The 144179-nt window shown below is 45.1% G+C and overlaps 2 protein-coding genes across 2 annotated transcripts; one reads left to right on the top strand and one right to left on the bottom strand.

Annotated features, from left to right (window-relative positions):
* Positions 1–38457: 38457 nt before the first annotated feature.
* Positions 38458–125314, top strand: LOC115477891 (serine/threonine-protein kinase PAK 6-like). Its single transcript, XM_030215020.1, is given in 11 exon segments — positions 38458–38552; positions 50523–50609; positions 72164–72376; positions 77625–78248; positions 108947–109175; positions 109178–109419; positions 110840–110973; positions 111147–111273; positions 114887–115012; positions 121759–121893; positions 124224–125314. Coding segments are annotated over 9 exon segments (1989 nt in total). The 5' UTR covers positions 38458–38552; positions 50523–50609; positions 72164–72172; the 3' UTR covers positions 124392–125314.
* Positions 125315–130339: 5025 nt separating this feature from the next.
* On the bottom strand, positions 130340–131818 carry ANKRD63 (ankyrin repeat domain 63). The gene has a single exon (XM_030214903.1). The coding sequence runs from the start codon at positions 131816–131818 to the stop codon at positions 130916–130918; it is 903 nt and encodes a 300-aa protein (XP_030070763.1). The 3' UTR covers positions 130340–130915.
* Positions 131819–144179: the final 12361 nt, after the last annotated feature.

Raw genomic sequence — 144179 nt, 5'->3', positions numbered from 1 at the left:
AGACGGCGGAGGAAACAATTCTTGCTCCTAAAGCCTGAAGTGTTGCACTTGGGGGGTACCTTTTTTTTTAAGATACCCTTGCAAGTGCATAATAAGGCTTGGGGGTAAAAAATATGTATTTATGGAACCTGCTCATGTCTCTGCACTTATAGCCTCAGCAAAATTGGATAAACGATAAATAATTAGGCATCCCCTCTTAATGTAGTGTGATATCCAATTATATTTTCTTTTTCTGCTGTCAGTTTCCAGTATTTTTCCTATATTTTGGATCCCGATTTATGGACTTGAGTGTCAATTTCTTATGAAGAGTGAAATTATTTTACTTTTTATGATTAAGTTTTCTTTGAGAAAGATTTATGTATATGTATGACACTTTCTAAACAAGATGTTTCTTGGACTAATTTGAATAATTGAATAAATAAATAAATAAATAAAAATATGGAATTTAGATACAACTTTTTATTGATCTCCCTGCATTTAAGCTCCTAAGCACAAAAGTGGGCCACATGCACGTTATTACAATGGCAAATATTGTCCATCTAAGCTATGAGGTGTGCACTTCAGTAGGAAGAACAAGCAATGCCTGAATTGGCTTTTGGTTTGCATGTAGGTATGAAAATAGCTGGATTTTTCTTTCTTTGGGTCATAGAGGCTATGAATAGCTGCAATAATGCAAAAAGCAGACCATGTTCACTTTTGCTCTGAAGGGCTTATTTTTATCCACCTCCTCATATGGGGGTGCAATGGAAGAAATACTACATCTATTAGGCTGCAAAACTGCACTTTTTCACGATACTAAGCACATGAACTGCTCTGTAAAGCCTCTCAAGTACTGAGACTCTAAGATTTAAATTGACAAGGCCTTGCTGCCTTAGAGAGACCCATGCCCTTATGAATATTGGTCTACATAACTGCCTACTATAAACAAACAGGTTAATCTACTAGGCATAGTTATGGTCTGTTAGTTGAATATCATGGCTGTTTTCAATTGCCAATCCTCATTCCTTATTGCTGGTTGATATCTGTAAGGTGGCCATCTGGTCCTCTACCCACACATTTATGCCTGTACTGCTTGGGCTAGCCACTGGGCATGGACAGTGGCTTGGGTAGAGCTGTTGTACAAAATCTATTAGCCTGCTTTACATCCACCCGTGCACCCTTAGCTGGGGAGTCACTTGTGTGGCTCTTATCCTAACAGAAGTTTTCTGTGGACAGTGGATAAAACAGCCACACACTCCCTCCTGTCAGTGTCAGTTCAGAGCTTAACCTGAAAGTTATCCTAACTGAGGCTTCAAGGCCTACTCCGAATGTCAGCTAAAGGCATCTAAGAGATTTCGCAAGCAGCCCTAGCCTCCCCCCCCCCCCCTCCCCACTAGTCCGATCTCTGGTGATGTCAATACAGATAGGATGTCTCCTATCCCTTTGGACATAGTTTACAGGTCTTAAAACCTGTGCTTTAGAGCAACAAAAGATACTAAGCACAAGAAAAGGAGGCCAACTGGTGGACCTTCAAAGGAATCCATACCTCTTGGGTAATCAGGAGACATCAGCTCAAAAAACTAAATTATTGCACAGGAATATGCTGGAAAAAGGAGTACAGGGATATAGAAGGACACATTCCCACCCAGGACTTAAGCACCCAGACACCCACACCCCCTCATACTTGAAGACTTTTTCTGAGAGCCATTCCATACACACATCCCCCCCCCCCCCCCCTCCCTTCAGCCCCAACAGAAGGACAGGCTCTCATTCACTGATAGACACACAGAATCAGAGAGACAGGCAGACTCAGACACACAGAAGCAGCACTGCGATACCTTCCTGCCGTAAGTGCTGTAAACCTATTAAGCCTATTTCTATATAAACTACATTTTTCCAAGCCACACCTGTGTGTTGTATTATTGTTGTACAAAACCTACTGCCCCTACGAAGTGGACCCAGGACCAGAGCAAGGAACCCAGACCAAGAAGAGAGCCAAAGCTGACATTTGACTTCTGGGGATCATTGACCATAAATAACACCTCCCACTTTTCCCTTACAGTTGAAGCAGTATCAGTTTTCAACTTAAACACAGCGCAGCTCTGAAATCAGCTAAATAGGGTAGCAGTTACATATACTCATGGGCTCCAGTAGGGCAGATCCTAGCTGATGCCATTTTGTATGATTGGCTTATTCTGCTATCCATAGCAAACCTTTATTACAAGTAACCTAGCTTTCTGGAGATGCTAATGTGCTTCTGCTTTAAAAAGAACTGTAGCAGTTGAATGTGTGCAGCATTTAGGAAATCTGTGAGAGTTGTCTTGGCAACCCACAAATACCTGTGTTTGACCTGATTCAGTCTATAAAGATAGCACATATTTTAGTGAGTGGAAAATAACACTTTGCCTGTTGGATTTCTACAGTATGATAAATAATTTTAAAAAGGTATCCAAGACCATACAGCAAAAAACTACTTTTTGTAGCAGGAAATTTAATATGTGAATAGAGATTTATATTAAAATATTAGTTATGTGATAGCTCAGTCACATCTACTGCTCTTCACTTGACTCTTCTCAGTTCAATCTCCTCTGACAATTGAATCAGCTGGATTCAAACATATCTGCAAATGTTGTAAAGGTTTGGGGATATAATTGAAAATATTTAGGCCAAAAATGCTCAAGGGGGATAAATACCAAAGCTTTCCACATTGCTATGCCATAGAAGTGATGGAATAGATACAATAACAAACTTTATATTCCAGCAGATCTCAAGTTGTTTTCACAGAAAAAAAATGCACATGGCTTTCAATTTTCAATCTTGTGTGAAGAGACTAAGAATTTAGTTTCTGCTACTTGGGTGAAGACAGTAGGGATCCAGGTCATCGCTATTTCTCTTTTCCACAATCATCGCTACCATTGTGGATCTTGTCTCCTCCCTGCTGATCGTTGCCACCTGCCAAGGTTAATTTTAACATCCTTAATCTCTTTTTTTTTTCTTTTAGATGAAGGGCAGGAAAACAAGTAAACAGAATTAGATCTTCTGGCTCTTATAGGAACTGCAAACTGAAAATGGAAATAAAGATAACTAGGGTCTAGACCGTGCAACAATTTGAACAGAAAACAAGCAAGTTTGAATAGAATTCTGGCTTCAAAAGGCAGCCAATGGAGTTTGATATGATAAAAGAAAATACTATCATATTTTGGTTAAACCAAAAATCAAACGTACTGCGGTGTTTTGAACAATTTGTATGTGTTTTAGTTGATATTTGGTACAACCCAAATATGCTAGGTTACAGTAGTTTAGTTGTAAAAGAAGTGCCTATATCAATAGGCGAAACTGGACTGTCTCAAAATAACTATGAATATAACGCAGTTTCCTCATCAGGAAGAAAGATTTCCTTACCAAAGAAACAACTTGTGCTACCATTGAAACTGTTCACTAAACTACCTAGAATCTTTATTACGGTGGATAGCTTGTATTCTCCGAGGACAAGCAGGCTGCTTGTTCTCACTGATGGGTGACGTCCTCGGCAGCCCCCTCCATCGGAAAGTTTACTAGCAAAGGCCTTTGCTAGTCCTCGCGCGCCCATGCGCACCGCGCATGCGCGGCCGTCTTCCCGCCCGAAACCGGCTCGAGCTGGCCAGTCTTCTTTCGTCCGCGCTCGGTACGGTCGTGTTACGCCGTTCGTGCCCCAGAGAGTCGACCTCGCGCGTCCTTTTCGACGTGTTTTTTCCTTGTTTTTCGTTGAAAAAGTTCGGGAAGCGCTCCGGAAGTGTTCCGGAAGACCCTTTCGGGTTTTCTGCCCTTCCCGTAATTTTCACAGCTTTTGCCCCGTAAGTTTTCTTTCGTTGTCGGGGTAGGCCTAGTTTGGCCTCGGTCGAGATTTTTCTCCCTTTAAATTTGGTGCTTCAATTTTCGCCATTTCGGCCTTTGATTTCGCCGGCGTGATTTTTCCGCCCATGACATCGAAGCCTTCCAGCGGCTTCAAGAAGTGCACCCAGTGCGCCCGGGTAATCTCGCTCACTGATAGGCACTCTGCGTGTCTTCAGTGTCTATGGGCCCAGCACCGCCCTCAGAACTGCAGTCTGTGTTCCCTGTTACAAAGGCGGACTCAGGTAGCGAGATTAGCCCAGTGGAACGTTTTGTTCTCGGGCTCTTCGTCGGCATCGGCACCGGAGGCATCGAGTGCATCGACGTCGTCAGCGTCCGGACCATCTTCCTTGGCTGCCGCTCCATCGACTGCATCGAGGCATAGGACCTCTGCATCGGCGCCGAGGCATCGGGCGACTGCATCGACGTCGGTGGTACCGAGACTTCGTCTGCTGATGTCGTCGGACGGAGGTGCATCGTCAGGAGTGCAGGTGAGGGCTGTCCATTCCCCTGCTGGTGGCGGTGAGCCTTCGGGTGGGTCTCCTCCTACCCTGAGGGCTCCTGCGGTACAGCCCCCCCGGGATCGACCCTCTTTGGTCTCGGCCCCGAGGAAGCGACGGATGGATTCTACGTCCTCCTCGTCGGTGCCGGGGAGCTCCGGTGACATGCTTCGGAAGAAGTCGAAGAAGCATCGACACCGGTCTCCTCCCCGTGTCGGCACCGAGAGCTCTGGGTCGCCGAGGGAGTCGGCACCCAGCAGGCATCGGCACCGAGAGGACCGCTCACCCTCTGTTCAGGAGGTGTCGATGCGCTCCACTCTGGACAGCCCGGAACAGCCTCCTCGCCCGGAACAGGTTCTGACGTCGACGCCTGCATCGACCTCTCAGCCTTTTTCTGCAGCCACTCTGAACGAGAGCCTCCGGGCCGTTCTCCCAGAGATTCTGGGAGAGCTGTTGCGCCCTACCCCTCCGGTACCGGCGGTGCTTGCGCCTCCGGTACCGTTGAGCGTGGCGCCGGCTGGTCCATCGCCCAGGTTGAGGTCCCCGACGTCGGTACCGCGTGCGGTGCCGACCGCGGCCACCTCCCAGGAAGGCTCCCCGACTACGTCGGCGGAGGGAGCTTCGCCGATGCGGGCGAGGGAGTCTACCTCTCGACGCCCCCATCGTGGACGTGGCTCCACGGAGTCGAGCCGGGCGAGGTTGCAGACACAGGTCCGTGAACTTGTGTCTGACACCGAGGGTGAGGCCTCGTGGGAGGACAAAGAAGACCCCAGATATTTCTCTGACGAGGAGTCTGGGGGTCTTCCTTCTGATCCCACTCCCTCTCCTGAAAGGCAGCTTTCTCCTCCTGAGAGTCTGTCTTTCGCTTCCTTTGTCCGGGAGATGTCTACGGCCATCCCCTTCCCGGTGGTTGTGGAGGACGAGCCCAGGGCTGAAATGTTTGAGCTCCTGGACTATCCTTCTCCACCTAAGGAAGCGTCCACTGTTCCCTTGCACCATGTCCTGAAAAAGACATTGCTTGCGAACTGGACCAAGCCATTAAATAATCCCCACATTCCCAAGAAGATCGAGTCCCAGTACCGGATCCATGGGGACCCAGAGCTGATGCGCACTCAGTTGCCTCATGACTCTGGAGTTGTGGATTTGGCCCTAAAGAAGGCTAAGAGTTCTAGGGAGCATGCTTCGGCGCCCCCGGGCAAAGACCCTAGAACCTTAGACTCCTTTGGGAGGAAGGCCTACCATTCTTCTATGCTCGTGGCCAAGATCCAGTCCTACCAGCTCTACACGAGCATACACATGCGGAACAATGTACGGCAGTTGGCGGGCTTGGTTGATGCTCTTCCCCCTGAGCAAGCCAAGCCTTTTCAGGAGGTGGTCAGGCAGCTGAAGGCGTGCAGAAAATTCCTGGCCAGAGGAGTTTATGACACTTTTGATGTTGCGTCCAGGGCCGCTGCTCAAGGTGTGGTGATGCGCAGGCTCTCATGGCTGCGTGCCGCCGACCTGGAGAATAGAATCCAGCAGCGGATTGCGGACTCGCCTTGCCGTGCGGACAACATTTTTGGGGAAAAAGTCGAGCAGGTGGTAGAGTCTCTCCACCAGCGGGACACCGCATTCGACAAGTTCTCCCGCCGGCAGCCTTCAGCATCTACCTCTACAGGTAGAAGATTTTTCGGGGGAAGGAAGACTGGTCCCTATGCTTCTGGTAAGCGTAGGTACAATCCTCCTTCCCGACAGCCTGCGGCCCAGGCTAAGCCCCAGCGCGCTCGCTCTCGTCAGCAGCGTGCGCCTCAGCAAGGCCCCGCGGCTCCCCAGCAAAAGCAAGGGGCGAGCTTTTGACTGGCTCCAGCAGGGCATAGCCGACATCCAAGTGTCAGTGCCGGGCGACCTGCCGGTCGGGGGGAGATTGATAGCTTTTCACCAAAGGTGGCCTCTCATAACCTCCGATCAGTGGGTTCTGCAAATAGTCCGGCAAGGATACACCCTCAATTTGGCCTCAAAACCTCCAAATTGTCCCCCGGGAGCTCAGTCTTACAGCTTCCAGCACAAGCAGGTACTTGCAGAGGAACTCTCCGCCCTTCTCAGCGCCAATGCGGTCGAGCCTGTGCCATCCGGGCAGGAAGGGCTGGGATTCTATTCCAGGTACTTCCTTGTGGAAAAGAAAACAGGGGGGATACGTCCCATCCTAGACCTAAGGGCCCTAAACAAATATCTCGTAAAAGAAAAGTTCAGGATGCTTTCCCTGGGCACCCTCCTCCCCATGATTCAGCAAAACGATTGGCTATGCTCTCTGGACTTGAAGGATGCCTACACTCACATCCCGATACTGCCAGCTCACAGACAGTATCTGCGATTTCAGCTGGGCACACGCCACTTCCAGTACTGTGTGCTACCCTTTGGGCTCGCCTCTGCGCCCAGGGTGTTCACAAAGTGCTTGGCTGTAGTAGCAGCGGCACTTCGCAGGCTGGGGGTGCACGTGTTCCCATATCTCGACGATTGGCTGGTGAAGAACACATCCGAGGCAGGAGCCCTGCAGTCCATGCAGATGACTATTCGCCTCCTGGAGCTACTGGGGTTTGTGATAAATTATCCAAAGTCCCATCTTCTCCCAGTGCAGAGACTCGAATTCATAGGAGCTCTGCTGGATTCTCGGACGGCTCGCGCCTATCTCCCAGAGACGAGAGCCACCAACTTGTTGTCCCTCGTCTCGCGGGTGCAAGCGTCCCAGCAGATCACAGCTCGGCAGATGTTGAGATTGCTGGGCCACATGGCCTCCACAGTTCATGTGACGCCCATGGCCTGTCTTCACATGAGATCTGCTCAATGGACCCTAGCCTCCCAGTGGTATCAGGCCGCTGGGGGTCTAGAGGACGTGATCCACCTGTCCACGAGTTTTCTCAAATCCCTATATTGGTGGACGATTTGCTCCAATTTGACTCTGGGACGTCCCTTCCAAATTCCTCAGCCACAAAAGGTGCTGACCACGGATGCGTCCCTCCTGGGATGGGGAGCTCATGTCGATGGGCTTCACACCCAAGGAAGCTGGTCCCTCCAGGAACGCGATCTGCAGATCAATCTCCTGGAGTTACGAGCGATCTGGAACGCTCTGAAGGCTTTCAGAGATCGGCTGTCCCACCAAATTATCCAAATTCAGACAGACAACCAGGTTGCCATGTACTATGTCAACAAGCAGGGGGGCACCGGATCTCGCCCCCTGTGTCAGGAAGCCGTCAGCATGTGGCTCTGGGCTCGCCGTCACGGCATGGGGCTCCAAGCCACATATCTGGCAGGCGTAAACAACAGTCTGGCCGACAGGTTGAGCAGGATTATGCAACCTCACGAGTGGTCGCTCAATTCCCGTGTGGTACGACAGATCTTCCAGGTGTGGGGCACCCCCTTGGTAGATCTCTTCGCATCTCGAGTGAACCACAAAGTCCCTCAGTTCTGTTCCAGGCTTCAGGCCCACGGCAGACTGGCATCGGATGCCTTCCTCCTGGACTGGGGGGAGGGCCTGCTGTATGCTTATCCTCCCATACCTCTGGTGGGGAAGACTTTGTTGAAACTCAAGCAAGACCGAGGCACCATGATTCTGATTGCTCCTTTTTGGCCGCGTCAGATCTGGTTCCCTCTTCTTCTGGAGTTGTCCTCCGAAGAACCGTGGAGATTGGAGTGTTTTCCGACCCTCATCACACAGGACGAAGGGGCACTTCTGCATCCCAGCCTCCAGTCGCTGGCTCTTACGGCCTGGATGTTGAGGGCGTAGACTTTGCCTCTTTGGGTCTGTCCGAGGGTGTCTCCCGCATCTTGCTTGCTTCCAGGAAAGATTCCACTAAGAGAAGTTACTTCTTCCATTGGAGGAGGTTTGCCGTCTGGTGTGACAGCAAGGCCCTAGATCCTCGCTCTTGTCCTACACAGACCCTGCTTGAATACCTTCTGCACTTGTCTGAGTCTGGTCTCAAGACCAACTCTGTAAGGGTTCACCTTAGTGCAATCAGTGCTTACCATTACCATGTGGAAGGTAAGCCGATCTCAGGACAGCCTTTAGTTGTTCGCTTCATGAGAGGCTTGCTTTTGTCAAAGCCCCCTGAAGCCTCCTACAGTGTCATGGGATCTCAATGTCGTTCTCACCCAGCTGATGAAACCTCCTTTTGAGCCACTGAACTCCTGCCATCTGAAGTACTTGACCTGGAAGGTCATTTTCTTGGTGGCAGTTACTTCAGCTCGTAGAGTCAGTGAGCTTCAGGCCCTGGTAGCCCAGGCCCCTTACACCAAATTTCATCATAACAGAGTAGTCCTCCGCACTCACCCTAAGTTCTTGCCAAAGGTTGTGTCGGAGTTCCATCTGAACCAGTCAATTGTCTTGCCAACATTCTTTCCCCGTCCTCATTCCTGCCCTGCTGAACGTCAGCTGCACACACTGGACTGCAAGAGAGCATTGGCCTTCTACCTGGAGCGGACACAGCCCCACAGACAGTCCGCCCAATTGTTTGTTTCTTTTGATCCCAATAGGAGGGGAGTGGCTGTAGGAAAACGCACCATATCCAATTGGCTAGCAGATTGCATTTCCTTCACTTACGCCCAGGCGGGGCTGGCTCTTGAGGGTCATGTCACGGCTCATAATGTTAGAGCCATGGCTGCGTCGGTAGCCCACTTGAAGTCAGCCTCCATTGAAGAAATTTGCAAAGCTGCGACGTGGTCATCTGTCCACACATTCACATCTCATTACTGCCTGCAGCAGGATACCCGACGCGACAGTCGGTTCGGGCAGTCAGTTCTTCAGAACCTGTTTGGGCTTTAGGATCCAACTCCACCCCCCGAGGGCCCTGTTTGTTCTGTTCCAGGCTACACTCTGTTAGTTGGTAAATTTTTTAGGTCAATCTCAGTTATGTCCTCGCCGTTGCGAGGCCCAATTGACCATGGTTGTTGTTTTGAGTGAGCCTGGGGGCTAGGGATACCCCATCAGTGAGAACAAGCAGCCTGCTTGTCCTCGGAGAAAGCGAATGCTACATACCTGTAGAAGGTATTCTCCGAGGACAGCAGGCTGATTGTTCTCACAAACCCGCCCGCCTCCCCTTTGGAGTTGAGTCTTCCCTTGAAGTGTATTGTCTTGCTACATACTGGACTGGCCGGCTCGAGCCGGTTTCGGGCGGGAAGACGGCCGCGCATGCGCGGAGCGCATGGGCGCGCGAGGACTAGCAAAGGCCTTTGCTAGTAAACTTTCCGATGGAGGGGGCTGCCGAGGACGTCACCCATCAGTGAGAACAATCAGCCTGCTGTCCTCGGAGAATACCTTCTACAGGTATGTAGCATTCGCTTTCTGTTTGATCAATATAAATGGAGTTAGGAATAGAATCTGGTTTACTATCAATAAATAAGAATTTCTTATTGGTGTTAAGTTTTAGTTTATGCTAGTACATCCATTTACCTAGTAGGTCCATACAATAGTGAACCGTTAAAGGGTTGATCTCAGAGATGGAATTAAAGGGAATAAATACCAAAATGTCATCTGTATAACTGTAGACTAAAAAACCACTACTCTCCAACATAAATCCCAGTGACCATAAAAAGACATTAAACAGGATGAGAGAAAGAGGGGGGAATCCCTGAGGGCCACCACAAGGATTAGACCATGCTGGTGAGAGAGTATCTTTTACCCTTACGCTGTGAGACCTGCTGGTTAGGAAGCCTTGAATCCATTTCAAAACATTTCCTGTAAAACCAATGTCCTCCAGAATCTGCAAGAGAATAGCATGATCGACCAGGTTGAATGCTGCATAAAGGTTGAACTAGAGCAGTAAAGCATTTACCTTCATTTAGCAGAACCCTAGCATGATCCAGTAAGGAGTTCATTCCTATTTCAGTACTATACATTGAACGAAAGCCCGATTTTGAACCATGCAAGACACCATTTGGTACTTACCCAGTTTTCTTTGTCAGCTTTTCAGCCATTGGAAAAAAACTTCTTCAAAAAAGGTATTACTTGGAAGACATTTCTGATAGTTATCACCTTGGCTCAAAGAATCGGTGAAATTCAGACTCTAGTCTTTTATCCACCATATATTTTTATTGAATAAAATTCTCCTTAGAACACATCCTAAATTCCCGCCAAAGCTAGTCTGACTTTCATATTGACTAGCCTATTGCTTTACTGGTGATGCAAGCCACTGGCCACGTTTGTAAGGAATATATTGTAACATCGTCTGCATAGATGAAAGTGTTAAGGCCTTGGTTGGATAAGGATTTGACTAGTGGGGTCATCATTAGGTTGAAAAGGATCGGTGATAGTGGTGATCCTTGAGGTATTCCGCATTCTGCTTTCCACGGTGGTGATATTTTTGAGCTTGATTTCACTTGATATGTTCTACTACTACTACTACTAGTGGTTAGGAAAACCTTGTTCCAACTAAGTATGTGTCTGCCAATCCCGAAGTAATCTAGGAGTCTTAGTAGTATTTTATGGTTTACCATGTCGAACGCACTGGATATGTCGAATTGGAAACCCCCTAAAAAAATGGGTTGTAAGCTCTGTTAAGAAGGCTTGTCTCTTACATGTTTGTGTACAGCAGTGTGTATACCTAATAGCAAATATGAAGAAAAGTGATATATTACAGTAGTACCATCAAACATGCGTCTTCCAATCAAGAACAAAAACTGAAGTAACCCTGCAAAAATAAGTTCCAGTGAATATCAACTGTGAGAAGCACCTAAATGAAAAAGACTAAAAAGTGACTGGATGACAGAACACCTACTGGCAGATATTCGGATATTCAGCATGCGGCAGGCAGCGTTTGTCTACCACTTAAACTGGGAGTTGAATGCCAGGACGTGTGCGGGCTTCGGCATTGAATTTCCGGGTTTGTTTGTTTTTTAAGCCAGCTAGTACATGACCAGTTAAGTCAACATTCAGACTTAACCAGCGATCCCACATAAAGATAGCTATTTATACAGTAAACCTGCCTGGTTAGGTCTGAATATCAGGACCTAGTCTGACTTCACCCTTAGAATGCCTCCAACATAGCCAGCTTTAAATTCAGTGCTAACCAATCTATAAACCATTGGATTCTATACATGGCTCCCAAATTTGACCACAATCCTGAGATCTGTGCAAATAAATTACATAACAAGCTGTTGATAATTGGCTGTTAAGCAATTATTGATGTTAATTGGCAGTAATTTGGATTTGCATGTGTTTTATAAAGATTTGTGCCCAAACTTCACACACAATGCAAAAAGGGGCACAGCCATTGGGGGTGCAAGGGCAGGTCAGGGATGGTCTCAAAAGATGCACACAATGCTACAGAATTCTGGGGATCTGTGCCCAACTTGCATGCCAGGATTTAGGTTTCAGCTGGTGTAAGTCATCATGCCCAAAGTTGGGCGCGTGAATCTCCACTAGGCGCTATTCTATAAAGGGCGCTCATCCAGGATTGCTCCTTATAGAATAGCATTGATTTTTTTTCCTGGTGCCTATTTTTCAGCTACATTTACTGAATCGGGCCCAAAACGCTAAAAGTTAAATGCTGTGTTTTTTTTTTTTTTTTAAGTCAGTGGCTTAGTTGAGTTAATTCTCATAACTCCAGTTCAGAACCAGAAATGCTCAGAGAGAGAGATAACTGTATGCAAGTGATTGAAGTTTGTACGAATGCTCTGAGTCAAAGCTGTTTGCCTAAGTAGAATTCTAACTAAAAGAGTTGGGTGGACTAGTCAGCGAATTCATTTGATTAACTTTGAGGCCCTTTAACTAAGTCTTAGTACACGCTAAAGGACATTAGCGATGCGTACATCTAGTAGCACTATAGAAATGATAAGAAGTAGTAGTAAAGTCATGTGGCCCATAGATATAAAATAGGATGCACATATTTAGCTCGTACTAAGCTTTAGTAAACAGACCTCTTTATTTGGGGGTTGCTAGCTACACCAAGGGTATAGTTCAGGACCCAAGGAACATGTTAAAAAAACAAATTAGAAAACACAACATAAAGGAAATAGGTTTCTTTTTTTTTTTTCTTTTATATTACCATATGTAAATTGCACTGTATTTTATTTTCAATTTCTATTTTATCTCATTTGTTTGTGGGATATATTTGATAAAAGAATTAATAAAAAAAAAAAGTAATTACACAAAGAACTACTATGGTGGTATCTTTTGCATTGGAGATGGATCGCAGTGCTGTTTTGAAGCTTTCACTTAGACATTTAGATACGTTGTTTTTTGGTTCTAAAGTTACAATATTTTCCTGATCTCTCAAAAGAAACACAGAAAAGACATAAGGCCTTCTTGGACTTTTGACCAAGGATTTTGGCCTTCAGCGCCAATTTTGTATTGAAATTTCCTTGTTTATGCTTTGTGTTATATCAGGGTAAACAGTTTCAATTTTTTGAACCTAAGCAACTGGAGGATTTTCTTGTAGCTAAAGAAGGAATAAATGTCATTGTATAGTCTCAAATGAACACTGAATAGACAGGCTGGGGAACACTGTATGGGTATGCGATAATCGAGTGATATATTTTTTCTTGTTTTTCCTTTATTTTCCTCAAATTTTTGGATCCTACAACATTGTGGATGAAAGTGCTTTGCTTTTTCCTTTTATATTACCACTAGTAAAACAGGCCTGTTTCTGACACAAATGAAATAGGCGTTAGCAAGGTTTTTCTCGGAGTGTGTATGTTTGAGAGTGACTGTGTGTGAGAGAGAGTGAATGTGCGAGTGTGTGTGTGACAGAGAGAGAGTGAGGCCGCTGGGTGCGAGTGTGTCTCCTCTCTCTCCTGCCCCCCTCCAGCCACCCAGCGATTCTCCTCTCTCCCCTGCCCCCCTTCCAGCTACCCAGCGAGTCTCCTCTGTCCCCTGCTCCCCCTCCAGCCACCCAGCGATTCTCCTCTTTCCTTTGCCCCCCCTCCAGCCACCCACTGATGCTCTTCTCTCCCCTGCCCCCCCTCCAGCCACCCAGCAATTCTCCTCTCTCCCCTGCCCCCCCTCCAGCCACCCAGCGATTCTCCTGTCTCCCCTGCCCCCCCTCCAGGCACCCAGTGATTGTCCTCTCTCCCCTGCACCCCCTCTAGCCACCCAGAGATTCTCCTCACTCCCCTGGCCCCCCTCCAGCCACCCATTGATTCTCCTCATTCCCCTGTTTACCTCCGTCGCAGCGGCCACACCTTTGAAAGCCCTGCCCATCTGTAGCCTTCCCTTTGACTTCGTTCCCTCTGAGTCCTGCCTGCTGACGTCATTTCCTCTTTCCACAAGGGCAGGACTCTGAAGGAATGAAGGAAAGGCTATAGACGTTGAGGTTGTGCCTCGTGCTGCTATCCTGTGGTTGGTCAGTGCTGTTTGTGACGAACCCGGAAATGCGTGACGTCAATTCAGGAGATGGATACAGTGTTAGAAGCAGCACGAACCCTTCAAACTTTCACTGCCACGGAGTCAGCTTCAGAATGTTGGAGGTTCTTTTTATTATATAGGATGTGTAAATTGCACTGTATATTATTTCCAATTTCTATTTTATCTCATTTGTTTGTGGGATATATTTGTTAAAAGAATTAATTAATAAATAATGAAAAAAAGGAAATATGTTTCTTTTGTTATTTTTTTTTAAGTTAGAGTAATAGGAGATAGATTTCCAGAAGAAAGCTGTTTTCTGAGAAGCCAACCTGAGGAGCATCAGAGGTTATCCAGTCAAATAAGTGCATCATACACTTATTTTACTGAGTGTGCACTTTAAAAGCTAACACCAAAGATTTGAGTTAAAAGTAGTTGTATAAACATATATCTACCTGATAAGAGTCTCTGTATTTAATTCTATTGAAACATCTATAGAAGTTGTAAAAGAAAAACAAAGTTTTAAGAAAAATATCCAATTCTAAGCACAGCCAGGTAATGATTGCTGTCAATGTATGTGTGTATGTATATATGTTTTGTTGTTTTTGTTTGTTTTTTTGCACTTACCTGAAAGTTTGTCAATGTTAATTGCAGAGAGAACTGATATTACCTCCAGCATAGCAGCTAAAGTGAAGTTCTTTAAAAATTAGGAAAGTTCAAAATAGGAAGACATTGTTTCTAAACACTGTTTTTAAAATATCTAAAAGTACTTTTAAAATCCTGTTAAATCTGTAACCTTGAAAAGATAACATGCCAAACATAAAACTGTGTGTAATGTCTTGTCACAAACTTTCTAATGAAAACATGAAAAAAAAAATCCCAGATTAAAATTACATTAAAAATTACACAGTTGCATAACATTCACTTTTTATAATACATTTTAATTTGAAAATTTTAAATACTATGGCCTTGTTTACTAAGCTGCACTGTAGCCGTGCTAGCATTTTTAGTGCACGCTAACGTTAGATACACCCCTTCCTATGGGTGTCTCTAGCATTAGCATGAGCTAAAAACGCTAGCACACCTTAGTAAATAGGGCCCTTTATGAGTCTTTTACTAAGCTGCATTATGCAGCTAGCATGGGTATTACTGTGTGGCAGACATTAGCAAGGACCCAGGGTAACATCTAAAAAGCCAGCATAGTAAAAATCCCATGCTACTTACTTAACACTGTTAGGGGGGAAACCAGGTATAAATTGGTGGGTCAGGGGCATGGTTGGCTGTGACAGCATAGGGTTTGTACCATGTAATACCCGTCACAACTGCCATTAGCATGGCTGCACTTAACACCTTCTCTTGAGATGGTGCTAAGTGCTACTAACAGTCCAGTAGCAGGGTTACAGACTTGTAAAGTGCCATTGTGGTACACTTCTGTGGCCTTTTGATCCCCTTCTAATCCCACAAGGTCCAATTTCCCTTCTGCACCTTCCCTCTGGCAGATTGGAACTCCTGAATCTCCTCCCCCAATCTGATCCCATCCTGGACACATAATCCACCTTGACAGCCAAACTCTGCCTTACCCTCCCCTCACCCCCTCCAGAACCTACTAAGGATTGACAGTGGTAGGTTCTGCCCAGGGTCAACACCTGCATCCAAAATGGTGTCTCTGCCCCTAGTGGTGGACTCACGGTACTACCACTGGAGGGGGTCAACATTCCATGTAAGGAAAGAAATCTCATAGAGAAGGATGCCCCCTAGTGATAGCACCACAAGATTCCTGCTAGGGGGTCATGGCAGCCATATTGGATCTTAGCTAAGGCCTAGGCTGAACTACCACTAAAAACCTCTGGGTATGCTTGTCCTACTCTATACAACCACATCATAACTCTACTATCCTACAACTGTGTTCTTTCTGTGATACTTTGTAACCCATGTAAGCCGCACTGAACCTGCTATCGAGCAGGAAAGAGCGGGGTATAAATGTAACAAATAATAATAATAGGGGGTGGAGGGAGAATAAGGCTCTGTCAGGGGGCAGGATTTCTGTCAAGGGGAGAGAGTTATATCAGGGCAGTGATGTGTCTGAGGGTGGGTGAGCGTGATTGAGGTGTCAGCCAGGGGGGAGGGTCAAAGATTGGGGTGTCAGGGGCAATTTCTGTTTGAGTGTAACTCCATGGTAGGGCTCTGATGGCTTTATTTATGGTTTGGCTGACACCACATTACATGCAATGCCTGATAGCATGGGTGCTCCTGCATTATCTTGCATAATGATGTGCCATGCCCCCAGCATGGTCCTTCTTGGTCTTTTGGCTGACCTTGAGAACCCATCTAGTAATGGAGAGTTAACACCCTGCCTTCTAACCTTATTGGAACATGGAACCAGGTCTGATATTCAGCATGCTAGGTCCCAGGGAAGAAAGTTAGAGAAAAAAAGATGGGAGAGAAAACGAAGACCAAGTGACAGAGTAAACAGGGGAGGAGGGAGTGGAACTGAGTATATAGAAAAATGAGGGCCCTGTAAGCTCAGCTCAAGCTTGATGGCTTTAGCTTTCAAATCTTATCAAAAGCTTCTTGGTACCTTTGCACCTACTTCATCTGGCTGGGCTGTACCAGGGCTAAGATGACATCTCTCTCACATGCACACTTTTCTCTAATCTTTGCACTTACATTCCCCCTCCCCCAATATCATCTTTCTTATTCCTTGTCTCTTGGCCCCCTTTTTCTGTCTGTTTTCTTCCATCTCTTTCCATTCTTCATATCTTTCCTCCCCCCCCCCCCCCCCCTCCCAAGCCAGGCTTGCATTAGGCTGACAGCAAGCGGTTGCCTGGGGACCAGTTTCCCTGAAGTAGGTTACTCTGGTTTCACATTAGAGTCTCGGTAGCATTAGTCAGTGCTTTTAATTTAATCATGTGTACAGCTGCTTTATTACTTTCCACAGTGGGATCCTCTCTCTATATGTACAGTATATATAACATATTGCAGTGTTACAGCTCTGAAATACGGGTTTACACTCTACCCTCTATTGTTAATTTTATATCCTACGCCATAAAGGATAAAAATATTATTGTCTTGGTTTCCTCATGCTGGTAGTAAAGCTGTTTGATGTATCCTTTGAAAGGAATTTACAAACGGTAATAAATTATGATGTATATTGTACAGAAATAGTTCCATTTATAGTTTATGTAATACTTGTTAGTGGTAGTACCTTCTCGGTGGTTTACAATAGAAAAGCAAAATTAAAATACAAAAAGACAGAATAGAGAAATAGGAAATTCAAAATCAGAAAAGAGAGAGAGGACAGTAGCAGTGTGTTCCTTGCCCCTCCCCTCTCAGGAAGAAATGTGGCACTGTTCATTAAACTTTAGTACAAATGGGGCTTCAGGAGCCAACATCCTCTTGGTTAAACCAGTTGAACCACTATCCATTTATTCTGTATTTGTGGCTGGCAGCTTTTTTATAGAGAGGGGAATGGAGGAATCAGTTTTCTGTTCACCTGTTCTGCCATTGGACAGTCACTGTATCCTGGGCCTGCTGGAACCATTGATGCACAGTGTATAGCGCATTAATTTTAAGAAGATCTGAAAAAGAAACCACATTTCATTTTAAATGAAACTGATAGCTCTTAAAATAATATAAAACCAAACCCTTAAAAATTACAATAGCAAAGCTCAATTTCCACTTTAGTAACTGTGTATTAAGACTTATAGAAACCTAGAAAATGGCAGCAGATGTACTATGTGGCCTATCCAGTCTGGAGACAGTAATCCACCTAAGTGGATGAACACTAACTCCCACGTAAAAATAACAGCACAGAAAGAGAGTGGGAAATGGACCAATGACTCCAGGAGAACGGGAGATAAGATTTCAAAGAACCACTTTATTCAATGACTCGACACAGAAAACTGTGTTTCGGCCAAAAGGCCTGCCTCAGGAGTCTTGGTGATCCTTGTATTCCCAAATACAAATATATCGAGACGCCGCGCCAACAAGATATTATAGAGGTCTTTTTCAAGACCATTCGACCTCAAGTTTTTTATTTGGGAATACAAGGATCACCAAGACTCCTGAGGCAGGCCTTTTGGCCGAAACACAGTTTTCTGTGTCGAGTCATTGAATAAAGTGGTTCTTTGAAATCTTATCTCCCATTCTCCTGGAGTCATTGGTCCATTTCCCACTCTCTTTCTGTGCGCCTATCCAGTCTGTCCATCCTCACCTGTTGCTCAGCTCTACAATCTCCTTCCGCTCCCTCAAGGATCCTCTGCTTGTCCTGTGCTTTCTTCAATCCATTTGTGCACCTCTGCACAAGGCAGAATTCCCTTCCCAAGCAAAATTCAGCACAGGGATAAGGAATCAGTACACTATGGCTTTTGCCACTGCTTCTCTCTCCTGACTATGTGGGGTTCCAACATCAATTTTATTGCAAGAAAGAATCAACAGAGTCAACATTGGGATCTTTGTGGCCAGAAGGAGGAAGCAAAGGAGACGGCATTGTTATATGAGTACTAAAACAAGGCTGCTTCATCAGCCCATGTGTGAGGGTCCCAAAAAACAACAAGGCAAACGATATGCAAAATCCAATATGGGAAAGAAAGCCAGCAGATCAATGTCACAACAAAAAGATTTTATTGAAGATACCGTGTATGAACAAATTGCCCGACACAGGCCGTGTTTCGCCCACCTAGGGCTGCGTCAGGGGCTAATTTGAAACCTTCGTAAAGGGGCAAATATGGTGCATAAAAGTCAAGAAAAAAAACAGCTCAAACGGGAATCCTGTGGTCTCTAGCATACACAAATGGACACACCATCATCGGGCAATTTGTTCATACACGGTATCTTCAATAAAATCTTTTTGTTGTGACATTGATCTGCTGGCTTTCTTTCCCTCATCAGCCCATGTGTCAGGGGAAGCAAGAGAAGCAGTGTCCTGGTGTAACATGGTAAAGTGAGTTTTGGCTTTGCTTGGAAAATGGGGGATAGAGAACTGGAAGGCACAGAGTTTAATCCTGGGTAGGAAAAGAAAACTATAGAACTAGGGGACTTGTTGGGATGGAAAGAAAGATTAATTTGGGGTATACAGGTCCGAGCTAGGGGGTGCAAAGAGAAAAGGCTGGGGATTTTAAGGAATCAGGGGAGAAAGATAAGTAGGGAGGCAGAATGTAAATGCTATGATGGGGTTTGATCATGCAGGGGTCAGAGAAGGCACATAAATTTGATATCTTTTTTTCTGTAATTCAATGACTTTCTGAATCATTTGTCTATCTGTAATCCACAGTGAGCTTTTTTTTTTTTTTTAGGGCAAAGTGGACTAGAAATGCCTAGGTTAGATTAGATAAGAGAAAACAATGGGGTGGTTGAGCCTGGGAAGATAGGCTGGGACTTAAGATGCAAAACTTCTGTACCAAAAAAGTTGAAAAATTCTGCATCTTTGAATAATAACTTTTTTTCTGAGTTGCATCTTTAATTATTATTCAGACAGTAATTATATTGAGTTACATGGACAAATAAAAATGTGTGTGTTTTGTGTAGAATTCTCCCAGGAGTACATAATGTTCTTTCTCCACCACCTCCTCTTGGAAGCTGTTCCCATACCTCTTTCTGAAAAGAAATACTTCTCCTGCTTACTCCTGAGTCTGCCCCCACTTACATTCATTGTATAACTCCTCATCACTGAGCTTTCTTTCTGTCAAGCTCAGATTGAGGCATAGACAACATAGGCAGCTGCTTAGGGTACCACATGTTGCAAGTGCCATGAACCCAGATTTAAAAAAAAAAAAAAGCCTTCTCTCACTTAACACGAGTGGAGGAGTGGCCTAGTGGTTAGGGTGGTGGACTTTGGTCCTGGGGAACTGAGGAACTGAGCTCAATTCCCACTTCAGGCACAGGCAGCTCCTTGTGACTCTGGGCAAGTCACTTAACCCTCCATTGCCCCATTTAAGCCGCATTGGGCCTGCCATGAGTGGGAAAGCACGGGGTACAAATGTAACACAAAAAAAAACACTACAAAAATGCATCACTATAGTGCTCTGGCCCAACACCACCACTCCTGTTTCCAATCTTCAAGCCCCCACCCTTAGTTCTCTGATATCAAATGGAGGATCCTTGCCCTCCCCCTCCAGTCCTGCCTAGAGACACCAAAATCTTAAATCGGGCCCTGTTATCTGTTGAAAGAGGCCACTATCTGTGTATTTACATATTGGCAGATTGAAATATCTCTATCATATCTCCCCCATCCCTGCCTTTTTTTTCTGGTGTATGCATATTTAGATATTTAATTGTATCCTCATGTGTTTTATGATGAAGATAATTAACTATTTGAGTAGCTGCTGTTTGGACTGACTCCATCTCATTTATATCCTCTTGAAGATGCAGTCTCCAGAATTGTACACAGAACTACAAATGAGGTCTTGCCTGCTTTTTCCTAGTGGCCATTCCTCTCCAAATGTACCCAAGCATACTTCTGAATTTTCCCATCACCTTAAGATAATCAGATATGATCACCCCACTGTTCTCTCAATCCCTTTACAGCCCAAATGCTTACCCCTTACATTTTTAGCATTGTATATTAATTGCCAAACTCTAGACCATTCCTCAAGTGTCACCAGATCCCTCCTCGCGTTATGAATTCCTTCTAGGGCATCTATCCTGTTGCATATTTTGGTATCATCTGTAAAGGGGTGAACCTTTTCCCCTATAGCTCTTCCACAATATTGCTTACAAAAATGTTGAAAAGAATCTGACCAAGAACTGAATCCTTTGACACAGCACTGGTAATGCCCCTTTCTTCAGAGCGAAGTCTAGTTATCACTACCCTTTGTCACCTCCCACACACCAGTTTCTAGTTAGTTACTTTAGGGTCCACAGCAAAAGTGTTTTATTTGTCACCTATGTCACCTATTATATCACCTAGTGTTTTATTTATGTCACCTATGCAGAACTGCGTCAAAGGCTTTGCTGAAATCTAAGCACAGCCCATCACATCTAGCACAGTCACCTGATTGAACTCTATCTACCCAGTGAAATAATCGATCAGGTTTGTCTGATCAGATTTATGTTTAGAAAACAAATGCTACATTGGATCCTGTTCCACTGGATTTTTGAAACTATGCTATCCTCTGTTTTAGCAACAATTCTATTCATTTACTTACAATTAAGTTCAGCCCAACTGGCCTGTAGCTCCCAGCCTCCGCCTTACTTCCACTTTCAAGAAGAGCCTCCATATCTGCCTATCTCCAGTGCTCCCAGACCTCTCTAAAGAAGCATTGAAAATTTCTGCAAAGCTGACAAAACTTTTGTGACGTGAGACCGCAATTGTAAAGAAAACCCAGGATTAGAGCTTTGCTTTTATGACACTTAATAGATTTGCAGGGGAAATGCAGGACACATAATCTGATGGATCCTGTGCATTGGAGCTTTGGCTTTCCAAGACATGTACAAGTGTTCCCGTGCTATGGACAGCTCCTCCTTTCTTCAGTTTTATTTTCATCTTTGCTACTGAAAGATCTCACTTTTCCTCCTCTCTTCAATAACTGCAAATACTAAAATGTATCAGAGGAAAACATAGCCCTAGCAGCCCATAGATTGCAGAAGTCTCCCCTCAGACCACAGAGTAGCAGTTTTCCTCTGTCTACGTGACCACAACATTTACCTCAGCCACGATGGCATCATCTTCCCCCTCAGGCCCAGCTCTGGCACCATTGGGGAGGTCACCAGTGTGTCAGCACCTCCCAAAGCTTTTCTGCCTGCCTAGATGCAGGACCCATACTGGCAACAGCTCAGACAAGGGGGACACATGGCCAACAGAACTCAGACTGTTGCTCCACCCTGACATTGTCTAACATAAGGGCCATTCCATCACCTTTAAAAGAACTGCATTCCTCCAATAGCATGCCAAATCAACCTCAAAAGTGTGTGGTGTCTAAAGCTATTAGCTCCTCGGTCCTTTAAATCCACCCAGCACCCAGGGTATTATAAGACCAAAAAATATAGAACATTGGAGAGGTAAGGAGGCAAAGAAATGAAGGGAAAAGTCAAAACACAAATGGACTCTTCCCCTCTTCCACTGGAGGGGACAAACAAAGCACACCTGAGGGCCATAGGAGAAGCACTCTGCCTTCAGTTACACCTTTGGAGGCTGTACCCTCAAAGTTATCTGCATCCAGGTCTCTGTTTCTTCTTAGCCTTCAGTCATCTATACTGCCCCAGCTGACATTGAGCAAAACTTTTCTTCTATCGCTCAAGAGATTCATTCAAGATAGTGGCAACTTCTATTTTACCACCTTCAGTACAGGTACAGTCTCAATCTCATTCACAGCCTCTATTCCAGCAGTCAGTGCTGCTTCTTCATCCCCAGCTCAGCCAGAAGAATAAGACTGGACTCTATCCCGATCTCCTTACCTTACTCGCACAGGACAACATCTGGAGTGAGCCAGAAAACAATATCACCTCTATTTCTCCCCTAGATCTAGTCACTCCTCCCAAAGGGTTTTGGGGTGGCTTATGACAGTAATGCAATCAAGAACCCTCACTAAAATAAAAAATCTCCCAATTACAATAAATTCCAACATAGATATATATAGTATTAGTAAGAATTATATTTGATATATCTAGCAAGTAGATCTAACATAGATCTTGGCAACCCAAATTCTACATCTATATTCATAACCAGTCCTATCTGCAGAAGTTGCTTCAACCATTCTTCAAACAACCATGTTTTGGTTTCCCTTTGTAATTTTATAGGATTTTTTTCCAGTCAAGTTTCTTTCAGCACCCTATTCCAGAGTCATAGTGCTAATCGCCTTACTATCTGATTTCTAGTTGACATCAATGTAAAATACTTTACAAAAGAAATCTTCACTCCTACTCTAGCTAAGGTACTATTTAATTACCTCTCAGACTTCATGTGAACTTTCTTTAAATTCGTCCTCTTATTTTCTAACTCCTCTTACTCTCTTACCTATCTATCGCCTATGTTTACGAAGCAGCACTAGGGGCGCGTTAACGTTTTTAACATGCATAAGTGGTTTACGCATGTGAAATGCTAACGCACCCATAGAAATGTATAGGCACGTTAGCGTTTAAAGCAGCTTAAATTTACAGGCATGTTAAAAACGCTAACACACCTTAGTAAACATACCCCTTTATGTTCCATCTTTGCTTATACCCTAATCTATGAAAATGTTTTATTATATATTGTGTTGACACTGTAAGTTGTGTACTATGCCATACTTTGTATTGAATATTATTACTGTTGTAATTGTCTGTTGCTTATGTTTGATTTATTCTTCCTGTACACTGCCTTGAGTGAACTCCTTCAAATAGGCGGTAAATAGTAGATCTTATTCCAGTCTTAAAGATCATTGCAGGGAGTAGACCCCTTACCATATCTGAAAGACAGTCTGGGATGAAACCCCATGTAATTTTAAAAGATAGTAAAGAATTTAAATGTATATCTAAAATGAGACAAGTAATCAGTGCAATTCTTTTAAAATTAGAGAAGTTCTAGACTATCCCATCTTTTAGGCCTCATAATAAGTTTTGAGCAATATTATCAACCAAATGTAATTTACTCAGAAGTCAGTCATTTACTTAATCCTATATAAATCAAATTACATTAATCTGTGAGACTATACTGTTGCTTGAACAATTGTGTGCAGATCCTATTCAGATACATAATGGTCTTATTTGCCTAATTAATCTCAATTTGCCATACTGATTTACATACAACCTTGAAGGCTTGATCTTTGAAAGATAAGAGTTGATGGTGACTCCTAAACTATGCATAGACAATGAAAGAGGAATAGAAACACTTTCTATTGTTGGGTTAATATCTGGAAAAGGATGTATGTGTCTCCCAACCCACAAAATCTTGATTTTATCTAGAATTTCAAATCCCCCCTGCAGCTCCCTGTTTTCTTGGACAAATCATTTATCTTTCCATTGGCTCAGGTACAAACCTAGATTGAGCCTTCTAGGAATACAATAATATGTACTGTACCTGAAAGTACACTGCTTGTATAGCTTTTGGGCTTGTGGGTGATATATAAAAAATGTAGATATTCTTGGTTGGTTGGTTTATTTTTATTTATTTTAGATATATCCTAAAGGGTACAAACATATCAACTATTTGTGAAAGAGGGGATCCCTGTGGTACACCACAAATGCCAATTTTTAGACATTGAGGCTTATTTTCAAAGCACTTAGCCTCCCAAAGTTCCATAGAAACATATGGAACTTAGCCTCCCAAAGTGCTTTGAAAATATGCCTCATTGTGAGCCCAAAGCTCATTTTACAATCTCTGTTTTCCAAGAAATTCTTACACCAATTTAAAACAATACCATCCAGGGCATTCAGTCAGAAGGTAATTGATATAACAGGTTAAGGTGCTGATTTTCAAAGCACATAGACTTACAAATTTACATAGCAACAAATGTAACTTTGTAAGTTTGTGTGCTTTGAAAGTGAACCTCTAAATCTGCTGGTAAATCCAATTGAAACCAGCAAGACAAGCCTACCTTTATTCAATAATATCCTTTGTTTCTCTGTCCTACTGATTAAAACCATTTCTGTACTGTGCTAAGATCGGAACCTGATTGTGAGAAATTAGTACATTCTACTTAGCTGATTCACTAATTAATTAGTTATCACAGTTTCCATCAGTTTTGCAAAAAAAAAAAAAAAAGATATTAACAACAGGTCTATAACTGTTGCATGGTATTTTTATCTTCCTTCTGATCAACTAGACAAATAATTTAACATCACTAGGTAATACCCCAATCATAGAACTTCACTGATGATGATGAACAACAACAATCTTCTAAATGCCCCCATCTCTTAACAGAGGAGGAAAAAAACACATCAAGCTGACTACCCTTACCAAACTTAGGGCTTCTTTTACAAAGCTGCACTAGTGATTCCCATGCAGCAAATGAGAGAAAGCCCATAGGAATTAAAATGGACTTCTTCTCATTTGCTGCACTGAGAATCAGTAGCACGGCTTTGTATGAGAAACCCTTAGTACTTAGTTCATCAATTTTCTAATATGAAACTTTTTTTAACTCTTTCCAAAGACAGTCTCCACTAACATTCATTGAACTTGACTCCCATGGCTCTGTTTGTGTAGGGTCCTGAAACCACATCTCTCAACTCAACATCCAACCCTTTTACGATCTTATCTACTCTGTTTAGTACTTATTTACCCTTCAATAATGATGCCAATTGTTCTGCAGTTGGAATATCATGATCTGAGATTTAAAACACTGTTAGCAGAAAGGAGATGACTCGTTACCTGAAACAATGCTCTAACAGAGTTACCACATAGCATAATTTGTTAGCATAATAATCTTTCTTTGCTCTCTTTGTCTTTTATAATTTCATAAAGATAGCTTCTTGTCTTCATTATCTTTAGAGACCTGAAAACCTCAATTTCTTTTCCAGTAACCTGCACTCCCCCCCCCCCCCCTCTTTTTAAAATTTTAATAAGGGATCTGAATACCATGTGTTGGGTTTATTTATAGGTACACAAGACAGGAGAATTTACACATGGGCCTATGTTTCCGCAGGGGAACCACCCACTTCGGGGGGGGGGGGGGGGTCACAGGACTCTGTGTAGTTACTGGTGTAGAAGTGGTACCTATGGTGTTCAGTTTGCAAACTGTTACACTGAAGAAGTCACTGGAAATCCCTCCAAAATGTGGCAGCGTACAGAAGTGCTGTTGTCATCAGATGTCACCCTCTACTTTTTGGTCTTCCATTGTTTCCCGTAGAGGGCAACCTCCTGCTCACCTTGTGGACTCTTTATTTATAGGTAACCATCCGTCACAAAGAGACAACATTATCCAATTCTTCAATGGAGGAGTGGCCTAGTGGTTAGAGCACCAGTCTTGCAATCCAGAGGTGGCCAGTTCAAATCCTGCTGCTGCTCCTTGTGATCTTGGGCAAGTCACTTAACCCTCCATTGCCTCAGGTACAAACTTAGATTGTGAGCCCTCCTGGGACAGAGAATATCCAGAGTACATGAATGTAACTCACCTTGAGCTACTACTGAAAAAGGTGTGAGCAAAATCTAAAAACAGTAACCCACAACTGGACAATTTTCTCAGGAACAGACACAAAAAAAATTTCGTAAGGGGGGGGGGGGGGGGGTTCAGTGCCACAGCAGCCTCTCCTAACAATATCCTGCTCTCTCATTTCTAAGGCAAGCTCAGGGTTGAGCACTAGCATGTTCATCAAGCAAATGACATGATGTGGAGGCTGTGTTCCTACGTGGTGGATGCCTTCCAATAATATAATCAACATGATGTGCAGTCTCCATACAGAGTCCAGTGATTTTCATTGCCACTCAGGAGAAGACAGGAATCAGACCAAGGCCAAGTGAAAGGCAGTGTGCAGTGCAGTTCCAGGTAAGATGCTGGTCCTACATCTCCATTGACTGCCTTTACCTTGTTGAGTTCACGTATATATTAAAAACAAAAAAAGAGGCTACACAAGGTATTATGGTCAAGGCAAGTTACACATGCTACATACTCACAGCTGGACCCAGCCTTCATCAGAAATACAACTTTTCTGAGCATCAGAGAGGGACACATGTTCCTGGGCTAGAGTGCCAAGGGAACAGATACATGATCCCATCTCCATCAATTGCTTTCCCTTCTGAGCCCTGATCTGGTCTGCTGTATTTAAATGCTTTTGGTGGGTAGTTGCAGCAGGTGTTCTATAAGACACTAGAGAACCAAGAGACAGAGACAATGCAGTGGCACAAGGGGTGTGTTTGTGTGTTTGGTGGTGGTGGGGGATAAGAGATAGATTGGTAGTACAGGGTGTGGAGGGCTTGACAGTGAGAAAGACTGATGGTAGAGATAAAGCCAGCCATTGCATTAGGCAGACTAGGCATCTGCCTAGGACAATAGGCTTTGGGGAGTGACATTGTGACCCTTCCGTAAACCAAGCAGCTGGCAGTCTTGTCCTTAAAACTCAGAATCTGCCCCCTGTTTCCTCTTCTAACATTACCCTTGATCCCATGTGAGCATTGCCTCCTCAGCTTCCTGCCAGAAGTATGACCCGGCTGAGCCTGGCCTCCATGCTAAAAACATACAGCTCTCCTGTCCCTGCATATCTCCTCCAACCTCCCCCATTCATAGCATCCAGCAGACTTGGTGCACACTGCACCACAAAGCCTGCCTCTCAGTTTAGGGTTGCCTCACGCTCTGCCTGATAGACATCAGCAATGATTCTCTTTTCTTTATAGCTATCCAGCTGGACAGGAAGGGTTGGGGACAAAAAAGGGGAGATACTGGACACGGGGGAGATGAAGAAAAGGGGAGATACTAGACATGTGGGGAGGTGAAGAAAAGGGGAGATGTTGGCTACCCCTGAGGGTAGGGAGGGGGAGGGGAGATGCTGGATTACCAAAGGCTTGACAGGGAGAAACTAGTGGTGTAAGATAAGGGGGGGGGGGTGTTGAAAGAGAAACAGATGGGGTCTTGGGGGGGGGGGGGTGTTGAAAGAGAAACAGATGGGGTCTTGAGACATTATGAGGTGGGAAGGAGCACAGCTAAAGTTTTGCCTATAGTGTCAGATACCCTTGGGCTGGCCCTGATAATGTCATTTGGATGGTCAGCAGTTTCATGACCCCACATGGGAAGATTATTCTTTGGGGAACGTTACACCCCTCTCATTCACAGCATGTTGGCACTACCAGCAAGCCCCCCCCCCCCCCCCCCACACTCACTCCTTCATTCTAGCTTGCCATCCTTATCTCCCAACCCTCCTTGACATTCCTTCCCACACATTCAGCATTTTGTGGCACTTCAGCTTGCCCCATCTCTCCTCTTCCAACAGCCAGTTCTGATTTGCAGAAGTGGAGGAGGAGAGCAACTACATACCAGGGCATATGAGCCAACTTTTCAAATATATTGGGGTTCTAAATCCAAAGAAATCACCTCTGCCTGAAGGAGTTTGTTCAATATTTGGGGTGCTTCCTCCTCCTCTACTGCCCAGTGTTTGTTTCCTGCCAATTTGAACTGTACAGATCTATGGTGTCCTGCTTGGCTCAGATTTAGAAGTGAGAGCCAGTGTGGTAGAAAAAGAGAACCAGTCAGGTTTTTCAGGATAACGGCAATTAATATGCATGAGTTGCATACATTGCCTCCTTGGTATGCAAATCTGTTTCATGCATATTCATTGCAGATATCCTGAAAATCTGACTGGCAAGGGGCTACTCTAGGACCAACTTGGGAAAAAGTGCTTTAGAAAACACTAGTGTGTGATAGAGAATGCACTTTGAATGTAGATGTGATACCCTACACCTGCTTGAGAACTGATTGAAATGGAGGCATGTACTTTATGCACATATGTGCATATATTAAGGCAGTGCTTAAATACCCAGTCCTTGAGACTCACCTAGTCCCATCAGGTTTTCAGGATAGCTACAATGAATATGCATGAGACAGATTTACTTACCAAGGAGGCAGTGCATGCAAATCTATCTCACGCACATTCATTGTGGATATCCTGAAAACCTAATGGGTCTAGCTGTACCTCAAGGACTGGGTTGAGAAAGACTAGATTAAGGTACAGGTATTTTTTAATCCAATGATTCCCAAGCTTGGTCCTGGATGCACCCCAGTCAATCAGGTTTTCAGAATATCCACAATTAATATGCATAAGAGAGATTTGCATGCAGTTGAAGTAGTGCATGCAAATATCTCTCATGAATATTCATTGTGGATATCCTGAAAACCTGACTGGCTGGGGTGTCTCCAGGACTAGGTTTGGGAACTACTGTCCTAATCTATGTGCATACTTGTGATTTTCACCCATTTTCTGCCCAAACTCCACCCCTGTGCATGCTTGCTTGCAAAGTAAGAGGTCATTTATGGGCAAATGTCAGTGGTTTCCCACACCTGGTCCTGGAGGCACCCTAGTCAGCCAAATTTTCAGGATATCCACAATGAATATCCATGAGAGATATTTGCATGCACTGCCTCCATTGTACACAAATCTCTTGCATGCATTTTTGTGTGGAAACTGTTTTAATTGCAGTGCTTAATGAAATCTACACTCATTGGGATAAACACAATGTGGTGCTTGCTTTCTCTCTTGATCTTGTGGCTGCTTTTGATCTTGTTGACCATTCCCTCTTATTATCCTAAGTTCTCTATGCATCACAAGCTCAGTTCTATCCTGGCTCTCCTCATTCCTTTCCAACCATACTTACACTGTAGTCACACCCTTATCTAGTGCATCCCCTTGGTCACTCTTCTATGGTGTTCTACAAGGCTCTATCTTTTCTTCAATCTAGTTCTCAGTCGCCTAGCAACCCTGATATAATCCACAGGTATCTCATTTCATTTCTTTGCAGATGACATTCTCCTGCTGTATCCTACAAATCCCTTTAACCCTTTCCTTGGTCCACTCCAAAATTGTCTTCAGCTTATTTCTGATTGGCTTTCTGTTCACAAACTCATTCTTAATAGAGATAAAACTGTAACGTGTTGGTTTACAGGTGCCCTTCATACTCCATCCATTCAGCTGCAGCTCTTTGTATCTACTCTTCAACCAGTAGACTCTTTTAGATATCTTGGAATTATTCTCGACTCACAATTATCATTCACACTTCAAATCTCAAATGTATGCAAAACAGGCTTTTTCGTTGTTCGCCAGCTTCATGCAATCCGGTGATATTTTAGTGGCAAAATGTTTCATTTGTTCATTCTTTACTTATTACAAGATTGGATTATTTCAATGTTATATACTTAGGTTGTACCCAGGCTTCTATCAAAAGGCTTCAGTCTCTACAAAATACAGCCATCTGTTTGCTTTGCCATACCCATCATTACGATCATGCATCTCCATTGCTGCAGAAGTATCACTGGTTACCGATCCATCAGCACATTCTCTTTAAATTACTAGTCCTCACATTTAAGTCCCATAGGCTTGGTCTATCCCATTATCTCTTTTCCCTCACTATTCAATACTCCTGCCCGTCTTGTATGTTCAATAAACGATCATCTTCTAGTCTTGCCCGGCCCCAACTTTGCCCAATTGGAGTCCACTCATCATTGCCCTTTTTTCTTTGCTGCTCCTTTTAATTGAAATTCATTCCCACTAGACATGCATGCTGAAACCTCTTTTGAAACTTTCAAATCAAGATTAAAGATCTGGCTCTTTCAAAAGCTTTTACCATAGATTGAACTGTTATGACAAATTGCTGTTGCCCTTCCTCTCTCTGTCTTCTTCCATCTCCATTATTCTATCCACTTTCCTGTAAATACAGTGGCGTAGCAAGGGGGGGGGGGTGCCAGGGGAGCAGCTGCTCCCACAAACGAGTTCTGCCAGCTCCGGTGCCTATTTTTTTCTCAAGGTGTTGTATTGAAAATGTGCACCAATGCTGGAAGAAGTCCGCTCTCGCGCCGCTCTCACTCCCCCCGCACTGTCAACCTGGCTCCGCTTCTGTGTAAACAGTGTAGTTCCTTTCCTTTTCTCAATATTTGTTTTAAATACTGTAAACCGCTGAGAGCTGACAGTTAGTCATGGCGGTATAGCAAGTTCTAATAAACCATAGCCATATATTCACGTGGCCAAATACAGCTGCAAAAGTGAGGCTGAAAATTGGCAGATAGCCGGTTATATCGCCAGATATAACCAGCCATCTGCTAGCTGCTAACAGGTGATATCTAGCGGAAGATAGCCGGCTATCCCCCCCCCCCCCCACACTGAATATCACCGGATAGCGGGTTATGAGACATTCAACCGGCCAGGTGCCGATTCTGGCTGGTTAAATGCTTTGAATATCGAAGGTTTGATCTTTTTGGCTGAAACCAAAAATGGCCGTAAATTAAAATAACATTTCTGGCAAATCCGAAACTGGGCAGAAAACAGATTTTGGGCTGGTTTCAGAACAATACCCAAGTCTCTACCCTAAGCGAACCAGTGTTATATCACCCCTCAACTAAAATTCAAGCTCCTAGCCTGCAGCCCCCCTCCAAACAAAATGTAGGTAATTAAACTCAACAATCATGACATATATTATTGGCTAATTGTATTAGATGTGAAGAAACAAATTGTAAGACTAATTTATTTTCTGCATATACCAGACATAATAGTTGCTAGTTAATATGCTATCAAATTGCATTCAGGGGAAACTTAACTCTTCCTTTCTTTCCTATTCTATTTTCTGCATTTACTAATCGCCCAATCCCTAATTTTAGGTTCTAAGTGACATACAAATAATGAGGCTGATGCATACATCAGAAGCTACAACATTAAAACATGAATCAAGGTGATAAAAAAGCACTTAATTATCAACATAATACTTTGCAAAATAAAACATTTTCAGAGCATGATGACAAGATAAGAAGAAATTTGTCTTTAGTATAAAGGAAGAGCATTCCACAGCTTGGCTGTTTAGAATAAAAAAGAAGAATCAAAAAAATCATTTAAATTGAATTCCTCTACTAGAGGGTCATTCCTAAAATGCCAGCTTTATGAATGCTTGGAAGCTAGGCTTGTTAGGGAGTTTGAAACATAATCTGGACTGAAGCCTCAAAGTTTATTACAAATTATACAGACCACTTTAAAACAAACTCGAGCCTGGATTGGCAGCCAATGCAGTCTTGTCAAAAGTGGAGGAGCCAACTTTTCAAAATGATTAGGGGTGCTAAACCCAATGGAAATTACCCCTCCTTGGACACTGTCAATGAGTTTGTTCAATATTTGGGGTGCTCATGCACCCAGAGCACCCATAGAGCTGACTCCTATCAATCTAGCAGTGAGTGGTATTTTGCAAAAGCTGAGGTTGACTTACCACGTTTGCAGAAGTTCCCAAATATAAAGCATTGCAGTAGTCAATGTGAGGTACAATCAGCAATTGGACCAATAGTCTGAAGTAGTTCTCAAAAAAGTAAGATCCAGTTAAACGTAGATGCTTCATTTACAGAATACAGTCCTGAATTTTTTTTTAACCTGAGTCACAATAGTTAAAGTAGAATCTACAACAACCCCTAGAACCCCAGATGTTCTACCAGTGTATTTCCTTCTTTCGTATCCACAGTATTGTCTCTCACTGCAGGACATGAGGTATAAAGCATGCTATGGAGTATTGTCCTACAGGAAGAGCAGTAACTTAGGCCATGATCAGCCTTCCAAGAAGGTTTGGGTAATTTGTGTAAAGCAGCTAATGTTACAGCATTAATAGGAGTGGTGTAATTGCATCATACTTATGGGAATGATGGGATAATCTGCATGGAGTAGCCATGATTATAACCCTAACTTCAGTGAGTACTCAACTACATTCACTTATACACAGCCTGATCCAACTGGAAGCAGCATGAAACTGTCTAAACAAGAATATCCCATACAAGACTACTACTACTACTACTTAACATTTCTAAAGCGCTACTAGGGTTACGCAGCGCTGTACAATTTAACATGGAAGGACAGTCCCTGCTCAAGGAGCTTACAATCTAAAAGACAGGTGTACAATCTAGAGACAAGTGTACAATCTAAAAGACAAGTGTAGAGTCGATCTGATAGGGTTTACTATATTTCTCGAAAGGTTAGGTGCCGAAAGCAGCATTGAAGAGGTGAGTTTTAAGCAGAGATTTGAAGATGGGTAGGGAGGGGGCTTGGCGTAGGGGTTGAGGAAGAGTGTTCCAGGCATAGGGTGAGGCAAGGCAGAATGAGCAGAGCCTGGAGTTGGCCGTGGTGGAGAAGGGTACGGAGAGGAGGGATTTGTCCTGTGAGCGGAGGTTACGGGTGGGAACATAGGGGGAGATGAGGGTAGAGAGGTAGTGAGGAGCCGCAGACCGGGTGCATTTGTAGGTAAGGAGTAGAAGCTTGAATTGTATGCGGTATCTGATCGGGAGCCAGTGAAGTGACTTGAGGAGAGGGGTGATATGAGTATATCTGTTCTGGCGGAATATAAGATGTGCAGCAGCGTTCTGAACGGATTGAAGGGGGGATAGATGGCTAAGTGGGAGGCCGGTGAGGAGTAAGTTGCAGTAGTCAAGGCGAGAGGTAATGAGAGCATGGACGAGAGTTCGTGTGGTGTGCTCAGAAAGGAAAGGGCAAATTTTGCTGATGTTGAAGAGGAAGAAGCGACAGGTTTTGGCAGTCTGTTGGATATGCGCAGAGAAGGAGAGGGAGGAGTCGAAGATGACTCCGAGGTTGCGGGCAGATGGGACGGGGAGGATGAGGGTGTTATCAACTGAGATAGAGAGTGGAGGAAGAGGAGAAGTGGGTTTAGGTGGAAAGACAAGGAGCTCGGTTTTGGACATGTTCAGCTTCAGGTGGCAGTTGGACATCCAGGCAGCAATGTCGGATAAGCAGGCCGATACCTTGGCCTGGGTCTCCGCGGTGATGTCTGGTGTGGAGAGATATAGCTGGGTGTCATCAGCATAAAGATGATACTGAAAACCATGAGATGAGATCAGTGAGCCTAGGGAAGAGGTGTAGATTGAGAAGAGAAGGGGTCCAAGGACAGATCCCTGGGGAACACCAACAGATAGTGGGATAGGAATGGAGGAAGATCCATGAGAGTGAACCCTGAAGGTGCGGTGGGAGAGATAAGAGGAGAACCAGGAGAGGACAGAATCTTGGAACCCAAAAGAGGACAGTGTGGCAAGAAGTAAATCATGATCGACAGTGTCAAACGCCGCGGATAGATCGAGGAGGATAAGGATGGAATAGTGGCCTCTGGATTTGGCGAGGAGCAGGTCATTGCAGACTTTAGAGAGTGCTGTTTCTGTCGAGTGTAGAGGGCGAAAACTGGATTGAAGTGGATCGAGGATGGCATGAGAGGAGAGAAAATCAAGGCAGCGACTGTGAATGGCGCGCTCAAGTATTTTGGAGAGGAAGGGTAGGAGAGAGATGGGGCGGTAGTTGGAGGGGCAGGTAGGGTCAAGTGATGGTTTTTTTTTAGGAGAGGTGTGACTACGGCGTGCTTGAAGGTGTCAGGGACAGTTGCAGTGGGGAGAGAGAGAGGTTAAGGATGCGACAGATGGAGGGGGTGACAGTTTGGGAGATGGTGTTAAGTAAGTTGGTGGGGATGGGATCGGTGGAACAGGTGGTGCATTTCGAGGAGGAAAGAAGACGGGAGGTTTCATCCTTGGTGATCTCAGGAAAGGAGGAGAAAGAGGCCATGGTTGGTTGGTTGTTGGATGGGGCTACAGGCTGAAGAGGAGGTGGTGGCTTGGTAGTGAACTCAAGGTTGATCTTTTGCACCTTGTCGCGGAAATAGTCAGCCAGTGATTGAGGAGACAGTGAAGGGGGAGTGGGAGCGGGGGGCACTTTGAGGAGGGAGTTAAGGGTGGTGAAGAGACGACGAGGGTTGGAGCTGAGAGAATTGGTCAATTGGGTGTAATAGTCCTGTTTTGCAAGGAATAGGGAGGAGTAGAAGGAGGATAGCATGAATTTGTAGTGAAGGAAGTCTGAGTGGGTACGAGATTTCCTCCAGAGGCGTTCAGCGGATCGGGTGCAGGAGCGAAGGTAACAGATGCAAGGGGTCAGCCAAGGCTGGGGATTAGTACGCTTAGTGGGACGGGAGGTGGATGGAGCGAGGGTGTCCAAAGCAGAGGAGAGAGCGGCATTGTAAGCGGAGACCGCTTTGTCTACAGTCTCGGAGGACATGATGGAGGGGAGGAGATTAGAGATACTAGAGGATAAAGTGGGGGGGTCAATAGCCTGGAGATTCCTGGAGGTGGTGGTTAAAGTTGGACGGGGCAGAGATCAGTGTGCCTGGAGGTTGAGGACAACATGCTCACAAAGTTTGGTGGTTGTCTGAATTATTACAAAGCTTGGTCATAAAACAATGGAAGGGAGTCCTTGGTGCCGGCTTATGTGGGACTTCTAAGAGCCAAAGAGGATGACAACATCTGGAGTGGCCTTGCAATGAAGGTACCTCGTTGGAATAGGTGGTATAACAAATTCCCAATAAACAATATGCTTGGGACAGATAGTGAGGGCAGTGGTGGAAAGAAAAGGTAGGAAAGAGTATGGGGGGGACGGACAGGGAGGGAGTTGTATTGGTTTAAGTATGGCAATGTATTCATTTATTTATAGCATTTATACCCCACTCGATAGCAGGCTCAGTGCAGCTTACAATGTATAGGTACAGAATATCACAGGGATAACACAATTTGAGGGTACGAAGTATCTGTCCAGAGAGAAAGACAGCAGCCATTTGATAGTCATCATCTGTGTCCTGTATATGGCAAGACAGATCAGGATGGACTACAGTAGGCTTCAACAGCAACTCCAGCATACAGAAAAAAAATGTTAGAGTGCTAGAAAGAGACTAGCTTGGTTAGTATCATTCTAATAGATTAGTTAAGTCAAGACTTGAGCTGCATGCGTTACCCTTGGGTGGAAGGTGAATTCCAATGGTCTCATTTGAACAGATAGTGTGGTTAGCTGCTTGAACTGAATCTTTTAGTGGTTAGAGTTGACTAGACCGCTCTGGGAATACACGTTGTGCTACATTTCCCTCCCAGGGCAGGCTGGAATTCCCAGACTAGAAGCTGGGTGGAAAGCCAAGTTTCTCCATGAATTTGAGAGCTCATGAAGTGAGATGTTACCCCTTCAGTTTCCTCCAGAAGACTCAACTAAAGCAATGCTAAGAAGGTCTAGAAAGAAGACTAACACAGAACACACTCTGGGTCTCCTGGGCAGTTGTGTAAGGGCTTAATACATACTCTATTACTAAGTATGTCCCTAAACTGTACAGGAGCACCTGACTCTGATAACTCTGTCCTATAAGGCTACATGCTGATAAATGCAAAGTGATAGTTTAGGTCAACATAATATGAATCAGCTAAAATCTGTGACACAACAATCACATAAAAAGGCAAATGTTACAAAACAGACCAGCAACCAATAATTATATTTAAATATTCCCTTTCTCTGAACTGCTGGCCAGGAGACATGCTAAACTTCAAGCTGATGACTTAAATGCTGAAGGGATGTATCCGCAAAAATCTGGTGCAGCCAGTTTGCAGTTTATAGTTGTTATCCAGGCCAGACCATACGGATTTTTACACTGAGGCCCCGATGCTCAAAGCTTACCGTGCTTGCAATGTTTGATTTAAACTGGTTGTAGCCAGTTCAGCACACATTATTCAGCGTCTAATGCACAAAGGGGTTCTGTGTCACTTTCACCGTTTGTAATAGCAGCTACCGAGAATCATATGCAAATGTATTACAATGAACTCATTAATATTAAAATGAGCATTCCGTGCAATGCACAGATGTTTCCATGCAATGCACAGAAAGGAGTGCCTATCTTTAATGTTCAAAATGTTCTGGCAGGTCTGGAGCTATCGTTACATGAGAGAGACTTCTCGGCGGAGCAGTCTGCTTGCATTTTGAATAGTATTTGCACATGTGTGTTAAATGTGCCATGTTGCATGTATTATATGTGTTTGTTCCGCATGTAACAGTAGTGTGAAAAAAGTTGTCATGGAACATTTGCTAATAGAATCTACATGTGTGTGTGAAATGTGCTATAGGCATGTACTAAATGTGTAGGTGGGTGTGTCCCACACGTAAATATGCTATATGCGTGTATTATATGTATGTGTGTCCTGCACGTAACAGCACTACTACAGTTCTGGAATCTTACAATGCAGTCGCCTTTTTCCCCTGGGTATGCGTATAACATTGACGCTTACCACAAGACTGTTCTACACATGTGCTAGGTACTTTGCCTATTACATAGTAACATTCCTTCCTTCCCTGCCTGTGTCCCGCCCTCGTGTGATGTAACGTCGGCGAGGGCGGGACACAGGCAGGGAAGGAAGGCCGACGGGAGCTGATCTGCCTGCTTCGGTTTCGGCGCTGTAAGTTCAATGGAGAAGAGAGGGCCCGGCCCGGGTGGAGGGGGTCCGGTGGTGACCTCAGAGGAGGGGGAGTGGTTTCCTCCTCAGCGCAGTTTCCCTCTCTGTTCCTTCATCACGACTTGACGCGGGGATGGGTCAGAGAGGGAAGTCTGTACTGTGCATTTGCAAGTGAGTCGGTCACTTGCCATTTATATGTTTGATTGCTCTACCCCTTCCTTTTTCAACTATTTTTATTTTATATGATTTTATATTATGTAAACCACTCTGAAAGACCCCTTTCAAGGGCGGTATATCAGGTTTTAATAAACCTGAAAACTGTGCCTTAATCCTGCCCTGTGACTTCTGTTGAAAATTGGTAGGAAGGCGACAGAGGGCAATTTGAAATTTTCCTCTTCACAGTTGAAGAGGCTCTAGCTGAAGACTGTCACTTATTGATTTTTTGTTTATAGTCCCTAAGCTGTTACAACCATCCTTGTTCCAGCCGACCTTGAGAGCAGTGGACGGTCAAGCAGAGCAGCTATTGACAAAGCATGGGCCTGGTAAGAGTAGTAGTGCCATGAGAGTGCATACATGTACTCCTGCCTTCAATCATTCATCGTTTTGCTCGCAATGAAGCTCTCTTCTGCAGTTTAACCAGATATAATTTAGTAGTACTGTACTGAACCTTAATTGGAGGAGGAGTGGCCTAGTGGTTAGAGCACCAGTCTTGCAATCCAGAGGTGGCCGGTTCAAATCGCTGCTGCTCCTTGTGATCTTGGGCAAGTCACTTAACCCTCCATTGCCTCAGGTACAAACTTAGATTGTGAGCCCTCCTGGGACAGAGAAATATCCAGAGTACCTGAATGTAACTCACCTTGAGCTACTACTGAAAAAGGTGTGAGCAAAATCTAAATAAATAAATAAAGGTTAGTGCATCGGGGACAGTGCAAATACCTGTATATATGTAACCGCCTCGAAAACTGATAGAAACCTAAACCTATCTATGGTTAATACTGAACGCTGTATGCGATTGCAGCTCAAAGCCGTGTCACTAGAGAACTATTATTGCCCTTTTGAGATTTAGTGGGGAGACGGCAGAAGTTAGAAGAGAACAGGACCCTTCCGTTATATCCTTTACTGGGGGGGGGGGGGGGGGGGGGGACGGACGGACGGACGAAAAAAAAGAGCCATTGTAACACAATGATGGATCTATTCTATATTTTGCTGTTAATTTGCAATAATCACCGCCGCTAAGACTTAAATATCTGTTATAATTGCACTCCATATACCAACGGGACCAAACCCATGGGCAGCTCAGACTGGGAGTCTCCCGGCGTTATGAGTTCGATGCCCTAATTTTCCTGTCTATTTAAAGAGACAGTATCCTTGGTAGTCGGCATGTCAGCTACCATCCCTCTCTCTCCCCCTCCCCAGGGAATGGCCCCCAGACCCGGGGCAGGAAGCACTCATGGATCAGGTCCTCGACTCCGACTGTCCGGATCCCGGGAGGACTGAGACACCGGATTCAAGAGGGAGAAGAGGCGAGTCCGATTGAGCCAAAGGTGGGTGGGTCCGGAGAGGTGTGTTTGCTATTTACTTCAGATGGCGAAAAGTCAGGCTTTCGCTTGAAGGAAGAAGATCTAGAACAGGAGGAGGCTGTTCCCGCCCCTCGGCACAATATGAAACAAGGAGGCAAGTGAAGCGCTGCTATTCCTGTCTTCACAGCGCTTCACCCGCGTTAATGACGTCACCAGCGGCTCCCCTGGCAACTGGCTACCATCAGAGCATCGCCAGGCAACCTGCGAGTCAGCGGGCGCCAAGCTTGAATCACTGGCATTTTAATGAGACCCTCCCCACGCCCCCTCCCTTGCTAAAGAATGAAGCTGCTCAGGAGGTAGAGGCGAGCGCCCTGCCGCGACCCCCACCCATCCCTCCCTCCCTCCCTTGAAATGGCCGCGGAGAGATCATGTATCTGAGCTTAGAGGTGGCTCCCGCAGGTGAAACCAACCCCAGCTCCGGTCTCCCGCCGGGTCCTTCATCCAGCTGCCCAGACAACCGGGGCAGGCTGCACCCTGCGCTCTGGTAATGTTCTCTGGGTACTGGAGAAAGGGCATGGGGGGGGGGGGGGGGGGACGATGATACGTCAATGTAATACTATCTATGTACTAGAGAATGGGGGTCTCATATGGGTGTAATGCTGGTTATGTACAGCAGGACAGGTGTCTGATACGTGTATGATGTCTCTATGTATTGGGAAAAGAAGGTGATACGAGTATCTATGTACTGGAGAAAGGGGGTGTCTGAATCGGGTGTAATGTTGGCTATGTACTGCAGGACGGGTGTCTGTACTTGAGTAATGTTCTCTATATATTGGGGGGAAGTGGGGGGTCTGATAGGGGTGTAATGTTTATCATCCTCACTTTAATATTCCCTTATCTCTTGTTTGTCTGTCCTAATTAGATTGTAAGCTCTGTCGAGCAGGGACTGTCTCTTCATGTTCAAGTGTACAGCGCTGCGTATGTCTAGTAGCGCTTTAGAAATGATTAGTAGTAGTAGTACTGTTGGGGAACGGAAGTCCGATATGGATGTAATGCTGTCTATGTACCGGAGGAGGGGTGTACGATGTGTGTAATGCTCTCTGTCTACTGCAGGACGGGTGTCTAATACGGGTGTAGTGTTCTCTATATACTTGAAAAAGGAGGTTCTGATAAGGATGTAATGTTCTCTATGTAGGGGAGGGGGTTGATAGAGTTGCAATATAGTCCATTAAGTACTGGAGGAGGAGGAGGAGGAGGAGGTAGGTGTAATGCTCTCTCTCTACCGGAGGATGGGTGTCTGATAAGGGCTTAATGTTTTCTATGTACTGGGAAAAAAGGTGTCTCATACGGATGTAATTTACTGCTCTGTGTACTGGAAGACGGATGTCTGATACGGGCATGTTGTTCTCTATGTACTGGGACCATAGGAGCCGGCTTTGTGGTTGCTGTGGGTGCTTAAGCACCCCCCCCCCCCAATATTGAGAAAATTCCTTGTATATGTCCAGGGAGGAGTTATTTCCACTGGGCTTAGCACCCCCAATAATTTTGAAAGGTTGGCTCATGGGACAAGGGGGGTGTCTGATACCTGTGTATGGAGGAGCAGGTATTCTAGTACGGGTGGTAGTGCTGTCTTATGTACTGAAGAAAGGAAGCGGGGGAGGAAGGTGTAATGCTATCTATATATTAGAAACAGTGTGTGTATGTGCAGCCGGGGGAGGGGTCTCATGAGAGAGTAATGCTTTTTTGATAGGGTTGCAGGAGTAATAACTGTGCGTTGCTCTGTATAGAGAGGAGGGATGTCTGATACAGATCTGGAGGCTACACCGCTGGTTACTGGGGTCTTCCTTGGTGTGTCTATCTAATGCTCTGTGACAGGTGGATATTACCGGAAGCTTTCACGGCTCTCTTTTACTGAACTTGCTAGACTGTGGTCAAAGGTGAGGCTGCACGTCTGGGACTATTGGAAGTGGGAAGAGCCAGAGGACGAGGACTGCTCACTTTGGACACCTCGCGGCCGTAATGCTCTGGGAACTGTGCAGGCAGGAAGAACAATAAGGCTTATCACCCAGTACTTTCCTCGCCCTTAATTGTCTTGTCTGTCTGTCTGTATTTTTAGATTGTAAGCTCTATCGAGCAGGGACTGTCTCTCTGTGTCAGGTGTTCAGCGCTGCGTGCGTCTGGTAGCGCTATACAAATGACTGACCAGGGACAATTTATACGTTCTCCATCTTTGTCTTCCCGTGTTTTGTTCGCAGATAGCAAACGCGTCTTTGCATATATAATCTATTTACGCCTGTCTCTGCATTCGCTCGTTTACTCCACCGCTTGGACTTGTGACAAGGATTTTGTATTTGTGCTAGGAAGTAGTGAAAGCAGACGAAAACCAAGGCATGAAGTGTTCATCGAACTGTCCAAACACACACAGTGCTTTCTCGGTTTCTCCTGGAGGTGTCAGTCGCTCTTCATGAAACAGACAGCGGCAGAACAGAAGTATTAAAATTTCGCATTTTCCATGTACGAAGTTTGTGCCTGATGGAAAAAGAATTAGCTCTCTGTTTAGTCAGGTTAGTGCGTTAAAGCTACACCTGACGAGCTAACAAATCGTTGAAGGGAAAATAACCTGCTGGCTGAAATAGGGTCAAGCTCTAAACACCTAATACTGTTTCTTAACACTATTGTTACCTCTCTTGGTCTTATTCTTAATTCACCTTTCCTTTATTAGAATTATTTTCTTTTTCTATGTCCCTTCACTTTCCTTGTTGTAAAGGAGTGCACTTTTTAATATAGCCAGGTTCCCTGGTTGTAAAATATGTTTCCCCCTGAGTTCACCTCAGTTTTGTTTTATAAGCAGGGTGTGTCCATTGAGCTCTAAGAAGCAGCAGCCTAGAAGCACCCCAATCTACTTAGATTAGAAGGAGATTTTAAGAAAGCTAAATAGTAATTAAGCTGTAATATAATAGAAGTCTTATAGTACATATAAATGTTGTCAACTGTGTTCCAGAATGGCTCTGGAGTGGGAGCCTTGTATGAGGTAATTTTCTGGGCAGAGCTAGGTCACCCTTACTCCACCCCTTGTCACTGTACATAAGTACATAAGTATTGCCACACTGGGACAGACCAAAGGTCCATCAAGCCCAGTATCCTGTTTCCAACAGTGGCCAATCCAGGTCACAAATACCTGGCAAGATCCCAGAAAAGCTCACTACATTTTATGATGCTTATCCCAGAAATAAGAAGTAGATTTTCCCAAATCAATTTAATAATGGTCTATGGACTTTTCGTTTAGGAAGTGGCCCAGACCCTTTTTAAACCCTGCTAAGCTAACCGCCTTTACCACATTCTCTGGCAACAAATTCCAGAGTTTAATTACACTTTGAGTGAAGAAACAATTTCTCCAATTTGTATTAAATTTACTACTTTGTAGCTTCATCGCACGCCCCTAGTCCTAGTATTTTTGGAAAGAGTAAACAAACGATTCATGTCTACCCGTTCCACTCCACTCATTATTTTATAGATCTCTATCATATCTCCCCTCAGCCGTCTCTTCTGCAAGCTGAAGAGCCCTAGACAGCCTTTCCTCATAGGGAAGTCATCCCATCCCCTTTATCTTTTTTTCACCCTTCTCTGTAGCTTTTCTAATTCCACTATATCTTTTTTGAGATGTGGCGACCAGAATTGAACACAGTATTCGAGGTGCGGTCACACCATGGACTGATACAAAGGCATTATAATGTTCTCACTTTTGTTTTCCATTCCTTTCCTAATAATACCTAACATTCTATTTGCTTTCTTAGCTTCCGCAGCACACTGAGCAGAGCATTTCAACGTATCATCAACAACGACACTGAGATCCCTCTCTTGGTCGATGGCTCCTAATGTGGAATCTTGCATTACGTAGCTATAATTCGGGTTCCTCTTTCCCATATGCATCACTTTGCACTTGCTCACATTAAACGTCATCTGCCATTTAGACGCCCAGTCTCGTAAGGTCCTCTTGTAATTTTTCACAATCCTCTTGCGATTTAACAACTTTTAATAACTTTGTGTCATCGGCAAATTTAATTACCTCACTAGTTACTCCCATCTCTAAATCATTTATAAATATGTTAAAAAGCAGCGGTCCCAGCGCAGTCCCCTGAGGAAACCCACTATCTACCCTTCTCCATTGAGAATACTGACCAATTATCCCTACTCTCTGTTTTCTATCTTTTAACCAGTTTTTAATCCACAATAGAACACTACCTCCTATCCCATGACGCTCCAATTTCCTCTGGAGTCTTTCATGAGGTACTTTGTCAAACGCCTTCTGAAAATCCAGATACACAATATCAACCGGCTCGCCTTTATCCACATGTTTGTTCACCCCTTCAAAGAAATGTAATAGATTGGTGAGGCAAGATTTCCCTTCACTAAATTCATGCTAGTTTTGTCTCATTAATCCATGCTTTTGAATATGCTCTGTAATTTTGTTCTTTATAATAGTCTCTACCATTTTGCCCGGCACCGACATCAGGCTCACTGGTCTATAATTTCCCGGATCCCCTCTGGAACCTTTTTTAAATATTATCATTACATGGGCTACCCTCCAATCTTCCGGTACCACGCTCGATTTTAAAGATAATTTACATATTACTAACAATAGTTCAGCTAGTTCATTTTTCAGTTCTATCAGTACTCTGGGATGAATACCATCCGGTCCAGGAGATTTTGCTACTCTTCAATTTGTCAAATTGCCCCATTACATCCTCTAGATTTATAGAGATTTCATTCAGTTTCTCCAACTCATCAGCTTTGAATGCCATTTCTGGCACCGGTATTACTCCCAAATCTTCCTCGTTGAAGACCAAAGCAAAGAATTCATTTAATCTCTCCACTATGGCTTTGTCTTCCCTAATCGCCCCTTTTACCCCTCGGTCATCTAGCGGTCCAACCGATTCTTTTGCCGGCTTCTTGCTTTTAACATACCTAAAAAACTTTTTGCTATGTCTCTAATGCAATTTTTTTTTTCAAAGTCCCTCTTTGTCTTCCTTATCAGCGATTTCCATTTGACTTGACATTCCTTATGCTGTTTCTTGTTATTTTCAGTTGGTTCCTTCTTCCATTTTCTGAAGGACTTTCTTTTAGCTCTAATATCTTCCTTCACCTCATTTTTTAACCATGCCGGCTGTCGTTTGGTCTTCCTTCCTCCTTTTTTAATACACAGAATATATTTGGCCAGGGCTTCCAGGAAGGTATTTTTGAACAACATCCATGCTTGATGTAAATTTTTGACCCTCACAGCTGCTCCTCTAAGTTTTTTTTTTCACCGTTCTTCTAATTTTATCATAGTCTCCTCTTTGAAAGTTAAACGCTAACGTATTTGATTTCCTATGTATACTTACTTCAAAGCTAATATCAAATCTGATCATATTATGATCACTGTTATCAAGCGGCCCCATCACCATTGCCTCCCGCACCAGATCATGCTCTCCGCTAAGGACTAGGTCTAGAATTTTTTCTTTCTCTTGTCGGCTCCTGTACCAGCTGCTCCATAAAGCAATCCTTGATTTTGTCAAGGAAGTTTACCTCCCTAGCATGCCCCGATGTTACATTTACCCAGTCAATATTGGGGTAATTGAAATCACCCATTATTATTGTGTTGCCCAGTTTGTTAGTCTCCGTAATTTCTGTTAACATTTCTACATCCGTCTGTTCATCCTGGCCAGGTGGACAGTAGTACACTCCTATCGCTATCCTTTTCCCCTTTACACATGAAATTTCAATCCACAGGGATTCCAAGATGTGTTTTGTTTCCTGTAGAATTTTCAATCTATTATATTCAAGGTCTTCCTTAACATACAATGCTACCCTTGCACCAATTCTATCCACCCTATCACTATGTTATAATTTGTACCCCGGTATGACAGTGTCCCACTGGTTATCCTCCTTCCACCAGACCTCAGAGATTCCTATTATATCTAATTTTTCATTTAGTGCATCTTATTTCTTAATCTTCTGGCATTTGCATATAGACATTTCAAACTATGTTTGTTGTTCCTATTTACATCATGCTCAGTACTTGACTGTATTCAATTGCCATCTTTTGTCTGATTTTCATTTTTATTTAAGGACACCTGATCTACTACGGTCTCTTTTGCAACCTCACTATTGGGATACCCTATCTTCCCTGTTTTGGTGATATCTTTAAAAGATACCTTATTCCGAATCATGTGCTTTTGAGCGACTGTTGGCTTTCCCCCAGTCTCTAGTTTAAAAGCTGCTCTATCTCCTTTTTAAACACTGATGCCAGCAGCCTGGTCTCACCCTGGTTAAAGTGGAGCCCATCCTTTCGGAATAGGCTCCCCCTTCTCCAGAATGTTGCCCAGTTCCTAACAAATCTAAAACCCTCCTCCCTGCACCAATGTCTCATCCACACATTGAGACTCAAGAGCTCTGCCAGTCTCTTGGGCCCTGCGGTGGAACGGGGAGCACTTCAGAAAATGCTACCCTAGAGGTTCTGGATTTGAGCTTTCTACCTAAGAGCCTAAATTTGGCTTCCAGAACCTCTCTCCCACATTTTCCTATGTCATTGGTACCCACATGTACCAAGACAGCCGGCTCCTCCCCAGCACTATCTAAAATCCTGAGTCACTTTAGTACTAACCCAGCATCGAAAGAGCCAGGAACAGACAGGGGCAATGGAACACTTTTATGGAAGGGGATTGGAGGCGAAACAAAGCAATCTCTGTCCCATTCTCCAGCCTAGTCTACATATTAGTATAAGTACATAAGTACATAAGTAGTGCCATACTGGGAAAGACCAAAGGTCCATCTAGCCCAGCATCCTGTCACCGACAGTGGCCAATCCAGGTCAAGGGCACCTGGCACGCTCCCCAAACGTAAAAACATTCCAGACAAGTTATACCTAAAAATGCGGAATTTTTCCAAGTCCATTTAATAGCGGTCTATGGACTTGTCCTTTAGGAATCTATCTAACCCCTTTTTAAACTCCGTCAAGCTAACCGCCCGTACCACGTTCTCCGGCAACGAATTCCAGAGTCTAATTACACGTTGGGTGAAGAAAAATTTTCTCCGATTCGTTTTAAATTTACCACACTGTAGCTTCAACTCATGCCCTCTAGTCCTAGTATTTTTGGATAGCGTGAACAGTCGCTTCACATCCACCCGATCCATTCCACTCATTATTTTATACACTTCTATCATATCTCCCCTCAGCCGTCTCTTCTCCAAGCTGAAAAGCCCTAGCCTTCTCAGCCTCTCTTCATAGGAAAGTCGTCCCATCCCCACTATCATTTTCGTCGCCCTTCGCTGTACCTTTTCCAATTCTACTATATCTTTTTTGAGATACGGAGACCAGTACTGAACACAATACTCCAGGTGCGGTCGCACCATGGAGCGATACAACGGCATTATAACATCCGCACACCTGGACTCCATACCCTTCCTAATAACACCCAACATTCTATTCGCTTTCCTAGCCGCAGCAGCACACTGAGCAGAAGGTTTCAGCGTATCATCGACGACGACACCCAGATCCCTTTCTTGATCCGTAACTCCTAACGCGGAACCTTGCAAGACGTAGCTATAATTCGGGTTCCTCTTACCCACTTGCATCACTTTGCACTTGTCAACATTGAACTTCATCTGCCACTTGCACGCCCATTCTCCCAGTCTCGCAAGGTCCTCCTGTAATCGTTCACATTCCTCCTGCGACTTGACGACCCTGAATAATTTTGTGTCATCGGCGAATTTAATTACCTCACTAGTTATTCCCATCTCTAGGTCATTTATAAATACATTAAAAAGCAACGGACCCAGCACAGACCCCTGCGGGACCCCACTAACTACCCTCCTCCACTGAGAATACTGGCCACGCAATCCTACTCTCTGCTTCCTATCTTTCAACCAGTTCTTAATCCATAATAATACCCTACCTCCGATTCCATGACTCTGCAATTTCTTCAGGAGTCTTTCGTGCGGCACTTTGTCAAACGCCTTCTGAAAATCCAGATATACAATATCAACCGGCTCCCCATTGTCCACATGTTTGCTTACCCCCTCAAAAAAATGCATTAGATTGGTGAGGCAAGACTTCCCTTCACTAAATCCGTGCTGACTTTGTCTCATCAGTCCATGTTTTTGTATATGCTCTGCAATTTTATTCTTAATAATAGCCTCCACCATCTTGCCCGTATGTGCAGAATGTTCAGAGGGATCTAGGCGGGAAACAATGCATGTGCCAAAGATGTCTGCAAATTGTAATTAAATGCACTCAAACGGATGTTAATGAGGTCATAGTTTTCCCTCCCAATGCTCAGAGAACAGCACACAGAAATAAATGCTGCCCTTAACTCTGGAAACTTACAGCCAGCTTGGGGGTGTCATTGCAGTTTTTGAAGAGAGGATTTCTTCAGAATTTCTCACTTTAACCTACCATTTTTATCTTCTTATAGAAGTGGAAGGAAACCCGATAAACATTGATAGTGAGAAACAAATGTGTGTGAGTCTGAGCAAAGCAGAAAGTGCACACACATATCGATGCTGTTCTTCTGCACTTAAATATGAGTTTTTCAAGTGAACGACCACATAAACATACGTGCAGGACGTCAGACTCACAGAAACAGAAGCCTGTGCAGCCGCGTTGCTGATCTGCAAGGGCAGGCTTCTACATGGAATGTTACTAGTGGAATAGCAACATTGCATGTAGAATCTCAAATAGTAGCAACATTCCATGTAGAATCTTCAAATAGGGAAAGGGAAATGGGACTTGATATACTGCCTTTCTGAGGTTTTTTTTTTGCAACTACATTCAAAGCGGTTTACATATATTCAGGTACTAATTTTGTACCAGGGGCAATGGAGGGTTAAGTGACTTGCCCAGAGTCACAAGGAGCTGCAGTGGGAATCGAACCCAGTTCCCCAGGATCAAAGTCAGCTGCACTAACCACTAGGCTACTCCTCTACTCTAAGCCACATTGAGCCTACAAATAGGTCGGAAAATGTGGGCTATACATGTAACAAAGAAATAAATAATAATGGAATTGGAGCTGTGTCTCCATCTACTAGTATTTGTCATCTAGGTACAAAGCAGACTTCCCTGAAGGAGGCAGCAGCAGACTGGAGGTGTGTAGAAGTACGCAAGGGTTGGGTGTCAAAGGAAAGGCAGCAGGGAGCAGGAAGTAGGTGACTGAGAGTCCAGAGGGAGATGCACTATGCACTGAAAAAATAGAAGCTTGCAAGTGTGTGAATGTGTACAGAAAGGTGAAATAGCGATCCATGCAAAATGCTCACTTTAACTGCTTTCAGTGTGCTCGTTTCTGATTTATAGTGTACCCTGGATTCACTGTCATCAGGCATGTCCTTGTTACCGCAGTCGTTTGCCGTTTTTGTGAGACTTCTGAAGGGGTTTGTGTACAGGTGTTGGCTCTTGGATGGGCAGCAGCATCTTACATTCCCCAAATATTTATACTTTGGAAGAAAGGAAGGAGAGGGGAAATAGAATCAAGATATTTAAACATATTGGTGCAGATGAGTCTTTTTCAATTGAAAGGATGCTGTGGAATGAGGGGGCCTAGGATGAAGGTGAAAGGGGACAGACTGAGGAGTAACTTGAAGAAATACTTGTTTGTGGAAAGGGTGGTGAATTTGTGGAATGGTCTCCCAGTGGAGGTTGTGGAGACAATGTCTGCATCTGTATTCAAGAAAGCTTGGGATGAGTACATAGGATCTGTAAGGGAGAGCAAGGGATAGTAGAAGGTATGAATGGACAGACTGGACAGGCCATAGGTTCTCTATCTGCCTTCATTTTTCAATTTCTATGTTAGCCAGTGATCTGTTCAAAGTTTGGTCCAAAATGACCCAGCGAAGAAAGGAACTTCCTGTTTTAAAAAACAATAACTTTTGGATTTGGAACTGACCACCACTAGCGCCTGCCCCAACTTCCAACCCCTTCCACCCAATAGACTCACTTGTACCTGAAAACCAGCTTAACATCATTAGCATTGTAACAGAGTACCAGTGACACAAACTGGTAGTAAAGCCATTTGTACCTTATGTGAAAGGTTGCAATGAGAGCTAAACCCTTACTTACTGACTTACAAGCATCCCTAAATCAGCACTAAAAAACAAAAAAACCTGTCTGCTATTTTTAGATTATTGATGCATATTTTCTGGAGTACAATGTATTACATATCGTTGGCTCAAAAAAGAGAGGTTACATAGCACTCATTACAGACTCAGAAATACGTTCAACCAAAGAAAGTGGCAAAAGCAAGCTGTTACTGAGTATTTGGCATTCAATACACTGACGTTTGCAGGTGTAGTAAGCAGAACTGTCAACACGTAACGTCTCCATCAAAAGAGTGGTGACCTAGATATTTGTTTTGCAATAATGGACCCCTAACCACAGACTGGAAGAATCCTTTGAAAAAATACAGGCACTGTTTCCAAACTATGGAAGGTAGATAACAGTAAATTTCATTCAAAAAACTGAAGAGAAAATGGGGAATGAGCGAGAGCGAGCATATTCTGTGCCAAGATCCCAGGGAGTAGATATTTCACAAGAGGTTAGTGACCAAGAACTGTCATGAGTCATTCTGCCTTGGCCTGTAACACTTCCTAATCCCTAATTTCCTTTGCTTATTAAAACCGTGTCTATGTTTTTTTTCTATCACCTTAGGATGCCAAGAAGATTCCCATTTGTGAGCACGTAGAAGGCATCTCATACCATTTACCTGACAGAAAAATGTAATTAATATGAGAGAACTCTGACAGGTTCAGGTCATTTCAGTATTATAGCTAGCCTCATTATGAGAAATCTGCTGGGAGGGGTTTAACAAGGCATTGCCACATTGCAGGTTATCATTCTTTTCTACTTTCTGTAATTAAAGTGCATTCACTGGGTTCACTGATCATTACAGTATAGCTGTTAGGGTCCTCATTCTGACTGTACCACAGCCCAGATTTAAGAATGCATACTACCAAGCAGTACTACACTAAACTAAAATAAAAAGTGATTTGAATGTGACACTTGGTGGCTTCACTTTTCTACTGCATCCCACTGCCTAGTACCACACAACTGGACACTCAACAGCCTATCCTAAATGTAGAAGGTAGGGATGAGGAAGCTGCGAGGACAGGTGGTGTGTGCAGAGAATGGCAGGGAAAGGGGCAAATTGGTGTGTGCAAAGTGGCAGGCAGGAGGCAGCAGCAGCAGAAAGAACAGGTGGTGTGCAGAGAGTGGCTTGGAGAAGGGACAGGTGGTGTGCAGAGAGTGGCAGGCAGGAGGCAGCAGCAGAGAGGACAGGTGATCTACAGAGAGTGGCAGGGAGAAGGGACAAGTGGAGTGCAGAGAGTGGCAGGCAGGAGGCAGCAGAGAGGACAGGTGGTGTGCAGAGAGTGGCTTGGAGAAGGGACAGGTGGTGTGCAGAGAGTGGCAGGCAGGAGGCAGCAGCAGAGAGGACAGGTGATCTACAGAGAGTGGCAGGGAGAAGGGACAAGTGGAGTGCAGAGAGTGGCAGGCAGGAGGCAGCAGAGAGGACAGGTGGTGTGCAGAGAGTGGCTTGGAGAAGGGACAGGTGGTGTGCAGAGAGTGGCAGGCAGGAGGCAGCAGCAGAGAGGACAGGTGATCTACAGAGAGTGGCAGGGAGAAGGGACAAGTGGAGTGCAGAGAGTGGCAGGCAGGAGGCAGCAGCAGCAGCACAGAGGACCGATTGTGTGCAGAGAGTGGGCTTGGAGAAGGGACAGGTAGTGTGAGAGTGTGGAAGACAGGAGGTAGCAGAAGGACAGGTGATCTGCAGAGAGTGGTCGGGAGAAGGACAGGTGGTGTACAGAGAGTGGCAGGCAGGAGGCAGCAGAGAGGACAGGTGGTGTGCAGAGAGTGGCTTGGAGAAGGGACAGGTAGTGTGAGAGTGTGGAAGACAGGAGGTAGCAGAAGGACAGGTGATCTGCAGAGAGTGGTCGGGAGAAGGACAGGTGGTGTACAGAGAGTGGCAGGCAGGATGCAGCAGAGGGATAGGTGGTGTGTGCACAGTGTGGCAGGCAAAGAGCGGCAGGCAGGCAGGAGAAAGTAGTAGAAGAGGCGGTGGGTGCACAGAGTGATGAAATAGGTGAACAGATCATAGGTGGCAGGGGGAGGACATTGACAGTGCCTGAGTAAGAAGGCTGCATGTTGAGGCCTTCCCATATGTTTGCAGGGCGTAGCAGCAGCATGAAGATGACGTGTCTTTGTGTAGGGGATAACAGTGCTGAAATGGTGGGTGGGTGCCAAAGAGGCAGTGATGAGCCAAAGGAGTGTGAACACAATATGAGTGCAAAGGTCACACAGAGGAGGCAGAAGCCTGATAACAATGAGTATGTGAAGGATGGCTGCAAAGAAGTAACATCCTACAGCAGTGTGTGAGTATGTGTCAGGGGGAGGCAGAGGCAGGATCTTCCTTAAAGAGCTGTGTGTGGAAATTGCTGAGGTTTCTGCCTGAAGGCATGGACGTCACATTACATGTTTCCCTCTTCTTAGACAAGCAGCAGCCTGCGTTCAGACACAGAGAAGCAGAAACCGCAGTCACTTGAGAGTGGAAAGCAGCCTCTTCCCGCACCTCTGAAGGTAAGTGCAGCAGACAGGGTGTCTTGGGAATATGGGTCAGAAGGAGCCATAGTTAAAATAGATTGTGTTTGGAGTTGATCTTTTCTGACTATTCTTGGGGGGGGGGGGGGGGTTGACAGGGCCACTGAGAGACAAAGCAGGTCCCTGGACAATCTTAAGGGCCCACTGCCTCTGCCCCCCCCCCCTCATTTTTGTAAAAATTGAGGTTCCCTATGTACCTTTTAAAAAAGCACTTCTTTGCCGGTGGTGAACACGAACAGCCAGCAACTGATACACACTGTTCCCACTGGCTTTACAGCCTTCCCCCTCTGGCGTGTTCCCACCTATGCAGAAACAGGAACCTGCATCACAGGGAAGGCTGTGCAGCTGGTGTGAGCAGTGTGTATCTGTCACTGGCTGCTTGTGCTTGCTGCCAGCAAAGAACTGCTGTTTTAAAAGTTGCATTGGGGGGGGGGGGGCTTTGATTTTTACAAAACAAATTGATTCAAATTAATTTGCCAAACTTAATCAGTGAAACGATTCAAATCGGACAGCGCTAGCACCAGGCCCAGGGAATCTTGTCCCCCCTGCCCCCCTCTCAGTGGCCCTGGAGGATGGGAATTTGAAACAACCAATTAGAGCTTTGAATATTACTGCTGAGAGAGAGGACTGCCTTTCTTTTTTATGTTCAGCTGCATCACTTAACCTGAGGAAATGGTAGAGCTAAGGATACTTGAATCACCAAGACCATGTAGTCAAGATTTTATAATTCAGCAGACAGGGGACCTGGGGTCTTTAGCACTCGTCAGAAGCGGAGCCAGGTTGACAGCGCGGGAGGGGGGGTAGCGAGAGCGGACTTCCGCCGGCACACATTTTCAGTGCAACATGACGAGAGAAAATAGGCACCGGCGCTGGTAGAAATCCGTTCCCTGGTGGCCCACCTAGCTACGTCACTGCTCCCTTGATCTGATTTCCTGCTTTGGCTTCTTTGAAAAGTTGTTAAAGTTTTAGGGAATACAGTCAGTGAACCCTAACAGGGGTGTAGCGGGGGAGCAGTTGCTTCCCCAAACTGATTTTGAATGAGATGTCACCTATGTGGCTTGTCCCTTCTGCCTATTTTACAAAAGGTCTGCTCCCCATGAGGAGAAAACCTGGCTATGCTTCTGCCTCAAGGTTTTCTGTTTATATATAACACTCCCCCCTATGAGAACACAATTGTCCAGTGGAAACCTTGATCCCTATAAAACTTAGCAGTGTCTATGGAAATGGCAAATATATCAAAGCCTGCAGTCTCAGCCATATCTCAATTCAGATGTGGATATGTGACCTTGCAGTGCATTCAGATACTGCAGTGTGCTTAGCTTCCCTGTGGTCCACTCGGCTCTGTACAGGTCAGGCCCGTTTAATCCGACAGTGTCTGTTGCTATTTTGAGCCCAAATCAGTGAATCGATACAAATGAGTGATCCAGAAAATGTCCCCTTCACAAACATTTGTTATGGCAGTCAGCTTCTTCCATAAGCCCCACTATGTAACAGGCCCCGATCAACACACACCTGCCGCCTCCCCCAGGTTTGCAGCGGGTCAGTGAAGAGAGTTAGTAGCGCTGAGCCTGGGTCACTGGCAGTCACAGTTGTGACCCAAGGCGAGCAGAAGGGCCCCTAAACATAACTGTGCTGGATTAGGCGAGGCACGTTTACACTGCCAATTAATGCAGTAATTGCCCTGCACTGGAACACAGCAGCAATTTCCAGCTGATACCCGCCAGGAAGCGTGGCCAATTAACGGCAGGTTGCTCAAACAAGTCCATGTGTTGTGTTCATTAGAAGCAGCGGCTCGGGGCCTTGAAACTGTGGACTTGAGAAAAGGGGCCAGAAATAAAGACGGATACTTATGACTAGGTCAGGCTACGTGCAACTTTGTTGCCGTTTGCGCGAAATTCCGCAGATCTGCCGGACTGGAGAGGAGGGAGCGGAGCAGCCTGTCATCCGCCACACCCTTTGAAATCAAATTCAACAGCTAGGTGCAAACTGCACTGTACAAACATGTTAGCTCCCTCCCTTCCTCCCTCCGCGCCCAGAGTCTCCTTTACCTTGTCCTCGGCTCTGGCTTTCTCGCTCATCTCTCTGAGCCTCAAAGAATCCAGCGGGTGAGTTTGGAAGGGCATCAGATCGCCCTCTTTGTTTTGGCCTTTATTTGCCTTATGGCCAGTGATTTGGTTCTGACTGCTGGAAGGGTGCAGTGGGGTTACTAACTGGGGTAATGCATTCGCCGGTGTAATACCGAAAGGAATCTGCAGCTTCGGAAGGCAGTAATGGGGGTAAGGGGTAGAGTTGTTGTTTTTTTATTTGGGGGGGAGAGGCACGCTGGGTTTTTGGGGGGGAATTAAAAAATGTTTGGCCCACGTGTTTCCATTCCTGTATTGTGCCTGCTTTTTGAGCTGGCGAGGAGGAGGAACAAGGATGGGAGATTAATTGAAAGGTGCACGTGCAAGGATTGTATGTCTGAAGAGTTTCAGTGCGTCCATATGACAGCTCCTATGTTCTGTTCTCTCTTCCCTCCGCCCGCATTTTGCTGTGATAGGACCAAAGGTTGTAGTTAGCTGACTGCACAAGCCTGAGGGGCAAAGTTTGGGAAACCCCGTGTCAATTCATTTCCCATCCAAAACGGAAAGGTGTTTTCCAACCTTGTTTGTATATCTGTATTTTTTTTTTTTTAAGGGAGAATGTAAGAGGTATAAGAGGCCTGGGAATAATGAAAAAAGGGATGGAGGAGAAGGAGAATGACTCCTAAATTGGAAAAGAGGGGGAGAGTTATGGGATCTGAGCAAGGGGATCTGGGTTATGGAGAAGACAAGTGTTCCTCTTCTGGCTACAGTCCTTTTCTTCTTGTTTCTCCACCTCCACTCTAACTATTGGAGCTGGGACTGCCTTACCTATGACTCTTTCCCCCCCTCCCATTACCTTTTTTCAACATACCTTCCCTTCTCCCCCTTTAATAATATTCCTTGATATTCGCAAACATTATCAGCAAACAAATTGAACAGCACACCAATTGGAACTAAACAGTGGGCCGCAGCTTTGTTTATTAACAATTCTATGAAATGGTACCGAAGAATTCTGAACAGAAACACCCTGAGCAATGCTTCAATATTATGACAATCCCCTCCCCCTCCACACTACTCACTTTGTCAGCTAAGTAGCAAGTTCATCAACCGCTCCGTCTCTGACGATCTCCACTCCACCAGCCCCGCCTTGACAGCTATGGCCTTGGAACAATCATGGACCTCCATGCCCATTAACCAGGTCATGTGAGCCAGTATGATAATCAAATCTCGATCCCTACTTCTTGTTATGGCTCATCCCCCATAGCTTGGGTGTCTGCCACAGGGGCCAATGACCAAAGTTGGCCCCACACCCCAAAAGACTGAAAAGCTGCAGCCTAACGAACCATATCAGTAAAAAAACGCTCAATAAGTTCTTGCATATCATTGAGAAAAAAGGTCCATTCCAATATCAGATAAGTGAACTTTATCTTGCCTGAACACACCAGAACAGCATGTGGCAACCCAATCATGCCTGTTGGTACCCCCCCCCCCCCCCAATGCTACCAGCCAGCCCCAATCTGTCTGTTGATTTCAACCAAACCTCGTCTATTTTCTCACCATTAGGCGAGCAGGCCTAGGAATTATTATTATTATTTGTAGCATTTGTATCCCACATTTTCCCACCTATTTGCAGGCTCAATGTGGCTTACATTTGCCGTAGTGGCGATTGCCATTTCCGGACTACAGAGTTGCACATGGTTTTACATTCAAGTGCGTACATACATAGTAGAAGAATACATTGTGATCTTGCGTAGGTGTCAGCATTATGTTGTTGCTCAGATATCAACATTAGGGCGAGAGTGATAGTGTTTGGCAGTGAGGTTAGTCAGCATTATGTAATCGATTTTAGATTAGAAGTGATATTGTTTGTTCATTGAGAGCATTGAGGTTACTCGGTCGCGTGGTTAAGGTCGATCCAGTCTTATTCTTCATTCTTATTGTTTAGTAATTAGGAAGGTTGTTTATTGTATGCCTTCTTGAATAAGTCAGTTCCATAGTTGCATGCAAATGTAGGAAAAACTGGTTGCGTATATGGACTTGTATTTTAATCTTTTGCAATTGGGGTAGTGGAGGTTGAGGAATGTGCGTGCTGAGATCTTTTTGCGTTCCTAGCAGGTAGGTCTGTAAGGTCTGTCATATAGGCCGGAGCTTCCCCTTGTATAATTTTGTGGACCATGGTGCAGACTTTGAACACAATGCGTTCTTTTAATGGAAGCCAGTGTAGTTTTTCTCTTAAGGGTTTGGCGCTTTCATATTTTGCTTTCCCAAATACGAGTCTGGCTGCTGTATTTTGGGCTGTCAGACCAGACCACCAGGGAAGATGAGTACCATGTTAGTGTCTCTAAGTCTCTTTCCAGTCCAGCTGTCCACATCATTTTCTCTCAGGTGTCTGATCATCAAGTGTGGCAGTCAGAGCTTGGATTGCAGATTATACAAGAGCGGGAGCAGCTGGCACCACCTCATGCCTCACTCCTCGAGCCAGAAGATCTGTAGCCCCCAATGTGCCATGCCCAAATGGATACTGCCAGGTCAATGTGCAGCTCTGTGCCTGCCTGATGAATAAAAGAATGGCCAATAATCTATACAGAGCACACCCAACTAGCTGCATCTGGAAAAGTCAAGCAAGTCAAGGGGAGGTGGCAAGGATGAGCTGTCAAGGAATAGAGAGAGGACCCAAGCACCAGCACAAGAAAAGAGACGAGCAACAAGGCATGTGACTTGCAAGAGTCTGAGCCTGCTGAAATGTCCACCAACAGAGCTGAGATCATCCCCTCAGTCACAGCCCATCCTCCTTGCACATGGTTGCCACCGAAAAACAGAATCACCACCCTGTAGAGCTAGATAAGGACATTACTTGTTGGACTGAATATAATCTTGGAAGGCTCTGGAGGACCAGTGGCCTATACATTTAATGGCCTCATCCCCCAGTACTGCTGCACTGGTGCTCATTGCAGCACCAATTCAAAAGGAGTGCATGCCAAAACGTGGTGGATCTTCCCCTATTGCTAGGGTACTTCTGCAATACCACTGAAAACTAGTATCTGGTTAGGACCATCCCATCTGTGTGCACCAGGAGGGCCTAAGCCTCCCAGAGGGGGGAAGAGCCACTAAATAAGCAACCACATGACCAGCCAGGTAGATGGCAACACCCAGGACCCTATGTAGCACAACAGACCGATCCATTCCTGCCTGGTCAGTCTTGGAACGAACCAGGCGAATGTGCAAGGTATCAACTAAACCACTACATGCTCCCTCGGTAAACCACCTGCTCCATGGGTTCCTTTGGCTTGGGCCACCAATTCGCTCACACAAAATGCACCATAGAAGGCCAGAGAGAAGCGCTTGGAACAACAAAGCCTCATACTCTAAGTACACCACAGATAGCATCACTCTCAGAAAGCCAACAATTCATGTTTAATAGGCCGCCTAGAATCCGGCATGGAAAGGTGAAGCCTCTCCCAGCCCAAAAACATTCATCGAATCAGGAAGCCAGAAGATGGGTTTGAAAGTTTTACAGAAAAATGCAAAGCTAGCCATCTGCCTGATGACAACACCTTTAAAAGCCTTCGCATGTAAAATATACACAGTCAATTTGGCATCCACTACTGGCCCCTCATCCCAACCACTTCTTCGCAGGAAGGAAACACCTTTAAACCCAGCCACATATGTTGACCCAGTAACGGAGCTATCGATTTCCGCAACATTGCCCAAACAGTGGACCGTCCAACTTCCAGAAATGCACCAGCATTAGTGCTCCTTCCTCATTTGTGTCTGATGTGAGGCTCCAAAAGTGATCAAACTGGAAATGAGAGAGAGCATCAGCCAATTAGTGGCCCCTGGGACATTCCTAGCTCTAAGATATATGTCTTAGACTGCACACAACCAACTCCATGACCCAAGAATTCAGCTGCAGACTTCTAGCCTTCTGCTTGTTCACAACCTCTACCACCCCTTTGTTGGCGAGGAGGTCTCCCTGTGGGCTAATGACTCCATATAAGGATCGGTTTGTCCTGCCAAATCTCACAAGCTACAACAAATGGAAAAAGCTCTAGAAAGATGATATTCCTTGTCAGATCCACCTGTATCCAGGACTCGGGCCAAAATTTAGCACACCACAAACCCATATAGAAAATGCCAAACCCCAGGCTCCCAGCTGCATCTGTGAATAATTCCAAGTCAATATTTGACACCTCTGTGCTCTGCAATGCTCAAGTCCTGTTGAATGTGCCCAAGAACTCTAGCCAAATCCTAATACCTGCCGATAAATACACAAAGTGATGAGGTCTCTTGATTCCAGCTGTAGGGGAGGCAAGTCACCTAGAGAAGGCCCTGTCCATTGGAATAACCTTGCATGCAAAATTCAGGCTACTCAAAAGAGACTGATCAATCAAGGTGATTATCTTCACCCTAAGAACAGATGCAATTAATTTGTTCAATTGCACAACCCTGCCCCTCGGCAATCTGGTAACCATCCACACTGAATCAATTTCATTGCCTGAAAAGGTGGTGACCGGGACAGGACCCTCATTCTTGTTCTCTGCTAAAGGTTCACCAAAAGTCCTAGCCACCTCTATGGAAGTAGACAAAAGCTTGATGCATTTGTTGCTATCTGCAGGGCCTATGAACAAGAAGTTATCCAGTGCATTATGTTGGCAAGGCCCACCATCTGAGCTGTTACCCAGGGAACAAAAGAGCCTAAACAGGTAAAAATATGCACAGGAGATTGAACAGCCCATGGGCATGCACTTGTCAAAATGCACCCTCAAAGTGCAAGTCCAACAGCAGGATGGAGGAAGGGTGAACTGCCAACAGTCTAAAGGCAGATTCAACATCAACCTTCCCTAGCATGGCCCCCTCCCCACACCTACGTACCAATGCTAGGGCACAGTTGAAGGAGGTATACTGTACCGTACACAGTTCTTTAGGTATCCCGTCATTGACTAACTGACCAGGGCAACAGATAAGTGCTCGACCTTTTTCTGCTTCAAATAATTGCTTATAGCATATAAGATAATTGGCTTTGAAGAATTGTTCACAACAAGCATTGAAAACTTTCAATTAATTAAGAATAGAAGTTAAATAAGTTTCTAAAAATGTCAAAAAATAAATTAAAAATGAAATGACGAGGTTTTTATGACCAGTGATGAACACCACGCCTCCAGTTAAAGTCGCCGAAAATTGAACGTAAGCGGTAGGGCGTTTTGAGGTCTTTTCCTCGTCTTTTTTGAAGAATTATATATTACCAGAGCACTGGACTCTTCATAGAGTTTTTGAGCAGCAGGGTGCCACATAGGGTCTATCAGCAACTGAGGGTGGCGTACAGGCCCTGTAGTGAATTTGCCTGCGCCTGTGGAGCCTTGGAGGCAGGCCAGTGAGACCCCATCTGTAGCACTGCTGCAGTAACTAGGAAAATGTGATGCCAGAGGCAGTTGTCCACTTTCCTCCCTCCAAAAAATCCTGCATGCCCTCTTTCTCCTCATCCTCACCTGCTAAGATCTGCTGTTACCTAATATTTCTTTATTGTAGTATTAATAGAAACTCTCTTTTGGATTTCCTTTACCAGAAAGAATACAAACTCTGCTGCAGTCTTTGTGGTCAGCTGTGGAGTTTTTTTGAACCCTGTGGTTTAACTGACCTTTTTCTGGGAGATATTTTCACTCCAGGAGTAACTACTGTTAGATTAGAATTAAATGTAAATGAATAGTGGTTTTTTTTATTTAACTCTGAAACTAAGTTTGAACATAAACAAACCATTCCACATTTATCTATCAAGTAGTTCCACAGTGTGAAAAAAACAAACAAACAGGAAACAAAGTCAGACTAATCCAGAACTGATTGCTTTATTTAAGTAAGGGTAAAGTCCTGCATGCACTCACCCCATGGCAGAAGCATACAATACACAGTTTTGGAAGTTATTAGCACAGGCAGATAGGATTTAGAGTGTAGACTCTGCCACAGTTTGGGGTCCTTTAGAAATGCTGTTATCTATCCCAGAAGTAGAGGAGTGTGGTAGCCGTGTTAGTCCACTCTTAAAGGTTATCAATAGAAATCAAACAAAATAAAACATGGAAAAGAAAATAAGATGATACCTTTTTTTTTTATTGGACATAACTTAATACATTTCTTGATTAGCTTTCGAAGGTTGGCCTTCTTCGTCAGATCGGAAATGAGCAAATGTGGTAGCTGATAGTATATATAAGTGAAACATTTCTATCCCAGAAGGAAATACTTTATCTGTGTGGAAGGCTCATCCTTTGCACTGACTGCCTTTTCTTCTTGGTCCAAGGTCACAAGGAGAGTCAGTGGATTTATACCCTGATTTCTCTACATGGTGCTCTAATTACTAGGCTACTTCTCCATTCTTTTAGCTTCATAACTTCATATCATACCTTTTCCTTCTAGAATGTGCTTTTCATTGAAAAATGTTTTGCATGTTTTATACTTTTGCCTAATTTTGAACTTGGTTTATAGTTATTATATGGACCATGATTTCTGCTTTGGGTTGTTTATTTCTTCTGTTGTTGCAGTTTCTCTGTTTTATTCACAACTTTGAATGGCCTTATGTCCAAAAATGTAATCAAGACGTAACATAAATACATTGAAGTGCTCCTTCCAGATTCCTCCCTCTTCCTCTTCTTTCCCACGGCTATATACACAGTGAATGGAGGGAAAAAAGGGAACCCTTAGATTTTATCACCTAACTTTGCTGTTTAACAGCATAATTTAAGAAACTCTTGGTAATTTGCACCAGAATAAATGCCAAGCAACACACTGTATAATTTACCACCAGACCTCGCTGCTTACTTTTTCTACTGTGCAAAAGTGACATCAATGTGATGTCATTGTTTACATTAACTGAGAAAATGGTGTTTACTGAAAAAGATATTATCAAGTTAGTGTGACAAACTGAACAATACAGTTCAAAATGACTTATTGTTTAATTTCTGCTAAAGAAGTGAACATTGGGGAGAATTAAATAAACGTCTTAAAAAGAATGATGAAACTGGTCCAACAGAATGTCAGAAGGGTGGTGACTGCATGGCAAGAACTTGATCGACACAGTGCCGTACAGGGCTTCGCGCTTATGCGTCTGCTTGGGGAGGACATTTCGAACAAACATTGGAGTCCTTTTAGCAAGCTGCAGGAAAACGGGGGCCATTTTTGCCGCATGCTGAGGCCCTTTCTACCGCAGCGGGTAAGAAGGCCGAAAAAGACATGGCCATGCGGTAAGATTTCACTTACCGTGTGGCCATGTGGGGGGAGGGAAGCACTTAATGGGTGCATCGAGGTGGCAGTAAGGGTTCCTACACTAATCCGGTGGTAACCGGGTACCAAGTGGTGCTGCCCGATTACCGCCAGGTTAGCGCTGTGCTAAAAATTATGGCTCTATTTTCCCTAGCACGGGAAATGGTGCATGCTGGAGCAACCACCAGAAACTACCGTGGGAAATGGTGCCATGTTAGGCTGGTGGTAGCTCCAGATCAGCGCTTGGTAAGTCCGCATTGGGCTAACCGCCATTTGTAAAAGGGCCCCTAAGTGACTGAAATGAAGCTTATCGTTTACTTTGCAGGAGTAGCTCCATGTTTATTACTAATTGATAAAGGAAGTCTTTGCTAAATATAACCTGGTCAACTGTTATGTTTTGTTCAAACTTTTGAGTCTTGTATTTTACAAGATATGTGTGGTAATGTGAGTTATTGCCAAGCTTTCAATACATTTCTGCACACTTACTGAAAATTTGACTTAAACAGGTGCACAGTAACTTGTGCGTATTCCCTTTTTCCCCCCGTTCAATATGTAGTGTGAACAACGACATCACTTTTGCATGAGTGTTGCTTAATGTTTATTTTGGTACAAATTACCCAAATTTTAGATGACAAGATCTACCTTTTTTCATTATGTATGTTTAGGTCTTTAAGTCTCAAAAATGAGAGGAGGCAAATATATGGTATGGGACAAGGGCGTAGCTAGGTGGGGCCTCAGGGGCATGGGCCCCCACAGATTTAGCCATGGCCCCCTCTACTTTCGCCCCCGCACCACCAACCCTCCCCTGCCACTTTCGACCCCCCCTCCTACCGCCACCATCGCCGACCCTCCCCCGCCGCCAGGTACCTTTTGCTGGTGGTGGTCCCCAACCCCTGCCAGCCGAAGTCGTCTTTAGTGCCGGTCTCCGGCGCGTTCGCTGATCTGTTTCTGTGAGTCCTGACGTCCTGCACGTGTGCATGCAGGATGTCAGGAGTCCGTGCAGGACGTCAGGACTCACAGAAACAGATCAGCGAACGTGCCAGAGACCGGCACTGAAGAAGACTTCGGCTGGCGGAGGTTGGGGACCCCCATCAGCAAAGGTACCTGGCCGGGGGGGGGGGTCGAAAGTGGTGGGGGAGGGTCAGCAGCAGGCTAAATTGTGCTCCCCTACCTCGGGCTATGCCCCTGGCATGGGGTGAACATGTGAGGGACTGGGTTGTGAGTGCTGGTGGCTGCTATGGGTTGTACTGACTAATAGTGGCTATGGAAAATCTGAGAGAATTAAGTAACCAGTTTGCCATTTAACGAATAAGGTTATGCAGAAAACTTGTAGACGATGTTGCTACCTGAGTGCTTTCCTGGACGGACAGTGGGGGGGGGGGGGGGGGGGGGGGAATTGTTTTCCATTTTTATAAAATTGGGTCAGGGTGATCTGATTTTGTTCTACTTAATTGCACAGCTTTTTGTGTGTGTTTGTTTAATCTGAAGTTCCTACATGTTTTTCTTTGACATTTGTAATGCGATGTTACGGAACATTCTCTTTGCATTTCACTGTACATGTCTCTCTGACTCAATAAAGATATTTAAAAAAAAAAAAAATAGTGGCTATGGGCCCTATGGTTGCTGATGGAGTTGTAATGGTTCACAGGGGTGTGGATGCAGTATTGGGTGATGAGGGTGGTAGCCCCCATGCTCTTTCTGTGGATAACACTCTCATCCTCCCTGTCTCATCAGCTCGTAACCTTGGGGTCATCTTTGACTCCTCTCTCTCTCTCTCTCTCTCTCTCTCTCTGCACATATTCAGCAGACTGCTAAAACCTGTCGTTTAGCAGTCTATAATATCACCAAAATTCGCCCTTTCCTTTCTGAGCACACTACTCTTATCACCTCTTGCTTAGGCTATTGCAACTTGCTTCTCACAGGTCTCCCACTTAGCCATCTCTCTCCTCTTCAGTTTGTTCAAAATTCTGCTGCACGACTTATATTCCGCCAGTGTTGTTATGCTCATATTAGCCCTCTCCTCAAGTCACTTAACTGGCTCCCTATCCATTTCTGCATACAGTACAAACTCCTCTTATTGACTTATAAGTGCATTCACTCTGCAGCTCCTCAGTACCTCCCCACTCATCTCTCCCTACACTCCTCCCCAGGAACTCCGTTCACTGGGTAAATCTCTCTTATCTGCACCCTTCTCCTCCACCACTAACTCCAGACTCTCTGTTCCTTTTATCTTGCTGCACCATATGCCTGGAATAGACTTCCTGAGCCAGTATGTCAAGCTCCATCTCTGGCTGTCTTCAAATCAAAGCTAAAAGCCCACCTTTTTGATGCTGCTTTTAACTCCTAACCCTTATTTTATCATCCTCACTTTAATATTCCCATATCTCTTGTTTGTCCTACTACTATTTAGCATTTCTATAGCGCTACAAGGCGTACGCAGCGCTGCACAAACATAGAATAAAGACAGTCCCTGCTCAAAGAGCTTACAGTCCTGTTTGTCTGTCCTAATTAGATTGTAAGCTCCGTCAAGCAGGGACTGTCTCTTCATGTTCAAGTGTACAGCGCTGCGTACATCTAGTAGCGCTATAGAAATTCTAAGTAGTAGTAGAGTGAGGATTCTTGTGTAGCAGTACAGCAGATGCTTGTGATGTGCTGTCCTTACAGACACAGCATGGTGTCTTAAGGCTTTGGTGATGGCTGGACTCACATAGTGCCACATGCTTCATGCATCAGCACATGATAGTATCAGCAGCATACATCACCTGAAAAAGCTAGCTGGCTTTTACGATGGAAGGATGGTGCAGATTCTGACAACCCTTCTTTGGACTGCCTTGATTATACATATATCCTTTTAGCAATATGACATTCATTATTGGCTATCATAGTGCCGATTAGGAAATGTGTGTACACGTGCATTATCGCTTCATTTTCTTCTAGAGACAGCCCTATAATTCCTCTAGTTCTAGGTACTTCCTTCTTGTTCTGTGGTGCAAGCGTAAGATCATCAGATATGATCACCCTGAGCTCTTGACCCTGTTTGGTGCCTATCCAAATATTAGTGCTGTCATATTTTGACTACTGTAATGTTCTTTATTTAGGATTGTCGGCTAAATTGTTAAAGAAATTACAGCTTATTCAGAATGTCTCATTAGAATGATCTTTAAACTTAGAAAATTTGATAGTATATCTCCCTATAGGACAGTATTGCACTGGCTTCCAGTTCAACAAATGATTTTATTCAAGTCTATTGTCAGTGTCTAATTTCTCAGGCCATTTATGTTTTTTCATCTTTGTTAATTACTAAACAGATTTGTATTACTATGCCTAGATTTTCGGTGTGATTACAGAGTTTACGGATCTTATGTCCTCCGGTTTTGAGAGGAGTCAGATTTTCGAGCATAGCTGATTCTACGTTCTCTTTTTCTGCAATTTCTTACTGGAATTCTCTTCCCGTAGGAATTAGATTGGAATCTAACTATCAGCTTTTTTGTAAAAAACTTAAAAACTTTTTTTGTTTACTTAAGGTTGTTTTATAGATTGGAACTGCTTTTTAAATTGTAGTAAATTCTGCTGTAATTGAATTGTATTCATTTTACTGTTATAAATTTTTCCTGTTTGTTGTAAACTCCACTAGACCCGCTTGAGGGAATACTGTGGTATATAAGAAATGTATTGGTATCGATATTGTATTGATAGAAGTACCCACAATTGGAAGATATTGATATCTTTGATTTTTGTGTTTCACATGTATGGTATCTATTTTTATGTTAAATCATAGTTACCAGACTCTTCTTGCCCACCCCTCAAGGGTTCTTTTTTTTTTTTGTTAGGTCATCCTCTTCTTATTTTAATTCTTCATCTGGAGCACCAGCCCTGCTGGAGATCTTAGTATCATCTGCATAAAGACAAACCCTTGAAATGAGTTATGAGAAACAGATCTGCTTTTTGGGATCTGCTGGGTGCTTGTGGCCTGGCCTGGCCTGGCCTGGCCACTGTTGGAAGAAGATGCTATGCTCAGTCTGGCTCTTTATGGCTTATCATATATTCTGTTTGGTGTATATACACTTATGAAGATATTGATATAGAGAGATTGTTCTTAGTTATTATTATTTTTAATTCATTTTATTATAGAGGACATTTTTGTAAAGGTGTTTCGGCATGTAAAGCAAGATTAATATGTGAGGAATGCCTTAAATTGCACAGCCATATAAAGTACGCGAGCCAAAAGATTGCTCATACCTTTACATCAGGGGTTCTCAAGCCAGTCCTCGGGACACAGGTAGCCAGTCAGGTTTTCAGGATATCCACAATGAATATGCATGAGATAAATTTGCATGCAGTACTTCCATTGTATGCAAATCTCTCTCATGCATATTCATCATGGCTTTCCTGAAAACCTGACTGGCTAGGTGTGTGCCCCAACTTCTGGGTTAAAAACCCCTGTTTTACATGGACCATACATATGATTTCCCAGAGGCTGATGTGACATGTACAATTTTATATCATCTTCACAGCAGGGTAAATGTATGAAGGTTCCTAGGCATCTATGTTGCCTTTATAAAATAGGCTTAAGAAGAGCACCTAGAAACACTGTTATAAAATTACCTATATGTATCTGTTGAGGACAATATTTAAAAGCATCTATCCAGGGGCTGTAAATGCACCTTTAACACTTGGATCTGGGACCTATTCAGCAGGACACATACCAACCCCCCTTTTGCCTATCTCCCCCACTTAATTTCCCCTCCAGTACCTCAATCAATAAAACTCACGTACACATCAACTTGGGATAACAGTAGACCGTAGCCAGATTTATTAACAACTTTCAAACATATCCCAACAGGGAGTACATACCCCCCCTCCCCGAGCTACAGCTGGCAAATAGTAACATGCAAACCACCCCAGCCGCCGCTTGCCATATAAGCAAAGTGGCACATCCACTTCCGGTGGTCACCACCAATCTTCCTCTTCCGGCTTCACCCTGACAGCAAGAGCCCCATCTTGTGTGGACCTCCACACCTTTAATCAGGGTCACCTGACCCGTCTTAGAATGACATGGTTCATCCCCCATGAAACATTGCTCCTGTAGCTCAGGTTTTACGCCGCTGCAACAACCCCAACACTCACCATCTGAAAAGATAAGACTACACCACACACTGTCTCATTCACCCATGAAACGAAAATTGGGCGGGAGGGTGAGAAAGCTGCCTCCGAGGAGCAGGAACGCCCTGATCCTTGGAGGGGGCAACCTAATAAGGAGCATCTCTGTCCCGCCTCTGCCCACTTCCCCGGTCAATCCTCCTACCCAGCGGGCTCGCAGGCAAGCTGCCTGCCTTTACCCTGTCCAATCATGGCAGAGCAAAAGCCCACCTACTAGGCCTACCCCCTTCCCACAATTCTCCCCTGCCCGTGCCTGCTTGAAGAGGCCCAGCCCTCGTTTAATTGGGCCCTTCGAGACAGGCTCTCGGGGTTCTCTTTTCTGTCTGCATGTACAATCTTCCTCCACTCAGTTACCCTTTTCAACCATCTCAGCTCCTATTACCCTACTTTTTCTGTCTATATGTTCCAGCTCTGCATCTCTCCTGTGCTGTCTGTTTAGATGTTTTAATGATATTGAATTAGCATGCCTCTAACTGCACATTTATGCTTCACTATGCTGTAATGTGTACTGTTACTGGAATTTTGTAATTGTATAATGTCCATGTCCAGGTTATTCTTGTACACAACCTTGGGTAAATGTCATCCAAAGGGCGGTAACTAAATCCCAAATAAATCTAAATAAATAAATGGTACCATTTGCAACAGCTGTGACCTTGGTCAGCCCAGGTAAGAGAAATCAACTCTGGCTGTTCTGTAGCACTGCATACAGCAGGCCACCTCATCATTGCGAGTCCAAAGTAATTAATCATCAGATTAAAGTAGTATTTGTCAACCCAGTCCTTGAGACACACCCAGCCAGTCAGCTTTTCAGGATACCCACAATAAATATATATATGAGAGAGACTGGCATACAGTTGAATTAAAGCATGTAAATTTATCTAATGCATATTTATTGTGGAGATCTTGAAAATCTGACAGGTTGGGTACGTCCTGAGGACTGGGTTGAGAACCTCCTGGATTAAGAGAAGTGACACTTATTAGGCAGGGGTTCTCACCAGTCCTTGGGACACACCTAGCCAGTCAGGTTTTCAGGATAGCCACAATGAATAAGCGTGAGATAAATTTGCATGCACTCCCTCAATTCTGTGCAAATCTGTCTTTTGCATATTCATTGTGGGTATCCTGAAAACCTGACTGGCTGGGTTTATCACAAGGACTGGGCTGAAAACCACTGGCTTAAAGGGAACAAAGTCCACCAAATGCAAAGTCTGTCTGATAACATATGGGAACCTGGCCTCATGTGAGGTTATACAACAGAAATACTTCAGCTAAACTTGCTGCTGTTGGGAATATCAGTAGCTATTTTTATCTTTCTTTCTTTTTTATCTGAGTAGTTTCATTTGTTAATACTGAAATTTATAGGGCTTTCATTTAATAAATACAGATTTCTTACCACTAAGTCACGACTTCTGAAATTCTCTTTCTGTTTGAAACCTGGATAACTTGCAGTTAGTCACTTTTGGGTTTATCCGATTGTCTATTTTGTGACCTCCAGGTCATGCTTGCTTTGTAGATCAACTTTCAGCACTCTCTGTGGCTGTAGGGGAGATATATCATGAAACAACCAGGACTGTGATAGAATTCTACATAGAAACTACATGCAACAGAATACCATATCTCCATCACACACAAAACACACACAAACCCACACCAAATACAGAACAAGGAATCACAAATTTTATAAATAGAAATATAAAGATAAAAATTGAAATGGGAACCCCAAGAAGAAGGTAAACTAGGCAGGTACCACAAGATAAGAGAAATAAAAATAGAAACTTCTACAAAGATATCCGCAATGCACATTTCCCAAAGCTAACATATTCCACCAAATAAACTCAAAATAAAAACACTTTTTTATTTTTCTAAGTATGTTGGGCCCAGTTTCTTCTTTTCTGTTTTCTGCCTTGTTTTCAGTAGAAGTGATTCATTTGTCCTTTCTCCGCTTTCCTCCTCCTATTTACCCACTATATCCGTCTCTCACATATTTCCTCTTTCTCTCTTTTCTGTCTGCCTACTCAAATTTCACCTCCACCTACATTTCATTTACCTATCAACTTTCCATCTCTTTTTCTCACCCCTACATCTCCTGTCTCACTCCTTCCCTGGCCTCCTATTCCCTTTTCTTTCACCCACTCTCCATTACTAACACTTCTACCCTCTGTACTAGAGACTTGCACGGGAACGGGGTTTGCGGGAATCCCGCAGAACCTGCGGGATTCCTACAGGGACGGAAGCAGTTCTGCAGGGGTCCCGTGGGGACAGAAGCAGTTCCTGTGGGGATCCTGTGGAAGTGTATGCTGCACTTGCGCCAGCCTTTCACCTACCGAGTACCAAGTTCTTTGAGTGCTGTCTCCTCCTCCTCCTTGCTTTAACAGCACAGATGTGGAAAGCCTCCATTAAAGAGGTGGTAGAGATACAAATGGTGACGAAATTCAAAAAGGCATGGGATGAACACAGAGGATCTCTATTTAGAAAATGGAAGTTATAAAAAACCTAAACTTAAATGGCTGCATGTGTGTGGATGTGTCGTGTGACACTTACATGGTGACTCTGGCTGTGATGAACTAGGGCTGATACCGGGAGACCTGTATGGTCTGTGTCTCATATATGACAATCTGGTTTTGAATGGGCTGGAAAAGGGTTTAGACAGCAACTTTAGTGGCTGGAACATGAGGAAAGTTCTGGACAGACTTTTACGGTCTGTGTCCCGCAAATGAGAAGATGAATAGGCTGGAGTGTGCTTTGAGGGCAACTCCAGCCGTTGGAACATAAGGATAGGGCCAGGCGGACTTCTATGGTCTTATGTCCCAGAAATGCCACAGAAAGACCATAATCAATTATATAATATACATTAATTGTTGATTGAATCATGAATTGATAATGATTGTGACTATTGGGCAGACTGGATGGACCAATCCGGTTTTTATCTGCTGTCATTTACTATTACTATTAATCCTCTCTGATTCCGGGCTGATGCGCAGACCTCAGCTCTGACATAAGCAGGGGCATCAGATATCACCTGACCTACTGGCGCATGCATGTGGTGATCTCTTAGCACACAGTGCCAGTGAATCAGAGAAGTCTTATATGTGCGCACCTAAGTGTTCCAACTTCTTTTCCTTCCTTGCCTGCAGTGCTGCGGCTCAAACCCAGAGACTAAGAGAGCTGACAGGAATTTTTTTTAATGTACCATTAAATTCTTGTGGGTGAGGACAGGTTAAATTCTTGCGGGGACAGGTTGGATTCCAGTGGGAACGGGTTGGATTTCTGTCCCCGTGCAACTCTCTACTCTGTACTTACCATGCTCCTCTCACTCATCTCCTTCAGAACCCCCATGGTTCCACCATGCCAAGCATTTCCCCTCCCTCTCCCTTTTTACACTCTTGAAGCCCAGCATCTCCCTATACCTCCACCCCTCCCCTCCACAGCAGTTCCCCCATCCCCTTCCCTCTTAAGGTCCAGCAACTCACCTGTCTCCTCTTCCCCCTTATGATCCAGCAATTCTATGTCCCCTCTCTCTCCCTTTCCCCCTCTTCCAGGCTAACCTACAGGGCCCACAACTTGCAGCAGAGACCTGTAAGCGACCTGCTCCAAATTGTGGGCCCTGCAGGTCAGTCTGGAACAGGCAGAACTTATCATTTTCCAGAGAAACAAAAGAAATCCATAAAATAAATTCACTTTTTTCCTAAGAAACCCAGAAGCAGAGCATAGCCAGACAATACACACCCTGGGCTGGCTGTTAAGTGCTTCTGGAAACCTTTAAGTGACTATAAAGACACTAAACAAAAAAGCTCTATGTGCAATAAAAAAAATATCTGGGCTGGTTATAACTCCCAGCAGTAAAATTACTATTAAAACTATTTTAGAGCATCACTTAACCAGTACTCTTCTATTTTTAACTCCACATGATACAGAGAGGCCAATGCAATTTTGTGTGTGGTTAGTGTGTTGGCACCACTGTCTTATTTAGTCCTATAAGGACAAGGAAGTGGATGGAAGAGTGGCCTAAAGGTTAGAACTGTGGGCAGAGAACCAAGGGAACCTGGTATGAATCCCATTGCTCCTTGTGGTCTTGGGCAAGTCACTTAACTCTCATTGCTCAGGTACAAACTTAGAATGTGAGCTGTCCAAGGACAGAAAAATACTTACCGTACCTAACTGTACACCACCTTGATAACTTTGTCAATATATAAGAAACTAAAATAAATATACAGAACATAAGCAGGGGTGGACTGACAGTGATCTGGGCCCCTGGGCAGTAAAGGTCATTGGGTCCCCTGGCCCATCCCCTCCCAGATTTCAACTAACAAACCGTGGCCGTCCCTGTCAGTGTCCCGATCCCCTCCGTACTCTCCCATGGGTGGCCCAGACAGAAGAAAATGTTCATGGAGCCAGCTATGCAAGCACTGTCTCTGCGTAGCTCAGCAGGTCCTGCTTCCCTCTGATGCATACTTGGGGGCAGGACTGGCCAAAAGGTATGCAGAGCGCCTTTGTGGCTGATGCTGTGACCGTTTTCTTCTGTCTGGGCTGCCCACAGGAGAGTAAGGAGAGGATCGGGACACTGACAGGTACTGGCGCTCTCCCATATGATCGGCTTGGAGCCGATCGCGTGGGAGAGAGACACTGGGCCCCCTACAGCTACTGGGCCCTCGAGCACTGCCCGGTTACCTGTACGGTCAGTCCACCCCTGAACATAAGAAAAGCCATGCTGAGTCAGACCCAGGTCCATGTAGCCCAGCATTGTCTCAAACAGTGGCCAGTCTGGATGACAAGTACCCAGCAGATATCAAAAAGTAGATCAGTTTCAAAGAGCCATTCCAAAATTAGCAATGGCTTCTCCAAGTCCACCTGGCTAATTCCTTGATTTCCTGTATTATTATGATGTTGGTTGGGGTCTTTTGTTCTTTGACAACCCTTTCTTTATAAAGATGCTGGAAGTTTTCAACCTAGATTTTACTATTCTGGATTAAAAAATCGGATTTGTTTTTTGGTTCAGTTCCCTTCCAAAGTCCAAGAAGGAGCAGTGATGATTGTCTGACAGCTCTCAATGAAAGAACAAATTATACATGTAGTTAAATCATCTTTCCATCAATTGTGGATGTTGTTTCATTTAAAACCCATGTTGTGTACAGTGGATTTTAGTTATTCAGGCTTTGATTTTATCAAAAATCGATTATTGCAATTCTCTTTATTTGGGTGTTCCAGAGTACAGGATCAAAGCTTTACAAATAGTACGAAAAATGGAGCTGCTAGGTTTGGTTTTTGGTGTTTCCAGATTTGAACATATAACTCCATTTTTGAAACAACCATTGGTTACCTGTGAAATATCAAGTCAGCATAAATTTTTGAGTATTATTCATCAAGTCATATATGGTAAAATGCCTTGGTATTTTTGCCAAGTTTTCACTCTGTCTACATCAAGAAGGTCTTTAAGATCAGATTTCTCAAAATGTCTGAGTTTGCAATTGGTGGGTTCAGTACATTATGTCTTTACTCGGGTTTCTGCTTTTTCGATAGCAGGAACGTTGATGTGGAATGCCTTGCTAGGTCAGCTTCGCTTAACTACTAGTTTCCAGCAATTTAAGAAATTATTAAAAACGCAAATTTTTGTTCAAGCATACTATTGATATAGTGCAGTTTTAGAAGTTATGATAGCAGCACCTTATATTTTGGATTATGTTAGTAGTATTTTATGTTATATTTCTGTTAATAATGTTTTGTTTTACGTTGGTATGAATGTTTTTATGGAAACCTCCTAGTTTGTAAAGGTAGATTAGAAGTGTTTAAAATAAATATAAATAACCAGAAGCCTTTGTGTTGTCAGTCTGGAACCTTTTTGAACTTACTTCCCTTTTCCCATTGCATTGAGAGTGTGTGTTCTGTGTTGTTGCAGTGGCTTCCAGAGGCTCCGATATCTAAGAGAAGGGCTCTCTCTGTCAGAACGAGACACCCTCCAATGCATGAGTCTCACATATAGGGCCAGATTCTATATTTGGCGTGGATGGAAATCACGCCTATGCATATTCTATAAACTAGGCTTAAAGTTAGGCACGATTTATAGAATACGCATAGCACTGTCCATGTGACTAAAATTTAGGTGCAGCCATTTACACCAATAAAAAGCTGGTCTATTTTAGATTGTAAGCTCTTTGAGCAGGGATTGTCTCTCTTTGTTAAATTGTACAGCGCTGCGTAACCCTAGTAGCGCTCTAGAAATGTTAAGTAGTAGTAGTAGTAAATGCCCACACCTAACTTTAGGCATGGAACGGGTTATTCTATAACACTGTACATAAATATTAGGAACACTCATGACCTGCCCATGCTGCTCCCATAGCCATGCCCAATTTTGAGATATGCATGGTAGAATTTACGCAGACTACTTTATAGAATATGCTTAGAGAGAAGTGCGCTTAAATTCTAATTAGTGCCAATAATTGCTTGTTAACATCTAATTATCAGTGTTAACCAATTGAGTTGCATGCACAAATCAGAATACGCCCAGATTTGTGTGTGTGCAACTCTAGTCACACTATATAGAATTTTCAGGATAATGCATAATGCTTAGAATGTTTGGTAACACAGAATATAATAATTTGGAAGACATAACTTGGATACATACACCCAAACTTTTCATTTTTCAGGCTGTCAGTTTTGTGTCCAATCTCTAGAACTGATGACAAAGAACTGGCTTTGTGTGTGTGGCCATGCAGAACCAAAATGTAATTACCCTTACTGGTTTCAAGTACATGAAGCTCTTGTTACAGTTCTCAAAACTTCAGGGGTTCTTTCATCCTGGATGTAATTTTTGATAGCCCTTTGTGTTGGAGGATCAAAACTGTGGCATGGTAGAAGTTCACTTGACATCTCTAGCACTGATCCTGACCTAATTGACATGTTAAAAGAAAATTCTTCACTCAGAATCTCCCTGCCTTAGACCTTACTCAAACACTGACAGATGAATTTGATTTATGTCCCAGTGTAGAGGATCCATGTGCTCTTTTCAGCCAGACATAGAGTGTATACTGGTTAATGAGATCAGGTCTCTGTCTTTTTTTTTTTTTCTAGTACGTCATCATGTTTCGTAAGAAAAAGAAGAAACGTCCCGAAATATCAGCACCACAGAACTTCCAACATCGGGTTCATACGTCTTTTGACAAGAAGGAAGGAAAGTTTGTGGGTCTGCCTCCCCAATGGCAAAATATCTTTGACACGTTGAGGCGCCCCAAACCGGTTGTGGACCCGTCTAGAATTACCCCAATGCAACTAAAACCTATGAAGGTAGGAGACAAATATTATCTTTGTGTTTGGGAATTGTACCATTATGCCTCATTGTGTAAAGGAACATTTACCATGGACTGTGCACACTTAGATATCCTTGAGGAAACCATACATGTATGTGCAACCTGTGGGCAATTTTAACAATACAGCCTCTTCACTTAGGCATCTATTAGGGAGAGGGTTCTGCATAAGCAAAGGGTTTTTTAAATTATTATTTTGACTTTTCCTGATTTTCAAGTGTTTATTTGGCTTGTTTCAGACATTCATCTGAATAATATGTAATGCATGTTAGAACTTTTTAACATGCATAAATGAACTTTGCATGCATTATTTCATCGGTTAATGTGTGTTAAATTGATTTTGTGAACACTAAGGGCTGGATTCTATAAATGACGCTCAAAAATGAGCATCGGAAAAGATCGGTGCTAAGTGCAATTCTATAAAGGGCACACACCCTTTATAGAAGATCATGCTTAGCGTTGATTCCCGCACCCTAACTTTGGTTGCCAGACTTCTGCTTGGTGTAATGCTCTGACCCAGTATTCTGTAACACAAGGACACTCCCATATCTCTCCCATGGCCATGCTCCCTCATTGCATACGATGGGATTTGGGAGCCTTGAATTATAGAATAGCGTGCAGCCAAATGTGTACAAATCCTAATTGGTGCCAGTTAACATCAATATTTGGTTGTTAGCAGCTAAATATTGCTCATTAGCCTAGTTAAGTTGTGCGCACATCTTGGAATTGCGCCATATATAGAATCCGAAATATGTAAAAGGGCTGCCTCAATTAACATTAGTCAATAATACAAATCACCATATTCCAACATGACTAATAGCTATATTATACAATATCAAAAAGATTTTTATTAATATAACATATACCTCCATTACACACATACCCAAAAGAACTGTGGAGGAGTGGCCTAGTGGTTAGAGCACTGGTCTTGCAATCCAGAGGTGGTCACAGGCAGTGGCGTAGCAGGGGGGGCTGCCACCCGGGGCGGGGCGGTTCGCCGTTGCACCCACCCCCCCGGGTGCAGCACGATGACACCCCCCCCCCCGACCAGCTCCCGCACCCTACCTTTAAAAAGAATATCGGGAGGCGCTGCGCCCTGCACATAAAGGAAATGTGGACCGTCGGGTCTTCCCTCGCTGTCTGTCCCACCCTTGTGGAAATAGGAAGTGGCGTCAGCGGAGGGCGGGACAGACAGCGAGGGAAGATCCGACGGTCCACATTTCCTTTATGTGCAGGGCGCAGCGCCTCCCGATATTCTTTTTAAAGGTAGGGTGTGGGAGCTGGTCGGGGGGGGGAGCTGGCAGGGAGCACCCCCCCCTGAGCTGACACCCGGGGCGGACCGCCCCTCCCGCCCCCCCTTGCTACGCCACTGGTCAAAGGGCCGTGCCAACACGGTAAGCGAGGTAAGCATGGCAGGAGGGCGCCATCCTCTGGGGGGGCGCCCCGCCGCACCATGCTTACCTCGCCCTCTTCTCCCCAGATCCTTTTCCTTTTTTTTTTTTTGTTTAAATTTACCTCTGTCCGGCGGCGTAGCGTCAGTGAGAAGGAGGCAGCGCTCCCCCGCCCCGACGTGTCTACTAGTCTTCCCTTCGTCAGAAATGACGTCAGAAGAAGGCGGGACACTTAGTGAAGGGAAGAAGACTAGTAGACACGTCGGGGCGGGGGAGCGCTGCCTCCTTCTCACTGACGCTACGCTGCTGCCGGACAGAGGTAAATTTAAACAAAAAAAAAAAAAAAGGAAAAGGATCTGGGGAGAAGAGGACGGGCGGTGTAGCGATCGTTTTTGGGGGGGAGCGGCGCGGCGGCGGCGCGGTGCCAACGGAGGGGGGGGCGCTGGAGACCCTAGGCACGGCTCTGGGTGGTCAGTTCAAATCCCGCTGCTGCTCCTTGTGATCTTGGGCAAGTCACTTAACCCTCCATTGCCTCAGGTACAAACTTAGATTGTGAGCCCTCCTGAAACAGAGAAATATCCAGAGTACCTGAATGTAACTCACCTTGAGCTACTACTGAAAAAGGTGTGAGCAAAATCAAAATAAACTCTCAGTATCTCCCCAACCCCCACTGGGACATAACAATCAAATCATTGATACTGGCATACCACTTACTAATATACACAATTAAAGCTATACAGTCACATTGAAAAAAATTGTCTTTGTGTATTTCATGGGTGCACAGTGAAAAACCTTTCACAAAACATCCCAGATTATGTCCAAAAATTGAAATATAAAATGGATGATACTCCTCTATATCAAATGTCAGCTAAAACAGACTGAACATCATGGCTGATATTTTGCAGCTTCAACTCTTCTGTAATTTCCTCTGTTGCAATTATAACAATGAAGTCTTCCAACACTGTAGTATTGCTCCTTCACCAAACTATAATTTTAAAGCAGCTTGCAAAACCTGATCATAAGTTCGCTGTTCCCAATTGAAGACAAATTCTCCTTTAATTATGTTAAGGGTTCTTCTCCACTCAAATATACACAATGTACAAGGAGATGGGAAACTCTTGGAATCCCAAACAATATCAAACAAATTCTCCAGGTCTCAACACTAGCAGAGTTTCGTTTTCTCTTCATCAGGAGACCATACTGGAAATAAAAAATTTTTATTACAACCTACTCCTCCCCCATTACATCAAAAATATATTTTTTTATATAAAACATTTACCTTCAAAAATCAATTGGAGCCCCACTTACTGCTCAGGCTAGGCGTTATACTTCCTGAATGCCAGTGCAGAAAGGGCCCTGTTTACTAAGGTGCGTTAGTGCTTTTAATGCACCTACACTTAGCATGCTCGCTAACCATTTAGGCGCCTACAAGAATATTGTAGGCATGTACATGATTAATGCGCGTTAAAAATGTTAACACGCCTATAACGCTGCGTAGTACACAGGGCCCTAAATCCGCAGATAAATATTTTAAGGTGTGCTAATGAACTGAATACATGCAAAGGCAGGCACAACCTTAGTATGTATCTGTGGCTGGCAAAATAGAACGGCTCTTGATGATGTGATGTTGCCCTTTAGTTCCCTTCGCCTCAGGGTGTCACTTACAGATTACAATTTTCCACTCTGTTCTCTTACCAAGCAGCTAAGTGGTGTAATATGCTACCACAATTCATACATCACAAGACTAATTATCCATCAGTCCATAAAACGTGGAAGACTTGGTTATATTGTAAGTTTGTTACTCTATGAATAGTTTTGTGAGTTTTGCAGAGTTTATTGTTCCTGGGATGTTCTATGACCTAGGGTATGTCCTATTCTTGATACGAAAGCCGCACTGATCTAAGATTTTGGTATGTGTGGCCTAGAAGTGTCAATTGCAATATAATATACTATAGTATTTTGATCCGTTTTTGGAATATTCTGGAAATGCAAGCCTGTGTAAGTCCTAGATAATGTTAGCATGGAATTTGTTCCATTGAGGGCCTATGAAAGTGAGATGAGTACTAAAATACAGCCTTTCTAATGTTATGTGGTTATTGCAAAACTGTTCAGGTAAAACAGGAATGCTGAGATGCAGCATGTGGTATACCTGAGGATGAAATTCTTGAACTGTGAACTCTGGGATCTGTTCCATGAGTTAGCCGTAAAAACTGAGAACCTAAAATAGCAGTGAGAGATCTTAACACCTTGATAACTCCCTAAGGTCTCGTCTGCTCAATGATGCTCCTTTTACTCTTGTAGCTCAAACTGTTTCTCTTCCCACATTTGCATAGGACAGTGGTTCTCAAACCATTGCTTAGGACACACCCAGCCAGACTGGTTTTCAGGATAACCAGGATGAATATGCATGAGAGAGGTTTGCAGGCACTACTTTCATTTCATGCAGATCTGTCTTGTTCATATTCATTGTGCATATCCTGAAAACCAGACTGGCTGGGTGTGTCCCCAGGACTGAGTTGAGAACCACTGGTATAGAAGTAAGCCACAGATGGTAAAACCTGTTTGCAGTAGTTTAAGGAATGAAATTGAAAATGGAAATGACCTTCACACCCTCCTTAACGGGTTCCTGGGGCTGGGTTTTCATGCACCGTTTTAGAAAGCAGTGAAACCAGTTTCTGCTCTGTGCCTTGAGCAAGTTGGCAACAGAGAGTGGTCCTGATTTTAGGTGGAGGAACACAGAAAAGATAGTATTGCAAACAGGCAGATAAGAAAATACAAAACGGAAACTCTCTCGGTGAGGGCTGTGTTTACTAAGTGGAACTATGGGCGCGTTAGTGTTTTTAACGCATGTAAATGGTGTACGCGTGTTAAACGCTAACGCGCCCATAGAAATGTATAGGCCTTAAATTTACAGGTGCGTTAAAAACGCTAACACACCTTAGTAAACATAACCCTAAATGTCAAAACTCAATTCAAAATGTGGAGTGAGGAATAAACTCTCTGTGATCTAAAGGAATGGTGGGGGAAAAGACCTCAGATGACTGTGGTATCCTCAGAATGCTATCGTAATGCCTTAGACTGCCACACAAGCTAAGTTCAACTTGTAGTTCCATGAATTTTGCTATACATGTGAATGAAAATTGAATATGTCACAATATTTTTTCGTAGATAGAAATTATTTGCACTAATAATTTTTCACAAAAAAGTTGCCCACTGGTTTGGCTGGGGGGTTTTGTGACCGATGATAGAAGCTGTGAACTGTGGTTTGGATGCTGTGATCTCGCATTACAATAGCATTCTGAGGATATCACAGTAATCTGAGATCTTTCCTCACACCGTTCCTTTATGGTGTTAGATCACAGATAGTTTATTCCTCACTCCACATTTTGAAAAGAGGCAGATAAGCACACATTCACAGATGGCATGGATTCATGATGCCAGAAAGTTTATCACTCTAGTGGAGATCATTACTGGTTGAAGGCCGATGGTCTTACAATCATCCCAGCTGGGCAGTTTTTCTAGGACCAAACCTACAGCAAGACACAATTTGATGAAAATGTTTTCTGATAAAGAAAGAAATCCTGTTTTCTGAAGCAGGATGGGGATCCCAAAAAAAGAGATGTCTTCTTGTACACAGAAGCCTAATCAGCAGGAATTTGAGTTGGGATTGCCTCCCATTTGAAGAAGTTTCCTTGAGAAAGCTTTTCCTTAGGTTTAAGTTTTCTTATCCTGAACACATAAAAGCTCTAACCTGGTTCTGAATAGGGATGGGAAGGAAGAGAAAATGGAGAAATTCATAGTAACTCTGTTTTTTTTCCTCCTCTGTATCTTTCACAGACTGTAGTGAGGAGCAGCACCATTGAGGTGGAAGGATATATTTCGGGAATCCTGCAGGACATCCAGAAACTATCTGTTATCAGCTCCAATACTCTAAGGGGCAAAAGTCCCTTCAGCCGAAGGAGAGCCCAGTCCCTTGGACTTCTTGGAGATGAAAAACTCAACGACCTGCAATTTCAGATCCCTGAACTAAACAAAGCAGACAAATCTGGAAACTACCTCCACAGCAATGGGGAAATTAAAGCAGCCCGAAGGCAGACCATGTGGCCTGATTACAAACCAGCAATGGAAGACCAGCCACACTCAAATGGGATGGTGATTAAAGCTCTCTCCCTTGATCCTTCAGATTTCCAAGCTTCAGAAAACCACTCTAAACAGCCAAGCCAGCAGCCCATGCCTCCTTGTATCGCTGTACAGAGGGACAAAGTTGGTGGGAGCAGTTCTGAGGAGCAAAGAGCCCTTTCCTGCCAAGTTGTACAGTCAAATCATAAACCTTCCCGAGAAGGCAGTACGGGGCTGAAGTCTAGGGACAGCAGCCTCACACACAGACTGCTGCAAAGTGTGTTTGTCTCATCCAGCAATGGGAATGACAGGGTGAAGCCGCTCACTGCCCAGGAGATAAAGGTGGGTTGGTTTCTTGTTACAACAGATGAAATTAAGATCCTGGCATTACACAGTTCACAACACAAACAAAGAAGTGGGAAGTGGACCAATGACTCCAGGGAGCTGTGACTGTGGTTATATACAATGAGTAAACTTTAATGTAGACTCGACACAGTACTGTGTTTCGTCCACAGGCCTGCCTCAGGAGTATATACTCAGCGTTTCACTGTATTCTTAGATCGTAAAAGGTCTTTTTTATGACCAGTTCGTATCAAGACTATATATCTGTATCAGAACTTCAAAGACTCCTGAGGCAGGCTTGTGGCCGAAACACAGTACTGTGTCGAGTCTACATTAAAGTTTACTCATTGTATATAACCACAGTCACAGCTCCTTGGTCCACCTCCCACTTCTTTGTTTGTGTTTTGACTCCGTGGGATTTGGTGTTCATCCATTCAGGTGGACTGCCTTCCCCATTACACAGTTCACTCCACTTGCACTAGACCAAATCATATAGGTCCAGAATGATACCATTGGGCTTAGCACCCAGGGTCCCAGAACTACTTAGACTCCATAAAGGAAAAAGCTAGCTTGGCACAGGTCGAGACTTTTACAGTATTGACGTCTGTCAGCAGAAGTAAAGGAGAATGAGGGGTATTCACATACAAAACACTTTCAAACAAGGTTCTCTGCTTTTGCTTGAGTGCAAATCTTTATTTTGAGCAATTATGAAAGCCATTTATCTGGATAAAATGACCCATCTGGCAACTGCTGTTTTGAAATATAGGTTTCATAGAGTGCATCCATTTAGCGCAGGGGTGGGCAACTATGATCCTCGAAGGCCACAACCCAGTTGGGATTTCAAGATTTCCACAATGAACATGAATAAGATCTATTTGCATACAATGGATGCAAATCAGTCTCATGTATATGAGAACGTGGGTGACTATCCCTGATTTAGTGTCCAGATGGCCCAAGTGTATCTGATCCCTAGACAAACGTTTAGCCGTGCACCCTCCCAAGGGGTGGCTCAAGGTCCTACACCTCCAGGTTTCCAGTATCCCCCCTTGCCCTGTTTACCCCCATGGCTTCCAGCATATCCTCTTACCTTCCCTACCCCCCTCCCCGATTTCCAGCACATTCTCTTCCCTTCCCAACCTCCCCCCCCCCAAAGTTTCTAGCACAAGCATAGCCAGAAGTTGATTTTTTTTAATGGGGGGTTGGGGGTTCCAGGGATGAACTTGGGAGGGCGAGCGTTTTCTCTGTCCCCCTCTTCCCACTGCACCTCCCCCTGCCGCAGATCATACCTTTGCTGGCAGGGATACTCAAGCCCTGCCAGTTGAAGTTTCACTGCTGAAGCCCTGCCCGTACCGTTTGAGAAGCGGGGAAGCAGGCAGGCTGCTCCAGTCTCCAACATCACTTCCGCACATGCTCATTTCAAATACATGAACTGAGCATGTGCGGAAGTGCTGGCATCAGCAGCTAGGACACCTTGCCGACTTCCTGCTTCTCAGGCAGAACGGGCAGGGCTCCAGCAACAAAACGCTTCAGTTGGTGGGGCTTCAGCAACCCCACCAGTCATGTATTGGCTGCCACAATTTTGGAGGAGGCCTGAGCCTTTGGTTTCTAGCATTGCTGCTTTCCTTCCCTAACCCTTCCCAAGGTTTTCTAGCATTTTTCCTCTCCCATTTGTATCCACTCCCCTTTCCTTTGCTGTCCCCACATCCAACAGTTTTTCTACCCTTAACTTTGCTGAGACCAGGCCTGCTTTTCCCTTCTCCTCTGCTGCTGCAGTCCCACCCCCTCTGATGCAAATTTCCTGGTTGGGGGGGGGGGCAGCATGTGTTCAAGGTCTTATGCTGTACACTCAAGGTTTTTAAATATCCAGGCTGTCCCCAAATTTGCCCATCCCCTTTCTCTCAAATTTTGCCACCGTAGGCACATGCCTGTCTGCTTAGTGGTCGGACTGTCCCCAAGCCTCATTAAAAACAAATGCTCCTGTTCTGGGGTCATGTTTAGATTGAGAGAGCAGCAGCAGCATGTTTGATTACCAAACATATGTTTTGGACATTCTGCCCTTCCCTTTCTGCCTGTACAAATAGCAGTTACAAAAGTGCATGGATGCTTTTAGCATGCATATTTGGTGGTGGTTAATTTTCAGAAATAAGGGTAGGTAGGAGTAGCCTAGTGGTTAGTGCAGTGGACTTTGATCCTGGGGAACTGGGTTTGATTCCCACTGCAGCTCCTTGTGACTGTGGGCAAGTCACTTAACCTTCTATTGCCCCAGGTACAAAATAAGTACCTGTATACAGTGGTGGAAATAAGTATTTGATCCCTTGCTGATTTTGTAAGTTTGCCCACTGACAAAGACATGAGCAGCCCATAATTGAAGGGTAGGTTATTGGTAACAGTGAGAGATAGCACATCACAAATTAAATCCGGAAAATCACATTGTGGAAAGTATATGAATTTATTTGCATTCTGCAGAGGGAAATAAGTATTTGATCCCCCACCAACCAGTAAGAGATCTGGCCCCTACAGACCAGGTAGATGCTCCAAATCAACTCGTTACCTGCATGACAGACAGCTGTCGGCAATGGTCACCTGTATGAAAGACACCTGTCCACAGACTCAGTGAATCAGTCAGACTCTAACCTCTACAAAATGGCCAAGAGCAAGGAGCTGTCTAAGGATGTCAGGGACAAGATCATACACCTGCACAAGGCTGGAATGGGCTACAAAACCATCAGTAAGACGCTGGGCGAGAAGGAGACAACTGTTGGTGCCATAGTAAGAAAATGGAAGAAGTACAAAATGACTGTCAATCGACAAAGATCTGGGGCTCCACGCAAAATCTCACCTCGTGGGGTATCCTTGATCATGAGGAAGGTTAGAAATCAGCCTACAACTACAAGGGGGGAACTTGTCAATGATCTCAAGGCAGCTGGGACCACTGTCACCACGAAAACCATTGGTAACACATTACGACATAACGGATTGCAATCCTGCAGTGCCCGCAAGGTCCCCCTGCTCCGGAAGGCACGTGACGGCCCGTCTGAAGTTTGCCAGTGAACACCTGGATGATGCCGAGAGTGATTGGGAGAAGGTGCTGTGGTCAGATGAGACAAAAATTGAGCTCTTTGGCATGAACTCAACTCGCCGTGTTTGGAGGAAGAGAAATGCTGCCTATGACCCAAAGAACACCGTCCCCACTGTCAAGCATGGAGGTGGAAATGTTATGTTTTGGGGGTGTTTCTCTGCTAAGGGCACAGGACTACTTCACCGCATCAATGGGAGAATGGATGGGGCCATGTACCGTACAATTCTGAGTGACAACCTCCTTCCCTCCGCCAGGGCCTTAAAAATGGGTCGTGGCTGGGTCTTCCAGCACGACAATGACCCAAAACATACAGCCAAGGCAACAAAGGAGTGGCTCAGGAAGAAGCACATTAGGGTCATGGAGTGGCCTAGCCAGTCACCAGACCTTAATCCCATTGAAAACTTATGGAGGGAGCTGAAGCTGCGAGTTGCCAAGCGACAGCCCAGAACTCTTAATGATTTAGAGATGATCTGCAAAGAGGAGTGGACCAAAATTCCTCCTGACATGTGTGCAAACCTCATCATCAACTACAGAAGACGTCTGACCGCTGTGCTTGCCAACAAGGGTTTTGCCACCAAGTATTAGGTCTTGTTTGCCAGAGGGATTAAATACTTATTTCCCTCTGCAGAATGCAAATAAATTCATATACTTTCCACAATGTGATTTTCCGGATTTAATTTGTGATGTGCTATCTCTCACTGTTACCAATAACCTACCCTTCAATTATGGGCTGCTCATGTCTTTGTCAGTGGGCAAACTTACAAAATCAGCAAGGGATCAAATACTTATTTCCACCACTGTATATGTAAACCGCTTTGAATGTAGTTACAAAAAACCACAGTAAGGTGGTATATCAAGTCCCATTTCCCTTCCCCCCCCTTTAAAATGTGTCTAATGGGCTGGCTCTGTGACTGAAGGGCAGTGCTGTATGTTGCTTTACTTTGCAGAAGATCCCTGGTGCATAGGCATCACAGGTTAGGCAAATATCTAGTGTACCTGAATATCTAACTCACCTTGAGCTACCACTGAAAAGATGTGAGAAAAGACAAATAAAATAAATAAGATAGGGAGGCCCTTCTTCCCTCTCCATTCCTTTCCAGTACAGTAGAGTCTCACTTATTCAATGTTCTGGATAATCCAATATACCTCAGTGATTATCACAGGAGAGGCAGCTCAAGGCAATCTGCCGCCCAAGGCAGGGATGAGATGCTGCCTCCACCCCCTCCTGGTCTAGCATCTCCCCCCTTCCCTCCTCAACCCTCTTCCCCACTTTTACCTTATTTTTTTCTTTTCCAAAACGTGGCAACGATTCCCATAGGCTACCCTGCTGTGGTGCCACCGGCACCAGCCACTTCACTCTACTGTGTTCCACCTCCTGAGGAAACAGGAAGTTGCATCAAGAGGCAGGCCGCAGTAGGGAGAAGAGGCCGGTGCCAGCGGCAGGGCAGTCTATGGGAATCACTGCCACTGTGTAAGCTTCTTGGGCACATTGGGCCCGTTATTCAGCCTGCAGTGGGCAGTGCGTTTGCTGTCCGCCACCGGTATTAAACCCAGATATGCAATGCTGGGCCATTTCCAGTGACCTGCATTTAAGATCAGGTTTATTTTGGCTACTAAAAAGTTAACCAGCTACGCTGATATTCAGCACTAACTTATTAACTTTTTAGCGGCCTATTTTAACTGCTCAACATAGCTGGTTTGGTGCTGAATATCCATGCCTAACTGGCTAACCGGGATATTCAGTGGGAGATAACTGGTTATCTCCCGCTGCATATCCACGGTTAGGTGCTTCAACGCTATTTTACTGTCCAGGAGCCGTTCGTGGCCGGTTAAATAGTTTTGAGTATCGGGGAGACTTAGAGGCATATTTTCAAAGCACTTAGCCTTCCAAAGTTCCATAGGTTTCTATGGAACTTTGGAAGGCTAAGTGCTTTGAAAATATGCCTCTAAGTAAGTTTAAACTCTTTTTTTACTGGTTCCTCTTTTGAAACATGCATTCAATATACTTCTATTTTATCCCTTATCTACTTATTCTGTATCATCCGACTTTTCGATTATCCAACAATCTGTCAGTCCTGTTTACCTTGGATAATCGAGACTGTACTGTACTGTACAGGCAGGCATCTTCTGCTTGAAATTGTAGAGGTTGTAGGAGCCCTTTGGGTTCTTTGAATTCAGCAGGATGTAACTACTTCCATCCCTAGTACAGCACAAGACTAGCGATTGTGAGAGAGTTCAGACAGCATGCTCACTGTACCCAGGTGCTATCCAGGCGGGCTTCCCAAAGTTCTGCTAACTTTCAGGATGTTCACAAAGGAATGGGGAGGGGGGGGGGGGGGGGAGTAATTTTATAAAACATACTTTGCATGTAAAACCTGTTTAACTCAGAAAAGGGCTTTTATAAAACTACATACCAGCATCCCTCTATAAAAAAAAAGGTATGTACATGGAACTGTGTGCCTCCCTTTCACACAACCTGCAAGATAAACATTCTCAGGGTGGAGTGAGGAGGAATTGCAGTGTCTACACACATTTTATAAACACATGTAGAAGGCACACAGAAACTGACTCCTTTGAGCAGGTGCACAATTGTGCGCTACTGGGGGTGGTTCTGGGTGCATGTGATAAAGGTACATAGACACCTGTATTGATTCTATTAAATACTCTTGTAAACAGTTGCCTTTTGGATGTCACATAGGCCTCTTATTATACTATTACTCCCTGAATGTGCATGAGATGTGCATAAAAGGGGTAATTCTTAAAAAGTCATCTAAAGTTAGGTGTTAAAATGCTGGGTGCTAAGCACAAATTCTCTATAGAATTGTAGCGCATGTCCGCATTTTAGTGCCTACAGAAGTACTAGTTTTAGTCGCAAGCACTTATGCCTCGTCAAAGGCTGGTGTAAATTCTCGCATGTAACTGACAGTATTCTAAAACCTTAGCCCCCAATTCTATAAATGGCGCCTTAAGTTGTGCTCGCTAATTTAACTAGCTAATCAGTGCTGTTAATCGGATGTTAAGCAATTAGCACTAATTGTCATTAAGAGTTATGCACACAACTCACTAAGCGTATTCTGTAATGTGGTGCGCTTAAGTTCTAAGTCGCGTAGTTGAAAAGTTGGTGAAGTTATGGGAGTGGAATGGACAGGTCATGGGCATTTCTAAAATCTATGCATGTTATAGAATACACCTGCTGCTTAATTTACGTGTCGGGATTTACATTGGGTTTTACTTGGCGTAATTCAGGGCCAAATTGTGCATATAATGTAATTGCTTAACAAGCCAAAAAGTGCCAATAATTGGTACTTAACCAATTAGCTTTATACACACTTTCTACGCATGCGCATAGCCAAAAAGGGGGCATGCCCATAGGCATGGAATAGGCGGGTCATGGGCGTTTAAAAAAATTATGCACATGATTATAGAATACACCCGATCTGCGCCTGTTAGGCGCAGGTATTTAGGCCTGGTTTTAGGTGACCTAAATGGGTGCACCTTTTAGTTGAAAGAACAGCCACTAAATGTGTTCTATAAACTATGCCTAACTTTAGACGTAGTTTATAGAATTGCGCTACACGCATTTCTTTTAATGCTGATTTTTTAAGGTGCCGTTTATAGAATTTGGCTCTTAATGTATAAGTGGTGGGCATGCCACTCTCCTCCCATGTCCACTGCCCCTGGCAGTTGTGCAATAAAGAAATTACATGCTAAGGTTAGCGAGTACCGACTAAAGGCAGTTACGCATGTAGTGGCAAATTAGTTCCAATTAACCCCAATTGGTTAATGCCAATTGGCACCTAACGTAACCATTATGTGCCTAACTGCCATTATTGTATAACTTGTGCTTGCAGTTTTGCATGCTAAGTGCGAAAACGAGTATGCAAGATTCTAGAATTAGGGGGATACTAAGCCTGCAATGCATGCAAATTTAGCTAATGGATATTCAAGGTAAATCCTTTTCCCTACACTTCATGTTTACCACCATCACACGAGAGCTATGTGAGCATATTACTCCTGCTTTGAAACATCTGCACTGGCTGCCTGTGCAATATAGGATTTATTTTAAGATCTTGTATTTTTCTCCATCAAGTTGTGTATGGTATTTTTGCTCTGTGATTAAGTTGTTTGTATCTGCAAGGGGGGTTGAGATCTGACTTTACATTTAAAAAAACTGGCAACTGAGTCATTGATAAGCACTCACTATGCTTGTACACTGGTAGCAGCCTTTTCAGTTGCTGGTCCTGGATTGTGGAATGCGTTGTCTGGATATTTACATTACTGTACTAATGCAGGACATTTTAAGAAGCTTCTGAAGACACTTTTTTTTTTGTTGTTCTGGCCTTTTAATATCTTGTGGCGAGACTTTTTAAGGTTCCTGGTTGCTTGGGATACAGTGGGTATGTTATTGTTTGTATTGTATAAGACATTGTGAATGTTACATTGTTACCCGCTTAGGTTTAGGTGGGATATAAATTTTATAAATAAATATACCCCAAGATTCTCTATATATGGTACCTTAATTTCTGAACAGAAATCAAAGTGTATTCTATAACAATACACAATTTAATTAACTAACTAATCAGTGCTTTTAATTGGATGTTAAGCAATTAGCACTAATTGTCATTGAGTTATGCACACAACTCACTAAGCGTATTCTGTAATGTGGTGCGCTTAAATTCTAAGTTGCGTAGTTGAAAAGTTGGCGAAGTTATGGTAGTGGAATGGACAGGTCATGGGCATTTCTAAAAATCTATGCATGTTATAGAATACACCTGCTACACGCTTAATTTACATGTCGGGATTTACACCGGGTTTTACTTGGCGTAATTCAGGGGAGTAGCCAGACTTCGGCGGGAGGGGGATCCAAAGCCCGAGATGAGGGGGCATCTTTTAGCCCCCCTGCGGCGCCGCTGACCCCCCTTGCCATTGCCGACCCCCCCTGGCGCCACCGCCGACCCTCTCGACCCCCCCTCCCGCCGCCAACCCTCCCCCACCATCGCCTGTCTTTGCTGGCGGAGGACCCCAACATCCCCAAGACGAGGTCCTCTTCTTCCTTCGTTCTATTTCCGAGTCTGACGTCTTGCACTTACAACGTGCAGGACGTCAGACTCAGAAACAGAATGAAGGAAGAAGAGGACCTCAGCTGGTGGGGGTTGGGGTCCTCCACCAGCAAAAGTAGGCGACTGCGGGAGGGGGAGTCGAGAGGGTTGTCGGCAGGGGGTCCAGGGCCAAATCTACGGGGGCCCAGGCCCCCACGTAGCTATGCCCCTGGCATAATTGACTGCAACTACATTTTAGTCACATGGAGCAGTACTCGGAGTATTCTATAACGTACACCTAAATTAAAGCATACTTTCTAGAATACGGTTTGATTTCTGTGTGAAAATTAAGGCACGATATATAGAATCTAGCCCATAGTCTTGGAACAGTTTATCAAGGGCCTTTCTGGGTCAAAGAACTCTTTCAGTTTTTGATGATCTGATTTTGTTTGGAATGTTTTTACCAGGGCTTTTTTTGAGGGGGTACTGAGTACCGGAACCTTTTCCATTATCTGCTAAAATTGACCCATGGTCCCCAAGTTTTAATGAAAGAGCTCAGACTCTACACACCAATTCTGCCTTCTCATAGGTTCTGTGACTGGTTGCAGGGGGGCCTGGCTATTGTGGGGTGGGTCCCTCAGTGATCACCCCACCCTTGAAGGGTGGCCTAGTATTTTGAGTACCAGCACCTTTTTTTGCTAGACAAAACACGCTGGTTTTTACCATTCTGGTTTACTGATGGTTGTTTTTCAGTCCGGCTGCATTTGTTTTTCTTATTGTCGGTAGATGCAAAGTTGTAGAAGTTTTTTGAGCTCTGGATAAATCTGAATTCCTTATCTTTTTTATGCCATTTATTAAACTAGTTGAGATATTTATCCAGTGATGATGGTATTTGCAAACACTTGGTTTTGAAAACTGGACGATATTTTTGGATAACTATTCATTTTGGGTCGAAAGTTAAAAGAGCTTCCAAGGAATTCATTTTCTCCATAACACTTACAACTCTTGGATGTCAACACTACAAATAATACATTTATTTATTTTAAAATTTTCATCTTCATCACAATATGCAACGAACAGAAAAAAAAAATATTTTTATTACGAGTACTGAGAATAAAGCTTTCCTGCAGCTCAAGCCAAAAGTCATGGCTCTAGGAGTGATTTTTTTGTAAACTTTTCCTGCAAGTGTTACTTTCATAGTTAATCAAATACCTATATTTTTCTGGATCCTATGCATCTGGAGCAATTTCTGGCAGATAAATTTTTGGTTAAGAATCTTGGGGGCCCTTTTACTAAGCTGTGCTCAAAAGTGGCCGGTGCTTCTTGCTGTGCATAGGTTTTCTGTGTGCTGTGACCACTTTTAGCGCAGTGGTAAAATGGCCGCATTTGTCTAATTTCTTGCAATGGCCACATGATAATTTCCCAATTAGTAAGTGGCCTTACTATGGGAGCCCTTACCGCCACCTGCCTGTTATACTTGTTGAAACTGTGACCTCTCCAAAACTCTTACCAGAAACCCACTATACCCACATATAGGTGCCCCCTTCACCCATAAGAACTATTGTAGTGGTGTACAGTTGGGGGTAGTAGGTTTTGGGTAGGCTTTGAGGGGCTCAACAGACAAGTTAAGGAAGCAATGATGAGATGTATACCTGGGAGCATTTATTTGAAGTCCACTGCAGTGCCCCCTAGGGTGCTTCTTTACTCTCCTGGGATGTCCGTGTGGCCAGTCTACTAAGAATGCTGGCTTCCCCTACATCCCAATGGGTTGATTTTGTGCATTTTTCACTTAGACTTTTTTTTTTTTTTTCGAAAGTGAACCAAAAAGATAAACACACAGAGCACAAAAACATCTAGCAAATAACCATTTTTGAAACAAAGAAGATATAAGTAATGCCATACTGGGAAAAGACCAAGGGTCCATCGAGCCCAGCATCCTGTCCACGACAGCGGCCAATCCAGGCCAAGGGCACCTGGCAAGCTTCCCAAACGTACAAACATTCTATACATGTTATTCCTGGAATTGTGGATTTTTCCCAAGTCCATTTAGTAGTGGTTTATGATAAGTACATAAGTTTTCTGTTTTGAAAATGGCTATTTTCCCCACTTGAATTTTGGACGATTTTAGCAAAACATCCACAGTTGGACTTAGATGTCATATTGAAAACTAGTAAAAGAGGCCTGTTTCCAACAGAAAGGAAACGGGCGCTAGCAAGGTTCCAGGGCCCCCCTCCCCCAACACTTTTCTATTGGGCAGCTGATCATCTTTAAAGCTGCCTGGCTTATAGCACTGGCCAGTTTTCTGGCTGTTTTTGCTGGGAGTTGGAATGAATCAGGAAAGATGACGGAGGCTGTAAAGAAGGTAGCTCCATGGCACTGACTGACAATAGTGTGGCCACTGGGAAAGTGTCTGGTAGTTTGTTTGGATTTTGCTCACACCTTTTTCAGTAGTAGCCAAAGGTGAGTTACAGTTGGGTACATTGGGTAGTTCGCTATCCCAGGAGGGCTCACAATCTAAGTTTGTACCTGAGGCAATCCCAAGATCACAAGCAGTAGTGGGAATTGAACCCGCCACCTCTGGAGATCAAGACTGGTGCTGTAACCACCAGGCCACTGTAGTTATTCATAAGAGTTTCAATAGAAATAAAACATGGAAAAGAAAATTAGATGATACCTTTTTTTTATTGGACATAACTTAATACATTTCTTGATTAGCTTTCGAAGGTTGCCCTTCTTCATCAGATCGGAAATAAGCAAATGTTGGTAGATGACAGCATATATAAGTGAAACATGAAAGCATTCCAGTGACAGTCTAACAGGGTGGGGGTGGGTAGGTAAGAGACATAAATTCTTCATAAGAGTCTGAAATTATTGAACCAGCATTTACCTGAGGCAGATTACATGTTCAAATGGGTTCACACTAAGGAAGCTTTTTAGATTTTAGCATTTTAAATGCCTACAGAATCGATGAAAAGCTGTGTAGAACAGAGACTGGAAAGTTTATACATTGTTGTGCGCTTTATGAATGTGTTCAAGTTTTTCATGTCAGTGCATGATGGTAAAATTTATGAGTACCCTTTTACATGACTGAGCTGAGCTATAGCCAATTAACTTTCTTTTGAGACAGTTAATCTATCTAGCAGTAATCCCAGAAGCCCACCTGCCCAAGGTCAGATAGCCTTGAGTTACAACCAGCAGCTCATACTCAAACCCCCATCAACAAATGGAGCTTATAACTGGCACCATCCACTCCTAACAACTCCATCTCCCAATATTCCAAAAATAGCCTTTCTTGCTCATGCCCTAACCAGAGATCCCAGTTTCCTCTTACTCCAATACATGCTGATTGAATGTTGACACACCTGAAGGATGGGCATGGTTATCAGCTTTTAATAGCAGCTGGGATCAGCACATGGTCTGTATGGATTTTGTATCTCTGTTCTCTAACTTCTAACAGACAGACACACACCTCAGTACTCAAATGCACAATTATATGCACATACAAACACACATTGTCAATTTTGCTTGTTCCAAAATTGAAACGCCAGATTTTTTGTACATACATTTACCAAGTGGAAAAACAGCTGCTAATTAATATAATAAACAAAAAGCACCAGATTTAAAATAGAAGAACTCATAGGTGATGGGGGGGGGGGGGGGGGCAGGGAGTCTCCCCCTCCTTGATGGGGGGGCAGGGAGTCTCCCCCTCCTGATTGCCCCCTCTATGTGTCCCGTGGCTGTGGTGGCAGTTCCTCTCCAAGTAACTTCAGGGTGGAGCCTGACTGCCCTCATATGCTGACAGGCGCTGTGTGGTCTCACCTCTTTCTCATGAGTTTCCTATCACTGGAAAAACCTGCGCAAGAAGTAGCACCGCACGGGGCCTGTCAGTGCAGTCAGGCACCACCCTTAAGGTACTTCCTAGAGAAGAGCTGCTAAGCCAAAAAAAAAAAAAAAGCACCAGGAGCCTTCAAAACCGGAGTAGATCCTGCATAGATCAATAATGTACATCAGTGACCCGACATGGGCTGTGTTTTGGTGCACAGTGCCTGCATCACAGGTCATACAATAGACCCAAAATAAACCTACCCACCATCATGCTCACGAAATATGATTAATTGAACTATCAAAATGTCAAAATGTCCAGCAGGCTGCTTCCTTCTCAAGCATAAAAATGCGTATTTTTGATACTTGAGAAGGAAACGGACTGCTGGACATTTTGACTTTTTGATGTTCAGTATTGATCTACACCGTTTATTAAAGGATCTGCTCCGGTTTTGAAGGCTCCTGGTGCTTTTTTTTTCTTCTCTTTTTTTGCTTTGGATTGTTTGTTTTGTGCTTTTATCCCTCTCTGTATTGCTAGAGAAGAGTTGCTGTCATGGGCAGTCACTCTTCAAAATAGCAATGCTATGGTGGCAGGCCTAGTTCGAAGCATGGCAGTGGCAGCAGCGCTGTGGTGCATATGCTTTCAACCCAGTCCTTGGGGATATGCTGAAAACCCTAACTGGCTTAGATGTGCCCTGAGGACTGGGTTGAAAACCTCTGCTCTGGTACCTGTACAAATTTGAAGGCAGTTACCTGTGTTGCCTGTACCTAAATCCAAGCCTACAAAGAAGCTGTATTATATTAACACTAGTGGAACCCAGCCCGTTTCCCCAACAATGAAACGGGCCCTAGAAAGGCTCTCTTGTAAGCGATTTTTTTTTCTCTCTCCCCTGCCCTCCCCTCCATGTCCAGTGATTCTCCTCATCCCTGCCCTCCCATCCGTGTCCCGCGATTCTCTTCTCTTCTGTCCTCTTCTCCCATCCCATCCATGTCCATCGATTCTGCTCTGCCCTCCCCTCGATGTGCCGCAATTCTCTCTTCCTTTGTACCTCATCATTTTCTGGCTGGCCTGGCTGGCTTCCCTTCCGTTGGTAACATCCTGACGTCAGCTCGCCTCCAGCGTTCCCTTTCCCTCGCACTGTTCCACCCTCTGACATCATTGCATTTTGACGCGAGGGCGGGGCAGTGAGGGGGAATGGAACGCTGGAGGCTGGCTGACGTTATTTGATGTTACGAACCCAGGCAGCCAGACAGCGATGGAACATTGGAGGTGCAAATTATTATATAGGATAGTAACATGGTAAATGACGGCAGATAAAGACCTGTACGGTCCATCCAGTCTGCCCAACAAGATAAACTCATTTTACATGGTTTGTGATACTTTATATGTATACCTGAGTTTGATTTGTTTTATGTTTTTACATCTTAACAGGTGTGTGTGTGTGTGTGATTTTATAGTTGCCTAGTTTTGGGTGGCAAGAACGGGCATAAATGATGGTATTCTATTGTTTACATTCGGAAGTGGATGAGAAGCACATAAATGACCATTTCTCATCTATATGCTATTCAGTAAGCGTGTGCCAAGATGTGAAGGCATGTACTTTGCCAGTGGGTATTCACATGGGCAGAGTTTGGGCAAAATGTGGACAGGCTGCACATTTAAGCACTTGGATGATACAATTATATAATCCACGTGCATTCTTTTGCCATCTAGGCATGGGCGTTTACAGCAGCTCTGTGGCTGGTATAGATGTGTGCAAAGTAGGTTACACGAGTATTCGATAAAAGCATAGTAGGTGTCTAATCTTTTCTTTATAGATTAAGTTTCAAATATTCTCTTTCCTAGCACCAAAAAGATCCATACTGTTTGTGCAGCAATGCAGGGACGTAGCCAGACAACAGATTGTGGGTGGACCTAGGCAAGAAGTGGGTGGGCACCAAGTGTTCTCTCCCCCCCCCCCCTCCTCCCACTACCATCACCACCACCAAAAAAATATCTAAGCTGGCAGGAAAACGCTTCTTTCCACCTTGGCAGTCTGCAAAGGCATGCGCTGAAAACTGAGTGTGCGCAGGTTCCGGTATCGTTGAGAGTAGCGTTTTTGTTACCACTAGGCAAAAGTCTTCAGCTGGCGGAGCTTGGGATCCCCACCAGCTACTGCTAAACGTGTGCTACTGTTGGGGGGGCCTAAGCCCTAAGTAGGTGGGCCGTGGCTCACCCAGGCCCACCTGTGGCTATTCCACTGCAGCAATGTGTTTAAGGCTGTGATCTCTTTGTGCAGGTTGCAATTGTCACTCTGTTCAGGCCACTTTTTTCTTTAAAAAAAAAATGATACATTTCTCTTCTGAAGAAAAAGATGTTCACTCATACAAAGACTGTGTAATTCTAGATAATTTTAATGCAGCAGTTCATGTCCTGTTGTACTTTTATAGCGCTATGCACTCCTGGCGTATAAAAACATCTTTTAATTAAAAATGAATAACTATAGTCATTAGGTGATAGTGTGTTCAAAGGACACATTTCAAAGCAATTTAAGTTGAAAGCATTTTGCCTGCATTAATTGGCTATTTGCAAATTGCCCTCCCGGAGGCAGCAAAAAGCACATGAATAGCAGTATGGATGAGGAAAAGCGTGGATGGCATTTTCACAACCCTGGACATCCTTTTCCAGCACAATTCTACAGTCAGAAAAAGGCCAATGCAAGTGAGTGTGTATAACTTCCCTTTAAGAATTAGTGAAAAGCTTTTGACTATAAAAGCATGTGTTGTGTTTTTACCAGTGTTAATGGTTTCAGAATTGCTCCAAATGATCAGTTCCATCCAGAGTTCAGGAGTATGTTTATTAAGCTGCATTAAGCAGCTAGCGCGGGTTTTACCAATTATTAAATGTAGTGCAAACCACTGCTAACAGCTAACATATGTTAAAACAGCCAGTGCAGTAAAAATCCCACCGTATTGCTATATGGAAAAATGACCCCTAATGAAAGAACCACAAGATTACCGCTAGGGGTCAGTGGCTGCCGTTTTGGAGCCAGAACCAGACTTGGTGGGAGTGGAGGGGGGACCCATTCCCACCTGAGCCACTACCCCACCATGGATGGCCAGGGCCGGTCCTAGGGTCTCTGGTGCCCCCCTGCAGACTATCAGTTGGCGCGCACCCCCCCCCCCCCCCCCGTCTAGCATCTTCTTTCTCTCTTCTTCCTCCCTCCCCTCTGAGTTCCAGATCCCTCCCCCTCCCTCCTCCGTTCCAGACCCCCCTCGCTCCCTCCGAGTTCCAGGCCTGGTGGCCCGCCCTCCCTCAGACTAGAGTTCCAGCCCGACCTCGTCTCCCACTCCCACAACAGTGCTTCTTCGCCTGCCCCTCACCTTCCCGCATGCCGCCCAGAATTTAAAAGTCAACTTACTGGGGTCCCGGCAGCAGCAGTGAAAGGTGAGCAGGCTCAGCGAGTCGGCGCTTCAGCAGGCAGCCTTCCCTTCTCTTCACTCTCAGCTCTGTCTCTGGTCCTGCCCTTGGGGAAACAAGAAATGAAGCGCCGACTCGCCGAGCCTGCTCGCCTTTCACTGCTGTGGCCAGGACCCCAGTAAGATGACTTTTAAATTCTGGGCGGCATGCAGGAAGGCGAGGGGCAGATGGACTCTGTTGAGGGAGATGGGAGAAGAGGTCGGGCAGCAGGCTGGCTCCTGGCTGGTAGCTTCCAGCTTCCGGTTCCGGTGGGGAAAATTGCATGATGCGGTGCCCTTGAAGGCAGGCGCCCCCCTGCAGTGCTTACCCCACTTACCGGGTTGGGCGGGCCCTGTGGACGGCACACCCAGATAAGTGGAAGGGCTTCTCTTGGTGATTGAGTTAGTTAGGGATTGGGTGATAGTTTTTAATTGGAAGGTGTCTGCCAGGATGAGGGGGGTGGTCTTGCTAGATAAATGGGAATTGGGATTGGGAGGTCATCTTTGTAGGTGGGTCAGGAGGGTCTGGGTGGGGTGCGTCTTTATTTGAAGGAGATCGGGAGGGGTTAGGGGGGGCATCTTTCTTTGGGGGATCAACTGTAGGGGGGTTTTGGTTTGATGAATTGGGTGAAAGAACCATGTTGAGAGAAGATCAGCTACTTGCCACCACCACCACGAGGGATTTTGACTTGCTGGCACTGGGTTACATGCAGTGTCTGATAGCGTACACCTGCATTATTTGGCGCTGCATGTAACACAGTGCCTTTGTGGTCAGGGATTGCTCTGGCAATAAATGCAGGGTAGATGCAGGGCACAGCCCCTGATTTACTGTACAAGCTATGTACTTACTGCACCTCACCATTTGCAGTTAAGTGTGTGGTAAGTGCAGAAATGTACCACACTTTAGTAGGCATACATTTGGGCTGCAAAAACCCAAGGAAACTGTACAGTTTAGGGGGGTGAAGAACTTTTGTGCATGAAAGAGGAGCGGGACTTGGGTGTGATCGTATGTGATGATCTTAAGGTGGCCATACAGATAGAAAAGGTGATAGAAGGATGCTTGGGTGCATAGGGAGAGCAATTTTCAGTAGAAACAAGGAGGTGATGATGCCCCTTATATAAGACTCTGGTGAGACCTCATTTAGAATATTGTGTACAATTCTGGAAATCACACCTTCAAGAAGATGTAAACAGGAAAGAGGATGGCTACTAAAATAGTCAGTGGTCTTTGTCATAAAGCATATGGAGATACTTAATGATCTCAATATGTATACTTTGGAAGAAAGGCAGGAGAGGGGAGATATGATAGGAGACATTTAAATACGTGTGCAGCATAAATGCACAGGAGGTGAATCTCTTTCAATTGAAAGGAAGCTGTGTAATGAGGGGGCCAGAGATGGATAGTAATGAAGTCTTGTGAGCCACAAGGAGCTCCCACTGCAGCTCCTTGTGGCTCTGGGCAAGTCACTTAACCCTCCAGTGCCCCAGGTACAAAATAAGTGCCTGTATATAGTATGTAAACTGCTTTGAATGTAACCACAAAAAAGTGGTATATCAAGTCTCATTCCCTTTCCCTTTTTGAAGTCTCGGCAGCCATTTCAAAGAAGAGGTAGTGGGCAGAAAAGAGTGGGGTTCTTTCCTGCCCCAAAGGATGCCTTAAAGTTGGTTGGGGGAGGGGGTGGGGGCACCCTGAGGCAAGGGCGGGAGGCAAGGGCAGGTGGATGCAGTCGTATAGGTGCAGGGATGGGGATTAAAAAAGGTGGAGGGAGAGCTGTCTGGTTTTGAGAAAAACCCCAAGGTGTTCATCCAAATCATATGTACTCGAGAAGCTCCCATCCCTCTAGGACTCTTAACAGTACATCAATTATGGAGGCAGACAGTGTGTGTGTGGTGGTGGAGGGGGGAAGGGGGGGGGCAAAGTTCTGCTGCCAGAGATAAATGATATTCCATTCAACAATCCAGAAAGGAAAAAAATGATCTGAGTGTTAAGTAAGCAAAAACAAAACAAACTCACAAAATAAATATGTGAATTGTGCTCAGAATCCAGTGATACCCAACCAGGGTAACAGCCACCAATCCCATCATCACATAAAGTATATGCGTTAAATGATGATGACGACGTTCAAAAAAATATTAATATACAAAATTCCCAGAAACTCATTCAAAGGTCCTCAAATAAATACATCAGCCTGAAATAATCCACAATATTGCATCAAAAATCATCAAATACTATGTATATCTTCCGGAAAAAAAACCCCTATATAATTCAGATAACCGCTTATCTGAGAAATGAAAATATCTCTTGCCCCCAAAGGCAGATTGGAAAGTGTGATTGATGGTTGTTACCCTGGTCGGGTAGCACTGGGTTCTGAGCACACTTCACATATTTATTTTATGAGTTGTTTGTTTCGTTTTTCTTTATTTAACACTCAAATCATTTTTTTCTTTTTTGATGTTTTCAAGACGATCTGGTGTATTTAGGATCTGAATCCTGAGTTTTTTGGTAAATTCAACAATCCAGAGGAGATGCGAGTACCCCATGTGCTGATAACACTATGTCCCTGTTTTCAAAGCCGCACGACATAAGTGAATGGGCTGTGTCGGCATTGCCACATTGCCAGCCACAAACATGGCTTTGTAAATGGGGGGGGGGGGGGGGGGGGGGGGGGGGGTTAAATGTTTGAACACTTTATTCTCATAATATGATGTCTGTTTTAGTGGCCCTTTACCAGGAGAATAAAATGCATGAATAACATGTGTTCCTACAACCAGCCCCTCCAAAATGACACACTGATTATGATTTATAACAAATTTACTACTCTATCAAATGTTATTCCATTATTATACTTCCTCTGTGTACATCCATATGCTGCACAAGCTGCCATGTTTGAAAATACAAGCAACATTAAATAAAAATGCCATCACCTGTCCTCAATCTTACCTCCTTAATTGGCCCCACCTCTCGCGCTCTCTCCCTTTCCACCCTCTCCTAGTCAATCACCGACAGGTCTGTGGAGGCATGGAAGAAAGAACTGAAAACAGCTTCCCTGTCCCTCACTCACTGGTTTGCCCCACTGCCTGATTGGTGCCTTGGCCGAAAACAAAATGAAGTTGCGCGTGGGATCATCATAGCTCTATGTATGCCTCCTCCACAAAACAGGAAGTTACATCATGGGAGGGCGGAGGAGGGAAACTGTTAGTGGGTGGTGCGCATAAAGCTATGATGACCCTGCACATGGCTTCATTTTGTTCTCAGCCAAGGCCCCTCTACAGGCAGTGGCGTGAACCAGTGAGTGAAGGACAGGGAAAGGAAGCTAAGTTTGCAGTTCCTTGAGGGGCTGGGGAGGTCTAAGCTATGATGCATAGGTGCCATTTTTTAAAATCTGTTTGGTGGAGTGATTGCTCCTCCTGTGTACCCTAGCTGTGCCTCTGGATGCCACTTCTAATGCCCCAGCAGATCTGATCTGTGGGATATTTGATGAAGCTGTAAGGACCTCTGGAATGGTGGTGTCTGTAGGTGGAAGCCTGCTGGGACTCTCTCTCACTTCCCCCCCCTAAGCTTTTCCCCCCATTATTCAGGGAAAACCTCAGAGCACCCCTTACCTCATCCTCCCCTCAAAACGTCTTCTTGGTTTCTCTGTTATGTAAAGATTAAATGGAAGCTTATAGCAGCGATTTTCAACCCAGTGTTCAGGTTACACCCAGGCAGTCTGGTCTCAGGATATCCACAGTAGATACCCATGAGAGAGATCTGCAAACAAGGCAGTGTGTGCAAATGTATCTCATGAAAATTCACTGCTGGGTGTGTCCTGAGGAACACTTGGCCTAAAGTAATTCAGCATGTGTATGTGTGTGTAATTTATCAGATTTAAGGGTCAGTGTTTGCTTGTAATTCATTATATTTTAAGGCTCAATGTATATGTGTACATAAGTATTGCCACACTGGGACAGACCAATGGTCCATCAAGCCCAGCATCCTGTTTCCAGCAGTGGCCAATTCAGGTCACAAATACCTGGCAAGATCCCCAAAAAGTACAAAACATTTTATGTTGCTTATCCCAGAAATAAGCAGTGGATTTTCCCCAAGTCCATTTTAACAGTGGTAATTATTATATATTAAGAGAGTGTGTGTGTGTATAATTTATTATATTTTAAGGGTCAGTGTGTTTTTAAGGGGTGTGTGTGTAAATTATTTTTTATGGGGGTCACTTTAAAATCTTGTCAGTGTTTCTTTTCAGTGCTGGCTACAGTGTTTAAACATATTCCCCGATATTCAGGGCCAGCTGCTATCTGAATAATGACATGTAATGTCCAGGTCTGTCAGTGAGCGCCACATTATCCAGACAGCAATGATATTTGGCAGCTCTCTCCAGCAATCTTTCTGTCCTGGGTATCTAGATAGTGGTGCTGAATTATCATCACTATCTGGGTAGTTTGCACTGAACTCTGTTGGATCCAACAAGTCATGAAATTTGAGGTGGTGCTGAAGTTGTAATATGACTCCTGACTCGATTAGCTTACCCAAAAATGATTAATTGGAAATGAGTATATAGCTCAGAGAGACAGGCATCCACTTTTCCAAAATAGGCATAATAATGGCTGATTTCAAAAGGTATGAATGGTGAACTGATGTCAGTGACGCAGGGTCTCATCAAGCTATGAAAAATTCAAGTTCAAATCTCCGACCAATATTAAGTAAAACAGTACAGTGACAGTGAAGATGTTAAAAGTCAATAAACTCCTCCAATTCAGCCAATATGACTCTAGAGGATCAACTGATAAAAAAAATAGTCAAATAGCAGTGCAAGCCTGCCTTCAGTAATACTGATGTTTTGGCTACAAATCACCAGATTATTATTTAAAAAATAACAAGGCTTTGCTCCCACTATATCCAGGTCACTCAGCAGTATGGTGTAGTTGTAGTCCCTTAGTCGAATCGGAGAAAATGTTTCTTTACTCAACGTGTAATTAAACTCTGGAATTCGTTGCCGGAGAATGTGGTAAAGGTGGTTAGCTTAGCGGGGTTTAAAAAAAGGTTTGGACGGCTTCCTAAAGGAAAGTCCATAGACCGTTATTAAATGGACTGGGGAAAATCCACTATTTCTGGGATAAGCAATATAAAATGTTTAGTACTTTTTGGGGATCTTGCCAGGTACTTGTGACCTGGATTGGCCACTGTTGAAAACAGGATGCTGGGCTTGATGGACCTTTGGTCTGTCCCAGTATGGAAATACTTATGTACTTATGAAAGCCAAGTTTCAGTTAGGAAACACAACTGAGCTTCACTATGCACAACAAAATCATGAATAACCGCTGCCTTCTTTTTCACTGGGCAAACATCAGGCACCTCAAAGAAGTAGCAGATCGAGTAGACTTAACATGTAAAAGACATCTCACATAAAAAAGTGTAGTGTTAACAATCGACATCTCTTCCTAAATGCATCTGGTGTAAAACCTTCATTTTTGCCGTTGCCTAAGAATAAGGGGAAAACAAGCTGCTTCCAAAAAGACGTGTGTGCTAATTTTCAAAGTGAGAGCATGCCTGTACATTTCTTTGCAGTGGGCAGGGATACCTTTTGGCTTGAGTCCCCCCTCTTAAACTTTCAGGCTTATGTTCCTCTCCCCCCCACCCTTGATATTTTCATAATGTGCAAATTTTAGCTGCACTGAAAAAGAGCAATTGTCCGACAGCAGATTAATGCTGATAAAATGCCTTTCAGCCATATAAATAGCTTTGGAAAATCATCTTGCCTGTAAGCAGCATTAAGTTTGTAACGTGTAGGAAGGAAAGCTGTTGATTTATTAGGCGTGCAGTAAACATATCAGCTGGGTGCTGCCCTCTAAACATATCTCTTACAAAATATGTTATTATTGGAAAGTATCCAAAGAGCAGTTTAAACATTAGATGTACAGGTGGGCTGTATACTTCACTTTTTACTGGATCATTTCTGCCAAGTAAAACACAATCCTACACTTAGAAACACAAATGCATATTCATAGATTAATAATCTCATTCCCATCTGTGTTCAGGCTAGAGAAATCAATAGGATGTCTGACACACAGTATGAGGTAACATTATATTAATGAGAATTGGCACACGAGAAATTGTTCTGAATATGCCAGAACACTTCTTAAATTGGTTCTGTGAGCTCACTCTGAAAACAATGGTACAAACACAAGGCCTATTCTAACCATTTGGCCTCCCCCTCCCCATCTATTATAGGGCACTTTGTGATATACACCTCCCCACACACATATTGTTTCCACTACATGCATGTAATCTCTCTCTTTTTGTGTATGTTTGTGTGTGTGATTTTATATATGTCACACAGATACATATGTACCTGGAGTAAAAACAATGTAGTATAGTGAAGAAAATGCAAAAAGGCTCATAGAGGCTAGCAGAATTAAAGAAAGCAAAGAATGAGCACAGAAATATAATGGTGGAAGAAGCTGGGGATCAAATACAGTCTATTATATTAGAACTGGGCAATCTACAACAGGCCTGGAGTTTTTATCTGCCGCCATGCTGCTCAGTTTATCTCGGGGCCTCCATTTTTCAAGCTGAATTCTGACTGCTTATGACTGTACAAATACATCTTGTTAACATCCAAAATTGATGCAGCAAAGGGGCTGCTATTGAATCCAAACCATGCATTGTGGGGATAATTTTATAACTGGGTGCCTGATACAAGGCCGGTTTTAGACATGGTGGGGCCCAGGGCAGAAATTAAGGAGAGGGCCCTTGATCTCCCCTTCCCCCGATCTCCCCACCTGCATTGGTGCTACGTAGTCTGGGCACCTCTTCCCCTTCTCCCCATCACAGTCTGTCTTCTTTCCATTCCCCTTCTTTAAAATTATTTCCCTTCTCAGAAGCTGCCTCCGGCTGTCCCAAAGCTTTCCCCCTCTGCTGCAATCCAACCAGGTAGAAATAGGAAATTGTGTTAGAGGGGGAACAGATCGTGGCAGACAGGGAAAGTTTTGGGGCAGCCGCAGGCAGTTTGTGATAATAGCTGCCATGCTAGGGCCCTTCTGAGAAGGGAAATACATTTTTAAAGAAGATCGGGAACGGAGGAAACAGATTGTGGTGGGGAAAGAGATGCCTGGACCAAGGGGCCCTCTGGAGCTGCGGGGACCAGGGCAGCAGCCCTGTTTGCCCCAGGGGCGTAGCCAGACTTAGGCGGGAGGGGGGTCCAGAGCCCGAGGTGAGGGGGCACATTTTAGCCCCCCCCCCCCGTGCCGCTGACCCCTCCTGCCATTGCTGACCCCGCCGCCGCTGCCACCAATTTTGCCCCCCTCTGCTGACGACCCTCTCGACCCCCCCCCCCTCCGCCAACCCGCCGTCGCCTACCTTTGCTGGCCGGGGACCCCAACCCCGCCAGCCGAGGTCCTCTTCTTCCCGCAAAAGGCTTCCTTCTGTTTGATGTCCTGCACGTTGTACGTGCAGGACATCAGACTCGCAGAATGAAGCCTTGCAGATCAGCTGATGTCAGAAACTGAAGGAAGCCTGTTGCGGGAAGCAGAGGACCTTGGCTGGCGGGGGTTGAGGTCCCCTGCCAGCAAAGGCAGGCGACAGCGGGTTGGCGGCGGGAGGGGGGGTCAAGAGGGTCATCGGCAGGGGGTCCAGGGCCAAATCTACGGGGGCCCAGGCCCCCCTTGGCCCCACGTAGCTATGTCCATGGTTTGCCCCCCTCCTAACGCCAGCCCTGGCCTGATGGGAACCTACTTTTCTTTTTAGAATACTAGTGTAACAGCAAAAATACACATCTGTAAGTTAAGCGCAAGCAGGAAATACATGCATAATTTATAGTACACTATAAGATACATCTGCAAGTGAGAGTCCCACCCAGACTCCACCTATGTATACTTTCATCTGTGAATTATGCACTATGTAAAACAGTATTTCCTATGTCCAGTCCTGGAGTACCCATTGCCAGTCAGATTTTCAGGATATCCACAATGAATAGGCATGAACTTGATTTGTATACACTGCCTCCATTATATGCAAATCTCTTTCATGCCTATTCATTGTGGATGTCCTGAAAACCCGACTGGCAAGAGGTACTCCAGGACCGGACTTGCGAAATACTGATGTAAGAGACACATCTGTATACAGAATAGTGCTTAGGTGGCATGTTGGCATTTAAATGTGTATGTGCCATTATTCTAATGAATTATAAGAATAATTGGTGCCCGGTAGTGCATACAAAGAGAGCTGTATTGCAGGCAGATGTAATGGCAATGTTGGGGATGGGGCTTGGGTTTGTTCTCATGATTGACTATATGTTTCCTACTGCTTATAAAAAGTGGTGACAACAGCCATATATCCTCAGTGGCTTTCACAAACCATTATGCATGCTGCATTTATATAAGCTCGTATTCCTTACTCAAACTAACACGCGTGATTATAAAACTTGCTGAATCGAGAAATCATTTGTTAAAAATGGCCAAAAAAAGTAGCGGATATATTTCTCTATGATCTATGCCTTGTTTTTTTGTAACCATTAGCTGCATTCACAAAATTAAGCTAAAAGGTGCTCTCTTGACCATGCTTTCACAGAGTGCAATGCTGCATTTTTACCTTGGTTTGTTCAACAGGTTGCTGTACTTGTTACAGCCATTGATATATGAATTTCTCCTATGTTGAGCCTTCCACATTGTTCCACGCACAGATTTACACTCTTATATGCATGCACACACCCAGGCAAGTCACATTCTTTCACGTTTATTACACTAACTTCTATTTTGCAAATTCACAACTATTTATCCAGGGCAGATCACAAGTACAACATATATAATAATAGAAACAAACAGAAGAAAAAAAATATATAAAATATCTCCAACATAGGAACATAATGAAGACCAGGTATCAAAGGTTTTACCAAAACAGTCACACCTTCATTTTCATATGAAAAACCTGCCTGAATGCCAACAGGTCATGAATTCCAGCAACCAGTTATATGTTACAACCAATCACATGTACACAAGCTTTTAAACATGCAGTCATATATGTGAAGTCTCATGGCCACCATTATTGGGGGGGGGGGGGGCCCCAGGCCCCAGGCCCCAATCTACCTGAAGCTGGAGGCAATACAGCCTGCTGGTGGGCTTTTGGGTACAAGGCAACCAATATCAAGTTTCATGGTTTCAGCTGAAAAAACAAATTTGTGTCCGAAATTCACCACTTGGTTTCTGCTGAAACTGGCCCAGCTTGGCCCCAAGAATAGCACCCACTTCCCTTGCCCTGTGCCCAGATAGATTCTCCCCCCCCCCCATGACCAGACAGAGCCCCCCTCTCAGACCTACCTATCAGCCCCCCCCCCCTCTGGTCCTACCTTAAACCCTGGTGGTCTAGTGGCCTAACTGGGGCAGGAGCAGTGGCGTAGCTACGTGGGGCCTGAGGGGGCCTGGGCCCCCGTAGATTGCAGCCTGGATCCCCCCTCCCGGCGAACCCGCCCCCACCGCCGCCTACCTTCACTTTTGCTGGCGGGGGACCCCACTCCCTGCCAGCCGACGTCGTCTCCATCCTGCTGTTGCATGCATTGCTGACGTCCTGCACGTTGTACGTGCAGGACATCAGACTCAGAGAACTGTTCTCTGAGTCTGACGTTCTGCACGACGAAGGTAGGCGGCGGCGGGGGAGGGTTCGCGGCGGGAGGGAGGGTCGGCAAAGACGGTGGGGGGGGGGGGGGCGGCGCCAGGGGGAGGGCTAAAATGTGCCCCCTCCCCTCGGGTTCTGGACCCCCCTCTCACGGAAGTCTGGCTACGCCCCTGGGCAGGAGTGACCCTGAGCCGTTCCTGCTCCTGCCATCTCTACTGAAGAAATGGCTGCCAAGATCTTTAGTGGCACTCTTGGCAGCCATTTTGACGGCAGAGACAGCAGGAGCAGGAGTGACTCAGGATCGCTCTTGCCCCGGTTAAGACATTAAACCACCAGAGGTTACAAGATAGGACTGGGGAGGGCAGCAGCTTTGGCTGGTGGGGCATAGAGTGTGCAGTAGTTTTGGTCAGGGGGGTGTTGGTTTCAGCTAAAAATGCACTAGGATTTTCAGCCAAAATAAAATAATCAGGCCAAAACCAAAATTTATTCAGCTGTACTTTGGGGTCATTTCCTAAATTTCTGCCACAGGTCCCAGCATGCTTAACATCAGCCCTGTGAACCCACATACACCCATATATATAAACATGCATAGATAAGCATTTTCTCTGTGTACAAGTAGGATAAGTAGCCACACATAGGTGACGGCACTCGCTTGATGGCACTAGTCCGGACCTGCTTCCTAGAGCCCAGAGAAGTCTGAAAGACTTTTCTGAGCATGTCTTGGCATGTCCCCCTAAAGTTAACTGCCACTGAAGTACCCATGTACCAGTCTGTGTTTTCTGCTTCAGTGCTTCAGATTGATTCTGCTCCCTCTCAAACTTTGCGATGCCAGACGCCCCACGAGATCCAAAATGAAGGACACGTCAAAAACAAAAGATAAAGCTCCAGACACTAACCGCAAACTGGGGTTTAAAAAATGTCCCTAATGTGGAAAAAACATGGCTCTCTCCATGGGAGTATGCACTGCCTTGGGCCCCAGCATAATGTTGCGGCCTGTGCAAAATATGGCCGCACGTCACCACAAGATCTACAGAACAGAAGCCACATTCTGCAAGAAGTGGTTCATCTGGTTGCATTTGCAGGATCAAGAACCCCATCACCAGTAAGCGGCTCTGCCACATCGAACCTGCTTCCACCTCTCACCCAGCCTCATCTCACTGCCAACCCTTGGGGGCATCCTCCACCTGTGGGGACACTGCTGCAAATGGAACACTCCCACAGCCATACACAACATTCTCTCATTCGAACAGGGAGGGAAGCACACCCGCAAGATGTAGCGCTCTGACTCTACCTCCAATGTTTCATCAGACTCTGCCTCTAACTCCACCCCTTCAATGCACTGCTCCACCAACCAGCATGGGCGCAGCACAGAGAAGGCAAAGCACAACTCTCACAGTGCAGACAAGGCAAAGCCTGGCTCTGACAACCACCACCAGCACAGCAGCACCTCCCACAAACACCGCGGTGCTGAAGACAACCACTCTCCCTGCTCAACACGAGCTTCTCACAGCACAGACAGTTGACAAACTCACACCTAACAGAAAGCAGAGATGATGCAACCATCATCACCACTCCCTTTCACCCAAGAGATCATGACCCCTACACTCAGTGCAGACTACCACATCAACGGAGTAGCACACTAACATTCCTACTCCTAGACATTCTACATCTTCTAAGGAGCAGCTTTGTTCTCTTGTCTACCAACTCATTCATGGACTCTACCCATCAGAAAAATCCCAGACTCAGTCACCGTCCAACCATCAACATTCTCCAACCAGATCCACGGAGTATGATGCAGCTGCGCTTTCAACATCATCTCCTATTCCTACACCACTGTTCTCTGTCTCCTCATTTCTCACCAGCTACTACTAGCCAACACTTATCATCCCCGACTGCACTCCCATCACCAGGACTCTCTTAAAAACATCCAAAACCAGAGTCCCCTCCTGAAGACTCCTCCTATCCAAAATTGCTAATGAAAGCAGCAAAATCACTGAATATGTCTCCCCAGACACAAGAAGACCCCAGAAATGAAGTTCTGGGCCTCTTAAAATGTCTGGATATGCCACAACTTACTCCATCCTTACCCATCCATAAACCTTTACTCAATCTACAAAACTAATATGGCAGACCCCTCTCACCTCAATACCCACATCTAAACACAGTGATCTAAAATGTGAAGTATAATCTACTCTAGGATTCAACAAACTTCACTTCACTCAGCATGCCTGTCAATCAAATCAATCCTCCCTCAGGGGCCCTCGGGAGAGAAAACCACAAAAAGCACCTCTTACTTCCTCCGTGAAACCCACTAAAAATTGTCGTCTATCCAGTCGATAACCACTTACAATTTTACCACCATGCATGGAGAAGATAACCACTGATCACTGGGTTCTGTCCATTGTAGGCTCAGGATACCGCATCAACTTCTCCACCTCACCTCCCTACTGCCCACCCAAGCATTATCCCTGCCCCACAGATCAGCAGACAATTCTCACAGAAATACAGACCTTGAACACTGCCAGCACCATCAAGGAGATTCCCGAATCTGAAACTAGTGTGAGTCCTGCTTGAAAAATCCACACCCATAAGACTTATATCTGATGCCTTCGCACTTTCCTGGACAGGCCACTTTTTTTATGCCTATCTCCCAACCCCATTAATCTCCAAGATGCTCCAGAAACTACATCAGGACAAGGTGACAATGATGGCTATGATACAGTGGCACCATATTGGCCCAGACATCCCTGGTTCCCCTTCCTTCTCAAGCTGGCAACTGCCAACCACATCCACCTGCCATCTTGCCCACACCTCATCACTCAGCATTAGGGTACTCTCCTTCACCCAACCTCTTGCCCTATCAGCATAGAAATTGTAAACCTAACCACATTCCCGCTTTCACCTTCAATTCAGAAAGTCCTCCTGGCATCCAGGAAATATACCGCTCAGAAATTCTACCAGCAAAAGTGAACACGATTCACATCTTGGTTCTCTCTTCGGAACCTACAACCCTTCTCATGCTGGAGTACCCAAGAAAAAGATATAGGTGTCATTTTAGACAATAAGCTGAAAACATCTGCCCAGTATGTGGTGGTGGCCAAAAAAGCAAACTGGTAAATAAGTCCAAGAATACAATAATACCAATGTATCACTCCTTGATGTGACCTCACCTTGAGTATTGCGTTCAGTTCTGGTTGCAGTATCTCAAAAAAGGTACAGCGGAATTAGAAAAGGTTCAAAGAAGAGTGACCAAAATGATAAAGGGGATGGAACTCCTCTCATATGAGGAAAGGCTAAAGAGGTTAGGGCTCTTCAGCTTGGAAAAGAGACGGCTGAGGAGAGATATGATACAGGTCTACAAAATCGTAAGTGTATAGAATAGGTTAAAGTGAATTGATTTTTTACTCTTTCAAAAAGTACAAAGACTAGGGAACACTCAATGAAGTTACATGGAAATACTTTTAAAACAAATAGGAGGAAATACTTTTTACTCAATGAATAGTTAAGCTCTGGTAACAGCAGTTAGCGTATCTGGGTTAAAAAAAAAAACATTTGGACAAGTTCCTGGAGAAAAAGTCCATAGTTTGCTATTGAGATAGACATGGGGAAATCACTGCTTGCCTTAGGATTGTAGCATGGACTGTTGCTACTATTTGGGTTTCTGCCAGGTACTTGTGACTTGGATTGGCTACTGTTGGAAACAGGATACTGGGCTAGATGGACCACTGGTCTGACCCAGTATGAGTATTCTTTTGTCCTCCTACATCTTTTACAATCTGGACTCAAAATCACCTCACCAGGGTTCACCTCAGCACCTTATTAGCATACCATGACTACCTTCAAGACAAACCCCTATCAAACCATCCCCTCATCGCAAACTTCATGAAAGGTCTCTTCCATCTTAAACCGCCCATCAAGAAACTGACTGCTCAATAGGATCTCAACCTGGTCTTCACTCAACTGATGAAATCACCTTTTGAGCCCTCCTTTCCGCTAACCGTAAATTCTTGACATGGAAGACTTTTTCTTGTTGCCATCACCTCTGCAAGATGCATTAGTGAACGTCAGGCCTTGGTGCATTTTTCCCCTTTTCCCCTTGCCGGAGAACGTGGTACGGGCGGTTAGCTTGACGGAGTTTAAAAAGGGGTTAGATAGATTCCTAAAGGACAAGTCCATAGACCGCTATTAAATGGACTTGGAAAAATTCCGCATTTTTAGGTATAACTTGTCTGGAATGTTTTTACGTTTGGGGAGCGTGCCAGGTGCCCTTGACCTGGATTGACCACTGTCGGTGACAGGATGCTGGGCTAGATGGACCTTTGGTCTTTCCCAGTATGGCACTACTTATGTACTTATGTACACCCAATTTTTCAATGACAGGGTCATCCTCTTTATGCGCCCTAACTTCATTCCAAAGGTTGTATCAGAGTTTCACCTTAACCAGCTCATCGTTCTTCCTACCTTCTGTTCCCCTTTGCATACTGACGAAACCCATGAACGTCTCCACACTCTGGACTGCAAATCTGCCCTCTCCATTTATATCCAGTGCACTGCTCACATTTGCAACAGTCCACAGCTGTTCCTGGCATATGACTACAACCATCTTGGAAAGGCAGTCTAGTCCACACTATCCCGCTGTATTTCCCAGTGTATCGCTTACTGTTATGAGTCATCCAACACGCCCTCACACCTTTTTCAGTAGTAGCTCAAGGTGAGTTACATTCAGGTACACTAGATATTTCTCTGTCCCAGGAGGGCTCACAATCTAAGTTTATACCTGAGGCAATGGAGGGTTAAGTGACTTGCCCAAGATCACAAGGAGCAGCAGTGGGATTTGAACCGGCCACCTCTGGATTGCAAGACCAGTGCTCTAACCACTAGGCCACTCCTCCACTCCACTATGTTTTGATACACTGCACTGAAGTCTGTACAGTCATAACATTCAGCTTTACAGTACCACTTAGCTACCTGATTCCTGTATTGTTACCTTAACAATGCTTTTATTGCCATTCACTAATGGCTAGTGTTTTACTCGTTAATGTTTTCTTCATTATTACTTTCACTTGCGGCTACTGTTTCCTTCATTATTACTGTTTTCACTCATTGCTACTGTTTCACTCTATTAGTTCTAATTAAATGGTTTCGTCATTTGCCTTATACTCTGCCTTCCTTGTTCTTTGAGTCTTCCTGCCTTCCTTCTTACAGCTTCAACTTACCACCGCATTAATGGTTGCAAGTGCATAGGGGCTAACCATAATTGTTTCCTGTACCTTGCTCCTTTTTTATGTTCAAGAGTCACCTTTGTTTGGCTGCCTTATCTTGCTTGTACACAGAGAAAGTGAGGTTACTTACCTTTAATGTAGGTTCTCTGTGGACAGCAAGATAAGCCAGCCACACAATGTGCCCTCCTATCTGGGAACTGAAGCTGTTATCTCTTTGGCCTATCAACATCTTATGCTGTGGAGCAAACTGGCACATGGGTGCTCCAATGGCAGTTAACTCTAGGGGGCTACTGACATCAAGCGAGTGATGCCATTTATATGTGGCTGGCTGGCTTATCCTGCTGTCCATAGAGAACCCATGTTACAGGTAAGTAACCTCACTTTCTCACTGTTATCACATGCACAAATTTATCAACATATGCAGACTCAAATATGCTTGCTGATAGCTTCAAATTAGTGTGAGCCTGACATGTATTTTTTTTTCTGCTTCTTTTAAGTCAGAGACTTCTGATCAACCTCAAGCAAATAGTTCCCCTCCACGTGGACCTGTGGCCAAAGCTTATTCCCTGCCACCAGACCAGCCCACAACAGATTTTACAAGAGTGATCTCAGGTGCACCAGAAGAACAAATAGTTCCTGTCTGGCAAAGCAGGCCTTCTCCAGCAGGGTCCCCAAGAAACAGATCCATTCAAGCTAGTTCTTCCAACCTGCATCTTCTTCAGGACAATTTGCCAAAGGTCAGCTGGGCAATCAGGATCCTCAAATTGTTACACATGAACAGTTCAAGGCAGCCCTGAGGATGGTGGTGGACCAGGGTGACCCCCGACTTCTTCTGGAGAACTATGTGAAGATTGGTGAGGGGTCAACAGGTGTTGTCTGTATTGCTCGAGAAAAGCACTCTGGGCGCCAGGTGGCAGTGAAAATGATGGACCTTCGCAGGCAGCAACGAAGAGAACTTCTCTTTAATGAGGTAAAGTTGTAAGTAGTAGGGAAGGTGGGGCAGCTTCTCTGGAGTAAATAATGTCAGCATTGTCTGGTAGCAAGAAGAGCTTCCTAATGTAATCTACTAATGTTTATACCAAAATGATCTTCTGACGTTGGGTTTGAGTTCACAGTAAGTCTATATAGTTAGATGTATCAGACACTACGGAATAAAGAAATGGTTGCTGGTTAAAAATTATTGGAAAATTGGGATAGAGGAGAGAGATTAATTTAGGGAACCACCACTATTTACTGGGGTTCATAAAGGCAGACTAGTAAGCGTGAGAAAACTCAAAACAGGATCGCTCACAAGCTTTATACATTACTGTTCTCTGGAATGAGAGAACCAAAAGATGCCAGGCTCAAATTCTGGCAGATCAAAGTGATCTTGTTCTAAAGACAGGGATCTTAAGACAGCCTTCCCAATGCCCACAGCTGAATGACTAGGAAAGACAGGGATCTTAAAACAACCTTCCTAATGTCTCCAGCTGAATGAAGTTAGGAATGACTAGGACATCCTTAGATTTCATATTTAGGGAAATGATGAGTGGTAATGTTAAGGACTGGTCCTGAGCAGGCTGTTTGTTTGTTTTGGGTGTGTCTGAAGGATAGGTGTTTTCCTGTCTTTTGTTTGAGTCAATGTGTCTGCACCATGTTTGGTGTACAACAGCCTCAAAAGAGATTCTGCTGATTATGAGTGCATTTCTCTAGAGCTTTTGTGCATAGAACAGTACAGCAATGCTTCTGAACTCTCACTTCTGGAGGCACAACTAGCCAGTTGGGTTTTCAAGATTACCTCAATGAATATGCATTGGATACATTTGCATACAGTGGATCCCCAATATATGCATATTCATTGTGAGTTGAGAAGCACTGCTGTACAGTCCTGACCTGGGGGGGTGGGGGAGGATGAACATCATGTAAAGGGGAGATGTATGGACTAAGCCTAGTTAGGTTCCCTCGACTGGGATTTCAGTAGAGGATATTCTACAACGTATGTTAAGATTGTTAGTTATGATACTGTTAGCAGGTTAGCATCCTCACTCTTGTGAAAAATGCCATGGGATCTTTAACCTTTTAGTGTCCAGTGTTCCCGTAATAAGCCATATGGGAACAGATTGATGGGAACATTGGACACTAGTAGACAGGATTTCATTTTAGTGTGTCATATGAAAGATGGCAGTTTAGTCCTTTTCTAAAACTGCGATAGGCTGTTTGTTTTGTACTAGCTTTGAGAAAGGACTTAACCACCAATACCACTCCCAGCATTGTCCGCTTCCTGGAGGTCTCCCATCAGGACATTAGCTAGACTCAGACTTTCTATGATCTTAGTGATATACCTGTAGCAACTGGTAACCCCGTCACCTATGACTGAGACCTGGTGACATGTGTACTCTGTCTTCTTGCAGGTGGTAATCATGAGAGACTATCAACATGTCAATGTGGTGGAAATGTACAAGAGCTACTTGGTGGCAGAGGAGCTGTGGGTACTCATGGAATTCCTAGAGGGTGGAGCTCTCACAGATATCGTCTCTCAAACCAGGTATGGCTCACGTGATAATTATACAGCCAAAATTTAAACAGTGCCTTCAGTGATCCAGGATTGTTACTGCGATGCCTGGTTTTAGAAAGCATTTCTGTATATCTATGGGCAGCTGTGGAGAGAAACCTGGAACTTGGTAGTGTGTTAGAATCTCGGCATTGGGCTCGTTACAGGCTGAATGAAGAGCAAATTGCTACGGTGTGTGAGTCAGTGCTCCAGGCGCTCTCTTACCTGCATTCCCAAGGAGTGATTCACAGAGACATCAAAAGCGACTCCATTCTTCTCACCCTTGATGGAAGGGTAGGTGTGCTCTGCCTCAGTCTCTGCCTTCTATTTTTATTTTCTTAGCTCTCTTTCCTCATTACCCCTCTGTCTTTTGTCTAGCCATACCTAATCTAGAGGACTTTATCTCTGAGGGTTACTGACAGCACCCAATTCGAGCTTTTGGAAAGCTGGGCGGAGAAAGGAGCGGCTCTCCTGTAGCTACGGAATATCTTTGTAATCCTTTCTTTTTGTCCCCTTCTTCTGCATTTAACCTCCCTCCCCAGTCATGATGGCATGGCTCTTATTCCTGGACTCTTCAATAAGTGCTTGTCAACCTGGCCATCAATCTTCCAGCTTCAGAGACCCGACTCAAAATTTGGTGGCCACAGCTAGATTCAGTCCCTGCAGAGGCAATAAAAACAAACACCTTTACAGATCTATGCACTAGAGACTAATGTTTTGTTTTTGAAAGGGCAAAGTCTATTCACCTCTCTTCTACAGAGACAGGAGAACAGCCCAATGTGCAGGATTTATAGTAGGTCCCATAACACACATTAGCAGCATTAGGTGTAGTTTAATAAATCTAGTCCCATATTTCTAAGTGAAGCAGTAGATATTATAAGCCATCACATTTTACTGTCTCCCTGCAGAAAATCCCCACAATAGGGAACTGTGGTGAGTTTCCTTTGAAAATTGGCTTGTCCATCCTGAGCATGCAGATTTGTGACAATTTTACAAGCACACCATGTTCAAATGTTTCCAGTCAAGAACACCAACCCACAATTTCTGCCTTTACACCAGTGTTTGCCTTCAGCTGTTATTTTGTGACACCTGAACCACTGGGCTTCACTTTCTTTTCCTAACTTTCACTGCTTGATTAAATCCATGACAGCAGACTAATTGAAGCATCCCAATTTTTGACTCCTGTTTGGTCTTTTCATTCTGTCTCCTGTTCTTCTTCCTTGTTAAGGTTAACAAATTTGTGAGTTGCATATCGAGACATATGCTTCTTTTCTTACCTCCTCATCCCCCTGGCATAACCACCTTCCCTTTGCCCCCCCCCCCTTTCTTTCTGCAGCATAATTACCTTCCCTCCTCCCCTACACGGTGTAATTAGAGGAAAGGGAAGTGGTTACAATCAAGCGGTTTACATATTATATACAGGTACTTATTTTGTACCTGGGGCAGTGGATATTTAAGTGACTTGCCCAGAGTTATAAGGAGCTCCAATGGGAATCGAACTAATTACCTTAATTACCTCACCACAAAGCAATTATTGGTCCCTCCTTAGGATGACCTCTGACCAGTAGGGACAAGTGAGCGACAGCCCTTCCTACTGCTGCCACCTTCTCTGCCATGTGAAGTCAGAACTGTGCGACCGCACCTCAAATATTGTGTTCAATTCTGGTCGCTGCATCTCAAAAAAGATATAGTGGAATTAGAAAAGGTACAGAGAAGGGCGACGAAAATGATAAAAGGGATGGGATGACTTCCCTATGAGGAAAGGCTAAAGCGGCTAGGGCTCTTCAGCTTGGAGAAAAGGCGGCTGAGAGGAGATATGATAGAGGTCTATAAAATAATGAGTGAACATGTAGATGTGAAGTGTCTGTTTACGCTTTCCAAAAATACTAGGACTAGGGGGCATGCGATGAAGCTACAATGTAGTAAATTTAAAACAAATCAGAGAAAATATTTCTTCACTCAATGTGTAATTAAACTCTGGAATTCGTTGCCAGAGAATGTGGTAAAGGCAGTTAGCTTAACGGAGTTTTAAAAAGGTTTGGATGGCTTCCTAAAGGAAAAGACCGTCATTAAATGGACTTGGGGAAAATCCACTATTTCTGGGATAAGCAGTATAAAATGTTTTGTACTTTTTTGGGATCTTGCCAGGTATTTGTGACCTGGATTGGCCACTGTTGGAAACAGGATGCTGGGCTTGATGGACCTTTGGTCTTTCCCAGTATGGCAATACTTATGTACTTATGAGGGCGATACAATTTCATGCTACCTGCTGATCCTATGCAATTCTGACTTCAGAGAGAAGCTGGTAGAGGAAGAGGCAGCAGTAGGTAAGAAACGTTGTTTGCCTGCTTTTGCCAGTGGGAGAGAATCTGACTGGGGGGCAAAGACTTTGTCACAGGTAGTGGCTGTGGCCTAAATCCTACTTCTCTCTATTGATAGCCCAGAAAGTTCATGGCACTTTGTAGGCTCTGCTGCACTAAACTGATCAGGAGTCCCCTATGGATGTGGGTCTTTGGGCCCAGAACTCAATGGCCCATACCTTAGGACAGCTCTATGCCCTTCTCATCTGTCTCAGTTAATCATCCCCTCCCTAATCCCAACACCTTCTCCTTTTCCCCTGCTCCAATTTCACCTTTTCTCCCCTCTCCCCACCATTCTACTACCCCTCTTTCATTCAGACCCACTCCTTAGCCTCAAATCCCCTTCACTTGTCCCTTGGCTTACTCCCATGCCAACAACAAAAAAAAGAGACTCTCATCGTCTGTTGATTCTTAAGGTCTAGGCCTTCACAGCTCCCCTCCAGCCCTACAGTTCTCAACCAAGTCCTTGGTGCACACCTAGCTAGTCAGGATTTCAGGATACCCACCATGAATTTGCACGAGATAAATCTGCAGGCAATGGAGGTAGTGCCTGCAGTTCTATCTCATGCATATTTATTATGGAGTGGAGGAGTGGCCTAGTGGTTAGAGCACCGGAGGTGGCCGGTTCAAATCCCGCTGCTGCTCCTTGTGATCTTGGGCAAGTCACTTAACCCTCCATTTCCTCAGGTACACAAACTTAGATTGTGAGCCCTCCTGAAACAGAGAAATATCCAGAGTACCTGAATGTAACTCACCTTGAGCAAAATCTAAATAAAAAAAATAAATAAAATTTATCTCATACATATTTATTATAGATATCTTGAAAACCTGAATGGCTGGGTATGTTCTAAAGACTAGGTTGAGAACCCCTGCTCCAGTTCTGCAGTTGTTTCTCCTCCTCTGAAGCCTGAATTCTCATTGCCTTGGTCCAGGGCTCCTGTGGGGCTGGGATTCTTTGTTGCTGCCACAGTCCACAGCTCCTTCTCCTTTGGCTCAGCTGTTCCTGCAGGGCAGAGACTGTGGGGTGCTCTGTAACCTGTGCTTCTCTGGATATTTTTTTAATGCAGGGCTAAGCTTGGACTGGGGCTATCCACCGTTTCTATTTCTCTGTTATATTTTATTATGCAGGATTGGACTGTTCTATCCTTGCTGCAATCCTGATTCTTCTTCTTAGCAGGGTCCTTTCCAGCTGCTCCGCAGGGCCTTCTCCATTTGTAGCAGCAGGGGAACTGCAAGATTAGTGCCAACATTGCCTTTTCTTGGTGCCACAGATGGAAGGCGCATGCTAGGGTGGGTTTTTGCATTTAGGGACAATACAACACAGGCAGTAGACTAGTCAGGGACAAGCATTCAAATTTGGGGATGACTGAAGCCCTGAAAATCAGGAAATGCCTGGTGTCTTTGTTTCCAATACTCTTTTTTTTTTTTTTTTTTTTCTCGTCTTTTCCTTTTCTCTGTTTCTTCTTCTCTCTCCCCTATCTATTATTTGTATTCTCTTTGCATGCTTGAACCTTCCTGTACTCATGTCTTTTGATTCTCCCATTCAGGTGAAGCTCTCTGATTTTGGATTTTGTGCCCAAATCAGTAAAGATGTCCCAAAGAGGAAATCCCTGGTGGGAACACCATATTGGATGGCACCAGAAGTGATCATGAGGTCACCGTACAGCACAGAAGTAATTTGCCTTTTTGTCTTTTTGAAAGTCATTGGGGTATTTTCAGGCACCAAGGCAGTGGAAGAACATTTTATAACGTGCTTCACTGCCTACAGACTTCATAGAGATTTTAATATTGCATGCAGGCAGGGTTTATTTCAGTCCCCATCACAGCTAGGCACATCTTGCTTAGGCTGCGGGGCTGGCTTAACCATTAGGCAAACCAGGCAGTCACCTAGGGTGGTACCTTAGGAGGGGAGAGGGAGTGGCAAATAGCAACTGCAGTCAAAGGAAAACTACAGATCCTAACAGCCACAAAAAAACAACTATTAATGCATACTTGTAGGCAGAGTAGAAATTTTGAACAGATTACTGTTTACTGGGTAAATGGCTTCTGGAAACTGCTTTATTTATATATGCACATATATATATATATATATATTTATTTATATATATATAGGACCTCTTTTATCAAGCCGAGCTAGCAGTTCCTGTGTGACAATGCCGACATAGCCCATTCAAAGCGAATTGGCTTTGTCGGCATTGCCTCATCGGGAGCTGCGAATGCGACTTGATAAAAGAGGCACATAATGAGGAAAATTTCCAAAAGTTGTAAATAAATATTTAAAAGTATGATTCTGTATATGGTGAAATTTGGATACAGAAAGTGAAAGTGCCTTGGTGCTTTGTAGCTTTTACTATATGAGACGCGGGGACCCCTGACGCAGGTGCTAGTCACCGAAACACGGCCTGTGTCGGGTCTTTTTGTCAAGGCTCATTCATTAAAGAACTGTGTTCCATTTTTAAAGGCCCGTGGTGCTGTTTTTTTTGTTTGAAATTTAAGTCATACCTGTTAATTTCCTTTCCTTTAGTCCTGCTGCACCACCCAGTATGACTGGGTTATATCCTCTTTTTATCAGCAGATGGAGGTAGAGAAACTGACTTTTCCCAGTGACATCACTGGTATAAGGGCTGGTGCTCAGGAGAAAACTCAAGTATGCTTCTGCCAAAGCACCAGTAGGTCCCATATTCCAAACCCATGCTCCATCAAACCAATGCATCCATAATTAAATTCAATGAACAATTTTTTTAAGACCACCATTAGAGCCATTGAACCAAAGTCTTCTATCCGTTTTCGCATCCTGTTCAAACTTCTTCTACTAACTTATAAATGTACTCACTCTGCTGCTCCCCAGTATCTCTCCACACTCGTCCTTACCTACACCCCTTCCCATGCACTCCGCTCCATGGATAAATCCTTCTTATCTGTTCCCTTCTCAACTACTGCCAACTCCAGACTTCATGCCTTCTGTTTTGCTGCACCCTACACCTGGAATAAACTTCCTGAGCCCCTACGTGTCTTGCCCCATCCTTGGCCACCTTTAAATCTAGACTGAAAGCCCACCTCTTTAACATTGCTTTTGACTCGTAACCACTCGCCTCCACCTACCCTCCTCTCCTCCTTCCTGTACACATTAATTGATTTGATTTGCTTACTTTATTTTTTGTCTATTAGATTGTAAGCTCTTTGAGCAGGGACTGTCTTTCGTCTGTTTGTGCAGCGCTGCGTAAGCCTTGTAGTGCTATGGAAATGCTAAATAGTAGTAGTAGTAGGGGAAGATAGTGCAAGAGGACTAAAGGAAAGGAAATTATCAGGCTCTGCCAAAGCCCACCTGGGATCTGGCCAGCACTTCCAGTCTAATACTTTACAAAAGAATGGAGCAATAACAAGGTTGCCACTCTACAGATATCTGGCAAAAATGAGTCAAGTGTGCTTATGCCAGAAGGCACCTATTTGTTCCTGCAAATACAGGCAGCCTGAATGGCCACCTTTATCCAGTGTAAAATGGAAGCATTTGACACCACCTGGCCCTTATGGAGGATATGGAAAAGGATACATGAATGATCATAGATGAAAGCAGAACTCTGCAGACATCTAGCTTGTGGAGCCTCCTGTTCCTTGAATCTGCACCCTGATCCAAAAAGGAGGTCAAGCAGACCTCAATTCATGGAGGAAAGAGGGAACACTGCGAATAGACATTGAATCCTCCAAGAAGGAGAGAGAAGGGTCTGAACAGGACACAGCCTGAAGCTCTGACACTCTCCTAGCTGAAGCAATTGCCACGAGAAAGACCATCTTCAGAGTGAGATCCTTGAGTGATGCAGCCCTCAGGGGTTCAAAGGGAGCTTCCGAAAGTACATTAAGTCCCAGATTTCAAATCCCAAGAGGGAAGAGACAGTCTAAGAAGAGGTCACAGATGAGTGAACCCATTCAGAAATCATGCAGTGTCCCCATGAGCCTCTAGGGAAACCTCCAGCACCTTGCCCCTGTAACAGGAGAGACCTACCAGTTGAACTTTGAGGGAGTTCAGTACCAAACCTGATCAAACCCCTGCTGCAGAAAGCTGAGCACCTTTGGGATTGAGCCTTGCACAAGAAGAAGGAGTTCTGTTGACACCATCCCTCAAAAACTTTGCAGACCTGAACATAAGGCATGAAGCGGATAAGAATACCCTTCTTGCTAGATGCCTTCTATCAAGGGCCAAACTGTAACCCAAAAGGTATCTGGATCCTCCATCTCCAGTGGACCTTGTCTGAGCAGTCTGCAACTCCTGAGGATCCAGGGACTCCACTAGGAGCTGAATGAGATCTGCATACCATGGCCTTCAAGGCCAATCCAGAGCAACCAGAAAAGCCATAAACGGATATGCTATTCTCTGAAAGAGCCAACTGATCGGGGCCATGGCAGAAAAATGTACTGAGGCTCCTCCCTGGGCCGCTGCTGAATCAAGGCATCTAATCCCATTGAGGCCGCCTCTTTTTCCAGTGGCTGAAGCAGCATTCTGCCTTGGCATCCTCGCTTGAGGCCATGAGGTGGGAGACAAGCTGTCCCCACTGGTTCAGGAGGAGTTGGTAGGCTGTCAGCCCTCAAATCTAACAAGGAGTTGCTGAGGAAGCCTGCTTAAACGTTGTCTTGCCAGCTGTGTAGTTTACAATTGCTCAGTAGACATATACCACAATAAAAAGTTTTTATTGTGGTATATGTCGACTGACGGTTTGTTAAAAGATTTTTCTTTTTAAAGTGACATCTATTAAGGTGTGCTTTTCTACTGAGCAATTGTGAACTCAACAAATAGATATTTAAGTGGAAATTATATGATCATTCAGAGAGATATATATTAGCCCCTAAACACGGCCTGTGTCGGGCTTGTTAATTTCATTTTGATTTTAATTCATTAAATATTGTTTTTCACTCAAGAATATGCAGGCAAGCCTCAGAAAGATCTAGGAAGATCAGAAACTCACCTGGATGAATAGAGGATAACATGGATCGTAATGTCTCCATCTGAATGCATGAGACCCTGAGGCAGGTGTTGACCACTTTTAGGTCAAAGATGGACTGGAAGGAGGCACCTTTCTTTGGGTCCATGAAATAAATGGGATAGCAACCTTGCCCCTGCTCTAAAAGTGGCGTTGACCGTGTCCAGATCTATCAGATGCTGGAGAGTGACCAAGAAGGCCTGGCACTTTGCAGACAAGCGAAAAAGCAAGGCTATGAAGGTATTGTGGACTGGACATGCAAATTCCAGGGCGTAGCCCCGACTGATCACCTCAAGGTCCAAGGTAACATGGGCCCTCTCTCCCAGCTGGTGAAGGGACCAGTGCACCTTCATTGTGCACCTCTGGAGGCTCCAGTAGAGCTGTACATCTTAGAATCTCTGGACCTCTTAGGGCAACAAAAGGTCCCCTGCTTGAAGGGCCTACTGGGGCTCAGGCTTATGCCTATCTGCCCGAAAGCAGTCTCCTCTCATAGGACCAGGCTTGGCTAAGGAGGCACACTGGGACCCTCTCTGGTGCAACTTAAGGAGCTGAAGACGGCAAGGCTCCACTAGTACTTGATCAGCTTCTCCAGGTCCTCCCCAAAAAGCAGATGACCCTTGAAAGGAAGTTGACTCAGATGCTTCTTGGAGGCTGTGTCCTTATTTTTTTTTAAACTAGCTTTATTCCCCTTACAACTACTACTACTGCTACTAATCATTTCTATAGCGCCACCACCAGATGTACACAGCACTGGACATGAAGAGACAGTCCCTGCTCGACACAACTTGCAATCTAATTAGGACAGACAAACAGGACAAATAAGGGATAAGGGAATTACTAAGGTGGAAATGATAAAACATGGTACTGAACAAGTAAGGGTTAGGAGTTAAATTCAGCAGCAAAAAAGTGGGCTTTTAGCCTAGATTTGAAGACGGCCAGAGGGAGTTTAATGTACCGGTTCAGGAAGTCTATATCAGGCATATGGTGCAGCAAGATAAAAGGAACAGAGTCTGGTGGAGGAGAAGGGTGCAGATAAGAGAGATTTACCCAGTGAACCGAGTTCCCCGGGAGGAGTGTAGGGAGAGATAAGAGTGGAGAGGTACTAAGGAGCTGCAGAGTGAATGCACTTGTAAGTGAATAAGAGGATAGGGAGCCAGTGAAGTGGCTTGAGGAGAGGGCTAATATGAGCATAGCAACACTGGCGTAATATAAGTCGTGCTGCAGAATTTTGAACAGATTGAAGGGGAGAGAGATGGCTAAGTGGGAGACCTGGGAGAAACAGTCCAAGTGAGAGGTGATAAGAGTGTGGATAAGGGTTCTGGTAGTGTGCTCAGAAAAGAAAGGATGAATTTTGGTGATATTATAGAGAAAAAAACAGCAGGTTTTAGTAGTCTGTTGAATGTGTGCAGAGAAAAGAGTCGAAGATGACCCCCAAGGTTACAAGCTGATGAGACAGGGAGGATGAAAGTGTTATCCACAGAGACAGAGAATGGGGGAAGAGGAGAGGTTGGTTTAGGGGGAAAAATAAGAAGCTCAGTTTTGGTCATGTTTAAGTGCTTTGAAAATACACCTCCTAGGATATTTTTTGATCTTCTGGAGGTAGGTCAGGTGCACCAGCCCACACAACCTGCCATCTTCTGGAGGTAGAGAAATACTGGAATTTTCCACCAAGCACCAGCCCTTATTTGGTCAGAGGTTTCAATATTGCCGTTAACCAGAAGATAATGCCAGTCAATGGCATAGCCAGCAGGAACCTCAAAAGCCTGGGCCTCCCACTTTGGGCTCAGGCCCCCTCCAAACTTGTGGAGGCAATAGATTACTAAGGATGGGGCGGTGGGGGCAGTCTGCCCCGGGTGCAGGAAGCAAGAGGGTGCACAGAGCAGTCAGCGGCTGTTGGCTCCGCTGGTCCCTTGAACTCTCTGACGTTACTTCCTGTTCCGGGGCAGTGGACTGGCAGAGCCGACAGCCGCTCGACTGCTCTGTGCACCCCCTTGCTAGGAGGAAGTGGGGGGGGGGGGGGGGTGGGACGCAGCAGGAAGTTGGCAGGATGCTGTAGCTGCTGATACCAGCACTGCCGCATGTGGTCACTTCATGTATTTGAACCAAGTATGCTGGGAAGTGCTGGTGTTGGAGCCTGGAGTAGCCTGGCTGCTTCTCAGACATCAGGCGCAGGGCTCCAGCAGCAAAACTCCGGCTGGTGGGGGATTTGAGCATTCCTGCCAGCAAAGGTAAGATTGGGGGGGGGGGGAGTACTGAGAGGAAATGCTTGAAACCCCCCCTCCCCAAAATCATCTTCTGGCTATGCTTTTGATGCTAGTCAGTACTGATTACCACTTAGTCAGTGGCGGCTGGTACCTGGACACTGGTGCTGACCATCCAGTATATTTTTAAATATGGTAACTGGCATGTTCACAAATGCCGATTGCCATGGGGTAAATTAAGAAAGAATAGAATGCACTAAGCGCAAATTCTATAACAGCAATTCTGTGTGTAATTACCATTTATACACATAAGTTTAGGTGCGAGCGCTTACACCAGCTCAAAGGCTGTAACTGCATGCTCCTGATGTTAGATACACATGTGATAATATTCTATAACCTGTGTGCGCTCATTCTAGGCATGCCTTGACCCGCCCATGCCCCTCCCATGTCCACACCCCCTTAGAAGTTGCGCATGCAAATTCTAGACTACTGATTAAGGGCAGTTGCGTGCATAACTAATTGATGCCAATTAGCACCAATTAAGGCTATTTATGGCCTACTGCTCTAACACCAGGTAGCTCTGCATTATTAATGTGCACAGCTGACCTTATTCTAGAAGTTGTGCATCCAAATTTGTGCGCTAAGCATAAATTTCAGTGCCCGTCTTTATAGAATTTGGGGGATTCAGTCCTCCCAGAATGATTCTGCAAAAGTGCAGATGTTGGAGGAATTATGACTGCTGAGCTTAATTAGCAGAATCTCAGAGGCCTAGGGACCTGAAGTGTGTGTGTGGGTGCTATTGGCAAGGCTGAAGGTTTGCCTAGGGTGCCTAATGTGGCTTATGTGGAGGAAGTCTAGAGAGAATCCACAAAAAGTGGAGAATCCTGCCAGCCGAAGCCTTCTTCAGCACCGGTCTCTGGCGCAGCTGCGTTCGCTGCTGCTCCTCCTGTGCACGCTGACGCTCCTTTACATAAAGGAGCATCAGCGTGCACAGGAGAAAGACGAGCAGGGCAGCGAACGCAGCTGTGCCGGAGACCGGCGCTGAAGAAGGCTTCGGCTGGCAGGGGTTGGGGACCCCACCCGCCAAACCAGGGGCCCGGAAAAAATTTGCGGAGGCCCAAGCCCCCGTAGCTACGCCACTCTTTACTGCAGAAGAGCTAGTGCCCTCTCCTGGCAGTGAGCAGAAAGCAACGTGACCTCTTGAGGATCCTTAGTAATTTCTAAACAATATGCTTTTCTCCGCAGGTAGACATATGGTCTCTGGGAATTATGTTGATTGAGATGGTCGATGGTGAACCCCCGTATTTCAGTGACTCCCCTGTCCAGGCAATGAAAAGACTCCGGGACAATCCTCCTCCCAAACTGAAAAATTATCATAAGGTGAGCAAGATTTTAGCAGATGGTAGCTTGGAAGAAATTTCCAAAATTGCCAGCAGTTGACTTTTACGTTTTTTATGTACACAGGAACTCAATTTAATTTACAAAATATTTATGTACTTACATTTACCTTCCCCTGATTTTACAGATAATTGCCCACATATTTTTTGGAGTCACGTCCTGCACTTACACTATTTTGGAGGTTTAGAAATATATTGTAAGCAGTGTCTCTGATTTGAGGTTACCTACAGCCTTGAACATGTAAAATTTTTGAGAAGGCATTCCGATTAATAGAAACCCTTGTGCATGCTAGCATTAAGGTTGAATCGTGTAACATATTTATAATAATGTATGTATGTCAGCAAGTATCTGGCTTTCTAATTCAGAGATTCCAGCTGCTCATTGTCTGAGGGTCTTTCCATTCATAGCAGGATAAGCACAATGCCTTATTGCTCCAGCCCCAACCTCACTCCCATTTATCTCTACCTCCCCAGTCCCACACTCCCAATCCTCTAATCTCACATTCTCCACTAGATCCCTCTTTTCTCTCCTCTTCCCCAGGTCCAGCATCTCTTCTTTCTCTTCTCCATCTGCAACCAGCTACATCTAGCATCTCATCTCCCTAGTTCCCTACCCCTATGTCAAATACCTTTTCTGTTCCCTCCCCAGTCCAGCAGCCTCATCTCTTCCCTCCGTCCTCATGCGATCCAACATCTTCCCTATCCTCCTGTTCCTGTCGTCGCCGCCACCCCCCAATTTGGTTCATCGTTACCCCTCCAGCAACAGAGTCTCATTTCTTGAGTGACACAGCACCTCCTGCTCTTTACCTTTATAAGGCAGCAGGCCAAGTTGAGAAAAGACAGTATGCACTAGCACCGGTAGCTAAGAGTACTGTCCAAAATAAGAATGTGCACAGCCGGGCCTACTGTGGGAATCTCTTCTGGTCCTGAAGGTGCCAGAACCCTCTGAACCTTCTGTCCTGATGCACACTTCCTTTAGGGGGTGGGATGGCTATCAGGGCCAGAGGAGATTCTGTGGTGGACCTGGCCGTGTGGATTCCTGGTTCAGACTGTAGTCTGCTACAAACGCTATCGCATGCTGTCTTTTCACTTTGGCCTGCTGCCTGATAAAGAGGAGAGGCAGAGAGAGAGAGAGAGAGAGAGGGAGTGAGGCAGGCAGGCAGGCAGGCAGGCGCTGGATTAGGCTTAATATTTTGGCGGTGTCATCCTGTTGATCCTCCCGTTCCTGAAGATGGTTTGTAGGTCTCAGTCCTGGTAAATGAGCAGCGAACACTAGGTTTCTTTCAGTAATTTTGCTTTCTGAAATCCGATCTTTCCTCTGGATTTACATTTCTGCTGCTGTTGCTTCTGCAGGAGCTAATATTTAATGACTGTGCTGGGCCACTGACCTTTGGGTACAGTAAAAGTCCGAATCACTTCCTATATGCCTATGCCAGGCTTTGTGTATAGAGAGGAGCTCCTGTAACATCCAGTAACTCACCAATCAATATTATCAATGATAAACTGGAGGGGGATATCAGGAGCCCTTGTTAAATTGTTTGTAAGAACAGGGTCCTTCATCAAGTGAAGCAGTATGAGTGTCCCTAGGTAGGAATTTCATAGCCCACTGCTAGTTTAACATACTACCTACTGCAACACTGCCACCTAGTGCTTCCTTTCAACAATGACTTCAGTTTAATAAGATGGCAGGCATGGTCTGAATTCAGTCAGTTACACACAAATGTGGGGTACTAGTAATTTAATCAAAGTGTTTTTGAGTTTGCATCTGAACAGGAAACATTATAATGATACTTTAATATATATATGTTTTATAAAGAAGCAAGATACTGTCGTAGACATAGGAACCAACTTTTCACAATGATTGGGGGGTGCTAAACCCAATGGAAATTACCCCTCCCTGGACACAATAAAAGAGTTTGCTCAATATTGGGGGTGCTCAAGCACCCACAGAGTCGGCTCCTATGGTTGTGGATAACATGAAGGATAACATAGCATGTGAGAAATCCAGGGCTTTATTCACTTTATCCAAATGCTGACGTGTATCTCTTTTGCAGTAAAGTGAGGGGCACTCTTTCTTTCTTATTCTTAGACAAGCAGGATGAGGCAGCCACACACTGGTGAAAGCACCAGTGCGTGGCTAATTTATCCTGGTGTGCACGAGCAACCCCTGTTACAGGTAGGTAACCTCACCTGCTCTGCCTTTGGTTTAGCTGTAGGGCAGGTGTTTTTGTTTGTCATTTTGAGTTGTTTCCTGGATCAGAGAGTTCTTTCAGCCTTGTCAGATGTAACCATTTTAGTTTTGCCTTTCCACAGACCTCCCCTGTACTGAGAGACTTCCTGGAACGGATGTTGACACGGGACGCAACAGAAAGAGCCACGGCACAGAAGCTTCTGGACCACCCTTTCATGCTTCAGACAGGGCTTCCAGAATGTCTCATGCCCCTGATCCAAAAGTACCACAAACAGAACATCATCTCCTGATCCAGAGGAGGAAGCAGGAGTCAGCACCCCCTCCCCTGTAATAACACAGAAAGAAGAACACTGAGCCCATCCCATGTTGACCTGTGAAGAGCCCTTGTAGCCAGTATTCTCCTTTCATGACTCAAATGTGAAAGCGGTCCTCGGTGTTTTACTGTGCCACATTTTCTGAATGGGTATCTGTACTGCAATTTTTTGAAAAGATGACCTTTGCAGCCAGACACTGAGTGACATATGGATTGTTCAGTTTTGTGCTACGGAGCTGACATTTGATGGACTATGAACTTTTTCCATAAAGGTTTCTCATTCTTGTATTAATATTTTATCTTGGCTACAAACGGTAATTAGCCGTAAATGTGATTGTTTACAATAAGTAGTTTTATACTGGAATCCTAAGACTGGAAAGTGCACAAGCTTAATAACTGCCGGCACCTTAACTTTCTGATCCTACACAGAGATGGTGTTAATGGAAGCTCTACAAATATTCCAATAGCATTTTCTACTGGTCCCGGGACACGAGGGCCCAGTGTTTAAGGGAACTTTTATTCTAGCCCAGGATTTTTCTGACTGCAATAAGAAGACAGCACCTGGTGTGTTTTGTGGGAGGGCTTTCCCTGTTCCATATGTCAAACTAAGATTTCATGGGTGCTGCTTTTTGCAGGGACTCTTGAGCACCTACACCCTAAATGCACAAGTGTGACTGTCTTTAAGAATGAGTAAGAACTGGAACTGACGAGTATTGAACTGGAAACTATTTTGGGACGCGCGTACTAGCCAACATCTGGCTGCCTTCGCTCCACTCTTAGGGTGGTTCTAAGGTCGGGAGATTCTACAGTTTTGAGGGGTTATTTGAACCTAGTTATAATATACAAAAAACTGAGCACTTTTGAGTGGAAAACCTTTAATAAAAATGAACACAAGCTGTTTGCTATGTTTTGGAGAGCTTATTTTAACTTTTTTCATCTAGTTCACTCATAACCTCTGCCTCTCATACTGTCAGGTAGTTGGTGATGGGTTAAATATGAGAGTTTAGTTCAATAGTGGAAGGGCAAGGAGAGGCCCTCAGCATGTTGAGGGCCCTCCATAGATGGGGAGAGACTCCCTATCCCTGCCCTCCACCCTTAGATTTTTAAGCAGCAAAATGTAGCAAACACTGCTTACTTTTAACAAAGTTGTTGTGTTGCCTGCCATCATATTCCTTCAGTTAACTTTCTAGAGATTGCAGTATTTACTGTGGTCTGCCTTTGTTCCTGCTGCGCCCCTTCTTGCAGAAGCCACCTGGGTGGAATTTATGACAAATTTATATACTCATCTACCCAAAGGGGAAAAATCACAGTTGGGCACACTGGATGCCCCAGCCACTAGATGGCATAGGTATCCACCTAGGAGTGCATTTGGGGGGGGGGGGAGGGGGGTGGCACAGCTCTGGTGCACACCAGAGCCTTCCCTCCTTGCTGCCGGGCCTGCCACTTCCACCTCCCCCCACCCCCCAGCACTTAGACCTGTAAGCACGAACCTGTGCTGAAGCACTGCTTTGTCTTGTTCCCCCCACCCCCAGCCAGACTTTGTTAGAGGGGGGTGGGCAGGGCCGCCGAGAGGGGGGGGGGGCAGGGGAGACAAAATTCCCTGGGCCCGGGCCTCCAAGTGGGGCCTGGCGCCACAGTCCCCTCCACCCACCCCCCTCTGTCCACCACCGAGCCAGACCCCGCTGAATTCAAATCATAGCGCCTCACTTTGACCTCACTCCATGTGAAAGAAGCACAGCAGCTGCAGTCTGCAGATCGCCTCCCTTCGGGCCTTCCCTCCCTGTGTGTCGTCTGATGTAACTTGCGTGAGGGCGGGACACGGGGAGGGAAGGCCTGAAGGGAGGCGATCTGCAGACTGCTGCTGCTGCGCTTCTTTTACACAGAGCAAAGTCAAGGTGAGGCGCTATGATTTGAATTCAAGGGGGCCCGGTGGTGGACCGAGGGGGGGTGGCAACGGCGACGAAGACCTCAGACGGGGCGGGGCCCCTGGGGTGGCCTTGCCCTGGGCCTGGCCCAGTCTCTCGGCGGCCCTGGGGGTGGGAACAGTGAAATGTAATGTGGTTCTTGTATTCCACCAACTCCCACAAAAGTGGTTCAAAGCGGGTAACAAAAGTCAAAAAAATAAAATAAATAACTGCAAAAACAGATTAAAATGAACCCAAAACTTTCTTTAGGTTCTTATATAAAAAAAAAAAGAAATAGATAAACACAGAACAAACAGAAGGTATAACAAAAAATGAGGATCTTGATAACTAAGAGGGTTTTTTTTACTAAGGTGTGCTCACGGTTTTAGCACGCACTAAAATTGTGGCCGCGCTAAACAGAGAACCCAATACATTCCAATGAGCATCTCTAACGTTTAGCATGAACTAAAAACGTGAGCGTGCTTTAGTACAAGATGCCCTAAGAGTCCTTAAGAAATCTTTTAACCACCACCTACAAAAGATGTTAAAAATAGACAAAATGAGTCTCTGGTTCTAATAATACCGTAAACAGAGGGAAATGTGGTTCAGCACAGGTCTATGCTTACAAGGCCCATGCAGTGCTGATGCTTTATTAATCTTCAGGCTGACCATGAAGGAGGTGAGAGCTTTGCAGCTACATTCAAAGTGGTTTACATACAGGTACTTATTTCTACCTGGGGCAATGGAGGGTTAAGTGACTTGCCCAGAGTCACAAGGAGCTGCATTGGGAATCAAACTCAGTTCCCCATGATCAAACACCAATGCACTAACCACTAGGCTACTCCTCCACTAGCGACATTCCATGCAGAAGCCTGCCCTTGCAGATCAGCAATGCGGCCACACAGGCTTCTGTTTCTGTGAGTCTGACGTCCTGCACGATTCACAGAAACAGAAGCCTGCACGGCCGCGTTGCTGATCTGCAAGGGCAGGCTTCTACACGGAATGTTGCTAGTGGAATAGCAACATTCCATGTAGAATTTCAAACAGTAGCAGCAGAATCTCAATAGTAGCAACATTCCATGTAGAATCTCAAATAGGGAAAGGGAAATGGGACTTGATATACCGCCTTTCTGTGGTATTTTGCAACTACATTCAAAGCGGTTTACATATATACAGGTACTTATTTCTACCTGGGGCAGTGGAGGGTTAAGTGACTTGCCCAGAGTCACAAGGAGCTGCGTATTGCATTTATTTTGAAACTAATATGGTCCTGTTAACCAGGATGTCCCACATAAACTATGATAACTGGAAATCTGACTACAAATGGTGAATGAAGGAGGGGGTGAGTGGCTAAAGGGTTATGCCATAGTGTGATGGTGCTTTAGAATTAAATGGAGATTGATTTTACAGCAATTCTGAGTCCTTCAGAGTCTCTATTTTCTCCCGCTTTCCTTTGTTATGCTGGCAGTGGTAATGAGGAGAAACATGCTTTGGCACCATTTCCCTGTACTCAGAATGAAGGCATCAGGAGTATACAGGAGCAGCTAGCCACAAGTCAGAACATTTCCAAATGCAGCATTTGGACATATTTTTTCCCAGTTTGACATCCTGCTAACTTTTTTGCTTACAACTATTTGACAATTTTTCTTTTTCAAACTGCAACGCAAGTCATTAAAGGTGTTTATTTGAAAAACTGTTTGTACATGTTTAGATTCTAAGTTTAAAAGCAGGTGTGCTTATGCCCCTAAGCTGTGAATCTGTATTTTGATTAATTTTGTGAGACAAGCAAAGCTGGATCAATCATACTGGGCCCTAGACACACATATATTTCTGGACCCCTGCTATGGTTCCTCATTCCCATCTCTACAGAGCCAACTTTTATCTTTCCCTGCCTCCCTCCCTCTGCAGGATCTCCATTCATGGCCTCTTCTCGTTAGGCTGCCCCTCCCCCCACACCAGTTCACCTTTTCAGAAGTGGCATGGAGTGAAGTTGCCACCTAATATTTTGAGCACTAAGTTGTGAGCCAGGAAAACCAGGGTTCAAATCCTGTTCTCCTACTGATGCTCCTTACATCCATGCGAAAGACATTTTCACCTCCATTTTCTAAGGTACTAAATTAGACTGTAAACCGGTGGCGTTGCCACGGGTGGGCCGGGGCTCAGGCCCACCCAACAGCAGCACATATTTAGTGCTAGCTAATGGGGATCCCAAGCTTCGCCAGCTGAAGACCTCCCCCTGATGATGCAGAAAACACTGCTTTCCACTTCAGCAGTCTAAGCTGCTGATACTGGCCTCATCGCATTGGGGGTGGGGAGAATACTTGGTGCTCACCCACTTCTTGACAAGGCCCACCCAAAATCTGCTGTCTGGCTACACCCCTGTTGTAAACCCTACGGGCAGCAGCCTAGCTACTGATCATTGTAACTCACCTTGAGCTTGGACCTGAAAGGGTAAGTAATAAAATGTACCTCCAAATGCTCACAGGCCCCGCCTCTTGTACAGAAGCAGGCGTGGCCACTGTATGAGCATATACAATTAGGCTTCTCAATCCAGTCCTCAGGGCACACCCAGCCAGTCAGGTTTTCAGGATATCCACAATGAATATGCATGAGGTAGATCTGAAAAACATGGAGGCAGTGAATGCAAATCTTGCTCATGTATATTCATTGTGGATATGCTGAAAACTAGACTAGCTGGGTGTCCCCCAAGACAGGGTTGAGAAGCATTGGATGATTAGTTCTTGCGCTCATTCACAGTTTAGGGCTAGATGCAGGATGAGGCCCTGTAGCTTCTCTGGGCTGCTTTAGAGAGATGGTGGGGAATGGGGGATCCTGAGAAGGGACTGAAGGTCTTGCAGGAGGGGAGGTGGATTAGAGATAAGTGGGTAGTAATATAACATATTGATTCAAGGATTCTGGGGAGGGTCTGGAACCATTTGGAGTGGACACGTCTAGCTGATGAATAAACTAAACTAGGGATGCAACTGTCAAAGAGAACTGGCAATTATGCTGCCGATTTAAGAGTTCTGATAGCAACCGCACTCCCTTAATTAAAACTGTTGGTTGGCAACCTTTCTGTTTTAATTCTTCTGCATCTGTCAGTTTACCATCCCCATGTGGGGAAACTTGGCAGACACTATGCCCTAGGCACCTGCCTAGTTTGCCTGTGCATTAATCCTGCCATTTTCACATCTTTTGCCTCTCTGTTGAGAGCCAAGTATCAGGCTGGAGATTGAACATAACCATGCATACAAATGTAAATAAAGGCTCTGAACACAAGGAAACAAAAGGTGACCATCTCTGGGAAAAGGTGAGTGAAGTCACCAGCAACAAAAAATGAGGTTTTAATTCTGTTAGAGCAAACAATTTGTTAACACAACAGTTCAAACCCCCATCTTTTTTGCAAAAAAAAAAAAATATATATATATAAATAAAAGTTACAGAAACAGACTGCTTATGGACACCATGACATGAAAAAAAAATTGCCCACTCTCAACACTTTGGATCTGCTACTACTTTGTCAGCTTTTCCCAGAGACGGTCACAAATGGATCTATTTTCTTAGTAGTTCTGTTAACAGAACTTGTTTTCCTAGGTATTGCTAGGGGCACTCTCCCCCATAATCAGAGCTGTCCCAGAAATAAATAAGTTAAAAAAAAAAGCCTTTAGAAGCATTTATATCCAGTTACCACCAACAGTTAACAGGATTAACGTTCATGCAAATAGGTGGGAAAATGTGGGATATAAATGCAGCAAATAAATTTAAAAAATTCCTAGTCAAAAGTGGTCCCTTTAAAATGATGGGTCCTAGGATATGTGACAGGTTTAAACATTGATAAGTGTCTTTGAATTGAAGATATTTAGCTGAAAATTGTCCCCATAAAAGACTGATTATGAAAAGATAAACGATTGTATTTCAACAAAGACTAAGCAGCTGGCTCTTGTAGCAGCACTTAAATGATACCTCTTATACCTACTAAAAGCCTTGTATATGAATGGGAATAGATTATATACTGAATTATTTTAATACAAAAGAACATGGGATGGTATTTTAACATTAAATACAAGTTTTGCTTTTTTTCATTTTTTTGGATTGAAGGTTTACACTTTAGCTAAATAGTGGCAATCTGTATCCTGTTAAAACTATACAAATAAATCTGCTCAGATAAAAATAGTCCAATAAATATGTCCGGCTCTATTCTGCAGCAAAGTTATCCCAGTAGTTTTAAAGACACAAGTTAACCGGTCAGCTTATCTGTAATCAGACGTCGTTTATAAATATTTTAGATTCTCTGTTGCACTTACATGATACAGTTTAAAGCCACGTTTTCCCCGCGGTTACGCTGGATTTTATCGCCACAACCGCCGCGGTATCCTGAGAACGTTTACACAGTCCATTCCAAAAGTTCTCAAAAGCATTCAAGTTCACAGGTACGAGTGTTTGTCTTCAGTTAAGTTCTGTTGATCACTAAAATGTTCAGCCTCACACGAGTTCATCCTCCTTTGGAGCGCACAGGGTTCTACGTCCCCTCGCGACAAAGGGTAAAAGACGGACACAGTGGGATCCGACATTCAGACTGCAAATGTGTCTTCTGGCTCTAGAGCAGGAGGGGCAGCCCCCGGCCCCGGGACATCAAGAAATGGTTCCGCGGGCCCCCGCCCTGCCGCTGCTGGATTTCGGGCACCGTCAGGCTGCGCATGAGGCGGCTGGAGCCGATTATCACTCCCTCGGTGCTCGGTCGGGGCCGCGGCAGGAGCTCGAAGGACCGGGAGAGCTCCCGGGTGGAGAACAGCGAGAAACTGCGGGGCTGCCGACCAGGGGCCCCGCGCTCGCCGCCCTTGCGAAGCGGCTGCAGGTGGCGGCTGAAGCGCTCCAGGACCTGGCGAGGCAGCGGCTTAGGGCTGCGGCCGGGGCCCGGCGGATCCGGGCACGCGTCCGTCTCGCCGCGGGCCCTGCGCGCCGCTGCGACCCCCTGGCCGCTGAGAGCCCGCACGCACTCGCTGTGCCCGCGCACGGTGGCCACCTGCAGCGCGGACTGACCGGCGTGGTTGGTGCGCTCCGGACGTAACCCGAGGCGCTTGAAGGCGCGCAGCAGGAACTCGAGCACAGCGCTGTGACCGGCCGCAGCGGCGTAGATGAGCGGCCCGTTGCCAGCGCGGTCGGGGATCTCGGGGTCCGCGTTGAATTGCACGAGCAGTTTCACAGCGTCCAGGCAGCCCAGCTCGCAGGCCAGGCTGAGCGCCGTGCGGCCCCGTTCGTCCTGCTCGTTCACGTGCGCGCCCTTCTCCAGCAGCAGGCGCGTAAAGCGGAGACCGAGCGCGGGGTCGGGGAGACGGACAGCGAACATCAGCAGGGTGCGGCCGTGCTCCGCGCGCGAGTTCACGATGCGGCTGTCGAGCGCGTCCAGCACGAAGCGCGCCAGGTGCATCTTGCCCGCGTGCATGGCGTCCAGGAAGGTACGGGTGCCCGAGCTCTGGCACAGATCGCGGGGTCTCAGCATGGTGCGGTGCCAGCTGTCGCTCTCTCTGCCGGATGCCCAGGCTCTTATAGCCTCGGCTCCCCATCCCCATGGTGACGCAAGAGGTACGGCTCCTCCCTGGGGGATGCCCTCTATGGCACCGGGGTTTTTTTTTCAAGTGGGGGGGGGACCCCTGGGCAAATCCTTTTACCAGCTCTATGATCTGTTCTTCTGTCACCAGCACCCGTAGTTTTCACAGTCCAGAGCTGCTGGATGTGCCAAAGTCTTCCCCGCAGGAACTCATCCTGGAAACTACTGGAGGGGCTTGAAGTGTGATATGAAGTTACTTGCGATAAGATGTAGATCGCTTTTTCTCAGGTACCCCCTCATTGGCACATTAACAGGGCTGTTTTAAGTAAGGTGTACCAACTGGCAAAACTACTAACTGGAGTTTGCGTTTCTGGACATTAGAAATTGTTTTCTGGGATACGACAATTGCCAAACACATTTTTCATCTAATAAATGATAGTCCGACTCCACAGTCCCCCCCCCCCCCCCCCCCCAGCTTTTCATTCATGAATTACTAAAAGATCACCCTCTCTGACTTTTTTTTTTTTGTCTCATATCCTGAACGGTTTGGTACCTGTTGGAAGGAGACTGATATTTAAAGCAGCCATACGAAACACTCTTATAATTCAAATTCTGCAAATACTGTTAAAGTCCTTTCTTAGTGAAATCGTCTCTCGTCTTCTTAGAACTACAGTTCCTTTCCTACACTTTAAATGTAACATACATAGACTCACCCCAGAGGGGAAAAAGTCCCAATAATAGCATCACCCTTCTCATCAGTTTCTAGCCTTCAATAAGGTGGTGATGATTTGCCATTGACCATGATAAAGTCATCCAGGCTGAATCTGCAGATGCTACGTCTCCAGCTCAGACTGGAAATCAACTAGCTCTCTGGAGACTCAGTCTTCAGAGCAACTCTTTAATGACTGGTACCCAGTGGGTTTAGTATGTACTTGAGTCCCATTGGCTGCTCAACACAAAATATCTCTTGGATGTTTGTATTAGCGAGCTTCTTCACCTTATGTTAATGTGTTAACTTTTCTTCATATCTTGAACACACACATTCTCTCTGTCTCTCTCTCTCTTTCTCAGGTCATATAGGAGAACAGTTTTCAGTATCTCATGCCCGTTCCACTCATCTTAGGTTTCAAAAGCTCAAATGACCTTGCAGCAAGTGTAGGGTTCACCTGCAGATTTCTGAACTTGAGGGCCTCTTTTATCTGGCCGTGGTAGTGGTTTCTGTGTGGCAATGCCGACGGAGCCCATTAAGCGGTCCTTTTACAAAGCTGCAGTAAAACGTGGCCTGCGGTAGTTTGGACGCATGCTGGGCCACTTTTTATCACGGCTGGGGAAAAAAGGTCATTTTTTAAATGGGCCCGGGGAAATGAGCATGCGCAAATATTAAAACTAGCACGCACCTATTTACAGCCTGAACCCTTACCGCCAGCCATTGACTTAGCGGTAAGGGCTCATGCGCTACCTGAGTGGTAACCAAGCTGCAAACCAATGTGGGTGCGCTGCTGATTACCACCAAGAATGCCTTCACGATAGAAAATAGAAAATAGAAAAATATTTTCTTCCGCAGGGTTCAGCGTCTGCCTAACTTGGAATTACCACCGGGCATTCGCTACCCTGGCTGTAGTGCTGATTTGGCATGCACCAGGGGCTTAGCTACATGGGGCCATGGGTAGATTTGCCCCTGGACCCCCCTGTCGACGACCCTCTTGACCCCCCTCCCGCCGCCAACCCGCCATCGCCTACCTTTGCTAGTGGGGGACCCCAACCCCCGCCAGCTGAGGTCCTCTTCTTCCCAATCCCGTGCAGGACGTCAGACTCAGAACGAAGCCCTGCGCAGGATTGGGTAGAAGAGGACCTCGGCTGGCGGGGGTTGGGGTCCCCCACCAGCAAAAGTAGGTGACGGCGGGTTGGTGGCGGGAGGGGGGTCGAGGGTCATGCCGGGGGGGGGGGGGTCGGCTAAAATGTGCCCCCACACCTTGGGCTCTGGACCCCACTCCCGCCGAAGTCTGGCTACGCCCCTGGCATGCACTAGCTGCATGTCAGCCCTCCCGTGGCTTTATAAAAGAAGGGCCCCTAAAAGAGGCCCTGAGGAATTTATGATAATACTTATGACCGAATAGTTTGTGGCTATTCCATTAGAAGCTCAATGTGCTCTTCGCATAAGACCCTAGTTTAATATGGATGCTTGGGGTTAGAAACTAAAACAAAGAGTATCTAAAGAATTCCAGGACTGATATTTAATGTACTTAAAACAGAGGCTGATCAGTGTTAACATGAATTCACCAGTTTATATTGATCAAGGACTCTCGGCTTGATTTATAGGGATCAGATGAGCAGGTCCTGTGTTCAAGCTCCATTTCAGCTTTTAGCACAGCGAAAAACTCCAGCATCCATTCACCTGTTCCCTAGGATTTTTTGAAGCCAGAGGAGCATGTTATGTTTAAATAATTTTCCTCTTGCTTGTTCACCTGAGGATGTCATTGTATTGATCTTTAGGCTACCCCTTACTGTCCACCTTATAATTGAAAGAGAAAAACGCCTAGATTCCGACCCAAATTGGGAGATAGACGTTTATCTCACAAAAACAAATAAATCGGTATAATGGAAAGCCGATTTTGGACATTTTCAACTGCACTCCATCGCGGAAGCGTACAAAGTTGACGGGGGCGTGTCGGAGGCGTGGCGAAGGTGGAACTGGGGCGTGGTTATCGGCCGAGGAGAGATGGGCGCCTTTCGCCGATAATGGAAAAAAAAGTATGCGTTTGTAGCTAGAATTTAGGGCACTTTTCCTGGACCCTGTTTTTTCACAAATAAGGCCCCAAAAAGTGCCCTAAATGACCAGATTACCACCAGAGGGAATTGGGGATGACCTCCCCTGACTCCCCCAGTGGTCACTAACCCCCTTCCACCACAAAAAATGATGTTTCACAACTTTTTATTTTCACCCTCAAATGTCATAACCACCTCCCTGGCAGCAGTATGCAGGTCCCTGGAGCAGTTGTTAGGGGGTGCAGTGGACTTCAGGCAGGTGGACCCAGGCCCATCCCCCCCCTACCTGTTACAATTGTGCTGCTTAATGCTTATTAGTCGTCCAACCCCCCCAAACCCACTGTACCCACATGTAGGTGCCCCCCTTCACCCCTTAGGGCTATAGTAATGGTGTAGACTTGTGGGCAGTGGGTTTTGAGGGGGATTTGGGGGGCTCAACACACAAGGGAAGGGTGCTATGCACCTGGGAGCCCTTTTCCTTTTTTTTTTTTTTTTTGTAAAAGTGCCCTCTAGGATGCCCGGTTGGTGTCCTGGCATGTGAGGGGGACCAGTGCACTACGACTCCTGGCCCCTCCCACGAACAAATGCCTTGGATTTATTCGTTTTTGAGCTGGGCGTTTCATTTTCCATTATCACTGAAAAACAAAAATGCTCAGCTCACAAATTGTCGAATAAAACATGGACGTCTATTTTTTTTCGAAAATACGGTTCAGTCCGCCCCTTCACGGACCCGTTCTCGGAGATAAACGCCCATGGAGATAGACGTTTTTGTTCAATTATGCCCCTCCACGTCACCTGCTCTCTAGATTAGAAGGCTGAAACTGACATAAACTTGGTTAATGTTTATGGATTGCATTCTGATAGTCTGTAGCATACTGAGACAGACTGCCACCATTCCTTTGCTTCTTTTGGGAATGCTCTCCTATTATCAGGCAAGATAGGAAACTTTGTGTTGGATCTAATTACATATATTCTGTTTTCTAAAGAGCACATATGGATACACAGTAAATGAGGATCTTTGTGGTACATTAGAAAGGAACCGCTTCTCTTGCAGATATGCTAAAACTTGGAGTGGTTTTGCAGTAGTGAATCAGGGGTGATTAGAGGGGACTTTGCCTTTTCCTCCCACCTTCTGGAGGTCACCTGTGAGAGAGAAAGTTGGGCAGATCTGCTGAGCAGCTCACTCTCAAGTGGAAGCACTCTGGTGGGGAGGATGAGGGCTCTTTGCTCTGCTACTTGGGAACCTCTGTAGGGTGTTATTGTATGAGAAGAGCTTGCGCTGCAGCCCCAACGTGCTTGACTTCTTTTTCTAGAGCCCATTTAGCCTGCATCCATGCTCTTGTTTTGATTGTGGCTTATCACTGTTGTCCTTAACTTTACAAGAAATATATGTTTATTTATTTAGATTTTGCTCACACCTTTTTCAGTAGTAGCTCAAGGTGAGTTACATTCAGGTACACTGGATATTTCTCTGTCCCAGGAGAGCTCACAATCTAAGTTTGTACCTGAGGCAATGGAGGGTTAAGTGACTTGCCCAAGATCACAAGGAGCAGTAGCGGGATTTGAACTGGCCACCTCTGGATTGCAAGACTGGTGCTCTAACCACTAGGCCACTCCTATGGACAGCATAGGTTGTGTGATCCTACTTCCCTTGAACATACATTTTAATGCCTATTATTTTTTAGCATTCATATGGCAGCCGGATGCTTATTGCATGGTGTATCCCAATCTTGTCCCATTCATGAGCACTGGACACTACATGCTGCTGCTGCTGCTGCATCTCTGCCATTTTAACCTTCTCTGTTATTCTAAAGTTTTCTTAGTTTTCATACCTTGGTATGTATGAGAGTTAAAAAAATAACCCTTTAGAACTTTGATCAAATAAGCAATGACTCTGCTTTAGCCCATTAGTCCTTAAGGCAGTCCTTGGATACAACTAGCCAATCAGATTTTTGGGACACCCACAATAAATATGCATGAGATAAACCTGAATGCACTTTAATTGTGTATATGCTGAAAACCTGACAGGCTGGATGTGTCCTATGGGCTGTGTTGAGAACTCCTGTTTTTTTAGGCACAAGTACACACACATACTGGGAAAGACCAAAGGTCCATCGAGCCCAGCATCCTGTTTCCAACAGTAGCCAATCCAGGTCACAAATACCGGCAAGATCCCAAAAATGTACAAAACATTTTATACCGCTTATCCCAGAAATAGTGGATTTTCCCCAAGTCCATTTAATAACGGTCTATGGACTTTTCCTTTAGGAAGCCATCCAAACCTTTTTTTAAACTCCGCTAAACCAACCGCCTTTACCACATTCTCTGGCAACTTATTCCAGAGTTTAATACACATTGAGTGAAGAAAAAGTTTCTCTGATTCGTTTTAAATTTACTACATTGTAGCTTCATCGCATGCCCCCTAGTCCTAGTATTTTTGGAAAGTGTGAACAGACACTTCACATCTACCCGTTCAACTCCACTCATTATTTTATATTTCCAATATCTTTGTTACAACAAAACACAGCACAAAAGGGCCTCCAAAGTTGGAACAATGCTACAATCAAACATATAAACAGCGAGTGACCGTACTCACTCGCAAATGCGCAGTAGAGACCTCTGCCCCGCCCCCACGTCAATACGTGATGACGGGGGCGGAACACAGAGGGTCTGTACTGCGCATTGCTGAGGGAGGGACACCGCCGTCTAACGCTCCCCCCACCCGAGTCGCCACTGCCACCCACCTTCTACCCAGTCGGGCCCTCGCTCCACTATTGAAACAGCGAGGGTCCGGGAACGCAGCACTGAGCTCTGCTGAGCTGCCGACATCGCCCTTCCTTCTTCTTCTCTGCCTCTGTCCCGCCCTCGACGACGTTACGTCACACAAGGGCGGGACAGGCAGAGAAGAAGAACGAAGGCCGACGTCGGCAGCTTAGCAGAGCTCAGTGCTGCGTTCCCGGACCCTCGCTGTTTCAATAGCGGAGCGAGGGCCCGGCCGGGTGGAAGGTGGGTGGTGACGGCTCGGTGGGGGGGCGCGAACTCGGAGGGGGAGGGGCAGCGGCGAACTCTGCGGTGGGGGCGGGCCTTTCAACCCCCCCTTCCTATAATAGCCCGTTTTTACGGGCTCAAAGGCTAGTCTTTAATAAAAGGGACCTGACACGGGCTATGTTTCGGCGCCTGCCTCAGGGGTCAAAGGCTAATATCCAGGAAAGAGAGTGGCTGTCTCAAAAAGGACTGCTTTGGAGCCGGGCTGAGTTGTGCTATTCCAGAAGAAGACTGGAAAGGCTGTGTGACTGCCGTGGAAAGCAGTGGTCGATGTCAGACGTGCAGCCAGTCTTTGGAGTCAATAAACCTGAGCCAGGAGGCATATGGCAGCCTGAGAGATGTAATCCGGAATGATGTAATACAGGGCAGAGACACATTCAGAAAGACCACCCCTGAGTCTCCAAAGGACGTTTTTGAGACATCCGCTGTCTTGCCAGGATATTAGCCTTTGACCCCTGAGGTAGGTGCACATAGTGCCGAAACACGGCCCGTGTCGAGTACCTTTTATTAAAAACTGTGCCATTATTCCAACTTTGGAGGCCCTTTTGTGCTTTGGTTTGTTGTTTGTATTTGGGTACTTTTGGACCCTCTCTTCTGTTACTTCAGTATCTTTGTTTGGAGTGGAGGAGTAGCCTAGTGGTTACTGCAGTGGACTTTGATCCTGGGGAACTGGGTTCAATTCCCACTGCAGCTCCTTGTGACTCTGGGCAGGTCACTTAACCCTCCATTGCCCCTCGTACAAAATAAGTACCTGAATGTATGTAAACCACTTTGAATGTAGTTGCAAAAAAACCTCAGAAAGGCGGTATATCAAGTCCTATTTCCCTTTCCCTATTTGAAGATTCTACATGGAATGTTGCTACTATTGAGATTCTGGTGCTACTATTTGAGATTCTACATGGAATGTTGCTATTCCATTTGCAACATTCCATGTAGAAGCCTGCCCTTGCAGATGAGCAACGCGGCCACGCAGGCTTCTGTTTCTGTGAGTCTCACAGAAACAGAAGCCTGCACGGCCGCGTTGCTCATCTGCAAGGGCAGGCTTCTACATGGAATGTCGCTAGTTGAGGAGTAGCCTAGTGCTTAGTGCAGTGGACTTTGATCCTGGGGAACTGGGTTCAATTCCCACTGCAGCTCCTTGTGACTCTGGGCAAGTCACTTAACCCTCCATTGCCCCTCGTACAAAATAAGTACCTGAATATATGTAAACCGCTTTGAATGTAGTTGCAAAAACCTCAGAAAGGCAGTATATCAAGTCCCGTTTTCCTTTCCCCCTTTGTTATACACAATTTAAAAATACTGATTTCCAAAGCTTTTATTGCAGGAGTTCTTACCCAGCTAGTCTGGTTTTCAAGATAGCCACAATGAATGTGCATGAAATAAGTCTGCATCCAGCATCACCATTGTATGTTCATGTAGCTCATGCATACTTATTGTGGATATCCTGAAAACTACTACTACTACTACTTGACATTTCTAAAGCGCTACTAGGGTTACGCAGCACTGTACAATTTAACATAGAAGGACAGTCCCTGCTCAAAGGAGCTTACAATCTAAAGGACAAATGTACAGTCAGTCAAATAGGGGCAGTCTAGATTTCCTGAAAGGTATAAAGGTTAGGTGCCGAAAGCAACATTGAAGAGGTGGGCTTTGAGCAAGGATTTGAAGATGGGTAGGGAGGGGACTTGGCGTAAGGGCTCAGGAAGTTGATTCCAAGCATAGGGTGAGGCGAGGCAGAATGAGCGGAGCCTGGAGTTGACGGTGGTGGAGAAGGGTACTGAGAGGAGGGATTTGTCCTGTGAGCGGAGGTTACGGGCGGGTGCTGTTCCCTGGACTAAGTTGAGAATCTGTGATGTAGATGCATCCTGCTGCCTGGCCTTCAGAGAGGGAATCTATCTCCTATTATTGGAGCCTTTAAGAGAGGACAGGGCTAGTGCCTGCACTGGAAAATCTCCAGAAATGGAGGGAGATGATGTGCACTTGCCTAATTTCTAAGAAAGGTGAAAAGACATAGTATGAAGCAGAACAGTCACAAAGCAAACCTATCTTTGTCCACATTTTCTGCTTCCTACAGCAAAACAAAAATTCATCCACTATCCTTATATTAGCCTGTCAAAAACTTCCACAGAAAACAACCAGCTTGCAGATGGCAAATCGAAGCCTGTGCCAGGCAGAGGAGGGAGGACAGTGATGGGCAGTGCACATGTTTCTACCATGAGGAATTAAGCGCAGGAGACTGGAGCCTTAAAATAATAATAGCTGTTCTCAGCTTCCTCCTGACGCTTTCATGGCAGGCGCAGGAAGGACCCTTAGGAGGGTGGATTGAAATGAAAATAGAGGGTCATCAGGATCCAGTGTAGTCACAAAATAAGACTTATCTTCTTCAAAAGTGTTGTCTTGTTACTGCAGATTTAGATTGACGGATCAGTGGGAGAGGGCTGAAAAACTGGGATGTTTCACCAGTTCCAGCAGCAAGGAATGTCACTGCACTGCGGAGGATGCAGATCAGAAAGCAACCAACTACCCCTTAGAAAGGTGAAAGACTATTAGCTTATAGTTCTGTCATAGACTTTATAGTGAAGGATATATAAAGAATATAGGATTAGCCCACTCACTCTTCCCCAGATCATGTTTTCCAAATACTTTTCACTCCAAAGCAGGGGCGTATCTGCGTGGGGCCTCAGGGGCCTGGGCCCCCGCAGATTTCGCCCTGGACCCCCCTACCGCTGCCAACCCTCCCCCTCCGTTGCTCGCCTACCTTCGCTGGCGGGGGACCCCAACCCCCGCCAGCCGAGGTCCGCGTCCTCCTGCCGCTGCCGGCTGCCTTTGGTCCTTTAATTCTTCCATTGAAGCTGGCGCCGACGAAAGTTTCTTTTGAGTCTGACGTCGCTGCACGTTGTACGTGCAGGACGTCAGACTCAGAAATTGTTTCTGAGTCTGACGTCCTGCACGTACAACGTGCAGCGACGTCAGATTCAAAAGAAACTTTTTCGTCGGCGCCAGCTTCAATGGAAGAATGAAAGGACCAAAGGCAGCCGGCAGCGGCAGGAGGACGCGGACCTCGGCTGGCGGGGGTTGGGGCCTCCAAAGTTGGAACAATGCTACAATCAAACATATAAACAGCGAGTGACCGTACTCACTCGCAAATGCGCAGTAGAGACCTCTGCCCCGCCCCCACGTCAATACGTGATGACGGGGGCGGAACACAGAGGGTCTGTACTGCGCATTGCTGAGGGAGGGACACCGCCGTCTAACGCTCCCCCCACCCGAGTCGCCACTGCCACCCACCTTCTACCCAGTCGGGCCCTCGCTCCACTATTGAAACAGCGAGGGTCCGGGAACGCAGCACTGAGCTCTGCTGAGCTGCCGACATCGCCCTTCCTTCTTCTTCTCTGCCTCTGTCCCGCCCTCGACGACGTTACGTCACACAAGGGCGGGACAGGCAGAGAAGAAGAACGAAGGCCGACGTCGGCAGCTTAGCAGAGCTCAGTGCTGCGTTCCCGGACCCTCGCTGTTTCAATAGCGGAGCGAGGGCCCGGCCGGGTGGAAGGTGGGTGGTGACGGCTCGGTGGGGGGGCGCGAACTCGGAGGGGGAGGGGCAGCGGCGAACTCTGCGGTGGGGGCGGGCCTTTCAACCCCCCCTTCCTATAATAGCCCGTTTTTACGGGCTCAAAGGCTAGTCTTTAATAAAAGGGACCTGACACGGGCTATGTTTCGGCGCCTGCCTCAGGGGTCAAAGGCTAATATCCAGGAAAGAGAGTGGCTGTCTCAAAAAGGACTGCTTTGGAGCCGGGCTGAGTTGTGCTATTCCAGAAGAAGACTGGAAAGGCTGTGTGACTGCCGTGGAAAGCAGTGGTCGATGTCAGACGTGCAGCCAGTCTTTGGAGTCAATAAACCTGAGCCAGGAGGCATATGGCAGCCTGAGAGATGTAATCCGGAATGATGTAATACAGGGCAGAGACACATTCAGAAAGACCACCCCTGAGTCTCCAAAGGACGTTTTTGAGACATCCGCTGTCTTGCCAGGATATTAGCCTTTGACCCCTGAGGTAGGTGCACATAGTGCCGAAACACGGCCCGTGTCGAGTACCTTTTATTAAAAACTGTGCCATTATTCCAACTTTGGAGGCCCTTTTGTGCTTTGGTTTGTTGTTTGTATTTGGGTTTCTTTTGAGTCTGACGTCGCTGCACGTTGTACGTGCAGGACGTCAGACTCAGAAATTGTTTCTGAGTCTGACGTCCTGCACGTACAACGTGCAACGTGCAGCGACGTCAGATTCAAAAGAAACTTTTTCGTCGGCGCCAGCTTCAATGGAAGAATGAAAGGACCAAAGGCAGCCGGCAGCGGCAGGAGGACGCGGACCTCGGCTGGCGGGGGTTGGGGTCCCCCGCCAGCGAAGGTAGGCGAGCAACGGAGGGGGAGGGTTAGCAATGGCAGCGGCTGGGGGGAGCGGGATCGGCAATGGCGGCGGCGGCGGGGGGGGGGGGGCTATAATGTGCCCCCCCTCTCTGGCCCTGGCCCCCCCTACCGCCGCAGTTCAGATACGCCCCTGCTCCAAAGATTTTATTGTAAAAGTATTGTGATTTTTAAAATTCTCTAGAATAAACCTGAGATAGTGAAAGAAGCTTTTGATAGATCATTAGTTTGTAAGGCTGGTCTTGCCATAAGGTGGACTAGGTGTCTGCCTAGGGCAGAGGAATTTGGGTGGGGGGCAGCGACATGGCTCTGGTGCACCCATTGGCCTTCCCCTGCTGGGCCCTGCTGCTGCCACACCTCCCCACCACCACCTCCTCCCATGCAGGCCCTGAGCTTAAAGTACTTCCTGTCAGAGGGGTGGGGGGGGGGGGTCTCTAGTTAGAGTTCTCAATTTCCTTTAAGCTCAGGGTTGACACAGGTGGAGGTAGGAGGGCATCAGCTGTGGCCTGGAAGCAGGGAAGGAAGAGAGGAGGAGATGCTTTATGTTGCTCATTTTGTACCTATGCTGCAGCAGCTTTTATCCCATGCTGCGGTGGCTAAACTCCAGCCACAATTTTCCACTGACACATGAATAATACTACTCCAGCAGCTCAAGAGCCAACACTCAGGAAGTGTGTTGGGAGGGGAAAATTGTGCAAGTAGTTGCAGTATCCCAGAGAGGAGGGAAAATAGATCCCGGATAAATCCTGGTGAAGAAGGGGGAGATGATGGGGAGAGAGTAAAGGTGGGTGTTGTGCAGGCTTGTTCAAGTTCAGTCCTCGAGTGTTGCAAGCAGACTGGGTTTTCAGAACATCCCTAATGAATATGCATGAGAGAGATCTGCATACAATGGATGCAGTGGGCATACAAATCTTTGAGATCTATGGATGTTTGTATGAATATAAATTGATTCGGGATCACTGATGAAGAGGAAGCTGTGTTCTTTACAGCGTTTCGATAGCTATGTGAACTCTTCTGATTTGGTTGGCATCATCAGACTGACCATTGATATTGACTGAGGAACTTTAAGACTGGACACTGGATACTCTGTCGTTACTCCGTTGTTCGGAGGCAAGAGTGAAGATAAGATAAGTTATTTGAAGAACTTTGAGTCTTAAAGAATTACATTGAACATCAGTTGCAATGGAATACAATTTTTGTGGGTGATTTATTGATGATGATCTTTTTTAATTAGTTCATCAGTGATTATATCAGTTTCAATTTGTAAGATGTAATACATGTATTGTGATGGTAGAATCATATGGTGTTGGGTATATGTAATGACAAATCTGTTATAAGTGATTAGGTCATGAAAGGAGTTGATACATTTTCATTAAGGACATCCTGAAAACCTGGTCTGCTTGCAGCCTGCAAGGACTGAACTTGGTGCCCAATACCCTTGCACTTGTCCACCAGACATCTTGGTATATTGGCCAACAAAGTGATTAGCATTAGGATTCCTATACCATGAACATAAATAAGAGTAATAAATCCTGAAGAGCATATCAAACTCCCAAGATAACACATTAATATGTTGAAAAGCCAAGGGGATAGGGAGGACCACTGTGGGACAATACAGTTAATCTCTATAAGGGCAGACAAGGTGTCGTGTATGCACAGACTGAGACCTAGATAGGAATAAAGGCCACAGCTCAACATCTGTCTTAAAGAAGGGTCTGATTTATGAGATCACAGGCACTATCATGTTTTATTATCATGTTACCTAAGATTCTCCTGTAACACTAAATGTTTATTTAATAATATATTTCCACTATTCATGATGTATTTGTAAGCCACATTGAGCCTGCAAAAAGGTGGGAAAATGTGGGATACAAATGCAATAAATAAAGAAAGAAACCAGTAGGGCCAATTTGTCCATATCTAGGAGGACAAGAGTGTCATCCAAAATGGAAACCAATGCTGTTTTGGTGCTGCATCTGACCTGAAATCCAGACTGTCTAAGATCCAAATCTTTCACCTTCTCACAAGAAAAAATGGACCAAATAAAGTCGGCCAAGTGCTCTTCAGGGACACCCTTCTTTTTTC

This window comes from Microcaecilia unicolor, chromosome 9 (genome assembly GCF_901765095.1).
Source record: "Microcaecilia unicolor chromosome 9, aMicUni1.1, whole genome shotgun sequence".
NCBI lineage: Eukaryota > Metazoa > Chordata > Amphibia > Gymnophiona > Siphonopidae > Microcaecilia > Microcaecilia unicolor.
The sequence above is the reverse complement of the archived record's forward strand: the minus strand, read 5'-3'. Positions and strand labels throughout refer to the sequence as shown.

What these genes read in the sequence shown, in the direction of transcription:
- ANKRD63 (XM_030214903.1), bottom strand. Translation starts at nt 131,818, where the DNA reads ATGCTGAGACCCCGCGATCTGTGCCAGAGCTCGGGCACCCGTACCTTC.